The 132283-nt window shown below is 53.7% G+C and overlaps 13 protein-coding genes and 2 long non-coding RNA genes across 42 annotated transcripts in view; 7 read left to right on the top strand and 8 right to left on the bottom strand.

Annotated features, from left to right (window-relative positions):
• EPO (erythropoietin) overlaps positions 1 to 550 on the bottom strand; it is a 1985-nt gene extending 1435 nt beyond the window's left edge. Inside the window, 3 exon segments of the mRNA XM_038538855.1 lie at positions 36 to 122; positions 354 to 529; positions 532 to 550. Of these exon segments, the coding sequence (XP_038394783.1) occupies positions 36 to 122; positions 354 to 529; positions 532 to 550 (282 nt within the window).
• Positions 551 to 10210: 9660 nt separating this feature from the next.
• Positions 10211 to 21571, bottom strand: POP7 (POP7 homolog, ribonuclease P/MRP subunit). Of its 5 annotated transcripts, none has more exons than XM_038539246.1 (3): positions 21288 to 21453; positions 20141 to 20188; positions 10211 to 10916 (listed from the first exon to the last, which is right to left on the bottom strand). In XM_038539246.1, the coding sequence occupies exon 3, from the start codon at positions 10904 to 10906 to the stop codon at positions 10484 to 10486; it is 423 nt and encodes a 140-aa protein (XP_038395174.1). In that variant the 5' UTR covers positions 10907 to 10916; positions 20141 to 20188; positions 21288 to 21453; the 3' UTR covers positions 10211 to 10483. The 5 variants fall into 5 exon arrangements, 4 of the variants coding, with proteins under 4 accessions (XP_038395174.1, XP_038395175.1, XP_038395173.1 ...); XR_005360566.1 differs by lacking the exon at positions 10211 to 10916 and adding an exon at positions 19357 to 19749 and having other exon boundaries at positions 21288 to 21571; XM_038539247.1 differs by lacking the exon at positions 20141 to 20188.
• A 254-nt stretch (positions 21572 to 21825) lies between these two features.
• On the top strand, positions 21826 to 36596 carry GIGYF1 (GRB10 interacting GYF protein 1). 4 transcript variants are annotated; one of them, XM_038539240.1, is made up of 29 exons: positions 21826 to 21886; positions 24858 to 24984; positions 25987 to 26273; positions 27006 to 27157; positions 27237 to 27297; positions 27400 to 27510; positions 27610 to 27739; positions 27847 to 27942; positions 28103 to 28214; positions 28328 to 28436; positions 28791 to 28831; positions 29056 to 29226; positions 29461 to 29714; positions 29847 to 29955; positions 30403 to 30540; positions 30729 to 30826; positions 31037 to 31208; positions 31329 to 31495; positions 31618 to 31718; positions 31805 to 31921; positions 32008 to 32108; positions 32270 to 32352; positions 32460 to 32606; positions 32694 to 32918; positions 33184 to 33371; positions 33477 to 33637; positions 33730 to 33893; positions 33982 to 34111; positions 34206 to 36596. In XM_038539240.1, the coding sequence occupies exons 6-29, from the start codon at positions 27476 to 27478 to the stop codon at positions 34256 to 34258; spliced, it is 3102 nt and encodes a 1033-aa protein (XP_038395168.1). In that variant the 5' UTR covers positions 21826 to 21886; positions 24858 to 24984; positions 25987 to 26273; positions 27006 to 27157; positions 27237 to 27297; positions 27400 to 27475; the 3' UTR covers positions 34259 to 36596. The 4 variants fall into 4 exon arrangements, with proteins under 4 accessions (XP_038395168.1, XP_038395166.1, XP_038395167.1 ...); XM_038539238.1 differs by having other exon boundaries at positions 33982 to 36596; XM_038539239.1 differs by having other exon boundaries at positions 33187 to 33371; positions 33982 to 36596.
• Positions 36597 to 36877: 281 nt separating this feature from the next.
• GNB2 (G protein subunit beta 2) lies at positions 36878 to 42074 on the bottom strand. The gene is made up of 10 exons (XM_038539243.1): positions 41923 to 42074; positions 39477 to 39622; positions 39228 to 39266; positions 39004 to 39110; positions 38607 to 38670; positions 38361 to 38523; positions 38200 to 38266; positions 37735 to 37936; positions 37427 to 37643; positions 36878 to 37356 (listed from the first exon to the last, which is right to left on the bottom strand). Exons 2-10 carry the CDS (start codon positions 39531 to 39533, stop codon positions 37250 to 37252), a joined length of 1023 nt encoding a protein of 340 aa, XP_038395171.1. The 5' UTR covers positions 39534 to 39622; positions 41923 to 42074; the 3' UTR covers positions 36878 to 37249.
• Positions 42075 to 42450: 376 nt separating this feature from the next.
• ACTL6B (actin like 6B) lies at positions 42451 to 63468 on the top strand. Of its 2 annotated transcripts, none has more exons than XR_005360565.1 (15): positions 42451 to 44171; positions 49519 to 49992; positions 50460 to 50536; positions 50739 to 50904; positions 51213 to 51313; positions 57393 to 57490; positions 58152 to 58246; positions 58315 to 58421; positions 59092 to 59181; positions 59341 to 59402; positions 59512 to 59626; positions 59769 to 59849; positions 59946 to 60041; positions 60229 to 60332; positions 63186 to 63468. XR_005360565.1 is itself a non-coding variant. In XM_038539242.1 (15 exons), the coding sequence occupies exons 2-15, from the start codon at positions 49968 to 49970 to the stop codon at positions 63264 to 63266; spliced, it is 1281 nt and encodes a 426-aa protein (XP_038395170.1). In that variant the 5' UTR covers positions 42454 to 44171; positions 49519 to 49967; the 3' UTR covers positions 63267 to 63468. The 2 variants fall into 2 exon arrangements, 1 of the variants encoding a protein (XP_038395170.1); XM_038539242.1 differs by having other exon boundaries at positions 42454 to 44171; positions 60246 to 60332.
• Positions 63469 to 63842: 374 nt separating this feature from the next.
• Positions 63843 to 81003, top strand: TFR2 (transferrin receptor 2). 2 transcript variants are annotated; one of them, XM_038539249.1, is made up of 19 exons: positions 63843 to 63975; positions 64982 to 65042; positions 65291 to 65540; positions 65651 to 65837; positions 70786 to 70926; positions 70996 to 71110; positions 71217 to 71339; positions 71912 to 72028; positions 72160 to 72299; positions 72636 to 72799; positions 73596 to 73715; positions 74530 to 74612; positions 74691 to 74754; positions 74853 to 74920; positions 75025 to 75101; positions 75181 to 75265; positions 75354 to 75581; positions 75913 to 76053; positions 80231 to 80515. In XM_038539249.1, the coding sequence occupies exons 2-19, from the start codon at positions 65010 to 65012 to the stop codon at positions 80513 to 80515; spliced, it is 2421 nt and encodes an 806-aa protein (XP_038395177.1). In that variant the 5' UTR covers positions 63843 to 63975; positions 64982 to 65009. The 2 variants fall into 2 exon arrangements, with proteins under 2 accessions (XP_038395177.1, XP_038395176.1); XM_038539248.1 differs by lacking the exon at positions 63843 to 63975 and having other exon boundaries at positions 64757 to 65042; positions 80231 to 81003.
• A 2948-nt stretch (positions 81004 to 83951) lies between these two features.
• MOSPD3 (motile sperm domain containing 3) lies at positions 83952 to 86869 on the bottom strand. Of its 3 annotated transcripts, none has more exons than XM_038538856.1 (6): positions 86722 to 86869; positions 85962 to 86225; positions 85649 to 85724; positions 85187 to 85416; positions 84274 to 84438; positions 83952 to 84174 (listed from the first exon to the last, which is right to left on the bottom strand). In XM_038538856.1, the coding sequence occupies exons 2-6, from the start codon at positions 86161 to 86163 to the stop codon at positions 84143 to 84145; spliced, it is 705 nt and encodes a 234-aa protein (XP_038394784.1). In that variant the 5' UTR covers positions 86164 to 86225; positions 86722 to 86869; the 3' UTR covers positions 83952 to 84142. The 3 variants fall into 3 exon arrangements, with proteins under 3 accessions (XP_038394784.1, XP_038394786.1, XP_038394785.1); XM_038538858.1 differs by having other exon boundaries at positions 86738 to 86760; XM_038538857.1 differs by lacking the exon at positions 86722 to 86869 and adding an exon at positions 86477 to 86592.
• A 633-nt stretch (positions 86870 to 87502) lies between these two features.
• On the top strand, positions 87503 to 87949 carry LOC111096206. Its single transcript, XR_005360329.1, has 2 exons — positions 87503 to 87562; positions 87789 to 87949. It is a non-coding gene; the product is annotated as an uncharacterized LOC111096206 (long non-coding RNA).
• A 1551-nt stretch (positions 87950 to 89500) lies between these two features.
• Positions 89501 to 95375, bottom strand: PCOLCE (procollagen C-endopeptidase enhancer). 2 transcript variants are annotated; one of them, XM_038539262.1, is made up of 10 exons: positions 94362 to 95375; positions 93403 to 93511; positions 92715 to 92973; positions 92425 to 92499; positions 91700 to 91824; positions 91046 to 91182; positions 90520 to 90755; positions 90182 to 90259; positions 89879 to 90049; positions 89501 to 89742 (listed from the first exon to the last, which is right to left on the bottom strand). In XM_038539262.1, the coding sequence occupies exons 1-10, from the start codon at positions 94454 to 94456 to the stop codon at positions 89576 to 89578; spliced, it is 1452 nt and encodes a 483-aa protein (XP_038395190.1). In that variant the 5' UTR covers positions 94457 to 95375; the 3' UTR covers positions 89501 to 89575. The 2 variants fall into 2 exon arrangements, with proteins under 2 accessions (XP_038395190.1, XP_038395191.1); XM_038539263.1 differs by lacking the exon at positions 92425 to 92499 and having other exon boundaries at positions 94362 to 94826.
• LOC119872146 lies at positions 92692 to 100831 on the top strand. The gene is made up of 3 exons (XR_005360567.1): positions 92692 to 93224; positions 97511 to 97600; positions 100776 to 100831. It is a non-coding gene; the product is annotated as an uncharacterized LOC119872146 (long non-coding RNA).
• On the bottom strand, positions 95485 to 106523 carry FBXO24 (F-box protein 24). Of its 6 annotated transcripts, none has more exons than XM_038539256.1 (10): positions 106414 to 106523; positions 103575 to 103673; positions 103304 to 103487; positions 101922 to 102160; positions 101459 to 101693; positions 100185 to 100343; positions 99791 to 99912; positions 99386 to 99517; positions 96438 to 96608; positions 95485 to 96099 (listed from the first exon to the last, which is right to left on the bottom strand). In XM_038539256.1, exons 1-10 carry the CDS (start codon positions 106450 to 106452, stop codon positions 95737 to 95739), a joined length of 1743 nt encoding a protein of 580 aa, XP_038395184.1. In that variant the 5' UTR covers positions 106453 to 106523; the 3' UTR covers positions 95485 to 95736. The 6 variants fall into 6 exon arrangements, with proteins under 6 accessions (XP_038395184.1, XP_038395186.1, XP_038395185.1 ...); XM_038539258.1 differs by lacking the exon at positions 106414 to 106523 and adding an exon at positions 103925 to 104126 and having other exon boundaries at positions 99791 to 99843; XM_038539257.1 differs by lacking the exon at positions 106414 to 106523 and adding an exon at positions 103994 to 104019.
• Positions 106524 to 106775: 252 nt separating this feature from the next.
• On the top strand, positions 106776 to 118185 carry LRCH4 (leucine rich repeats and calponin homology domain containing 4). 6 transcript variants are annotated; one of them, XM_038539250.1, is made up of 18 exons: positions 106780 to 107194; positions 110749 to 110893; positions 111035 to 111161; positions 111331 to 111436; positions 113476 to 113612; positions 113757 to 113872; positions 114014 to 114113; positions 114356 to 114446; positions 114524 to 114600; positions 114737 to 114798; positions 114915 to 115049; positions 115201 to 115269; positions 115364 to 115467; positions 115599 to 115682; positions 115893 to 115978; positions 116144 to 116281; positions 116381 to 116458; positions 116775 to 117429. In XM_038539250.1, exons 1-18 carry the CDS (start codon positions 106975 to 106977, stop codon positions 116970 to 116972), a joined length of 2073 nt encoding a protein of 690 aa, XP_038395178.1. In that variant the 5' UTR covers positions 106780 to 106974; the 3' UTR covers positions 116973 to 117429. The 6 variants fall into 6 exon arrangements, with proteins under 6 accessions (XP_038395179.1, XP_038395178.1, XP_038395180.1 ...); XM_038539252.1 differs by lacking the exon at positions 116775 to 117429 and adding an exon at positions 117818 to 118185 and having other exon boundaries at positions 106782 to 107194; XM_038539254.1 differs by having other exon boundaries at positions 106959 to 107194; positions 110749 to 110901.
• Positions 118186 to 118509: 324 nt separating this feature from the next.
• Positions 118510 to 120085, top strand: SAP25 (Sin3A associated protein 25). 2 transcript variants are annotated; one of them, XM_038539264.1, is made up of 6 exons: positions 118510 to 118695; positions 118873 to 118973; positions 119065 to 119171; positions 119267 to 119420; positions 119536 to 119633; positions 119716 to 120085. In XM_038539264.1, the coding sequence occupies exons 1-6, from the start codon at positions 118553 to 118555 to the stop codon at positions 119983 to 119985; spliced, it is 873 nt and encodes a 290-aa protein (XP_038395192.1). In that variant the 5' UTR covers positions 118510 to 118552; the 3' UTR covers positions 119986 to 120085. The 2 variants fall into 2 exon arrangements, with proteins under 2 accessions (XP_038395192.1, XP_038395193.1); XM_038539265.1 differs by having other exon boundaries at positions 118680 to 118695; positions 119082 to 119171.
• Positions 120086 to 120234: 149 nt separating this feature from the next.
• Positions 120235 to 122650, bottom strand: LOC111096471. Its single transcript, XM_038541711.1, is given in 4 exon segments — positions 120235 to 121849; positions 121851 to 121961; positions 121963 to 122137; positions 122299 to 122650. Coding segments are annotated over 4 exon segments (1032 nt in total). The 3' UTR covers positions 120235 to 121455.
• A 4390-nt stretch (positions 122651 to 127040) lies between these two features.
• The window catches only part of AGFG2 (ArfGAP with FG repeats 2), a 21260-nt gene continuing 16017 nt past the window's right edge, over positions 127041 to 132283 (bottom strand). For all 5 annotated transcript variants that reach the window (XM_038539269.1, XM_038539266.1, XM_038539267.1 and 2 more), the window contains 6 exons: positions 130630 to 130750; positions 130398 to 130483; positions 130129 to 130212; positions 128953 to 129081; positions 128545 to 128630; positions 127041 to 128253 (listed from right to left, as the gene is read on the bottom strand). In XM_038539269.1, coding sequence (XP_038395197.1) covers positions 128194 to 128253; positions 128545 to 128630; positions 128953 to 129081; positions 130129 to 130212; positions 130398 to 130483; positions 130630 to 130750 — 566 coding nt within the window. In that variant the 3' untranslated portion in view covers positions 127041 to 128193. The remainder of the gene's footprint in view (positions 128254 to 128544; positions 128631 to 128952; positions 129082 to 130128; positions 130213 to 130397; positions 130484 to 130629; positions 130751 to 132283) is intronic.

Consider the following 132283-nt stretch of genomic DNA (forward strand, 5'->3'; position numbering starts at 1 on the left):
AAGACTGTCCAAGTAGAGGGGAAAAATAAACTCACATCCATCCTCTTCCAGGTATAGAAATTAACCTTGGTGTCTGGGACGGTGATATTCTCACTGAAGCTGCAGCCTTGAGCACAGCCCATCTGAAATGCATGACCCCAGTTTGGGGGGAAGGGGGTGTCAGGCTCCCCAAGAGCTCCCTCCACCTTTGCCCCTCATCTAGCTTCCAGGCATGCATTGAGGGGCTACCACTTTTATCATTTTTCCTGAGGGCTCTGGCTTCCCATCTCCATCTCCGAACGAAGGGGCTCAGGTTCCCAGATCTTGGAGGACACCCCTGGACTACTGAGAATGTCCTGAGGTGGGACCCTCACCGTGACATTTTCGGCCTCCCTGGCCTCCAGGATGTATCTCTCCAGGACCCGGCTGTCACAAATGAGGCGAGGGGGGGCGCCCAGGACTGGGAGGCCCAGAGGAAGCAGCAGCAAAGACAGCAAAAGGAACAGGGCAGGACATTCTGGAAAAGAGTGCCAGGCTGACTGTGTGGGTTTGGAGGGGCAGGTTCACACATCCCGCTCCTCTGCCCCCAACTAGTCGCGCCCGACCCCCACCTTCCCAGCGTTCAGGTTCTGCCTCCCCTGCCTTCATTCAATCCGGCCGCTGCTGCGCGCACACCCCACCCCCCAAACTACCGGCATCCACTTCTCCCGGCCAAACTTCAATCCCGGCGTGACTGAGGCTTCCCCTCTGGCAGATCCCGGTGATTGCTCCAAGACCCAGGTATCAGCCTTCTCCCCACGCACGTGGCAGCCCCTCTTCTCCCTGAACCCCCAAACCGCATCCCCGTGTCCAGGTCAGATTTCACCTTTCCTAGGGGCTCCCTAAGCCCTGCCGGCACGTGGGGGCTGCCCCACCCCCCTTGCCCTTCCGGGGTCCTTGGCAAGTCGTCGGTCCTTGAACCCAGCCACCTCGGGGCCCCAGCGGTAAATTCTTGCTCAAACAGGGGCCCGAGCGGGCGGGGGCTCCTCCGGCCGGCGAGTACTCACCGCACGCCCCCATCTCCGCGCCTCCGTCGGCCGCTCAGCGACCAGGGGCTCCGCCGGCGCCCTCGCCGGGAGCCCTCATCCCGGGAAGCGCGGCGGGGCAGGGCCGGCCCCACGGTCCGAAGGAGGGGGCCACCGTCCAGGGGCCGCCGAGCCGGGGTCGCGCAGAGCGAGCGCAGGGCTCTCGGCCAGGGTCCGCGAGGACAGGCGCGCGGCGACCGGCCGGGGTTGGCCCGGGGACTGCGGCTCGGCCGGGGGTCGGGGCTGTTATCAGCATGTGTGCGTGCGTGTGTGGGGGTGGGGGGCAGGCTGTGTGCGTGAGGGGTCGCCAGAGGTAAGGGCCAGAGGGGTCAGACCGGGGCAGGACGCCTGGGTCGGGGGCTCGCCGGGGCGGGAGCAGAGCGGCAGCAGGCGCGGCAGCAGGCGCGGAGCGGGACGCGGGTCCGCCAGTCTGACCCCGGGTTGTGGGAGGCGCGGCTGGGTGCGCACCCGCGGGAGGGGTGCCATTCTGGGAAAGGCCGGGGACCCCGAGGCTCCCGGCCCCCTCCCCCCGGGGGGAGGGGTGCGTCCCAGTCCTGGGCGGGGGATCGAGCTGGGAGCGCCGGTGCCTGGTGCCTGCGGGGCAACTAGCCTTGGAAGCCGGGAAGGTGCGGGCAGAGGCTAGTTGCCTTCCTTCTCGCAATCCCAGTACTTGTTCTAGACGCCAGTATTGCTCGTGTTGAGGAATTTGACGGGGGCCCACGGAGTAAGAAATTTGGGGGGCTCTTCTTTCCTGGCTCTTTAGTTTCTAGGACTCTGAAAACCCAGAAATTGAACTTTTAAGGGCACTGGGCGTATGGTATGTTGTGCAGGACACGCGTGCACTTAAACATCCTTTTGGTTTTTGGTTTTGACCTATGCTGTAGGCTAGGCTATGTGGCAAAATTTGTTAGATGGTTCAGATTTACAGCTAAGCCTTTGAGGCTTCTCGGAAGCAGAGAGGCAAGCTCCCTAGAGCAGGAGTCTGAGCCTGGCTGGCTTCGCAAACCTTGGAAAGTGGTCTGTCCTGAGCTTCCGTGCCCTAACCTGACAAAGGGGGGTGATGAAGTCCCAGTTTCAAAGTCCTACAAATACAAGTGGTTATATATATATATATATTCCCTCACTTCCTTCCCAGTTCCATGAGATTCAAGAATATTTTATTCCTGCAATCAATGCCATCTACGAGCAAGTCAGCTGCCTACACACTTTGCAAGGCAAAAAGATGTGTTTGAGAACTAGCTCCTGCCTCTTGGAGTTTGTAGTTTACAACAGAGATAAGATGGGTACACAGAGCAGTTGTGTGAGGACAGGGGTGTTCAGAGCCTAGCTGGAAGAATTTGGAAGAAGCAGAGCTCACTGTTAGCTGGGGGAATCCAGGAAGATTTGATGCAGAAGGTGACAGGAGCTCAGCCTTGAAGGGCTCGTAGGATTTCAGTGGGAGGAGATGTGAGGTGAGGATGAAAGTCATTCATCAAGGGGAAAGGAGGGTCAGGTGTGTCAGGGTGGGGGAGACTAGGCCAGAGGGCTGGTTAGGGAAGGGTCAGGTTGTGAAGGGCCTTGTATGACACTCAAACAATTTGGATTTGGGGAGCCCTGGGGGCGCTCAGTCGCCTGAGCATCCAACTCTTGGTTCAAGAGATTGAGCCCCACAATGGGGTCCGTGCTCAGTGAGGAGTCGCTGGAAAGATTCTCTCCCTCTGACCCTCATCCCCTCCAGATGCGTAGGTATGCTCTCTCCCTCTTTCTTAAATAAATAAATAAATCTTTTTAAAAAATTATTTAAAGAAATTTGGATTTTGTTTGTAAAGAGTCTGAAGGAAACATTCTTTCATTCAAGAAATGAATATTCAGGGATGCCTGGGTGGCTCAGCGGTTGAGCATCTGCCTTTAGCTCAGGCGTGATCCCGGAGTCCCACATCAGGCTGCCTGCATGGAGCCAGCTTCTCCCTCTGCCTGTGTCTCTGCCTCTCTCTCTCTATCTCTCTGTCTCTCACGAATGAATAAATAAAATTTAAAAAAAAAAAGTATTTCCAACAGCAATAAAGGACCAAGGAGAGCATGCATGAAGGGGGCCGGGAGTGTTGGAGAAGGCTGCAGTTTGAGATGGGGCAGTGGGGGAAACTGTGCTGAGGGTGACTTGAATAAAGTCAGTGGAGGTGAGTGAGGGAACCACAAGGTGGGGAGGGCATGATTGGAGAGGGGTTCAGAAGAGGGAAAGGTGGGAGGCAGAGGCTGCTGTGGTTCCAGTGGGAAGTCCTGAGGGCCTGGATTTGCTCCGATCCTGCTCCTCTACCCTCCACTCACCTCCAGCCTGCTCTGGGGTCCCTCCTCAACCCTGGTATATTGACTCCCAGTCTGCTCACTCCATTATGCCCCTGGTCCCAGTTTCCCTCCCGACACTCAGGCAGCTTCCCAGCCCTGCTTGGCCTTCGGAACCCGGTTCTGCTTCCCTCTCAGATCCCAGCTGTGGGACAAGCACACGCACACTCACGTCCACACACGTCCACACATGCGTTCTGTCCCGACCCCTCCACACCCCCAGCCTCTGCTCTCCAGTCCCGACTCCTGCGTCACTGCCCTGACCTGACCATGGAGATTGGGCCAGGGACAGATGGAGGGGGCAGACACTGCCTGAGGAGACTGAGGAGAGGAGGAGCCTTTCAGGCTGTGAGACCTGCTGCTTCCCTCATAGCAACTTGTGGGAGGCCTGCCTTTCACCTCTGCCTTCAGGAAAGGAGGGGAGATGGGCCATAGCACCAGTGCCTAGATGCTAGGTCCTGGTGGACAGGGGTGGTGCTAGCTCATCCTCTGGGGCTTTTGGAGAGAGCTTTCTGATTGCAGATTGGGAGAGAAGGTGTAGGAGAGGATCTCCGTCCACCCCACACCCAACCCCTAAGCTGTAGTAATCCTACCAGAGGGCAGAGGCTGGTTTGGGGCCAGCTTCAACAAAGATGCTCTTGGTAACTGCCCAGCAGGGCCCAGCTATCTGCCCTTGGTATCTGCATACTCTGAAAAGCAGAGAGAAAAATGGAAGCTCCTTGGGCCTCCACCTCCAACACCCACCACCCCCTGCCACTGGCTCCTCCATTGGCCTCCTTATGTCCTTCCGGCGTGGTGCTGGCCACTGCAGAGGGTCTCCCCCCGACCTCTCCAGTCAATCCCCACTAGCTTTCCCATTGAATAGCCTTGTTCATGTCACTCCCCTGAGCAGGAACCTGCCATGGCTCCCAGTTGCCTCAAAACGAAGATTGTCTGTGTTCTGTCATCCACCTGCCTTTCTATCCTATTCTCCCACTTTGCTCATTCCCATTCCTTCCATCACATGAACTCAGATACTTCCTGCCTTTTGCTCACCCTGTGCTGTCTACCTGCATCATCTTCGCACACTATCTCCCCCAGCCCCTTCCCCCGCCCATTCTTCAAAGCCCAAACCCAAGATTTCAGCACCTCTATGAAGGCTTCTCTGATCCCCCAGCAGAAAGTTGTCTCCTTTCTTTGCACTGCTATCATTTATGCACATGGCTTAGGGCTCCTACTGGCTGGGCCACCATACACAGTTTTCAAGATTGAGGACTGCACAACTCCAGGGGGCGCCATTCACATAGATTCACTGGGAATGGCAGTTTCTGGGGTCATGCAGCACAGGAGCCTTGTTAATCAAAAAGAGCAGAGGACAATGTAGGGTAAGTCTTGTTTCACCTCAATACCTCCCAGGGACCCAGCATGTTGCCTATTTATATGTGGCTGGTATTAGGTGATCCCTCCACTGCAGACAGACACCTCAGCCACAGAATGGGACACCTAGAGTGGAAATGAGCCACTCATCCTCTGAGTGCTTGCTGGAGCCAGCCTTGACAACCTAGCTCTGGGATCTCATGGGCCTGTAAAGCCTCCATCCACTTCCTGAGCAGCGGCCACTGAGGCAGGGCCTGAAAAGGGATGGGTGTGACAGGAGGATGGCGGGGGTGGACGTAGGCTCTGTTCCATGGAGTCTTCCTGGCAGTCAGTTCAGAAAGAAAGTCCAAGGAGAAGCAAATTTACAGCTCCCCTGAGCTGCCCCAGCCCCCAAGACAGCACGAAGCCCCAGCTGCCTGGAGTCGTGCTGGGGACGAAGGGGGCCTCTGGGCCTCTCTTCAGTGGCTTTCAGCTTGGCTGGAGAGTTCAGCCAGTGGCCCAGAAGACCTTCTGTGCTGGGAAGTGAGGTGACCAGGGACTGTGGAGGGGTGTGGTGGGGGAGGGTTTCCTGGCCCCTGGGGAGTTGGGAAGGGAGCAAGAATGCTGGAGAACAGATTCCTGCTGGAGAGCCAAAGAAAGTCCTGTCCAAAGGCCAATTTGGAGAAACTGAGGCAAGGGCTGCTTTCGGGGTCATAAAGTAGCCAAGTAGAACCAGACATCCAGGTGTCTTCTCTCAACAAGCATTGGCTCTGTGGCCCAGCAGCTTAAAGGGGGTTGTCCTGTAAACAAGGGAGCCCAGATTAGCGGCTTGAGCTCTGCCATTACTAGGAGCCGACTGGGACTGGTGACTTTACCTGTGAGCCAACGCATGGCAAGTGATAGTAATTGCTTCCCGGGACTATTGTGGGTTATGTAACACCTGGAGTAAGGTGATCAATAAATGCTGGCTGTTATTACTGCACTAACTCTGCTTTATTATCCCTCCTACTTGTTCTCACTTTGGAGTCACATCTCCAGCATATTCTCCAGACTTCCTCCAGCACACTCTACTTTTCCCTCTGAGCAGCTAGGCACAACTCATGGGAACTGCTCTGTGCTGTTTTAGCTGCCTGGCCGAGCAACTCACCGGAAGACATCATGAGAACAGTGGGGTGTGGATGGAGGTCTCTCTGGGTGTATGCACTGACTGCACTTTGGAGAAACTTGCCCCCTGAACACAACTGAGTGAAATGAAGTCACTGTGGGAGTTGCCGGTGGTTTCAGATGCAGGTATTAAGCCTATAGACTCTTTCTACTTAGAAGAATATAGGCCAAGATCTCCTGAAGGGTAGTTTATAGAAGACTTAGACATACTCGTAAACATCCAAATTTAGCAAATATATTCCCAAATTGTTCATGGTTCACCGAGAACCAACAAGAACCTATTGCTTGACCCCATAGGCGTCCCCTATGATCTGTATAGAAGGGAACTTTTTTGCTCCTGTTTTATTTCATGAACCAGCAAATGAGTTTAGGATTTTCAGAGAAGTATATATATTAAGATTTTATCTATTTATTCGTGAGAGACACAGATAGAGAGGCAGAGACACAGGTAGAGAGAGAAGCAGGCTCCTCAAAGGGAGCCTGATGCAGGAGTAGATCCCAGGACCTGGGATCATGCCCTGAGCCGAAGGCAGATGCTCAACCGCTGACCCACCCAGGTGTCCCAGATGTGTATTTTTCTTGCAGTGAACAAAACTCAGACTCTGAACTGGAAAAGACCTAGGAGGTCCCATGAAAGTGAAGGTTCACCCTCTCTTTGTGTACTTCCAGTGGCAAGCCATTTGGTGTTTTCTCAAGGGAGCAGAGGCTTGTTATAGAGTGGACAGCAAGCTGTCTCCTGTGTATCCCATCCATCCATGAAGTGATATTTATTAGTTACTGGACTGGGCAATGAGATCACTTCTCCTTGATGTTATCTCATCAGTTTGATAACTAACTCCCCTGATCACCCCACTCAGAGGACAAAGGAACAAGCTTTGTAAAAAATTAACATTTTTTATTATAAAAATGATCTGTGATCATTGAAAACTAGAAAATATGGCTGAACCAAAACACATGAATGAAAAGCACTCATATTGCCATTACGAAGGCGGAGTCTTAAGTGGTTACATTCAGACATCTTTCTTGGTGAGATCATTTTCGCCTCACCCCAAACCTCCATGCAGTTGGACATCTGCTCCCTGAGGAAGTACCTCGAGCACAAGAGTTTTAGTCCAACTTCTCCAGAGGTTCAAGGATTTAATGGAACATGCCCCTCTTCCCCCAACTCCTGACCAAGCACTACAAACTGACCTGAGACAGAGTATGAGGACATCCCTAGGAGGATCATCACTCTATCCAAGCCAGTTCATGAGTCCTGAGGGCAGGTCTTCTTCCCTGCTGAGTAAGCCACAGATTTAAGAGCTAACAGAACTAGAAGCCTGGCCTTGTAAATCAAACACACACAAATCACCTTTCATCCCCTCTCCCTATAACCCACAAAGAGGCCTGAAACCATTTCTTCACAAAATGGCTCATATTAACAACAGTAGTTTTTACAACTTATGGAGCCTGTACTAACGCCAGGGGCAGTTACAAGCACAATGCCCATTCTTTGTCTTTTTAACATCTTACTCCCTATAGACTTTATAGGACCAGTTTATACCTTCATGGGAAGGCCTGGTACTTAACACAGATCCCTAAAAGTAATGCATGATCAATAATGCTATGAATGATGAGCAGATGTCTGCACCCTCCTCCAAAACAAAGCATTTCAATTCTGGCCTCTGGGGATCTGGTTTTGGAGTTGGAGGTCATTTCAAACTCACTGTGGCTTATGCAGATGTTGTGTAAAAAGAAGGGAGGAGAACTGCATTTGGACACACCTTCTGCCCCTATCTCCTTCCCCTTTCTCCAACCCTGATGGAAGACATTTCAGAGTCAATAGGAGGAAGGGGAATAGAGGTGGTATTTGGCCTACTGAAGGGATTCGGAGTTCAGAGTTCCCTGCCCTGCCCACCATGCCTGGACTCCAACAGATGCAGGAGCCTTTCTCATGCCCCCTACGTGCCTACATATGCAAAAGGGTGAGCTCTTGGACCCTCTTCCTTCAAACAGCAATGTCTATGGGCTGTTTTTGAGGATCTGCCACTGAGGGAAGCCCCAACAGCAAGCACTGAAAGAAAGTGGAGTAGAAACAACAACAAACAGGCTGGGAGAGGTAGCTGCCAAAACAAACCAAATGCAAAATGTCTGCTTGCCACCACCTCGGCTGGGCCCAGGCCAGGAGCTCAGACACCAGAACACATACGTGCAGGGAGACACATAGTTCCAGCGAACTCCCTGCTGGCTCCCCATTCTGCTACTGGATGCTCTGGGGCAAGAGAGCCTTGCAGTCAAGGCTGATAAGGTAACGAGGTGGGCAGTATTGTTGGGGGTATCTGAGAGAAATGTGTCCCTGGTGCCTCCAGCTTTCTAGCCACCCTGAGTGACCCTTGAGTCCCATAGCACACCCTGCCTATTCATGAATCCCCTTGGCACATGCTGACCCCTCTGTCATATATGTCCTCTCCTCTTTGCCTGGCAAACTCCTATTCATTTTTCAATACCCAAGCCAAAGGTGAAACCATTTTGGACACCAGCAGGAAGGTAGTCCTCTCAGTCCCCACATTTTCAAATCATGGCTCCTCTTACTTCTTACGTAACTCACCTTCCTACTCACTCACAAAAACGGGTGTTACCTACCTTCCCAATGAAATGGTGGAGCTCCTTAAAGGCAGGGGCTTTTGAACTGATTTTGTATCTCCAGGGCCCAACCCTGGCCTTGGCCCACAGTAGCAAACTAGAATAAAACCCTGTTACTTTTAGATCAGAGGCTTTCAAACTCTTAGGACTTTGATCAACAGTAAAAAACACAAAATGGGATGGCCTGGGTGGCTCAGCAGTTGAGCATCTGCCTTCAGCTCAGGGTGTGATCCTGGGTCCGGGGATCGAATCCCTTATCGGGCTTCTCCCTCTATGCTTCTCTCTGTGTGTCTCTCATGAATAAATAAAATCTTAATAAAAAAAAAAAATCAAACAGTAAAAAATGCAATTTATATAACTAGTACACGTGTTGGACACATATATACATAACTGAAAGGCACCAGCAAATACTACCATTTCAGACCCATTTCTGTAATGAGAAAAAGCTTTTTAAAAGGCTTGGACTGGGATCCCTGGGTGGCGCAGCGGTTTAGCGCCTGCCTTTGGCCCAGAGCGTGATCCTGGAGACCCGGGATCGAATCCCACGTCGGGCTCCTGGTGCATGGAGCCTGCTTCTCCCTCTGCCTGTGTCTCTGCCTCTCTCTCTCTCTCTCTGTGACTACCATAAATAAATAAAAATTAAAAAAAAATAAAAAAATAAAAGGCTTGGACTTGGGATGCCTGGGTGGCTCAGCGGTTGAGAGCCTGCCTTTGGCCCAGAGTGTGATCCTAGAGTCCCAGGACTGAGTCCCACATCAGGCTCCCTGCATGGAGCCTGCCCCCTGCTCCCGTTGCCCCCCGCCCCCCCCCCGTGTGTGTCTCATGAAGAAATAAATAAAATCTTAAAAAAAAAAAAAAAGACTTGGATTCAGTAAATTGATTTTAAGATGCACAAATGGGGGGATCCCTGGGTGGCGCAGCGGTTTAGTGCCTGCATTTGGCCCGAGGCGTGATCCTGGAGACCCGGGATCGAATCCCAGGTCGGGCTCCCAGTGCATGGAGCCTGCTTCTCCCTCCGTCTATGTCTCTGCCTCTCTCTCTCTCTCTCTCTCTGTGTGACTATCATAAATAAATTTAAAAAATTAAAAAAAAAAAGATGCACAAATGGTTCACCACCCACTTTGATAAACGTTGCTTTAGAGGACTCTAGCTTGATAAACCCGAGAAATCAGATCTCCCTACAAATATTCAAACAAAAATATACTTACTCCAGTGCGCATGGTAATTGGAGGCTCTCCTTTCCCACTAGAGCAGCCCACCCAGGAGGATCTAAAAGGTTCTGGACAACTTGGGCCCCACACCCAATGGACCAGGAATCAGGTGAAGCTGTTTGTCAGTCTCTATCACAGAGCCCGACAAAAAGGAGGTCCCAGTCTTTGCTCCCTTTGTCCTCAAATTCTCACCTTTCTTGTCCTGGGAACCGCCACCAGAAAGCCTGATGCTTCCTGAGTGTACAGCCATCCCAGCTTTACGTTAGCAGGCAAGAGTGTACACCTTATCCACTCAGCCTTCCACTGAGAGTACAAAAAAGTTTAAAGCAAACACTGGAATTCTCAGGCTTTTGCTTGTACTAAAGTTTGTTTTGTTACACTGTCTGTAGCTGTAGTACTATCTATACTCTCTGCAAAGGCAGGATACACTAGGGGTTCCCTCCTGTATGTAAATACTTGTAAAGTGTCCTATTCTCCCTTTCCATGTCATACGGAATTTACACAGGAGAGAGACAGTGGCAGTGGGGTGGCTGCATACTAACACAGCTGGATAGTTTTTATTGTCTCTGACAATGGTTACAGATCATAGACTCAGGAAGACCCACTGCTTGGGCCCAACAAGAGACAATACTCTTCTTCTCCATTCAGAGTCCTCTGGGCTGTAAGGTAATAGGGTTTTTCTTACGTGGCTCTGGTAGGAGGTCCATGACTGTATTCAGTACAAGAAGAGCCAATATCTGAGCCTACCTATGTGGGGGTGGGTGGATAAGGTGCCCACCCTCATTTCGATTACTTGGGGGTAACCCTGAAGACACGGATGTGGATGGCCGAGTTGTTGCGGATGCGGGTCAGCGGCTCTCGTGTGTCAGTCTCTGGTTCCAGCTCATCGACGAGCTCCACGGTGGAGGTATTGGCAGCCACCTGCAAGGACCCGAAGCTGCCCGCTTGAAGCTGTAGGGCAATGTTGATGGCACGGTTGATGGCCAGGCCCAAGCCATGAATGTAGATCTCACTGCATGAGTTCTGACCCCGAGCCCCTCCGTCCAGAAGCTTCTGGCAGCGGGCCAGCTGGGCCTTAAAGTCAGTCTTCATGTTGACATAAATGTCATTGGGCCTCCGGGGCAGGCGGTGGGGAAGCCGCTTCCGAAGGGTATACTCCACCGGGTCCAGCTCAGCCTCGACCGCCCCGCGGGGCTCTCGGTTTTCAGCCATGCTGTGTGCCCTGACGCGGGGAAGGGAGATCAGAGAGAGGTGACCAGCCACGTCGCTGCCTTTCCTACCCCATTTCCAGGACAAAAGGTGCAGACACGAGGGGGCGCACTCAACTCGCCTCTTCCCTTCCAGCCTCAGTCCCCTCCCACTCACCCCAATCTCCCGAACCTCCCTCACCCCGGTTCCTATTCATTCAGGACACCGCCCCCAACCCCGGGCCCGTCCACCGCCCCTCTTCCCGAGCACGCGGCCCGGTCCCGGCCGAGCTACTCAAGAGCTGTTCCCACCCGCCCGGACTGACCGCGCAGCCCCGGACGCTCAGGTCCCAGAAAGAGAAGGAAAGCGGCCGCGCTACGGGATCGCGAGACCGCGGGCGCCCTGACGGCTCCAAGCTCCTGCAAGCGCTGCGCACTGCGCACGCGCGCCCGTCCCCCGCGACCTACGAATCGCCTTCCCGGCCTCTGTTCTCCCCGCCCCTCTGGGCGCGCGCGACCGCGGGAATGTGTTTAAGTAACGCGAGAGCGCCGGAAGACCTCCTTTACCACGTGTACGCCACGCAAGCGGGGCGCGGAGGCAGGAGGCAACTACTAAGTCAAAACTGGGGAGGAGAAAAAAAAAAACTGGGGAGGGCCAGCTTCTCTAGGCCAGTCCAAGTTACTGGCTCACGGGAGGGGTCCTGAAAGGGAGGAAGGAAGAGAGACTATTGTAGGGGCGTGGAGGACTTGGGGTAGGGGCTTACAAAGATGGCGGGGAGGGCTGAGCGTTCAAGAGAAGGTGAAGGGACCTGAAGGCAAGTGTGGACTCCCGCGTCCATCGCAATTCCTCTCGTCAGAGGAGGCGTGGCAGAGCCGATCTCCCGCCCTGGGCCCCCGCTGCCCAGAGATTGAGGGGGGAATTGAGCGGTGCGGCCGCGCCCTCGGCAAAAGACGCCGCCTTGGGACTCCCCTGTAGGTCACAGGGACCCGCCCTCTCCCCATCCCTTGCAAGGTCAGCTCTTGGGGACCCATACTTTAAGCCATAGGCCCAGCCTTCAGGGTTCCCTCAGAGCACGCTGATCCACCCTCACGCTTCAGCCTCTACCTACCAAGGAGTTCATCGGCCTCTGTCCCTCTCCCCGCCAGCGAGGATGTGCGCCCCCTGGCGGGCAGGATGGGGCGGTGCCTGGGGGGGTTCGTGGCTCCTCGGCCAATAGGGAGGGGTTTCTTGTGACCAGCTTGGTGCAGCTTTTGGAGACTTCCCTTCAAAAATGAGTTAGACCTGTATCGGGAACCTAGGACTACTCTGCTTGAGTTGCCCCAACAGTCAGATGGGGATGATAATTCCTGTTTTGCAACTGTGAAACGCAATATAATTTTGTAAACTGTAAGCCTACACATGTGAATTGGCATTGTTATGACCCTGTTTGGAGGTTGGAGGGGGGATCAGGTTCCTGAGAACTTCTCTATCAGCACCATTTAAATCCTGTTGTTGTCCTTTTAGTTTCAGATTATTTCATTAATACCAAGTTTGGGGGTTTATGTGGGGGTGAGGAGGAAAGGCTGGCTACAACCCTATTTTGCCTCAAAAGTGACATTTAAGTTGAGTTGATGGATAAACAGTTTTTCAGAGAACCAGTGAGTATTCTGGGGACACTGAACGATAGTTTTTAAATTTGTTTTTCTTTACAGTGTTTATTTGACAGAATGAGAGAGCACAAGCAGGAGGAGCGGCAGGGAGAGGGAGAAGGCCCTGGCAGAGTAGGGAGCAGGAAGTGGGGGCAATCCCAGGATCCTGAGAGCATGACCTGAGCCAAAGGTAGACTTCTTTTTTTTTTTTTTTAAGATTTTTATTTATTTATTCATGAGAGACACAGAGAGGTAGAGAGGCAGAGACCTAGGCAGAGGGAGAAGCAGGCTCCATGCAGGAAGCCCGATGTGGGACTCGATCCTGGGACTCCAGGATCACTCTCTGGGCCAAAGGCAGGCATTAAACCGCTGAGCCACCCAGACTCTTAACTGGCTGAGCCAACCAGGTGCCCCTGAAAGTTTTAATAGAAACATAATCTAAGCTTCCACCTCAAGGAACTAGAAAATGAAGAGCCAAATAAAGTCAAGGGGAAGAGAAGTGAGGGAATAATAAAGAACAAAAATCAATAAAACCAAACACAAAAACAATAGAGAAACTCAATATAAAAGCTGGTTGTTTGAAAAGATCAGTAAAGTTGGTATGTATCTAACAAGACTGCAAAGCAAGAACAAGAGAAGGAAAACATGCAGTGTCTGGCTGGCTCAGTCAGTAGAGCATGCAGCTCTTAATTGTGGGGGTTGTAAGTTCAAGCCCCACGTTGGGTGTAGAGATTACTTAAAAATAAAATCTTAAAAAAAAGGAAGACTCGGGGCACCTAGCTGGCTCAGTGGTTGAGCCGTATACTCTATCCTCTGATCCGGAGTCTGCCTTTGGCTCAGGTAGCAATCCCGGAGTCTAGGATCATCCCTCATCGGGCTCCCCACAGGGAGCCTGCTTCTCCCTCTATGTCTCTGCCTCTCTCTGTGTCTCTCATGAACAAATACAATCTTAAAAAAAAAAAAAAAAAAAGACTCAAATTATGATTACCAGAACCAAAAGTGGGGATAGCACTAAAGATCCTCCTATGCAAAGGATACTTAGAGAATAATACAGGCATGGCTTGGAGATTTTGTGGGTTGAGTTCCAGATGACTGCAATAAAGTGAATATTACAATAAAGTGAGTCAGAGATGCCTGGGTGGCTGAGTGGTTGAGTGTCTGCCTTTGGCTCAAGTCATGATCCTGGAGTCTGAGGATCGAGTCCCACATCAGGCTTCCTGCATGAAGCCTGCTTCTCCCTCTGCCTATGTCTCTGCCTCTCTGTATCTCTCATGAATAAATAAATAAAATCTTAAAAAAAAAAACAACAACAACAATAGGGGCATCCCAGGTGGCTCAGTGGTTTAGCGGCGCCTTCAGTCCAGGGTGTGATCCTGGGGTCCCGGAATTGAGTCCCATGTCAGGCTTCCTGCGTGGAGCCTCTTTCTCCCTCTGTCTGTGTCTGGGCCTCTCTCTCTCTCTCTCTGTCTCTCATGAATAAAAACATAAAATCTTTAAAAAAACAATAAAGTGAGTCAAATATTTCTGGTTTCTCTGTATATATAAAATTTATGTTTACACAGCACTGTAGTCTTTTAAGTTTGCAATGGGATTATATCTAAAGAGAGTATATATCTTAATCTAAAAATACTTAATTGCTGAAAAATGCTAACCATCGTCTGAGCTTTCAGTGAGTTGTAATCACTGAACACCATAACAAATACAAGAAGTTTGAAATTTCAAGAGAATTAACCAAAATGACACACAGACATAGAAGCAAATGCTGTTGGAAAAGTGGTGTTAACAGACAGGGTTGCCACAAACCTCCAATTTGTGAAAAATGCAGTATCTATAAAGTGCAATAAAAATATGCCTGTACAAATTCTATATACACAAATTTAGCAACCTAGATGAAATGGACCGATTTCCTAGATAACCACAACCTACAGAACTTACCTGAAAAAAAAAAAAAAAAGAACTTACCTGAGATGAAATAGATCATCTGAATAGTCCTGTAACTATTAAAGTAATTACAGTCCTAGTTCTTAAAAATCTTTAGAAAAATATCTAGGTTCACATGATTTCACTGGTGAATTATAAGAAAAAAAAAAAAAAACTCCACACAAATTCTACACAATCTCTTCTCTATAGAAGAGGAAGGAACATTTTCTAAATGATTTTATAAGACCAAAACCAGACAAAGGTTATATAAAAGAAAACTACAGAACAATATTTCTCATGAACAAAGATGCAAAAATCCTCTATAAGATTCTAGCAAACTGAATCCAGCACTATTTAAAAAGAATTATTAACAATGACCAAGTAGAGTTTACTCCAAAGATCCAGGCTAGGATGCCTGGGTGGCTCAGCAGTTGAGCATCTGCCTTTGGCTCAGGGCATGATCCTGAGGTCCTGGGTTCGAGTTCCACATGGGGCTCCCTGCATGGGACCTGCTCCTCCCTCTGCCTATGTCTCTGCCTCTCTCTGTGTCGCTCATGAATAAATAAAATTTAAAAAAACAAAAAAGATTCGGGCTGGTTCAATATATGAAAAACACTTTCATTTATCATATGAACAAGCTAAGCAAGACAATGTATATGATACCAATCAATGCAGAAAAAAAAAAACATTTAACATTTAGTATCCATTTATGAGAAAGACTTTCAGCAAAGAGTAGAAGGAACTTCCTCAACCTGTTAAAGAGCATCTTTAACAGAAACCCTACAGCTACAATCATACTTAATGCTGTAAGACTAGAAACCTTTTTCTTCAAATCAGGTAATAAGGCAAGGATGTCATCTATCACCACTCCAATTGGTAAAGTTCTAGCCAATACAATAAGGCAAAGAAAAGATTGGAAAGGAAGAAATAAAAACATTCTCTATTTGCTGATGGCATGACTGTATACATAATAAGTTTTGAGGAATCTACAAAGAACTCATACAATTAATAAATGAATTTAGCAGGTTTAGCAAGATACAAGATTAACATACAAAAATCAACCGTGTATAGATACTGACAACAATTGGAAACTGAAATTTAAAATACAATGCCATTTATAATGGGGGGGGGAATGGGAGGGAGGAGGGGAGGAGGGAGAAGTATTAAGTCTAAGTCTGACAAAACACGTATAGAATCTATACGTTGAAAACTACAAAATCCAGGGATTCCTGGGTGGCTCAGTGGTTTAGCGCCTGCCTTCAGCCCAGGTGTGATCCTGGAGTCCCAGGATCGAGTCCCTGCATGGAGCCTGCTTCTCCCTCTGCCTGTGTCTCTGCCTCTCTCCGTGTCTCTCATGGATAAATAAATAATATTAAAAAAAAAAAAAAACCTACAAAATCCTGGGGCACCTGGGTGGCTCAGTGGTTGAGCATCTGCCTTTGGCTCAGGTCATGATCCCGGGTTCCTGGGATCAGTCTTGCATCAGGCTTCCCGCAGGGAGCCTGCTTCTCCCTCTGCCTAGGTCTCTGCCTCTCTCTGTGTCCCTCATGAATAAATAAATAAAATCCTAAACAAAACAAAACAAAAAAACCTACAAAATCTTGATGAAGAACTCTAAAATCTAAATTAAAGAAGAGAGGTCCATGTATTGAAGACTGAACATAGTAAAGATACCAATTGTCTCCGAACTGGACTCTGGGTTTAAGGCAATTCCTATGAAAATCCCAGCAAGAATTTCTGTAGGTATAGACAACTTTATTGTAAAGTTGATATGGAAGGGCAAGGGAAATATTTTTTTTTTTTTTTTTTTTTTTTTTAGGGCAAGGGAAATTTTGAAAAAGTTGGAACTGTGCTACCTGACTTTAAGACTTACTACTACATAAACACAATATCCAGACAGTGTGGTATCTGCCAAAGGATAAACACACAAATCAATAAGATGGAATAGAGAACCCAAAATAGATTTGCACAAATACAGCCAGACAAAGGTGCAAAAGCAGTTGAAAGAGGGAAAGAGTAAGTCTTTTCAGCAAGTGGTTCTGAGACTACTGGATAAATACAAGAATCGAACCTTAGCCCTATACAAAAACTTAACACAAAATGGATGGTAGGTCTAAATAAAAATGTAGAATCATAAAACTTTTAGATGAAAATTAAGGGAAAAAAATCTTCATGAACATGAACATAGGGTCAGGTGAAGAATTCTTAGACATAACTCCAAAAGCACAAACTATTAAAGAAAAAATTTGAGGGGCACCTGGGTGGCTCAGTCATTGAGTGTCTGCCCTTGGCTCACTGTCAGGCTCAGCTTCTGATCCTGGGTCCTGGGATGAGTCCTGCATCGGGCTCCCCGCAGGGAGCCAGCTTCTCCCTCTGCCTATGTCTCTGCTTCTCTCTGTCTCTTATGAATAAATAGACATTAAAAAATAGATAAAATCTTTTTTAAAAAAGAAAAAAATGATATTTTATCAATTATATCTCATAATGTGGCAAAAAGGGGGAAATAAACTTTCACTCTGCAAAAGAGTACATTCATATAATGAAAAGGGAAGCCATAGACTGGGAAAAAATATTTGCAAATTACTTACCAGACAAAAGACTTGTATCCAGAATAGAACTCTCTAAACTCGAGTTAAAAAAAATAACCTGATTAGAAAATGGGCAAAAGTCTTGAACAAAGACTTTGGCAAAGAGAGTATAAGGACGGCATATGAGATATTCAATGTTGTTATTAAGGAAACCCAAATTAAAACTATGGTCAGGTACCATTACACGCCTATTAGAATGTCTGCAAGAAAAAGTCTTGACACTACCAAGTATTGATGAGAATGCAGGGAAACTGATGTATCACACACTACTTGTGGGAATGTTAAATGGTCTAGCCACTCTGGAAAATAGTTTGGCAATTTCTTCCAAAATTAACCACACAGGGCAGCCCTGGTGGCTCAGCGGTTTAGCGCCGCCTTCAGCCCAGGGCGTGATCCTGGAGACAGGGGATCGAGTCCCACATCAGGCTCCCTGTGTGGAGCCTGCTTCTCCCTCTGCCTGTGTCTCTGCCTCTCTCTCTCTCTCTCTGTGTGTCTCTCATGAGTAAATAAATAAAATCTTTAAAAAATTTAAATTAAATTAAGCACACATACAGTCAGCCTATGACCCAGCAAGAGCACTCAAAGGTATTTTAAAACCCATTCACAACTGTCTACAGCAGTTTTTTTTGTTGTTTGTTTTTTCCTACAGCAGTTTCATTTGTACTAGCTCCAAAGTGGAAACACCCCAGGTGTCTTTCAGTGGGTGAATAGTTAAACATAATGGCACATCCATATCACGGAAAAGTTCTCAGCAATAAAAGGCGGATCAAGAAGACTTGGTAGGCTGTTGGAATACTAGTTACATCACAGAATATCATGCTAAACAGCTCACAGTTTTGTGTGGAAGGCAAATGAGATGAGCAAAATGGGGAGCATGTACAGGATTTGGTGGAGTCCCATGGAGGAATAGCCAATATGACCTTGGGGAGATCTAAGGTTTTCCAAAGGAAGCAGTGGCTAACCTGAGCTAGGAATGTTTAGCAGTAGGGCTCATAGACTGTGCAGTCCCTCCTGTTACAAAGAGAGGTCTGGAAAGCCCAAGCCCTGTGAGTGCAGGAAGAAAGGAGGAACCTGCAAAAGACTCAGGAGTAGCTGGTGAGGTAAGAGGAAAACCCAGCGAGTATGGTGTCCTGGAAACTAGGTGAAGAAAGCATTTCCTGGAGGAGGGAGTGACCAGCTGTGTCATATGCAGCTGATAGGCCACATAAGATAATGGATCACTGGATTCAGGAACGTGCTGGTCACTGATAACCTGACAAGCTGTTATATTTGGTAGACAGGAAAACTGAGCTGGTGGCAGAAAGTAATTTTGAATGCAATAAATTCATTTTGAGGCCCATTTTGTGTGATAATTAAGAATAAACAGTTTATGAACTGTCTCTCCAGGGATGCCTGGGTGGCTCAGTTGGTTAAGCCGTCTGCCTTCGGCTCAGGTCATGATACGGGGGTCCTGGGAGCCAGCCTCAGGGTTCGCTGTTGAGTGAGGAGTCTGCTTCTCCCTCTTCCTCTCCCTCTGCCCCTCCTCCCCCCTCTCGTGTTCTCTGTCTCAAATAAATATTTAAAATTTTTTGATTATTATTTTTTTAATTATTATTTTTAATTATTATTTTTTAAGATTTTACTTATTCATGAGAGAGAAGCAGGCTCCCTGAGGGGAGCCTGATGTGGGACTAGATCCCAGGACCCCAGATTCATGATCTGAGCCAAAGGCAGACAACTCAACCACTGAGCCACCCAGGTGTCCCTAAAAAAAGAATTGTTAAACGAACTATTTAAAAAAACCCAAAAACGAACTATCACTCTATTACTCAAGAAGTGTGTCTTTTCATGAGATCTGAAAAATGTTTTCTAAATGTTGACATCCAGATAATGTAGAACGGTTTGTGATTTAGGTGAGTGAAGCCAGGCACTGTAATAAACTGATTTGACAATAAGATGGTACTTATCTTTTTGCATTTTGTTTTAGGCAAACACTACAGAGGAATCTGCCATTAGGAAAAAAGGCAGTGCTTGGCTGTTTAGACTTCAGACCTCCCTTTCATCTTGATTAATCACCTAACCAAATCTTTCTCTTCAGTTCAAAAACCCGCCAATTTATTTTTATTTTTTAAAAGATATTATTTATTTATTTATTGATGAGAGACAAAGAAGGAGAGTCAGACTTAGGCAGAGGGAGAAACAGGTTTCCTGCAGGGAACCTGATGTGGGACTGTATCTCATGACCCTGGGATCATGACCTAAGTCAAAGGCAGACAGCCACTGAGCCACCCAGGTGCCCAAAAGACCACCTTTTTTTTTTTTTAAGATTTTATTTATTTATTCATAAGAGACACAGAAAGAGGAAGAGACATAGGCAGAGGTTAGAAGCAGGCTCCCTGCAGAGAGCCTGATGGGGGACTTCATCCCAGAACCCCAGGATCATGACCTGAGCCAAAGGCAGACGCTCAACCACTGAGCCATCCAGCCCCAAAAAGCCCAACAATTTAAAACACAGACCAAGACATTTAATAGCATAGCACCGGAATAAACAAAAATATTTTAGGTCTGAGTCTTTTTTTCGTAATTCTCTTTTTCATTCCATATGGGAGATGCACGGTTCTGATTTCAATATTCTTTCTCAAAGAGGTACACTTCACAGATTCAAATTCCACAGTGTCTTCAGCAACAGGAGCAGCAGCAACATTTTCCCCAGCTCTACAGTTGGAGGAGATTACTGGGCCAGGGTCACAAGCTGGAACACAAGGAACCCTTGGTGATCGCTCCAACCCTGTACCCTGGAGTCCAGCACGTGCTCCTTGCCAGGCAGCATCTAGTGGGTGCTACTCTCAGATCAAACACATTTTCATGTTGGCATTCAAAGCCCTCAGCTGAAGTTTCGCTTCCCTTCTCACCCAACTAGGGATCCAGGTGCTCTTTTCCCATTAGCCAGGAATGTGACTATTGTATAGCTGACCCCCACTCTTCCTAAACCTACCCAAGTGTCTTCCTTCCAGCTTAGCACAGGGCCCCACCATTCCCTACAGATGGCATTCCACAGACATCCCTCCCCCCCTTTCCCCTATACCAAAAATGTGCGATCTCATATTTGCTAAATTAACAATCGAGACATGCTAAGACCTTACTCATTCAGAGATTTGGCTGCTGGGAACTTCCATCACCCAGGACACAATCTAGAAAAGTTAAAAAAAAAAAAAAGCAACAACAGTTTGTAACAAAAAAACTGTCATAAGCTTATAAGCTTTAGGTGAAGAATTCTCACCCAAGCCTGGATTCTGTCGATACATTTTTATACAGTGTTCACAACTTTATATCTTCTCTCCTGTAAAACCAGAAGCCCCCCCCCCCCCATCAGCTAACATTTGTGGAGTACTTGCCCTGTGCCAAACAGTGTGTTAAATGCTTTACCAGACAATCCAGAGAGGGAACAGATTATTTCCAAGGCCACAGGCAGTAATGAATGAAATCTGCACGGGAGCCCTTGCTTTAAACAATTGCTATTTTCCAGCCTCGCAGCAAGCGGGGGAGACCAACAGCACTAAGAAATCCTGACTGCATGAAAGTGAAGGGAACTGGGGAAAAACAAAACAAAACAAAACAAAACAGATACTAAAACTGCTAGGACAGAGAAGCCTGGGGAACACTGGTGCGGGAACAAAGGGCCTTCTGGTAGCTCCTGAGGTCTGCGCTCCATTCTGGCACAACACAAGACACTCAAGTTCTAAGTCCCACTTTACCTTTCTCCGTCCTGAGGATTACACTGTGTTTGCTAACAGCCGTTTTAGGAAGCCGGAAAGTACAGTATACATTCTGAATAACCAGCACCCCCTACCCCGCCAAAAAGGTGAAAATACACAGGGGATAAAAAACAAAACAAAACAAAAAACCTTTCACCCTAAAAAGTTCAGGGACTTGGAAAAATCTTTCTTGAAAACCCCTTTTTTAAACAAAGGAGGTGTCAATCTACTTCTCATATTTGCATAATAATTTCTCTCTTCACCGTCTTTCACATTCACCTATTTTAATTCTTCCAGCACTAGGGGAATGGAGTCGGGTGGAGGTCGGGGGTGGGGCGGAGAACAGCGTAACACCTGACCTAAAAGTGAAACTGAGGCCCCATCAACTGCTTTGCCCCCGGGGTCTAGAAGCTAGTAGTCAGTGGCGGAGCCAGATGGAAACTCTGGGTCTCATCAGCCAGTGCTGCTTCGGACACTTTCCAAATGATTAGTTCCTCACTTATTTTATATATCCCAGGACTTCTAATTAACACACCTCTGGATCGTATGCTGTCTCCTTCAATCCAGGTGGGCTTCCTGGAGGAAACCGACTGGAGAGGCGAGCCCTGCGATGCCACCTGCGGCGGCCTCCGTCGCGACGGTCGCGCGTCACGTGCCGGGAGCAGCCGGGGGGCAGCCGAGGAGTGCCCCGGGGACCCCACCCCCCACCCCGGCCCGCTGCAGGCCCTGCGTCACGTGACGAGCCAGGCCTCGGGTCACGTGCCGGGGGGGTAATTTCGGGGGCGGCGGGCGCCAGGGCTCCCCACTGGGCAGGCGGGGCGGGCGCTAGGCCGTGCGGGTCGCCGGGGACCGGGGCTACGGAGGGAGCGGCGGCGGCGGCTGCAGAGGCGGCCGCGGCGGCGGAGGGGGCGGCCCCGCGGCCCCGCGTCCGCGTCACGTGGTGCGAGGCGGGCAGCCATCTTGCTACAAACACAAACAGAGAGGAGCGGCCGCCGCGGGAGCGCCAGCGCCCCCTCCCCCGCCGCCGCCGCCGCCGTCGTCGTCGCCGCCGCCGCCGCCGCCGCCGCCGCCCCCTGGCCCGCCGCGCGCCGCCAACGCCCCGGGACCGGAGCCTCGCGCCGCCCGCCCGCCGCGGTAAGCGCTCGGCGGCCCCGCGGACCCCGGCCCGCCGCCGGGCCCGGGGCAGGCCCGCCCCCGACGCTGAGGCGGCCGCGCCGAGCCTGCGAGAGCCAGAGCGAGCGCGCGGGCCGCCAGCACGGACCCTCCCGCCTCTCTGCCCAGGCCGCTGCCGCCGTCGCCGCCCGGTGCGTCCGCCCTCCCGCCGGCCCCTCCTCGGCGCGGCCCCGAGGGAGGACGCCCTCGCCCCTCGCCCCTCGCCTCGCGCACCTGGCGCCCCCTCCCTGAAGGGCACGCCGTCCTCCCGGGCGGCCCGCCTCCTTCCCACCCCCGCGCTCCTAACGGTCGTCCTCTGGCACCTCGGCAGCCCTGCCCGGCCCCTTCCCGTCCACCCGCATCCTCCGCCAGGCCTGCCCCGGCCCCCCGACCCTAGTGCCCGGCGCTCCCCGGAGACTTCCCCCAACGAGCCTCCGGGCTTTGACCGGAATTAGCTGGGCCCTGCGGGTCTTAAAGTCCAGGCGTTCCATGACTTTGGCCAACGTGGAAGCTTTTCTTAACCGAAGCACCTCCGCTGGGTCTTCACCTAAATTTCCTTTCAGCGGGCGACATTAATGCTTGGTCATTGGGGTCTCCTTCCTCCCTGTTGCCCGTCCGTTTCTAACAGCTTAGTCTCCTGGCTACGGTCCCTCACACTTTGCCTCTTTTCTTCCCCCCGAGTTAACTTGAAAGAGACCCTCTTTCTTACCCAGTCGTTAGAATTCCTAGTAAGCTTCCCGGTCTGGTCTTTCATTGGGCCCCAGCCCTGGGAGATGCTAAGTCAGTTGTCCGCCGGATCTTTCCTCCACGCACCCCAGTCTGTCTGTCTGTATCTCTCTCTCTCGTTTCTTCTTGCTGCTTACCCCAAACTCAGCCTGCACGCCACTTCTCCACTGTCCCTTGGAGCTGACATGCCAGTGGCACCTTGGCTCCCCACCCATGGTCTCTGCATGTGAAGCCCCTTAGATACCAACAGGCTAGGCTGATCCCCTTTGCCATTCATTATGGGGAGTTTGCTCTCAGGATCCTTCATCTGTAGTCTTCCCCTTGAAGTGCCAGGCCACCCACCCCTCACCCAGCTCCAGTTTTATTTCCTAGTTGTAGATCTGTGTAATTGGGAAGGGATGAGACAGATGTGGACTTTGCATTGCTGCCGTGGCCTAGGGAGCAGGGACCTAAACGGTCCCATATGGTGATTACAGTCAAGTGAGTTCTGTTTCTAGATCTCTGGCCTGGCTTTTTGTAGCCAGTGGACAAATTAGTGTTGTGGTTTGAGGAATTCAAGGACCCCAGTTTGCCCTTGTTTGTGGTTGGGTTAGAGATAGAAAAAGCTGCCCCACTTGAGAACAGAGAAAGGGAGAAGAGGTTGCTACGTGAAGGATTTTAAAAATTCTAAGGAGAAATTTTAAATGGCTTAAAACTTACCAAGTACTTAGGGTGGCTCTTGCTGCTTGTGCATCCCTTCTCCAGTCTCTAATAGTGTGTCAGGAACATGGGGTCCCCTGTGGGGGCAGCTGCATCCTCCCTTGTTTTCCCTGGCTGGGTCCCGAGACTGGGCAAGTGGGCAGAAGGGATCAAATGAGGTAAAGTGTGAAAGCACTTTGAGAACTTAACCAGTAAACATGCCAAGGACATTATCACGATGGCTCAGAGAGGCAGGGGGAACATGGTCTTGCACCCCTTCCTGAGCCTCAGAATTATTCTACCATGCATGGAGGATCTTTCCATCCAGAGAAAGGGCGGAGTCACCTCCCAACAGGCTTGGGGCTGGGTGGTTGCTGGTTGCTCAGATGTTGGGGAATTTGGGACTCCACTTCTGTTAATAGTGGTACCTTTCTGTGCCAAGGCACATTGCTCTGGAATAGGGCTAATTTTAGGGGTGACGGAATGAGGAAATAATGTTAACTTAGTGTGTACTAGGACTGCGTATTCTTTGGATATTTTTCTTCTGAGAGTTCTGAACCCCAGAGAACAGGCTTCGCTCCTGTTCCTGCAAGCCTGTTGTGAGCATCCTGGACAGTGTGTGTCCTCTCCCCTCAACTCCAGCAGGGGGCAGCCTTTTAGTAGCAATAATTCCAGTGCCAGGGGAGGGAGGGTATGTTAAGGCCTGAGAAAGAAGATCGGGCAGACAGGGGCCTAGGGAGACAGTTAGGAGATGAGGCAAACAGATGCTGAAGGTAGGGCCATGGGGTGGCAGATAAGCTGGAGGAATAAGCCTGTGAGGAGAGCCTTAAGATTAAGAAGCCAGGAAAGAGTGCTGTCCGCAGTCCTGTCTGCTCTGCTCCTTGTCCTGGTTCTTTGCTACTGGAAAGGGACCCAAACTTTGAGAGTTTGTGATACAGAAACTTAGCAGAATTTTTTGAATCTCTTCTTAAGGATTTCTCTCCTGGCAGGAGTTCATATTTCTCTCATGGGACAGTACAATTAGGAAACAATTTCCTTGCTTGCTCACCGGAGGGGAAACTGAATTGGAATAAACTTGGTTTCTTTTGTCTTCGTTCTTCCCCATAAACAGAATAGGCTTTATCAGCACCCATGATACGAAGGAAGGGTCCTCAACCATGGCAGTGTTGATTCCTTGTTGTGGGTGGGGGGCAGTGGGAGGCTGCCCTTCATGTTGTAGAGTGTGTAGCAGCGTCTCTGCTCTCTGTTAGACACCAGTAGTGCCCTTCAGTCATGCCAACCAAAACCATCTGCAGATATTGCCACATGTCTCTTGGGGAGCACAGCCCCCCCTTTAATTGAGAACCATTAACTTGGAGGAAACATGGAGAAGACTCATGGGTGTGGAGGGTGGGCACCATGGGGCAGTGTGTGTGCTGTTGGGTGGCACTTCCTGCAGTGTAGGGAATGGCCGGTGGCCACCAGCTGCTGGGACCAGGTCCTCCTGTGACTTTTTTCCAGCTGCTTCTCTGCTTCCCCTGCCCTGACTACCTTTCCCTTGCTTCTGCAGTTGCTCTGCTTCTCACACTGGGAGCCACTCCTCAGTTTGCTCCTTACAACCAGGACACAGAGGTGAAAGCCAGGAGCAGAGAGCATCAAGGAGAGCCACCTTTGCCACTCCCTGGAAGGGAGGGAGGGTGAGTGGTCTTCTGCCTTCCATACCCAGAGGGCTCTTCTGTCCCCCATCTTCCCTCTCAAGATGGGGCTTCTGGAATGAACTTCAGGAAGCTTAGAACAGTCTTTCCTGAGGTTGGTTTGAAGGAATGTGAAGTGTTTTCGTTGGAGTGAGGAAGACTTAGGTATGCAGTAGCTATTTCTAAATGTCTTTCTTTTCCCTAGACTTTTTTTTTTTTTTTAAGATTTTTATTTATTTATTCATGAGACACACAGAGAGGCAGAGACATAAGTAGAGAGAGAAGCGGGCTTCCTACGGGGAGCCCAATGTGGAACTCCATCCCGGAACCAGGGGATCACAACCTGAGCCCAAGGCAGACACTCAACCACTGAGCTACCCAGGAGCCCCCCCTTTTTTCAAATGGTAGTAATATGTACCATTTATCCATTTCTGAGAGTCTAATTTTGCGAGGTTAAGGATGTTCATATTGTACAACCTTAACCCCATCCATCTCCAGAACTTTTAGATTTGCCCCATTTGAGCTGAAGCTCAGTACCCATTGAATACTCTCCTCTCCCCCCAGCCCTAGCACCCATTGTTCTACTCTCTATGTTTCTAAAATTGACTCTTCTAGGAATTTCAGGTAAGAGGAATCCTGTATTTCTTCCTTTGTGACCGGGTTGTTTCATTTCACATACCATCTTCAAGTTGATTCACTGGCCATATTAAGTAGGGGTTATAGCGTGGGAAGAATGAACCTACTCTGTTGTCCTGGGAGGCTTGTTTGAATCCAGTGAAAGGGAGAGCTTTTCAATAGATGTATCTCCTGATGGCCATGTGTGCTATGACATGTTCCATCACCAGAAATGTCCAGTTGGGGCTATTGTAGGAGAGATGCTCATGCCAGGGGTGGTCCACCCCGCTTTAAATGATCTCCAAAGCTGCATTTCCTGGTAGGATGCTGGTATCCTGGAACTGGGTCCCATCTTTGTCATAGCATTTTATTTCATTTTCCCATGTGCAGCTGTAGTGAGAACTACTCTCCCGTGGCCCTTCTGGTGGAAACTCCTCCTCCTTTCTTGCCAGAGCTGTGGAGTCTTGGACTTGATGGAAACTGTGGAGGTACTCGGGTCCAGCTTCCCCACCAGCCAGTGAGGGAAGCCCCTGTGCAGCTCCCTGAAACCTTGCCCATCTGTCCTCGCTTGGAACTGCCAGGGATGAGCTGCCTCCAGAGAGTCTCCTCTGCTGTTCCTTAGAGGGACAGGTCACTGCCACTGCCACTGCTTCTATCAACCTCATTTCTACTTTATGGTGAGGGGAGCTCTTCCCTAGTTTATAGCATAATCACGTTCCTTTTTTGATTTTTAGTAGTCTTTCTGATCCATGGAAAGGGTCTGGGTGTTGATTATTGTTGGGTAAACCAGCCCCAGGGTGCACTGACTAGACTTAACCTGCTTGCAGCCTTCCGTGTGCCCTCTCTTTTTGCCTGGAATAGGGCCTCCCCACTGCCACTCTCCTTCTGACCACCCCCCCCCCCCAGTTGAATCCCTGGATTCTAGCCACCAAACAGGCAGCCCTGAGTTTTTTCAGGAGGGAAATAATTTTCCTCCAAGATTTTGTTTGTAATTCTTTTCATACCTGATGTTTTCTGTCTTTAGAATATCTGTGGCTTCAGTCGGTTTTTTGTTTGCTTGTCTTATTTGTGTTTTACCTTTGTCCTGAGCATTCCCACATACCTCAGCCAGCCCTTTACCAAATGCTGCACCACACTGGGAGGGCACTGAGGTCTGGAGAGGTCCTTGGCATTCTCTGCCACACTGCCAGTGCCTCACTCAGCTCGGCTGAGGGAATTAAACTACTCTTGAGGCCTACTGTAGGGGACAGAGATGAGGAGCTGGGGTTGTGGTTCCCCTGCCTGGATAACTAGAAGCTTTTAGCAGCTATGCATCTCCCTGTTATGCAGGCCATAGGAGGGCCAGAAGTAGGAAAGCCCAACTGGCCCATTGGTTTAACCCCAGCTTTGTTTCTGTGCCTCTTGGTAAGGATCTTTCCCCGAAGTGAAGCTCCCTTCTCAGGCACCACTGCAGTCAGATCATCATCCTGCTGCTTGGGGACCTTGGTTCATTCCAGCACAGGCCCCTTCCTGAAGAGAGCCCAGTTCCATCCCTACCTGCTTCCTGGGGCAAGGCTGCCAAGTGAGTCTAGGGTGGAGGGAGGTACCCCCTGCTGAAGCTGGAAGGGGCTCTAGCTGCCCTGTTTCCTCCCCTCCCCCAGATCTTCCTCATTGTGACAGTTCGCTTAACTCATGGTGTGAGTGGCACGTGGCTTGGCTTAGGTGAGTCCTTTTAGAGTTCGTTAGGTGGGAATCTATACTTTAATCTCTTGTGGTTCTCCGGGTGTGCTGTCTCCAAGGCCTAGTGTTCCTGCTTCTCCACAGGTTTTTGGAGAGTGAACACCAGGTCCCCCCTCCTCCCTTCAGCCCCACTGACCTCGAGGACACACCCAGCTTCATAATGGCAGCAGAGACCCTCAATTTTGGGCCTGAGTGGTGAGTTAGACATGCTGTGGATGGCTTGGAGAAGCCAAAAAGAATAGAATTGCTCAGACTCCAGTCTCTTTTCCTTCTTTCCCTGTGTCCCTTTTGTAGGTTGAGGGCCCTTTCCAGTGGCGGCAGTGTGGCCTCCCCACCCCCATCCCCTGCCATGCCCAAATACAAGCTGGCTGACTATCGCTATGGGCGAGAAGAGATGTTGGCTCTCTACATCAAGGAGGACAAGGTAAGGGTAGGCAGGTGTAGGGTATGTGACCCGGTTGCCTGTTGGGTCTCAGCCAGTGGAGAGGGTCCAGGAGCATGAGATCTTGGCTCTCCTCCCCCAATTGACAGGTGCCTGATGAGCTGCAGGACAAGGAGTTTGCTGCGGTCCTACAGGAGGAGCCACTACAGCCTCTGGCTCTGGAGCCTCTGACTGAGGAGGAGCAGGTGGGGCTGGGCCGGGGCAGTGCAGGGTGGGGCGCTGGGTCTTCACCTGGGAGAGAGGGGCTGAACCTGGGAAGACAGGTGGTGGAGGTTGTGGTTCTAGGCAGGGGTGAGGAGGGGTGGGTGCCTGGGTCCTCACTCCCACCCCTGGCTCCCTCCTCAGAGAAACTTCTCCCTGTCAGTGAACAGTGTGGCTGTGCTGAGGCTGATGGGAAAAGGGGCTGGCCCCCCCCTAGGTGGCACCTCCCGTGGCAGGGGCAGCACTCGGAGCCGAGGTAGAGAGGGTGATGGTGTGTTATAGGGGTGGGCCGGGGGGCGAGGCTATGGTTTTGAGGGTGCAAAGAGATGGTTAGGCAGGTTTCCCATGTGTATCTTGTCCTTTCTCTAGGCCGAGGCCGTGGTGATAGTTGCTTTTACCAAAGAAGCATTGAAGAAGGCGATGGGGCCTTTGGCCGAAACCCTCGGGAGATTCAGCGTAGCCAGAGTTGGGATGACAGGTGCTGGCAGCATAGTGGCAGAGCAGAGAAGTCTTGTGGCTTAGTCCTTGGAGGGGGGCTTGGGTGTTTGTCATTAGAGGTCAATAGGAGACCCACCAGATGAGCCCTGGTCACAGATTTTCCTCTTTGCCCTGTGACTCCCTGTGGCCCTCTCCTTTTTTTTTCTGAATCTCTTAGTATTTACTCTGTGACCTTCATTTCTACATGCCCCCCTGGGCTCCATCCCAAGCCTGACTTTTCCCTAAAACCTCCCCCTTACCCCCCTTCTCAGGGCAGAATGGACAAGGTGTGCAGAGATGCCACAGGTTGGGGGAGGGAATCTGTTCTCCTTTGAAATACCTTTTCCTTCTGCAGAGGCGAGAGAAGGTTTGAGAAGTCAGCCAGGAGGGACGGAGGTACGGAGTGTAGCAATGACCAGGTCCTGAGGGTCATTGGGGTGAGGCGGCGGGGGGAAGGGGGACTAAATGGGTGATGCTGTTAGGAGGGTGTTTTCCTGAGGGAGGCGTTGGTGGGGACAGGAGGGCCCAGAGCTGGTCTCTTTTACTGTAAGGTCTATAGTAAGAGTCTTCCAGGGACTGTGGCTGCTGTTCTTCTCACTCTATCTTCCCCCACCCTCAAGCACGATCCGGGTTTGAGGAGGGAGGGGCTGGCCCAAGGAAGGAACATGCCCGCTCAGATAGCGAGAACTGGCGTTCTCTCCGAGAGGAGCAAGAAGAAGAGGAGGAGGGCAGTTGGAGACTTGGGGCAGGACCCCGGCGAGATGGCGACCGCTGGCGCTCAGCCAGCCCCGGTGAGGTTGGGGCCGGATGGGTGTTGTGGAGGGCAGTGGGTGGCAGGAACTTCCTGTGAGAGTGGGCGCCCATGGCTGGGTAGAGAAAACAGCTTTCTGGAGTGGAGTGGGTGGGAGGGCAGGCCTGGAAATGCCAGGGTTCCCCAAGTGGGGGGAAGACCTGATGGACAGCAGAAGGGTCAAGGCTGGCTTGACTGGGACACTGACTTCCCTTCTCTGACTTTTCCTGCCCAGATGGCGGCCCCCGCTCTGCTGGTTGGCGGGAACATGGGGACCGGCGTCGCAAGTTTGAATTTGATTTGCGAGGGGATCGAGGAGGGTGTGGTGAAGAGGAAGGGCGGGGTGGGGGAGGCAGCTCTCACCTCCGGAGGTGCCGAGGGCCTGACGGCTTTGAGGAAGACAAGGATGGGCTCCCAGAGTGGTGCCTGGATGATGAGGATGAAGAGATGGGCACTTTCGATGCCTCTGGGGCCTTCTTGCCTCTCAAGGTATGGGAGGAAGGGGGGAGGCGGCAGGTCTACACTAGAGGGTGGTGGGATCTATCCTGCAGGGGGCACCTCTTGTTCGTACCCATTCATCCTCTGCCCTTTGTCCCCACTGTGTCCCTTAACCTCGTGCAGAAAGGTCCCAAGGAGCCTATTCCTGAGGAGCAGGAGCTCGACTTCCAGGGCCTGGAGGAAGAAGAGGAAGAGCCTTCTGAAGGGCTAGATGAGGGGGCGCCTGAAGCAGGTGAGCCTGTAGGATGGGGCGGGGAGGAAGAAGAGTGCCTTGAGCCAGGCCAGGCAGGCAGAGGGGCCCTCACCAGATTATGCACCCGTTTTTAGGAGAAGGTGATTTAGGAGAAGAGCAGGTGTTGCCAGGTGTGGGGAGGAATGCAGCAGGGCTGTGTCTGAGAAGGCAGTGTGTCAGTTCAAACTAAGGCATGATCAAGATGATCTGTGCAAACCAAGAATGCAGTGTTAAGTCTGTGGTATTGTGTTTATGCTGTGGGCAGGGACGATGTGTCCAGTGTTGTGAGGTGGGGTTTGTGGTGCTGATTTTTTGGAGTTGACCAAAGTTATCTGGGTGCATTCAGTGCCCAGAGGCCTAGCTTCTGGCCACAAGTGGGGGATTTCTGCCAAATAATTTTTAAGGCCTCTCAGGTTTTGAATTCTGATAATTACCCATTTCTTTCAGGAGGGAAGGAACTGACCCCACTGCCCTCTCAGGAGGAGAAGTCTAGCTCCTCATCCCCACTGCCCACCTTGGGCCCACTCTGGGGAGCTAATGGGGAAGGTGATGACCCTGCAGACAAGGACCTGCCGGCCACTGAAGGTAGTTGGGGGGAGGAGAGGTGGGCATGGGGGGTGCTCCCCTTTCTTGCAGGAGGGAGGTACCCAAGGAATCTTGGAGGCAGGGTAGAACTAGAGCCTACTTTTCTGGAATGAGGGTGGACAGGGGAGTGTCTCATTCTCTTCTCTGTCTTCTCCCCCCCCCATTTCACTTCTTTTCTTTGCTTCTAGATGATATGAGGGGAGTGCCTCTGAGTCCTGGTGTGGGCTCACCCTCTGGCCCACCTGGAGATCTGGAGGACGATGAAGGCCTAAAGCACCTGCAGCAGGTGTGAGGGACCTCAGAAGGCTCTAGGGATCCAGCCCTTTGGGGAATAGAGAGTCATTGTTCATCTGTCCCTGCCCAGTTCCTTGCTTTCCCCGTCTGTTCTTCTGCATTGTGACCTGATCTCCTGACCGCACTCCGACCTTAGCCCCAGCCCATCCTGATATTGCCGTGATTGTGCAATTAAGCCTTCCCTCTCTCTCTGGTCTCCCAGGAGGCAGAGAAGCTGGTGGCCTCGCTGCAGGACAGCTCCCTGGAGGAGGAGCAGTTCACGGCCGCCATGCAGGCCCAGGGCCTGCGCCACTCAGCAGCTGCCACTGCCCTCCCCCTTAGCCACGGTGCAGCCCGGAAGTGGTTCTACAAGGACCCTCAGGGCGAGATCCAAGGTACCTGTGGGGAGTGGGGACCGTGCAGGAGGGGCTGCTGGAGGCGAGGGGACAACACCATTCTCATCCAGGGCTTCTCTGGCACAGCTTTTAACTGAGGTCCCCCTTTTCTTGGTCCAGGTCCCTTCACAACACAGGAGATGGCAGAGTGGTTCCAGGCAGGCTATTTCTCTATGGCACTGCTTGTGAAGCGGGGCTGTGATGAGGGCTTCCAGCCACTGGGTGAGGTGATCAAGATGTGGGGTCGTGTGCCCTTTGCCCCAGGACCCTCACCCCCCCCACTGTTGGTAAGCACATCTGCCTTGGTGAGGAGTGGGGAGGGGAAATGGGAGCTGAATGGGTGGATTGTAGTGGCAGGTGCAGAGTGAGACAAGGTCAGAGCCACAGGAGTGCTCTGGCTCTCCCTCAGGGCAACATGGACCAGGAGCGGCTGAAGAAGCAGCAGGAGCTAGCTGCGGCGGCCTTGTACCAGCAGCTGCAGCACCAGCAGTTTCTGCAGCTGGTTGGCAGGTATGGGGGTGCCTGGAAGGCCTTGGTCGTCAGGCTAGGCCCAGGCTACGTGGCCTCCGCCCCGATACCTGTCTCTGTTCCTGCAGCCGGCAGCTCCCACAGTGCGCGCTCCGGGAGAAGGCAGCTCTGGGGGACCTGAGCCCGCCACAGCAACAGCAGCTCACTGCGTTCTTGCAGCAGCTCCAAGCTCTCAAACCTCCCAGGTCCAGGCCCGGTCTCTGGGCGGCAGGGTGGGGGTGCTGGACCCAGAGAAACTCAGAGTTCTGAGAATTACTGCTTTGCTCAGCAGAGGTGGGGACCAGAACCTGCTCCCGACCATGAACCGGTCCTTGTCGGTGCCGGATTCAGGTCCCCTCTGGGACATACATACCTCAGCCTCATCACAGTCAGGTGTGTGGCCCACCTGCTCCCTGCCCCCGTGTTCTGAACCCCGATGACCCTGCCCACCAGCACCCCCCAAGGCCCCGGGTGAGTGGGGGGCTTTGTGTCTGTGGCTGCTCCAGCCCAGCATACCCTAAGCTTCCTCCTGCAGCTGCCTTTGCTTTCTGCAGGCGGTGAGGCCAGTCTTTGGGACATACCAATTAACTCTTCGACTCAGGGTCCAATTCTAGAACAACTCCAGCTGCAACACAAAGTGAGTAGGCTTCCTGGGGCTGGGCTTCTTGGGCAGTGAGGGCTGGGCTGAGGCAGGGAAGGCCAGGTGCCCCCAGGTCTGCCGTCTGAGCACATTGACTATGCCAGTTCCAAGAGCGCAGAGAAGTGGAGCTCAGGGCGAAGCGGGAAGAGGAGGAGCGCAAGCGGCGGGAGGAGAAACGGCGGCAGCAACAGCAGCAGCAGGAGGAGCAGAAGCGGCGGCAGGAGGAGGAGGAGCTATTCCGGCGCAAGCAGGTGTGTGCCTGGCTGCGTCTCCCCTCGCCCACCAGGCCTGGGCCCCAGGGTGAGGCCATGGGCCCTCACCACGTCACTCCGGTTCAGGTGCGGCAGCAGGAGCTCTTGCTGAAGCTGCTGCAGCAGCAGCAGGCAGCTGCTGTCCAGGTGCCGCCGGCACCCAGCTCCCCGCCCCCGTTGTGGGCCGGCCTGGCCAAGCAGGGGCTCTCCATGAAGACGCTGCTGGAGCTGCAGTTGGAGGGCGAGCGGCAGCTGCACAAGCAGCCCTCACCCCGGGAGCCATCGCGGGCCCAGGCCCCCAACCACCGTGTGGTGAGCAGGCTGGCCCTTCCCCCACTGACTGGCATTTTTGAGCTCAAGAATCCCTTCTAGTCAGTTCCAAGGATGACCCGGGGTGGGAGGAGTCGCTGAGCCCCAACTTTCCAGCCTGAGCGCTGGTCCATATCTGATTCTGAAGTGTTGCTTTTCTGGGTGGCCCTCATCTCACCCCACTTGGCTGCCTCCACAAGCCCCCCGACTTAGCTGTTTTGAACGTGTGTGTCTGTATTTGGGCCACTCTGATTTTTGCCATCTATAGCAGCTTGGGGGCCTGGGCTCGGCCCCCCTGAACCAGTGGGTATCTGAGGCCGGGCCGCTGTGGGGCGGGCCCGACAAGAGTGGGGGCGGCAGCAGCGGCCCGGGGCTCTGGGAGGACACCCTCAAGAGTGGCGGGAGCCTGGCCCGCAGCCTGGGCCTAAAGAACAGCCGGAGCAGCCCCTCTCTCAGGTGGGTGTCAGGCCCTGCAGGCTCTGTCCGGGCTCGGGCAGGGGTGGAAGGTTGTGACAGGCCTCAGCTGATCTCTTGCCTCTGATTGACCCCTGGCCCACTCAGTGACTCGTACAGCCATCTGTCAGGTCGGCCTGTGCGCAAAAAGACAGAGGAGGAAGAGAAGCTGTTGAAGCTGCTGCAGGGCATCCCCAGGCCCCAGGATGGCTTCACCCAGTGGTGTGAGCAGATGCTGCACACGCTGAGCACCACAGGCAGCCTGGATGGTACGGGCCACATACCCTGGAAGGCCGGGTGGGGCTGGGGCTTCCAGACCTGCGTCAGGTGGGCCCTGACCAACACCTCCCCTGCCCTTTAGTGCCCATGGCTGTAGCGATCCTCAAGGAGGTAGAATCCCCCTACGACGTCCACGATTATATCCGTTCTTGCTTGGGGGACACGCTGGAAGCCAAAGAATTTGCCAAACAGTTCCTGGAACGGAGGGCCAAACAGAAAGCCAGCCAGCAAAGGCAGCAGCAGCAGGTGAGGCTTCTGCCCGATTGGCCCTCTAGTGGGTGGGGTGAGGCTGCTGGTACCCTGCTGACCCAGCCTCCCTCTCTGAGCCTCACAGGAGGCGTGGCTGAGCAGTGGCTCCCTACAGACAGCCTTTCAGACCAACCACAGCACCAAACTCGGCCCTGGGGAGGGCAGCAAGGCCAAGAGGCGGGCGCTGATGCTGCACTCAGATCCTAGCATCTTGGGTGAGTTTGGGGGTGTGGCCATGCAGGAGGCTTCTTACTCAGCAGGGGCCAGGAGCCTAGGGAGAGCTCAAACCCAGCTTCTCCCCGGCTTCAGGGTACTCCCTGCACGGACCTTCTGGTGAGATCGAGAGCGTGGATGACTACTGACCAGCCCATCCCACCAGCCTCTGGGCTGTAGGCCAGGGGCGGCAACAGCGGCTTGGACCCTTGGGTCCCCAGCCTGCAGGCTCCCCACCAGGAGCATAGGAGGAAGCAGGGGCAGGGTCCCCAGCACTTGTTACAAACCACACGATGCACCTTAACTCACCCACCACGAGGCACTTTACAGATTGGGGGGGAAGGGTTTTTTTTTTTTTCCTTTGTTTTGTCTTTTTTCTTTTTTTAAAAAAACATTTTAAACAACCCTGAAGAAAATGTTAGGAGAGACAGAGTTGTTAAAAGCTAGACTCTAAGCACCCCTTTCCCCTCTAGGGACAGTGAGGGTGACAATGGAAGGTCCACAGGTTTTTTGGGGGTTTTTTGGTTTTTTGGGGGTTTTTTGGTTTTGTTTTTTTAAGAAAAAAGAAAAAGAAAAAAAAAAAGGTTAGGAGATTGAAAGAAAAAACACACTGTTATTTTGGGGCAGTGGGGACATAGGCCCCATGGACCTGTCCTGCCTGGCCCCCGAGGCTGCACTTACCCTCCCTGCCCCGCAAGGTGGGCCATTGGGGTAACTGGAAGCTGGGGTGCCAGCAGTTTGCACAGCGAGGCCCCCTCAGCCCCGCCAGCCGGACCCGCTGTGAACGGCTCCCTTTGTTGCTGTGACTGTGGCAGAGGTGTCCGAGGTAGGGGCCAAAGTAGCCCCTTGGCTTTGCTGCTTTGGGGGAAAGTTGCACAAATGGGCCAGGCTGCCTCAGCTCTCTAGGCTGCCATCCTGTGCTGGCTGATGGGGTAGAGGGGAAAGGGCCTGCCGGTGCCAACCTCATCTGGCTGTCAGGGTGGTAGAACTTTCGCTCTGGCCCTGGTGAGGGCTTCCCCCACTGCTGCCATTTGTGGGGACGGCCTGGGTGTGAAGCTGAAAGCCTCAGCTCCCTGCCTTGCCACATGAATGTATTCTTTGGGCCACAAGCCCCTGCTGCGCCTTCTGCCTCAACCCTGCGCGAGGTGGGAGTGGAGCAGTTCCTCCAGGAGCTGGAGAGAGAGGCACCACTTCATGACTGTTTTCTCCTGTGAAAGGGGCAAGAGGAGGGCCTAGGAGGCCAAGGGAGTGGGCAGCATGGGGCTTCAGGTTGCGGTGTGGGGGCTGTTAGAAGGGAGTTCCCTGCCTGCAGCCAGCTGTGTGGGATGTGGACCACCCAGCTCTGCTCTGATCCCTCCATTGACCAAATGGGAGAGAAGCAAGTGGCCTCTCCCCTTTCTGCTCCCCTGATGCATTTTTAATGTTGGGTAAGGTGGGGGGGGGTCAAGAATAGAAGTGTCGTCTCTCCTGGGTCAGGGGTAGGCTGCCTTCTGTTGCTCACCAACTTCTTATTCCCAATCACTTACCTGGGTTTGTCTCCATTTGTGTTTTCTTTTTTGTTTTGTTGTTTGTTTTTTAAACAGTTTGTTGTATCTTTTGGTTTCTCATCTAACTTCTCCCATCGACCTCATTGCTCAGAGCGCAGTATTAGGGCAGGATTCTGCCACTGCCTCCCCTCCATGAATGTATTTATCCTTCCTGCCCTGGGGAAATGGGGAGTGGCCCGTTTTCTTTCCCATCTAACCCCAGAGAGACCACATTTTTTTTGTTTGTTTTTTCGTTTTGCACCAAAGTGGCAACTGGGTCAGTGTTGGGGGATAAAGCTGGCCTCGGGGGTGGAGGACACCCTCCACCTGCTTCTCCCTGGTTTCAACAGTGTTAGTGTCCGTGAAAAGACAATATTCTCTCTAAAGCAATAAGGGGGTGATGGGCCAGGGGGAAATGTCTTGCTGCTGCTGGCCCCCCAGCTCCCCCCTTCCTCACGCCAGTATTTGGCGGCAGTAGAGGTGTGGGGGGGATACTGTTGTGACTGAATGTAACCGCCCACACCCCCACCCCTGCCGCAGCCAATGCAGGGGAGGGGGGGTGACACTCTTCCCTGTCTCTTCCTTCCCCTTCTCCCCCAGCTAAAGAGACTTTGAATTTAGGGGGCCCTTGAGCCTGGAGAGGCCTTAACCCTGTGAGGAAGTGTAGGGGGAGCCCTCTCCCACCCCCATCCCCTTCTGAGAGTGGTCAATGTTTACAAGCCCCTGAGCCCCCGGGGCCCAGGGACTCCACCCCCATTGCTGTCCTTTCCCACCCGTCTTCCTGGGCCCCAGCTGCTCTCCCACCCTTCCTGGGTTGGGGTGGGTGCAGGGGCTGTTCTGTACTCCTTGTCTGCCTTGGACCCACAATCTCCCCTACTCCCACCCTATGTGACTCCCCTCTCTTCTACCTGCCCCTGTAAATATTCCCCTTCCCTCAATAAAACTTGGTGTGTGTTCTCCCCTTCTGCTTCTGTGTCTTTTCTTGGGGAAAAGGGTCTTTGGGGCTAAGCGTGAGGAACTTAAAGAGCTGTGGCCAGGGACAACTATGGTCATCCAGGGTCAGAGTGCTGTGTGTGTTTGGGAACATCCACGGCCCTGCTGCGCAGGTCCTCCTGCCTCACTTTAGCTGAGAAGGTGTGGGGATTCCTCTCTGGTCCCCATATACCACCACGACCCTGCCCCAACAAACGCACAGTTAGGCTCAGAGGTTGGAGTGAGAAAGACGCAAGGGCAGAGACCAGGTACAGAGTTGGAATTGGTTCCTTTATGGAAAAACTGAAAATATAATAAAAATTAAAATAAAACCAGTTTTAAAAAAGCCAGCCCCTGGAGTTTCTACCTCCTGCCTCTGGCCCTCCAGAGGGATGAGGCCCCAACCCCAGGGCAGCAAAAGGATGAGGGCTTTCTGCCCCTCCTCTTTCCCCATTCTATCCCCATCTTTATCTCCACAGTGGGGGCCCCCGGGAGGAACCAAACCTGGGTAGGGGAGCAGGGACCCAAGGCCCCGTGGCCCAGGGAGGGAGGCTTGGTATGCACCCAGCCCCAAAGCTCCCGGCCTGTAGTGTGGGCATGGGCAGGGCCCCTCTTGGCCTGGGCCCAGTGGGGTGGTAGCTGTTAGTTCCAGATCTTGAGGAAGGAGTCCCAGGAGCCTGTGGCCACAGCCATGCCATCATCAGTGACCCCGAGGCAGCTCACACGGTTGTCGTGGCCGGCGAGGACACCTGTGATGGAGGACCATCAGAATCCAGCCACCTGGGGTCCCTGCCCCCCACCCCAGCGCCCAACACACACCTGCGCGGTCGCCTTTCATGGCGTCCCAGATGTTGCAGTTGAAGTCATCATAGCCGGCGAGCAGCAGCCGGCCGCTGCGGGAGAAGGCAACAGAGGTGATGCCACAGATGATGTTGTCATGGGAGTACATGAGCAGCTCCTGGTCAGCCCGCAGGTCGAAGAGGCGGCAAGTGGCGTCGTCGGAGCCAGTGGTGAAGGCATAGCCATTGGGGAAGAACTGCAGGACATAGGAACAGAGCAGGATGAGGGACACAGCAGAGCCAGTAGCCTGGCAGAGACAGGCCAGCCCAGCTCGACTCAGAACTTACTGCCACGGCATTGATGTCTGACTCGTGGCCAATGAAGGTCTGTCGGCACATAGAATCCCGCACGTCCCACAGCTTGATGGAGGCGTCACAGGCACCTGACACAAAGGTGCGGCCATCGGGGGCCAGCGATAGGGACATCACATCTCCGCTGTGTCCAGCAAAACCCACTGTCTGCTGGCCTGTCTCAATGTCCCACAGGGCACTGGAGATAACAGGAAGGAGGAAGGGATCAGAGAGGGGTGCAGGGCAGACTCCTTGCCCCTTTCCCCTCCAGGTGAGCCCAGCCCTGATAGAACCTTAAAGGAAGGGGCACAGGGAGCCACTGGATCACAAGAAAGGGAGGCAAAGTGTTCAGAAGGCCCTTGCTCGCTTGGAGCATATACTATACACTAAACACCAAGGCAGGGGCATCCCAGGCAGGAAGTATTGGTGAGCCCTGACTACACAGCCCTGGCAGGGCCTCACCAGGTGGTGTCCCCAGAGCTGGTGATGATTTGGTTGTCATCCAGGAAGCGGCAGCACGACAGGTACCCTGGGGAAAGGGGCTGGTCAGCCGAGTCTCTAACAGCGGGCAGCACAGCCCCACCCCCTGCTACAGCGCCAGAGCCCTGCCAGGTCCCTCTCACCAGTGTGGCCAGGCAGCTCCCGGCTGACCCTGACATTGCCCTCGCGGGTCTTGAGGCTGTAGATGGAGCAGATGTTGTCCAGCCCCCCACAGGCCACAAAGTTCCCTGAGGGCGCATAGGCACAGGTCATGACCCAGGAGGAGCGCAGAGGGATGGCATGGACCTGGAGAGAAGGGGCAGTGCCCAGGGTCGGAGACAGCCAAGGCCTGTGGCCCTGCCCCATCCAGCCTCAGGCATCACCTCTACCTTGTTGGTGGTATAGCTGTCCCAAATGATGAGCTTCCCATCCTGGGAGGCGCTGACCAGCAGCCTATTAAAAAGTGGTGGGGGAAGAGGCAGAGGGATCAGGGTGTGAAGCTCTCTCTGGAGACAGGACACCTTTCCTCCTCTCTCATTGGGTGGGAGGCCCTCTGAGGTAACTCCAAGCAGCAGCCCAAAAGTTCCTGCTGGGATGGTCCTGTTTCCCACTCCCTGGGGCTGTCTGGGAGTCACTGTCTTCCCAAATACACTGAGCAATGTAGGCGTCCCATTCATCCCACTAGATTGGGGAGGTTGCAACCCCTGCCCCTTTCTGCGTGTTGTAAACTCAGGCCAGGACAAATACAAAAGCTCAGCACACGGCCCCAACCACACACAAACACACCTTGAGTCTGTCCCCCAGTGCATGGCATAGATTTTTGCCAGGTGCCCACGGAGGGTCCTCCTTGTCCTCATCTGGATCCTCCCCACTGGGTCCAGCCCAGCTGTGATCTGGAGGTAGAGGCAGAATGGGCTCAGGGAGGTTCAGGTAGCATGGCCCACCAAACAGTATGCCTCAAACCCTTGGTCCTTCCCTAAACCCCAAGTCCGGCCCTGGATTCATCTCACCTGGGTCAGTGTTGAATCCCCACATGCTTTTCGGGCATCCTATAAGAGATGGCATGGCGGACCCCATCAGAAAGAGGCAGGAAGAGAGGGGAAGGAGGAGGCAGGGAAAGAGATGACAGAGGAGTGGAGAGGAGATAGTGAGAGGCTAGAGTAGCCACACACACAAATCCGCCCCCAGCCCAACCCAGTAGAAGCAGGCCACCTGGCCCTGCCCCCTCAGCCTCCCCAGCCCAGCGGCCAGGCTCTCACCCGGATCTGGTTCCGGAGCTGCTCAGCCTCCTGTCTCAGTTGCTCCAGCTCACTCATGGCGCCGGGCCCGTGGGGCGGGGTTGGGGGCGGCTGGGGGCCGCGGGACGGGGGCTGGGGGAGACAGCTCCTCGCCGCTGGCCCGAGGCCTGGGGGATGCAGGGCTGACGTCAGGCCCAAGGCCGCCGGGGAAGAAGGGGGAAAAGGCGGGGTTGAAGCGCGGCCCGGAAGGGGTAAGCGCCGGTCGGAGGGGGGAGGGGACAGCAGCGGGGGCCGCGGTCCCCCAACCAGAACCGGGGTCTCCGGCACAGGAGCGATGTTGCCCAGGAAGAGGTGACTTCCCCAATCTTCCTCCCGCCCCCCGGAAACGGAGCGGGAAGTGCAAGAGGAAGCGCAGGGGAAACCCCTCCCTCGGACAGCAGCCCGGGCGGGACACCCGCGGCAGGAACTGAAGGGGGGGGGGACGGGGAGGGGGAAGGGGCGGGGAGAGTCCCTTCGAAAACAGACCTGGCGTCGGCCCGGGCCCGCACAGGCACCGCCCTCCTAGCACCTAATTTTAAAAGGGGCGGTGCCTCTTTAAATTCACCCCCACACGCCGCACACCCTCCACACACACCCCCAGCTTCGACTGGGGTGGGGGAGAGACCAGAGAGGGAAGCTGGGCTGTTCGTGGGGTTGCCTAGGCAACCGTCACCCGGACTGAGAGCACCTCATTGGTGAAGTGCCCCCACCCTAGCCCTGTTGCCAAGGCAACCGCATCCAAGGCAAAGACCTGTAGGGTGGGTGACCCCACCCCCGGCCCCCTCGCCCCCTCGCCCCCGCCCGACCCAGCCTCCCGCCCCGACCCAGAACCCGCCAGAGTGGCTGTTTACAGGATTTGGGAAAGCCTATTGGCACTAATGGGTTCGGGACGGCTCACCCCGGATAATCCCCGGGCCGGCTGCGCCCCATTAGCCGCCCACGGCGGGCGGAGGGGAGGGTGGAGGGGAAGGCAGCCCCAAGCCGCTGCTCCTTCCAGCGCCGAGGCCGCTCGCCTCGGCGCGCCCGCAGAAAGCCCATGGGAGCCACTCTCGAGTAATTAGTGCTCCGAGGAGAGGTCCCCGGCCCCGAGGCGTGGAGCTGCTCTCTCCCAGACGCGGGCCGGCGGGCGGGCTGGCGGCCCCAAGCGGCCCGGCCCTGCGCCCTCGGCACCCCAGGAGCCCAGCCGCGGAGCTCCGCGCCGGGGCCCCAGGGACCTGGCTGGCTCTGCTCCAGTGCCCGGAGTCCGGCCCCCCTCTCTGGACACCTGTGTGATCTGGCCAAGCACACTGCACTCTGCCGACCCAGGCGTCCCCCACCCAGCTCCCACTTCCCCCAGGTCCTGGGCGTTCCTCTTCCCCACTGACATTTCCCCTCTGCCAGCTCAGCTCTCTACGCTAGGGCCGAGAGACGCCCCTCCATAGGAGCGGGGGGCTGGCAGAGTCTCCCACTCCACCTCCCCAGCTCCCCAGGACAAAGCCTCTTCCTTCCAGTTGCCCACAGCCCAGGCCGGGCGGCAACGCCAGAGACCGGGGCATAAGGAAGGAGGCCAGGAGGAAGCCGCGGGGGGCGGGGGCGACGCTTCCAGCCCTCAATCCCCATCACCCTCTAGGGCCCCCTCGGCGGCCCTCGGATTCTGGGCATACAGCAGCCGGGGCCCCAAGGAGAAACAGGGGTGCCGCCGCCCCCGCAGGTCCGGCGGGGCGACGGGGAGGGGACATGGGAGGGTCCCGGATCTGGCAGCTGGAAGGCGCGGGCCGGTGCCGCGCTGCGAAGCGCAGTGGGCCTGGCCCTCCGGCCCCCACGACCTCCATTTTGCCCAAAAGAAAGCAAGGCGTGGGGTGAGGGCGTCCGGGAACTGGGCTTGGGGTGAGGGCCAGTAGAGGAAACAGGGTGCCGAGGTCTCCGGTCTAGGGTAACGCGGCCAGAAAACGCGGCCAGAACCCAAATCGAGGGTAGGGTGGAGGCGAAAAGAAGGGTGGCCTCGCGGCCTTGCCTGCCTCTGAGGATTCTGGAGTTCTGCTGGGCGAATGCCGGCATGGGTGCAACATGGGAGGGCACGAAGGGTGCTACCCAGGGGCAAACAGGAGGGCGGTGATGGGGGGAAAGGGGGCGGGACCGGGCCTAGAGGAAGACCGGAATTTGGCCCCCCAACTTCTCAGGGCGCAAGAAGCAGGAGGGGCTGGGTTGGGGGCTGGGGTCAGGGAAAATGCCCCTGATGAGGCAGGGAGCGCGTGCGTTATTGGGGACGAGGGTCCCCCCCAGTTCCCCTTCCGGGTTTGGGAGCGACGGAGCCAGAGGAAGGGAGGGGAGGTCTGGGGTGCTACGTCCGCTCTCAAAAGGCCAGACCGGGGAGACAGAAGGAAGAGAGGTTCCCCCACGGGAATTTGGGTCTGGGGGACAGGAGGACTTCTTTTGTCAGCGGAGGTACCTGTGGCGGTGGGACTCTGCGAAGGGTCGCTAGAGGAGCGCGGGAGGTCCTGTCTTCCTCCGCGGCGGAGGCGGCAGCGGCGGCGACGCGGATGGATTTCCTCAGTCACCCCAACTCAACCGTCCAGCGCTGCTCTCCCCAGAGCGGAGGGATCCCGCCCGCCAGTGACGCGGCCGTCGCCGCCGCGCCCAGGGCCCGGCTGGGCGAAACCAACTCCTTAGTGGTGGGGGGACGCCGGAAGGCAAAAGACCCCTTCAGGGACAAGGATTGACTCCGTCACAACAGAGATATCACACCACACGATTTCGACGCAAAACGGATCAAAATTAATGCTTTGCTTTCCGAAAAGGCGCAAGACATCCCCCCCGGGACTGACAGAGGTGGTACCGGCGTAGGGGAGGGGAGGGAGGGTAGGAAAAAAAAAAAAAAAAAAAAAAACCGCTCGCTGGTCACGTGACCTACCCTCCCGGATTGGGCGGCTCCAGACGGGGTTCGGGAGCTCGACGCCCCAGTTCTGGGTTCGGCACGCCCCTGCCCCAGTGAGACCACGCCCCTCCACCGGCCTGGGACTGAGCCCGGCAGATGGAGACCCGCACGGGACCCGGCCGGCGACTCTGACGCGGCCGAGGGGGAGAGCTGCTCTTCTGAGAGCCCCCGAGGAATGATGCGGGCCCCTGAACCTGGGAACGGTGAGAAGTGTCGTGCCCGGGAAGTTCCCCGGCGTTGCCCGCTGGGCTTTTGTGAAACTCCACGGGGCTGCGTGACACTGTGATAACTCATATTTATTGAGTTCCATACTTAATCTAATCCTCACGACAGTGTTGTGCGTTTCAGGACTAGCATTGTCCCCATTTTGTTGCAGTGGAAGCAGACTCCTAGGACTCCAGAGTTGAGATACGAACGAGGCAGCCTTAGCGACTTAACTGTGCAGTCATATCAGTACACTAGCCTCTTGAGGAACGCTCCCGAGCACCATCCCTGTAAAGGAATGAGAATGTAAGCCCAGGCCTTAGCTTCCACACCTGTAAAATGAGTGTTGACTGTCGCCTGCCCTGCAAGTCACATTGGATTGTGAAAATGCTTTGGAAGCAAAGCATTTTCAAAGTTCACCTCAATGAAGAGTCTTCACTGAGTCCTCATTGAATTTAAAAGTGAAAGTATTAAAACTGACTTCTTGTGGCCTCCATTAAAGACACTGGAAGAAGCTTTCAAAGCACAATATTTTTAAGAATGTAAGAAAACAGTCACATTCTTCTTTATGCACAAATCCCGTTGATGTGCACTTACTAATTCAATGATATATTTGTAGGAGGTGATAGATGTCAGTTAGGCATTAGAATTTGGAAGGGACCTTAATGGATAATTCACTTCAATTTCCTGTCAATCTACAGATGGGCAAAGTGACTTCCCAAAAGTCACTTAGAAAACTGGCAGCTTAGGACTAGAACCCAATTTTATTAATCTCCGTAGGGCATCTGACACTGCTTCCTCTCACTTTTGGCTTCACTTTTCCTCTCACTTTTGGCAAATACGCTTCTTTGTCTTGACACATTCACCAAATATTCAGTCTCTGATGCATGAGGCACTGTCCTAGGCCTTGAGGATACAACCATGAAAGGGTGCATCCTTCCTCTGCCTACAGAGAGTTTACACTGTACAGAGGAGACAGATGGTAGATGATCATTGAAATGACCATTGGTGCTGGTGGCTTGAAATGTGACATTTGCTAAAAGCAGAACATTTGGGAGGGGAACACATTTGGGGAGGAAGATCAAAAATTTTTAAATTGAGGACATGTTAGGTTTGTAGCGCCTCAGAGAAGTGCAAAGAAGAATGTTCAGAAAGTGGCTGTCAAACCAGGTCTGGGGCTCCACAGAAGAGCAGGAGTTGGAATAAAGCCTTGGGAATGAGTGGCGTTTTAGAGCAGATGAAGTCATAAAGAGACTCAGGGAAAAGACAAGATGGCCCAAGACCAAGCCCTGAGGAACTCCAACATTAGAGGTCAGGGAGAGGAGAACAAGCTGCCAAAGGAGAAGCCAGAGAGCTAACAGGAAAATCAGGAGAATATGGAGTTCTGGAGCCCAAAAGAAAAGAATGTTCCAACAAGGGAATGGTAAACTGTGTTGAATGCTGCAGAGAGATGAAGCAAGACAGGGCTGGGAAGTGTGCATGAGATTAACGAGGAAGCCAGTGGTGACTTTGTCAAGAGCACTTGCAGTGAATGCAAGTTTGCTTGCAGTGGGCTGAGGGTAAGTAAAAAAATGAGGCAATGGGGACAACCAAAGTGGCCAAAACTCTGGGAATCTTGATTTGGAGGAGGTAGGGGATAGAAAGGTGGGGCTACATATGATGAGAGGAGAATTTGAAATCAAGGTATTTGGGTTTTGATAGGAGCTACTGGAGCTTGTTTAGATGGTAATGGGAAGGATGGGAGTTGGGGGAGGTGAAGGATACAGAGGTAGGGGATGGCCAATGGGGGATCCCTGGGTGGCGCAGTGGTTTAGCGCCTGCTTTTGGCCCAGGGCGCGATCCTGGAGACCCGGGATCGAATCCCACATCGGGCTCCCGGTGCATGGAGCCTGCTTCTCCCTCTGCCTGTGTCTCTGCCTCTCTCTCTCTCTCTCTCTCTGTGTGACTATCATAAATAAATAAAAATAAAAAAAAATAAAATCTTTGAAAAAAAAAAAAAAGAGGGGATGGCCAATGGATGACCGATTTCTCTGAGAAGGCAGGATCCCTGGAGAACATGTGGAGAACCTGGCTCCCATGGGTCATGGGATATACTTCCTCCTCCTTCTGACTCTTCTTTCTCAGACTTCTCCTTGGTCCTCCCTTTCTCTTCTAGGCATCTGTAAACATTGTTTCTCCCAGGATCCCAGCTTCAGCCTCTTTTTCTCACTGGTCACTTCCTCCATTACTGTGACTATCCCCTAATTGCCCATATCTTTCAAATCTCCATGTCCAGCCCAGATGTCTCCCCCCAGGTGTAGACTTGGTGTATGTCCAACCACAGCCTGAATATCTTCATCTGGATGCTCGCAGAAGAGCTGATTGTTTTGTTTTGTTTTTTAAAGATTTTATTTTTTTATTTTTATTTACTCATGAGAGGCACAGAGAGAGAGAGAGGCAGAGACACAGGCAGAGGGAGAAGCAGGCTCCACGCAGAGAGCCTGATGAGGGACTCAATCCCCGGGTCTCCAGGATCATGTCCCCAGCTGAAGGCGGCGCTAAACCGCTGGGCCACCGGGGCTGCCCCAAGAGCTGATTGTTAAAACATTTATTATGCACCACTGATCACAGACATGTCACATTCAACACATTCAAAACTAAATTAATCCTCTTCTACCCCACCCCACCCTGCCTAACCTTACCCTTTCTCTGAATCTCTTGGCCCAGTTAACAGCATTGCCATCCATCCAGGGGCTTCTTGTGCCTTCATTCCCCATATCCAAAGATGGTCAGCTAATTAGGGTATAGGCCAAGCTACTATAACAAAGAGTCCCACAAATTCAATGGCTTAAGAGACAAATTTAAAACATCCTCTAGGACTGTGGGGGCATCTCTGCCATCCTCAACACCTAGCTTCCATCTCTCTGTATACTGTGGCCCAAGCAGCTTTCCACAATCATACCTGAATTTCATCCATTGGGAAGGGGGATGGGGTGGAAAGCACAAGTTCTTTCTTGTTTAAGGACAACAATAACTTCCTTTTTTTTTTTTTTTTTACAACAATAACTTCTGCTCAGAGGTTGGCCAGTTGCAAAAAATGGCTGGGGAAATGTAGTCTCTAGCCATATGCCCAGCTAAAATGTTATTAATAAAGAAAGAAGGGAGATAACCATTGATGTAAGACTAGCAATCTGTGTCACTGGTGGATACATCCTGTCAATGCTACCTCTTGTATATTGCTTAAATCCATCCCTTCTACCATATGCTAAATGCTGTTACCCTAGCCCTAGTCTATATTCTGGCCTCTAAGATAGTTCCTCTCTATTCATCTACCAAACAGCTTCCAGACATATCTTTCTGAAATGCAAATTAGATCATATAACTGTTGTTCAAAATGATGTAAGAGTTCCCCATTGGTTCCGTGAGAAGGGCCACACTTCATGATGCACAGTCTGGGTCTTGTCCCCTCTTTGAATGCCTTCCACTCCCCAAGTCCAATCCTACTTCCTTGTCATCTGGGAAAATTCAGTTCAGTTTAGTTTAAATACTGCCTCCCTGACCACACTGTTGTTTGTGCCCCACTGCAATGTTGGCTCCATTCCTACTGCGGCCTTTACTGGACTGTTTATTTCTGGGCACTTGCCACCTTCACTAGAGAGGGGCTCCCTGTGAAGCCAAGACACTTGATGTATCTGGCAGGGAACTGGGGAAGAGCCAACCACGGAAGGAACAGACCCTCACAAGATGCCAAATCATTTCCAAGGTGTGGGGGGCAGAGGGTCCTGGCCCTACCACCTTCAACATCATTACCAGATGTTCAGGTTTGGCCAACCTAGTGTAGGCTGAAATGTGTGAACCTCCAGGTGATTTTCTTAAATTAATGATTTAACCCTCCATCTTCTAGGATAGACATTCAACCCTAGGAGAGTCATATCAAGTTGGGTTTTTTTTTTTTTTTTTTTGGTTTTTTGGGGGTAGATTTTATTTATTTATTTATTTACTTATTTATTTGTTTGTTTGTTTTTAAGATTCCATTTATTTATTGATGATAGACACACAGAGAGGCAGAGACACAGGCAGAGGGAGAAGCAGGTTCCATGCAGGAAGCCCGATGTAGGACTCGATCCCGAGACTTGGGGATCAACCCCTGAGCCAAAGGCAGATCCTCAACCGCTGAGCCACCCAGGCACCCCTATTTATTTATTTGACAGAGAGAGAGAGCATGCACAAGTAAGGAGAGTGGCAGGCAGAGGGAGAGGGAGAAGCAGACTTCGTGCCAAGCAGGGAGCCCGACGTGAGGCTCAAACTCAGGACCCTGGGATCATGACCCGAGCCAAAGGCAGATGCCCACCCGACAGAGCCACTCAGGTGCCCCGAGTTACATCAAGTTTTATGAGCCATTTTATTCCTAATGTCCATCAGGTATCTAGAAAACATTTATGAAAAGAGTAGAAGCAAGGCAACATTTTCTCCAGAGAATACTTTTCACAGGCCACAGCTGAAATCTCAGCTGTGTCATCTACCAGCTGAGTGACCTTGGGCAAGTCACTTAATCTCTCCATGTCTGTTTCCCCTACAAAATGTGGATAATAATCAGATCATTATAAGGACTGGAGTACTTAACATTTGTAAATCACTTAAAATGCTTTACATCTAGGCACTGGATGTTTTGTGTTTGCTAAATAAAAATAGGATTTAGTTATGAACAAGTTGGTCTTTGGCTACTTTTCCACTGTCATTTCCCCCTGACTCTGATCTCTGCCAGCAGCTCTTGTGCAACTCTCTTTCAAGACTAAGCTCCTAACTCCACATATGCCAGAAATGATCATGTCTCTAGAACTTTGCATGTGCTATTCTTTGTGTGAAAGACCTTTCCTACCTTGTTCACCAGTGAACTATTCATCCTTCACAATTCAGCTCAAACTTCACTTCTAGAAGCCTTCCTGGACTCCTGGAGACAGGCGGCCCCTCCTTCCTCTGGGCCCCCATTTCTTGCCACTTTCGTGCATGCCTAAGCTCCCCACTACAGCAAAACCCCTTGAGGGCAAGAATATATCTTATCCATCTCAGTATTCCCATGTCTTGCACAAAGACGTTTGCTGAATCAACGAATGGATAGTGAAATATATTAATAACCTTTTACCTTACATAATACAATAGAATCATAATACAAAAGAATGACAAATGAAAATTGGCCACAGTTGACTGGAAGGTAAATCAAGTCCAGTCGTGTAGTCAGCCAGCTATAGAGGAAAAACCATGAGAGGAAAATTCAGTTCTCATTACAGTATTACAGATTTCTAATTTATGAATAATAATAGTAAAGCCTCAAAAACTCCCCAAGAACATTCTTAGGGCCAGTGTTTACTGAATAGTTCCTGTGTGCCCAGCTCTTAGCCAGGCACTTGATTCTGGCATCAGATTGAGTCCTCACTACCAGCCGTCCTACAGATAGGGACAATGAATCTTGGACTGGGACACAGAAGTGTTGTGAAATAAGGTCATTTCTAAACTGGCTGATGAGAAATGTGAGTTCTAGTCCTGGCTCTGCCAAGAGTGGGTTGTCTGACCCAAGACAGGGACCTGCCTCCATCTGGGGAAACCTCTGTAAAATTGAGGTGCTAGGGGATCCCTGGGTGGTTCAGTGGTTTGGCACTTGCCTTCAGCCTGGGGCGTGATCCTGGAGTCCCAGGATCGAGTCCCACATCGGGCTCCCTGCATGGAGCCTGCTTCTCCCTCTGCCTGTGTCTCTGCCTCCCTCTCTCTGTGTCTCTCAGGAATAAGTAAATAAAATCTTTAAAAAAATAAATTGAGGGGCTGGATCTATGATCAATAATATTTCTCCTGACTTGAGGCAGTCTCTGGACTGGGTTAAGAGAGGGAACTGACAAGGTGAATTTGTAGGGGAAGTGAAGCAACTTCATTAAATGTCAACAAAAGGAGAGGTACAGGCCACGAATAGAATCACTTTCTACTCCAGTGTTCCTGTAATCCTCACCTCAGCAACAACAATAATAATAACAGTAATAACAATTTTGTAAGATAAATGCAGGTGTCAAGAGGTCAAGGGACTCATCCAGTCATCTAGGTCTCAATTTATAGAGGCCAATGACTAACTCAGAAATATTTCAGTTTCCCAGCACTGAGTCAGCTCTCTCCCCTACAGCTCACCTCTCCCACTTAAGCCTGGATGCCTCCAGTCTGAGGTTCTAGGCCTGGACTCCCAAACAACATTGGGCATGTGAAATGCCACTCTTGCCAGTGGGTGATCAATGAGCCACCTTAGTCTCTTTCAGAGCGGGCATCTGGTGAGCAGAGAAACTTCTGGGGCATTGGTTGTCACAAGGTATCCTCTTCCTGTGCCATCCATGGTCTTTTTTTCCTTTCCCTTTCCCTTTCCTCTTCTTTTTCTTTCTTTCTTTCCTTTTCTTTCGTGTGTGTGCCAAAACCCGCTATCCATGGTTTTAATGCTTCCCTCACACTCAGCAAATAGGTAAGAGTGCCCTCAAAACAAACATTCACATGCATATACAGACATGCATATGCACATGCACACATCCTGACACGCATAAACGCATACATATAGGCACACATCTACACACATGCTCACATAAGAGTCGCTCAGCTAAGCCAAGCTGTCGGAGCTGCTCCTTCACCTTTGCTATTAAAATTGCTGTGGAGGTGGTGTCAGGCCAGGAAAACAGCTGGGGAGAGATAGATGGGGAAAGGGAGCTGAAGATGGGTTAGCTGAGCACGGGTACACGTGTATATGTATAGGGCCCAGGCACCGGGGACGGGAGAGGAAAAGGGGGCACTAGAAAGACAAGGATAGAAAGAAACAGGGAGAAGATGGAGACACGCCCCCTCCTGTACCTCTCTCCTCCTTCCCTTCTTCCTTTCCCTCCTTCGCCCGGTGATTTCATTCAGACTTGGGTATGGCAGAACCTTGATCAGGAGCCAGAGAATGGACGACTCTCCAGGACTATGGTGCCCTTTTCTCGACCCCATTTAAAAAAAGTAAGAGAGCAGGGGCCCCGTGAGACGTCCTGAGGCGTCCTGGTCTCCAAATGGACAAGGTTTCCATCTCTTGTGTACGTCTGCTCTCTACCTGGCTATCTGTTAGAATCGATCTCGAAGTCCTTGCTATCCTCCCCACAATCTTAAAGTTGCGGTGTCTGCCCCTTTAAAGCAGCAGCCCCGGGTCCGGTTATTGTCTCGCCTTGCAGCCAATCCACGGCGTCATTGGGGGCGGGGGATCCGGCCTCCTGATTGGCTACTGAGCGCCCCGCCCCGCCCGGGATCCCGGGAGCTGTCCGGCCGCCTCGGTGCTGATCCCGTCGCCGCCCACGGGCCGTGAGCAGCGCTAAGAGGGCATTATGAGCGGGGGCGTCTACGGCGGAGGTGAGCTAGCCTCGGGCTTCAGGCTACCCAGCCTGCTGCGGCCTCACCGGCAGCCCTGCACCCCGAACCCGCGCGACCTAAGCTCTGGGCACCCTAGGGCCTGTCACCCCGGCGCTCGAACGGGTCCAGCCCTGGGTTTGGGTCCTGCGCCACTCCTACCTTGGTCCTCCCAGGTCGGTCGTTTGCGCGCACTGGGGTCACTCTCCACCATCCAACTCACCTCCTCCCGGCCCCCTGGCCCCTTCTTTCCCGGCAAGGAGAGTGGCCTGAATAAGGCCACTGGGCAAGAAGGGACTCTGGGGAGGCTTGATCCCCACTCCCAGGACCCCGGACTTCAGGCCGAGCTCCTACTTGCCCCGGCAAGCGTTGAAGGTGGCGAGACTGGCTCTGCCTTGACCTCCTCTCCGAGCTATCCAGGGGGAGAGAGTTTGGGAGAGGTCCCCTCACACACCTGTCTCCCCACACAGATGAGGTGGGGGCGCTGGTCTTTGACATTGGCTCCTTCTCAGTCCGCGCTGGGTACGCTGGGGAGGACTGCCCCAAGGTGAGCCTTCCAGCCCCATCCCCAAGTCCTAGGGCCTCGGACTCCCCTCCAGGCTTCCCAGTGACCCAGGGTTCTCACAACACAGAGAGAAGCTCTGCAGAGCGGGAATGTGGGAGTAAACCCAGGGGCGGGCTGAGGGCCTTGCTATGGGTCTGGATAGGGGCAAGAGGTTGATCCCTCTTCCTGCCCATGCCCCCTCCAGGCTGACTTCCCCACCACGGTGGGGCTGCTGGCCGCGGAGGAGGGGGGCGGGCTGGAGCTGGAGGGGGAGAAAGAGAAGAAAGGGAAGATCTTCCACATCGACACCAACGCCCTGCATGTGCCTCGGGATGGAGCAGAGGTCATGTCGCCCCTCAAGAATGGCATGAGTAAGGAGCCCCCACCCACTGTCTCCCACCACAGACCAGGATCCCACTCACCACAACCCAGGACATATCACCCCACACTTACAGAGTCTATCTTGCAATTGCCCACATCCCAGGAATTCCCTCACAGCTTCCCACAGCTGACTGGTTCCCAGCCCAGGGGCCCAACAGATTCCCAGGAAGGGGGGATTTCTGCTAGAACTGATCTCACTTCCCCTCCCCTGGACTTGGCATCCCTCCTTCCTTTGCTTTCTGTCCCTGGACCCCTGCCGGCCCACCTTCATCTCTCCACGCTGGCCTCCTGGCTCCAGTTGAGGACTGGGAATGCTTCCGCGCCATCCTGGATCACACCTACAGTAAACACGTCAAGTCCGAGCCCAACCTGCATCCAGTGCTCATGTCTGAGGCCCCGGTAAGTGCCTCACCCAAACCCTAGTCCAGCCCCAGGTGCTCCCTACCTCCTTTCTGCCATTCACTTCTCCCTTCTTTTTTTTTTTTTTTTTTTTTCACTTCTCCCTTCTGAAAGCATCTGCCATTGATCACTCCACTTAACTTTTCAGACTTTTCTTCCAACTCCACCATCTTCAAGCACTTTTTTTTTTCCTCCCTGGTTTAGTCTTTATCCCTCTCCATCCTCCTGTTTTATCCATTCATATCTTTTGCCCATTCAGCCTTATCCACTGCTGTTTCTCCCCCTCCCCCCCCCCACCAAAGTCCTTTTGGACTTTTTAACTTAAAATTTTTGTCAATGTTATATATGCACATAACCACTTTGATTTAGAAAATATGTTAAAGAAAAAACGGCCATTCATATCCTCTTCCTTCCATTCCACTTTTCCAGAGGCAACTGCTTTTCATTTAGAGAAGTTTTGTCATATTATTCTATATCTCTAAATATCCCATTCAAATGCTGCTTGTGGATTTTATAGTTTTAGGGATTTATTTCCCACTGTAGAAAATAAATATTGAGGGGTATCTGAGTGTCTCAGTCAGTTGAATGTTGGGACTCTTCATTTTGGCTCAGGCTGTGATCTTAGGGTCATGAGATTGAGCCCTGCATGGGGCTCCATGCTCCATGGGAATCTGCTTGAGATTCTCTCCCTCCCCCTCCCATTCCCCCTCCTTCTCCTTGTACACACTCTCCTCTAAAAAAAGAAAGAAAGAAAAAAAGAAACATTGAGCTCTCTTTCCTCCTCCAGCCCACACCACACACTTCCCTCATTCCTCACCTTTAAGTATAGTTGTATTTTAGATTTCTAAAAAAATTATTATTCAGTATTTACATTCTTGTGTTTATATATGGTAATCAAGCCTCAGGCAGGCAATACTCTGGTCACTTTTCCTTTCCTGCACAGCTCCTTTACATAGAACTGAAAATTGCACTGATTTTTATTTTGCTTAGCTTTCTATTTATTTAATGATATGACCCTAAGTTATTCATCTGCTATTATTTATCTGCTTATGTTATCTATATCCTTTCTCAAACATTAGCTCCATTAGATATTCTATCAATTTGGTCTTTTTGAAGAAATCTCTCCAAAAACCCACTAATTGCTCCACTTTGGACTTGTTGCCTTCTATACAAAAGACATAGCTATCATCCTGACATCTCCCTTCACCATCATCTTAGGGCATCCCCTCACGTCTCTCCCGTAATAGAAGTCCTGTTTCTTGAATCTCATTACTCCTTTTCTTGATGTACTCCCTTGTTTTCATAGAGCACATCCTCCAGTAACTGCCTTATAAAGGTCATGAGAGGTAAAAAATGTTAGGACCTTGCATGCCTGACCTTGATTGATAGCTTAGCTAGATATAACATCCCAGATTGGAAATCTTGAAGGTACTGGGATCCCTGGGTGGCGCAGCAGTTTGGCGCCTGTCTTTGGCCCAGGGCGCGATCCTGGAGACCCGGGATCGAGTCCCACATCGGGCTCCCGGTGCATGGAGCCTGCTTCTCCCTCTGCCTGTGTCTCTGCCTCTCTCTCTCTCTCTCTCTGTGACTATCATAAATAAATAAAAATTAAAAAAAAGTTTAAAAAAAAGGAAATCTTGAAGGTACTTTTCCATTGTCTTCCAGCATCTACTGTTGCCATCAAGAAAGCAGAGCTATCTAATTCCTGATCTTTCGGTATAATGTTTTTTTTTGTGAAAGCTTATAGAATTTGCACTTTGTCCTCAGTGTTATATAATTTTTCAATATCGTATTGCTTAATTTTCATCCATTGCTTTAGACACTCAAATTGATATTCCTTCAATCTGGAAACCTATGTCTTCCAATTCTGTGAAGAAAAATCAGTCATTATTCAATTAAGTATTTTAAATTACTTATTTGATAATTTATTTCTCTCACTATTTATCTGTTCTCTCTTTTGGAAAATATTATTTGGATTTTGCACCTCCTGAACTGATCCTCTCCTTTTCTTATCTTTTTTCTTATGTTTTCCTTCTTTTCCTCTTTTCCTCTAATTTCCAAGATAATCCCTCACATTTATTTTTCTTTTTAAAAAAATTTTTTTAAATTTATTTTTTTTTAATATTCATAAGGACCAACTTTATTGAAAGTAGATGCACAGAGAGAATGCAGCATAAAGAAGTGTTTCCAGGATCAAACCCTGGGTGATGCTTTTACATTTACTATAAAGAAGAGAACCTTCCAGGGATCCCTGGGTGGCGCAGCGGTTTGGCGCCTGCCTTTGGCCCAGGGCGCGATCCTGGAGACCCGGGATCGAATCCCATGTCGGGCTCCCGGTGCATGGAGCCTGCTTCTCCCTCTGCCGGTGTCTCTGCGCCTCTCTCTCTCTCTCTCTGTGACTATCATAAATGGATAAAAAAAAAAAAAAAATTAAAAAAAAAAAAAAAGAAGAGAACCTTCCAGTAGAGTAGCTACTTATTTTTGCTGAGGGTTCTCTGCTTTTCTGCATGCTCCACTATCTTCTCTTCCACGTAAAGACCCTTCTGCTTGCGCACGGCGTTCATGTACTTCCGGGCCTGGTTCTCAGAATCAGCCTTTTCCCCAAAGTTCAAGTATTCTTCCTCGGTGGTCGGCACCCAGAAGGGGTCGCTGGGAATGATCTCCCAGTGGCTGAACACCAGCTGCAGGCTGGCTATACCCCATTTAATTTAATTTAATTTAATTTAATTTAATTTAATTTAATTTAATTTATTCATCTGAGACGCAGAGAGAGAGGCAGAGACACAGGCAGAGGGAGAAGCAGGCTCCCTGCAGGGAGCCCAATGTGGGACTTGATCCCAGGACCCTGGGATCATGCCCTGAGCCAAGGCAGACACTCAACTGCTGAGCCACCCAGGTGTCCCTCAACTTTATTTTCAACCCTTCTATTGGGTTTTTCATTTCTGCTCCTGTATTTTCAATTTCCTAGAGCTCTTTTTTGTTCCATGAATGTTACCTTTTAGAACATCCAATTCTTAATGGGTGCAATATCATCTATTATCTCACTCAGAATATGATTAGTTTTGTTTTTCCAAAGTTTTCATTTCCCTGCACAATCTCTGTTCTTCCAATTTTTTCCCCATGCCCTTTTTCTTCTTTTGGTGTTGGGAGGCCCTATGTCTTGCTTTTTAAAAAAGATTTATTCATGAGAGACACAGAAAGAGAGGCAGAGACATAGGCAAAGGGAGAAGCAGGCTCCCCAATGTGGGGCTTGATCCCAGGACCCCAGGATCATGACCTGAGCCAAAGGCAGATACTTAACCACTGAGCCACCCAAGTGCCCCTCTATCTCATTTTGAGGCTTTTCTCAGATTTCTGAGAAATCTTTGGTTGTCTGCCTGTGTTTGCAAGTGGTGGACTAAGATACTGATTGGAAGCTGTGTGGGACAAGGCACTCATTGACTGTGGTGATAGAGGATGTTGCTATATGATGACCTGCCTGGGATGATTGTTAGGCAGCCTCTGATAGTTGGCAGCTTTATTTTTTTATATAATAAATTTATTTTTTATTTTTTTATTGGTGTTCAATTTGCCAACATACAGAATAACACCCAGTGCTCATCCCGTCAATTACCCCCTCAGCGCCCATCACCCACTCACCCCCACCCACCCCTCCTCCCCTTCTACCACCCCTAGTTCGTTTCCCAGAGTTAGGAGTCTTTATAGTTGGCAGCTTTAGATCTCATGTAACCCACAGGGAAGACTTGTACCCTACAGATAGGCCTAGCGACCCCCTTTCGGGGAGCCAAGTGAAGCAATAGGGCTGAGATTCTCACCATTTAATATACATGGAATCACTTTCTTCTCCTGTTTTTTTTTTTTTAAGATTTTATTTATTTATTCATGAGAGACACAGAGAGAGAGAAGCAGAGACACAGGCAGAGGGAGAAGCAGGCTCCATGCAAGGAGCCCGACGCGGGACTCGATCCCGGGTCTCCAAGATCATGCCCTGGGCTGAAGGCAGGCGCTAAACCGCTGAGCCACCCAGGGATCTCCGTCTTCTCCTGTTTTAAATATAGTGTCTTCTTTACTCCTGTGTCAAGTATCCCATCGGTCCAGAGACCCTCAGTTTTACTCTGTCTAGGGAATTAAACTTTCAGTCTTCTGTGGAGGCTGGAGTGAGTAATAACCCAGTGACATGGAACTGGGGAGAGAGTTTTGGGAGCTGTTACTTGAAGAACTTTAAATAATCTTATTTTAGCTTTCCCTTAACCTTACCTGCCAGAGGTACTCAAAACTACCAATTCCCAAACCCTCTGAGGATTCTGCAATTTCCTGGCTTTTTCCCACTACCAGCTTAGGAGTCAGTGTTGAATCTGTTAAGCCAGTTACCACTCAACTATCTTTCTTTTTTCTTTTTTTTTTTTAAACTATCTGATTTTCAACCTTCAAAACTATGTTTCTGTTTTCTCCTTCCTTATTATTCCCAATCCTTGAGGGTATCTGTCTCTTCTTTTTTTGAGGTAAAATTCACATAACATAAAATTAACTTTTTTGATGTCAACAGTTCTATGCCATGAAACACATTCATAATGTTGTGTAGCCCTCATCTTTTTCTACCTCCCAACATTTTCATCAGCCCAAAAGAAAATATGTTTTCATTAACCAGTTTCTCCCTACTCTCCTTGCCCTTGGCAACCAACCATCAATTTGTTTTCTGTCTCAATCAATGTATCTATTCTGGATCTTTCTTATAAATGGTATCATACAACATGTGACCTCTCATGTCTGTATTCTTTCACTTAGCATAATAGTTTCAAGGTTCATCCATGCGGTAGCATATATCAGTATTTTATTCTGTTTCATGGTGAGTAACATTCCATTGCATGGATATACCACACCACAATTTGTTTTTCCAATTAATCCATTCATGGACTTCTGGGTTGTTTCCATCTGTGGCTATTGTGGATAGTGCTGCTATGAACAGTTGTGTATATGGATTTATTTCAGTACCTGTTTTCAGTTCTTTTGGATACATAAGTAGGAGTGGAATTGCTGGGTCATATGGTAATTCTATGTTTAACTTTTTGAGGAACTGCTGATTGTTTTCCACAGTGGCTGAACCATTTCACCTTCCCAATGGCAATGTACAAGTGTTTCAGTTTCTCTATATCCATTTTTTTCTTAATTATTATTAATACTCTAGTGGGTATGAAGTGGTATCTCGTGATTTCAAATTGCATATCCCTCATGGTGGCCAACAATGTTAAGCATCTTCTCGTGGGTGGTTGGCTTTTGTGGCTTTAGGTCTTTTGGTTTTTTTTTTAGAGATTTATTTATTTATTTATTTTAGAGAGACAGAGCATGAGCAGGAGGAGGAAAAGGGGAAGGGAGAGAGAATCTCAAGCAGACTCTGAGCTGAGTGCAGAGCCTGATGAGGGGCTCGATCTCACAACCATGATATCACAACATGAGCCGAAACCAAGAGTCAGGCACTTAACCAACTGCACCACCCTGGTGCCCCCCTTTTTAGAGTAACCTCTATGCCCAAAATGGGGCTCAAACTCACAACTCCAAGATTAGGAGTTTCATGCTGTACTGACTGAGCCAGCCAGGTGCCATGGATTTATGTCTTTTTTAAATTGCCCCTTTATTATACTTTTCCTGGGATCTTGGAAGGGGATAAAACTGGATGTTTGTATTCAATCCACAATTTCTACTAGAAACCCTCTTCCCAGCTTTCATGCCTTTGAGATGACTTAAATGGGGAAGAGGGATAAACCGGAGGCTGATAGAATTATACAGTAAAGAACAGTGGGCCAGAAGTCAAGAGACTATAACTCTACCAAGCTCTACCAAGGGCTTTGTGTGTGAACTTGGTCAAGTCACTCTCCCTCTCTGAGTTTGGTTTACTTCAGGGTTTGGATTATAATCTTTAAAATTCTTTGTACTTCTCACATTCTAGAGTTATATGTGGATCTAGAGACCTGACCTCTGTCCCCAGTCCAAGTCTTCTGTGTATGTGTGTGTGTGTGTGTGTGTGTGTGTGTGTCTGGGCCTCTCCTTTTTTGAATCCTCCCCTCCTGCACTTTCTCCCCAGTGGAACACACGGGCCAAGCGGGAGAAGCTGACAGAGCTGATGTTCGAGCAATACAACATTCCTGCCTTCTTCTTATGCAAGACAGCTGTACTTACTGCGTATCCTCTGGCTTGAGCTGCTCTGGCTGGGTGGAGGGCCAGGGTGGGGTTTATGTGGTGTGTCAAGCTGGAGGCTGGACCTGATTCTGTGGAGATTAGTGTCCTGGATGGGCAGACACCCACCCTGTGCTCCATTAGTGCAGAGGGGCCCCTGTACACTAAATGCCTTTGACCCTGGGGTGGCCAGATCAGCAGTTCTTTCCTATTCCTTGGATAAGACTGAACAGAGAGAGAGACAAAGAGGGAGGAAAGGAGGGAGAGTTGGACCATAGACAGCAGGGGCTGCAACTGAAGAGAACAAGGAAGAATATATAACAATCAGCATTCATTTTTTTAAGGATCTACCTTATGTTGACCCCTGTGCTAGGCACTGGGGCAATATGGCCCCTCATTTCAAGGAGCCCACAGAACACTGAACCAAGATTAAAGAGAAACTGGGAGCTCAGAAGAAAGAAAAAGAGGGAAAAGTTGTGATTCAGACAGGGAAGAAGTGACAGGAGTCTCAGGAACCTTTGTCCTGTGATGGGTCATAAACCAGAATGAGAGATTTGCAGAGTGTGAATGGACTGGACCAGGAGATCAGAGAGTGACCAGGGCAGACCTGAGTCCCAGTCCCTTCACTTGCTGCTGCTGTCTCTTTGACCTACCCGTCCCACACCAGCTTTGCAAACGGACGTTCCACGGGCCTAGTGCTGGACAGTGGGGCCACCCATACCACCGCCATCCCAGTACATGATGGCTACGTCCTACAGCAAGGTGGGGCCTCAACAGGGGTCGGGGACTCCTTGGGGAGGACCTGGCCCTGACACCCCCTCCCTTTCCAGGCATTGTCAAGTCGCCCCTAGCAGGGGACTTCATCTCCATGCAGTGCCGGGAGCTCTTCCAGGAAATGGCCATTGACATCATTCCACCTTACATGATTGCTGCCAAGGTGGTGTCTTTGGGGAGCCTGGGGCACTTACCCTATGACAGTTGACCCACTGACCCACTAGATATCAGAGAGAGGAGTGTCAGAGCCCCCAGAGGACCCTGAGTCCAGTTCCTTAAGTTATAATCAAAGCATCAGAGATTGGACAGGCTGAAGGACATGGCCAAGGTCATACAGCTAGCTGGTAACAGGAGGTATGAGGGCCAGTGCGGCAGACCCAGGTTCAAGGTCTGCCTCTGCCATGTAAGAGCTGTGTGACCTAGAGCAGATCAAAGCTTTCCGAACCTCAGTTCCTTCCCCTGTGAAGTGGAATTACAGCATATACGGCAGCTGTGAGTGTTGAGACACTGAAAGGGTCCGCCCTGGACTCCCACATGGAATGTGGCTCAGGAAAGGCTACTTCTTTAAGGTTCTCGTCTCCCACTGTATCCCCCATGCCCTCAGCTTTCTCCAGCCTAGGCCTTTCAGATCAGCTGTACCTGTTGCATGAGTGGCAAACATGGGGACAGGCTCTCCCCATTCTCTCTCCTTTGAGAGAGAAGGAGGAGGAACACCTTTTGTGGGCAGCAGAGCAAAGAACTCAGTGCCTGTTAGCTGCAGGAGCATGGGTGTGGTCAGGGTGGGCTGGGCAGGAGTGGAGTGGGAAGGATGCTCATAGGCTTTGTGCCCCCAGGAACCTGTACGGGAGGGCGCCCCTCCAAACTGGAAGAAGAAGGAGAAGCTCCCCCAGGTTTCCAAGTCCTGGCATAACTACATGTGCAATGTGAGGAGACGGTCCCCTGAAACAACCCCTATCCCTCCCAGCTCCTGCTCCCCTGCCATGAGTAGAGGGGAAGGGACAGAGAGGCCCTGCAGGGGTGGCTTGGGGGTGCTGAGGAGGGACACCAGGCCCTCACTGCTCACCGTGTCCCTGGGTCCCCAGGAGGTGATCCAGGACTTCCAGGCCTCTGTGCTACAGGTCTCAGACTCTCCCTATGATGAGCAGTAAGTGAGCCCATGGCTGAGGGATGGGACAGGGGGCAGGCCTGGGATTCAGAGGGTACCTCTGGTCCCCTGTGAGCACCCCCAGGCAGAGTCTCTTTTTCCTGGGCAGGGTGGCTGCGCAGATGCCCACGGTACACTATGAGATGCCCAATGGCTACAACACAGACTATGGTGCTGAACGGCTCCGCATTCCCGAGGGCCTGTTCGATCCCTCCAATGTCAAGGTTGGGTGGGTGGAGGGTATTGAGGTGGGGACTGGTTGGATTCCCTGGATGCCAACGTTGGGTGTGAGGGAGGCTGGGAAGGATCACTGGGGTCTGGGGAGAGAGGGCAGAGGCCCAAAACCCAGATCACCTTTCTTGGCAGGGCCTGTCGGGGAACACCATGTTGGGTGTGGGCCACGTGGTGACCACCAGCATAGGCATGTGTGACATCGACATTCGCCCGGTGAGGCCCAAGCCTGTGTCTGGGCCCAGGGGCCCAAAAGTAGTGGGGAGACAGGGAGGGGCTGTGCCCTGAAGGCACACTCCTCTCTGCACTCAGGGCTTGTATGGCAGTGTCATTGTCACCGGTGGAAATACCCTGCTCCAGGGCTTCACTGACAGGCTCAATCGGGAGCTTTCCCAGAAGACCCCACCGGTAGGAGCCCTCCCCCAACAGGGTCCTGGATTCCTGTCCTGGCTTAGCTCTCCAGGACCCAGTCCTTCCTCCTTCCTCAACAGCAAGTGTTCTGGCCACCAGAGCAGACCCCTCCCCCTGCGGCTTCCCAGTCTTCCCCACTTCTAGCCCTCTCCCTTCCCAGAACCCAGGTGTCTGCTTCCCCCAGCCCCTCTTTCCCCCCAGAGCATGCGGCTGAAGCTCATCGCCAGCAACAGCACCATGGAGCGCAAGTTCAGCCCCTGGATTGGGGGCTCCATCTTGGCCTCACTGGTGAGAGGAAGGGGCCTGGCCTCGCACTGACTGTGGGAACCAGGCAGACCCAGACATCCCATCCCCTTGTCCGCCTCCTTATTCATTCATTCAACAAACTTTTATTTTTGAGAAAGAGTAGGCTCCCAGAAGGGTGAATGCTCCATCAGGACAAATCAGGGAGCAGAAGGACAGGAAGCTGGAGAGATTAGTGGAAGTTGAGGCTATGGACGAGGCACCCACTATACTTAGCAGAAGAGAGACACTGGAAGTTTGGGGCAAAGAAGCAATGTGACAGTCACAGGCATGTTTGGGAAGACTATGTCCAGAATGAGTCTTTGGAGATCAGAGTATGAGCCAGACACAAGGGCACCTTGGGAAGAGGCTCTTTCCATTGTCCTAGAGTCACAGAGTGAAAGCAGTGAGGATGGGGTGGTGGGCAGGAGGCAGATAGAGGAGACAGGCAGGCTGGTTCTGGAGCAATAGGTGGTGAGTCCTCTCTGGACCTGCTGTGGGACACAGGCAAGATGCTGAGCAGGGAGCTGGAGATGCAAACTATATCTCATGGGTGTCAGCCACACAGACAGGACAATGGGACCATGACAGAGCAAGAAGGTCATCTCCTAGAGGGGCAGCCCCCAAGGAGACAGAAACAGGGGTCAGAAATACAGGAGGCTGACAGTGTGAATTCATCCATCCAGTTATTGTGGCCCCCCACCCTGGGTGCCTGACATGGTCCCTGCTTCAGGAGGCAGCACAGACCAGCTGCTGAGCCCATTAAGCAGGAAGTCACCTCAAAATGTGCAAGTGTTCCTTGAAGGGAGGGCCTGATCTAGTTTCAGGGGCTCTAAGGAGCATTCAAGCTGAAGATGGAAGACTGAGTAAGAACCCTTGAGGCAAAGAAGGAGAGAGGATGCTTGGGCCATGGGGAGAGGCAGGGAGACCAAAGGCAATGGGCAGATGCTGTCAGACCCAAGTTTAAGAAGCTCAATGGGGCCACAGAGTGGAGAGTGGCTTGAACAGTGGCCTCCACTGTGACTGGAGTTTGACAGGGGAGTGGGTATCAGGCTGTAGAACTGGGAGCTCATGACACAATGTGGGCAGCATCTGGATGTGAAAAGTTAGAAGGAGTCTAGGATGATGCCCAGGATGCTAGCTCCTGGCAGCTGTGTCCAACAGGAATTTAATATGAGGAGCCACATATATAACTTGAAATTTTCTAGTAGGCATATTTTATAAGAGCCCCAAGAATCTGGTGAAAGTTAAGCTTAAAAAATATATCTTATTTGGGTTGCCTGGCTGGCTCAGTCAGTAAAGCATATGACTCTTTTTTTTTTTTTTTTTTTTTAAGATTTTATTTATTTGAGAGAGATAGCCAGGGAGAGAGCAGGAGCAGGGGGAGCAACAGAGGCAGAGGGGAACCTGATGTGGGGCTCCATCCCAGGACCCTGGGTTCATGACCCGAGCTGAAGGCAGATGCTTAACCAACTGAGCCACCCAGGCACTCCGAGTGTGTGACTCTTGATCTAGAGGTTGTGAGTTCGAGCCCCATGGTGGGTGTAGAGGTTACTTAAAAACGGAGTCAGCCAGATGCCCCTACTTAAAAATAAAATCTTAAAAAGAAAAGAACATACTTTATTTAATTCATTATATTCAAGATATTTCAATGTGTGATCAATATAAAAATGAGATGTTTTACATTCTCTTTCCTGGATTTAGTCTTCAGTATCCATTGTGTATTTTATAACTGTAGAGCACATCTCAATTTGACTAGCCATGGGATGCCTGGGTGGCTCATTGGTTAAGCATCTGCCTTCAGCTCAGGGCATGATCCTGGAGTCCTGGGATCGAGTCCCACATCAGGCTCCCTGCATGGAGCCTGCTTCTCCCTCTGCCTATGTCTCTGCCTCTCTCTCTCTCTCTCTCTCTCTAATAAATAAATAAAATCTTTTAAAAAAATTTTGGACTAGCCATATTTCAAGTGCCCAATAGCCACAGTGCTCAATAGCCACTACATTCACCAGCACTAGTATAGAAAATGAGAAAGGCCACTGAAGAAGGTTTGGGCCAGCTCTGGGGGAACTCAGTCACAGACATGCTGAATTTGAGGTCTTAAGAGACTCAGAAGGAGGTGTTTAAAGACAGTTGAGTATTTGGGTCTAGTGTTCAGTTCCAAGCATTGGCAATGGTAAATCGAGGGAGGAATAGGGTTTTGGAGCACAAGCAGAAGTCCCAGGAGTGGATGAGCTGGTTCGGGAAAGGAGAGAAACAGGGACAGTAGTACCAGGGACACAGGCACTAGCTTTCAGGCAGAGATTGAGCAACCATCAAAGAGAAGGAAGAGTTTGGGACGCCCAGCGCGATACCCTCGGGGGCAAGGCTCAGCGTGAGGGGTGGCCGGCAGAATGAAGAAAACTACATCCAGAAGTTAAGTGGTGCAGGAATGGTGAGGGTGAAGGAAAGATTCTTCTTGGGAATGCGGAGACTCCCTGATGGAGTGATAGGAGGAGGAATTGGGGGAGGGGAAGGGGGGCAGGTCGGCTGGCCTGAGGCTGTTAGCTCCCCTACTCAGCTCTAGCCCAGTGCGTGGCCCAGGGCAGACAGTGTGCAATAATTACTTGTTGAATGAATGAATCAACGTCAGGATTAAACGACAGGAGCAGGGGTATTCGCACGGAATATGAAAGAGGGCTGGGAGGCTTGGGGCGGTCGCTGCGGAAGGGATTGGGCTGGAGAGGCGGGGTCGGAGGGCGGGAGGAGGGTTTCCGAGGGGCTGGGCTTGCACTAGTGGAAGGTGCGGAGGTGCGTCCAGTTCCCCCGACCCTCCGCCCCGAGGCCGCGCTGATGGTGGCCTCTGTCGTCCCCCGTCCCCAGGGCACTTTCCAACAGATGTGGATCTCCAAGCAGGAATATGAGGAGGGAGGGAAGCAGTGCGTGGAGCGGAAGTGCCCCTGAGGGCGCCCCCTCAACACCCACACGCCCTCCCGCAGCGGTGGGGTAGAGGACGCCAAACCCGGGAGAGGGCTTCCCGGCTCGGCCTCAGCCAGCGCAGATCTAAGCCCCTACCCCCATGCCCTCGTCTCTTCCCCTGCCCTCTCGTCCGCTTAGATTGTGATGTTTCTGGGTTGAAAGAAGTAAAAATGTTTTAAGAAAAAAAGTTTGGCCTCCTTAGGTGGGTGGGCGGGAGTGGGGACGGGGGCCTGCGGGGAGGCGAGGGGAGGGCTACAGCTGCGTCCCCTGGTGATCCCACGGTGGACGCCGGGGCAAAGTCTGCGGGTGGGGGCAGAGCCCCAGGAGTCACGCAAGCCTCGGGTTTCAAAGGGGCCGGGACCTGGGGAGGGTCACGCAGCGAGGACCTGCCAGAGGCCCGCGAGAAGGCCCCCAGCTAGGAGCGGAGTTGGGGCGAAGCGGGTGCTGGAGACCCGACCCCCGGGCAGGGGAGGGGCGGAGCCGGGGACCAGCTTGGGTGGGGCCGGAGGCGGGCCCTGGGGTGGGCGGGGCCTCAGGTGGGCGGTGTCGCTTAAGGCCCAGAGGACCTGCAGCTCAGGTGACCCCCGCTGCGCTGCGTCTTCCCTCTCTGGACTCCTGGCGGCGGCAAGAATGGGGCGGGGACTGGGACCCTGGTGCACCCCAGCAGCTCCGAGCTTCTGAAGCTCCCAGTTTGGTAGGAGCTGAGGTTTCCCAAGGGAGACCTTGACACGGGGCCCCTGAGCCCTTCTATTCGAGAGCTACAGGTCTGGGGGGTCCTCGGTAGGGCTCGGGGACCGGCAGCCCTGCGTGAAATTGTGGGTGAAATTTAGCAGTTCGTGTCTGTGATATGTTCGTGGGGTGCCCAGACCCAAAAGAGTTAGAAATCAAGTCCTCCGGTCACCAAAGAGTCGCAGGTCCCCAGAGAAAACCATGAGTTGTAGGTCATCCAACTCTGCCCAGGCCTTGACCAGGACTCTTTCCACCAATGGCTGGTGGGCCTTGACCCACAGATCCAGGAGAACACCAACATGGAGCACTCACCAACATGGAGTCCTACTTGATCATATGCTCCCACCCATGCCCCTCCCTCCCCAGAAGTTAAGAGCCTGAGACCCACTTTTCAGGCTGATTCCAGCAAGACAGGCATCTGCATGGCCAGACCAACCCCCAGGTCACACCACTGTGGCAATTTCAGTTTAGGATCTCATGGAGGCAGGTGTCGGAACAGGGAACTGATGTGTTACAAGGCCTGGCTGGGCACTCAGTGGTGGGGCTGCGAGCCAGATGAGTTGAGGAGGAGCGAGGTTTTCACGGTGGGGAGCTTAGGAAGGGGTCCCCAAGGACACTGGGAGGGATGGTAGCTGGAGAGGGCATCCTTATCTTTGCCCTCCTCAGCCATCAGCCCCCCTCCCCCACCCCTGCCGGGAACTAGGAGGCCAAAGTCTGCCCCAAGGTAAAAAAAATTGATTGTTTTGCAGGGAGGGGGCAGGAGTGGGACCAGAGGGATTGGCAGGGGAGGGCACAGTGCCTCTTCTCAAGCTTGGGCTGGGGGTTCATATCTGCAGAGCTGGACTGAGGCCAGGACTGTGCCCCCACCCTTTTGCGGGGAGAAGAACGGCCTGGGCTCAGGCTGCCTGCCAGGGCTGATAAGGGGCCCTCTAGAGGCTCCCACAAACGGTTTATCACTGTGGGGGGAACAGCCTACAGGGCTCCGGAGGGGGCACGAGCATGGATCGACTTTGGGGTCTACTTCAGAGAACGGTAAGACCAAGTGAGCTGGGGGACAACTCTAGGCCTTCCCTTCAGGTCCTTCAGCCTCCTCCCAACCCCAAGGCTGGCCTGTCCACTCCCCACCTCCATCTCTTCCTCTCAGCTTGCCTCTCAGGACCCTCTCCCCTGCCTTATGCTCCTTTGGCACTCCAGAGTCACTACCCTTAGGGTCAGCCCCTGCCCCATCCCCCACAACTCTTTCCCCAGTCTCATTCCCCTCCATACCCCCCCCCTCACAGCAAAGGTTGTCCCCACGACCTTCTCAGACCATCTACAAGCGTGTGGAGGGCACCCAGCAGTGGCACCTCGAGGAGGAAGAAGAAGACGGGGAGGAGGGGGCTGAGCCAGCAGTCCACTTCTGCCCCATGGAGCTCAGGGGCCCTGACCTGGGCTCTCGAACAGGGGGGCAAAGCCTTGGACTCTTGGCAGCAACAGGACGAAGGGCTGCCCCCTACCTCATCCTGACAGCCCTGCTGATCTTCACTGGGGGTGAGAGCCTTCCGTCCCCCCACCCCCCAACCAGTGAAGGGCCTGGGTTGAGGGGGTTTATGGAGTCCAGAGTGGGGCACAAGGAAAATCTCCATCTTGCCATCCTTCAGCTTTCCTTCTGGGCTATGTGGCCTTCCGAGGGTCCTGCCAGGCGTGTGGGGATGACGTGTTGGTGGTCAGTGAGGACATGAACTATGAGCCAGGCCCAGACTCCCACCAGGGCACACTGTACTGGAGCGACCTCCAGGCCATGTTCCTGCGGCTCCTGGGGGAGGGGCGCCTGGAGGACAGCATCAGGTAAGGATCAGCCTGCCCCCTTCCCGGCCCTTGAAAACCCCCACCCACTTGCTTGGACTCAGCCTCCCTCCCTCATCTCCCAGGCCCCTGAGGTGGGGTCCCTTCTGAGTCCTTCCACTTGCCTCCCTGACCTCCCTGTTCCAAGGTCCTAGGAAGGACGTCAGGTATTTGGAGCTGAGGGTAGGGAGGGTGCTCCGGATACTACATAGAGGGTTCTGTCCCTGAGCCTGGCACATGTGGGAGATGCAGGAGTTGACTGTCTCAGTGAGAGCTTAGGGCTTCAGTATCCAGACCGGAGGTGGGATGGATCCAGAAAAGTCCTGAATGCCACATCACAGAGCCTGGATTTTGATCTGTGGCTTGGGCGGGGGGGGGGGGGGGGGGGGGGGGGGTGCTCTGAGAAGGGACATTTTAAGGAGTCAGAAAAAAATGGAGCAAGCAAGTAAATGCATTTGTAGGCACAGACTATCCCCCTCCAAGACAGAGAGAGTGCAAGCCCAGAGCACAGCACAAGTAGATCGGGGTTTCTCTTGTTTTGCTGAGGTCACGTCCCCCATCAGGAAGGAGCTGCCCAGGTAGGTCCAGAGAAGAGGTCAGGCCACCAGGAGCCCTCTCTTGGGTCAGGAATAGTATTTCAGTGGATTCTCCTGGGTTTTCTAAGTAGAAAGTCATCTAAGCTAGATGACTAGTGAGAGATACACAGCTTCTCTTTCAAAGCTTATACTTTTTATGTCTTTTTCATTGCTTATTGCATTAGAGGGGATGTGAATTTAGGTAATGATGACAGGAGATATGCCTATCTCCTGATTTTTGTAGGAATGTTTTTATATGAATTTGTTATTGAGTGTGAACTTTGCTGTAGATTCCGAATAGCTTTTTATTTTTTAATTTTTTATTTAAACAATTTTTTAAAATTTATTCATGAGAGACACACAGAGAGAGGCAGAAACACAGGCAAAGAGAGAAGCAGGTTCCACACAGAGAGCCCCATGTGGGACTCAGTCCCAGGACTCCAGGATCATGCCCTGGGCAGAAGGCAGACGTTCAACCACTGAGCCACCCAGGCGTCCCCCAGATAGGTTTTTAAAAGTGAATCAAGGAAGTTGCCTTCTACTCCTAGCTTCCTCTTTCTTCTTCTTAATGATCAGGAAAGGAGGGACAGGTTTGGATTTTTTTCAAATATTTTTCCAGAAGGTATTGAGATGATCACATGATGTTTCTGCTTTGATTTATGTTTGCATGTCTTAAATTTATGTTTCTGTAGTAACTGATACTGATAGATTTTCTTGTCTGAGATCAATGCCAAACTTGATCAAGGCGTACTATTACTCTTTGGATATCTTGCCCAAAGACCTTAGCTCTGTGGCATCAACAACATACAGGGCTTCTTATTTTCTTGAGCAACACTCAGTTGTTTGGGTACAGGCTGAGCAGGTGGACGGTTTGACAGGTCCCACGGTAAGGTGTGGCACTATGGATACCATCAGAGGGCTGGGAGGCAAGAGTGTGATGGTGAAGGGAAGCAAGCAAGGAAGTGATGCATGACTCCAGGATGGTTGGAGAAGGAAGAAATTGGACAATCTGGAGAACTCAATGTGGTTGAAGAGCAGGTGTAGTGAGGGTCAAGAAGTAAGCTGGAACCTGGACATGTAGTCAGAGAGTGGGATACTGGAACCTTGAAGATTTATCTGATAAACCATGTCCAATTTATCTTGATGTCCCCGGCACCTAGCACAGTGCCTGGCATTTAGTTGGTGTTCAGTGTATCCCGAGTGGACGAATATTCCAAGGTGGAATTCTGGGTAATGACAAGGCCAGTGTGGGTATGGCAAGGGAAATGAGTGGCTGGACTGACAGTGACACTGACAAGGTCATTCATTCATTTATCCACCAAATATTTTTGAGAACCTACTATGTGGCAGGTACTCAGTTAAGTAGGTGGGGGCGATAAAGCAGAGAACAAAAGTCTGGACCTTGTCCTTATGGAGGTTACAATCTATGGGGGAGACTCATTACTGAACTAATAATCTCATTCATTACTATATATTTATTTATTTTTTAAAAGATTTTATTTATTTATTCATGAGAGACACAGAGAGAGGGGCACAGACACAGGCAGAGGGAGAAGCAGGCTCCATGAAGGGAGCCTGATGTGGGACTCGATCCTGGGTCTCCAGGATCACGCCCTGGGGGCGCTAAACCACTGAGCCACCCGGGCTGCCCCTTTTTTTTTTTTTTTAAGATTTTATTTTTTTAAAAGATTTTATATATATTTATTATTAGAATCACTGCTTTGAAGGAAAAGTAAAGGATGTGAGGAATAACCAGGAGGACTTAACTTAATTGAGGGGCCAGGGAAAGCTTCCTTGAGGAAGTGATGAGCTGAAGCCTGAAGGGTGAGTCATTCACCAGGCAAAGAGAAGGTGGAAAAGCATTTCAGGTCAGAGAACAGCAGGTGCAAAGGGTCTGGGCTGGGAAATGGTAGCCTATTGGAAGAAGTAAATGAAGGTCTATATGGTTGTCTGAATGAGAGCAGAGGGGTCCAGTATCCAGACAGGAGGTGGGACAGACCCAGAAAAGTCTTGAATGCCACGTCATGGAGCTTGGTTTTTGACCTGTGGCCTTGGGGAGCTGCAGTGTCAAGGTGGATATGGCTCAGGCCCTAAAAGGTCTTAATAGCTATGCAAACTGCTTTGGATTTTATTCTAAGAGGAAAGAGAGAAAAATGAGAAATTTAAAACAATAGAGTATCACAAAAAAAAAAAAAAAAAACAGAGTTTATGATACCCCTGTGATGATAGTTCAGTATCATCAGTGAAAGGCTTTTTTGGTTTTGTTTTTTCAAGATTTTATTTTTATTTTTTAAAATATTTTATTTATTCATGAGAGACACAGAGAAGCAGAGACATGGGGAGAGGGGGAAGCAGGCTCCTTGAGGGGAGCCCAATGTGGGACTCAATGTGGGACTTGATCTCAAGACTCCCTGAGCTAAAGGCAGACGTTCAACCACTGAGCCACACGGGCATCCCTAAAGATTTTATTTTTAAATAATCTGTACACACAACATGGGGCTCGAACTTATAACCCTGAGACCAAGAGCTACGTGCTCTATGGACTGAGCCAGCCAGGCACCCTAGTGAAGGGCTTTTTTGTTTAATTTCCAGCCCTAACCCTGAGCACTCCTCCCTGCACCCTCCCCCAGAAGCACCTCATTTGATGCGTTTCACGTGTACCTTTAAATTCATGTGTCGCTTTATCGTATAGGTAATGTTTTACATGCATATATAGGTTTTTCAAGACATTTATACAAAAATATTTTTATACACAAATATTTGTATAAAATCCTTTATGTTCCTTATTTTTAAAGTGAAGTCATATGGAGGGACACCTGGGTGGCTCAGTGGTTGAGCATCTGCTTTTGGCTCAGGTCATGATCCTGGGGTTCTGGGATCGAGTCCCACATCAGGCTCCTTGTGGGGAGCCTGCTTCTCCCTCTGCCTGTGTCTCTGCCTCTCTCTCTCTGTCTCTCATAAATAAATAAATCTTAAAAAAATAAATAAATAAAAGTTAAGCCATATGGAAAAATATAAGGAAGAAATTTTTTTAAAAAATCACTCCAAGACCCATTACTCAAATATAGCTATCTCTAGTGTGTGTTTTTAATTTTGATAAGCTTTTTTTTAACTGAATACCTGGTTTTCAAGGTCTGTCTATGTTGCAGTGTGTACATCTAATTTATTGTTAGGCACAGGAATCCACACTGTGCATCATGTATTTTATGAAAATGCACTGACTGACGCAGTTTTGGAGCTCCTGGATCGGATCAGGAGGGGGTGGCAGGAATGGTACTGAGCAAGCCGAGGCGACCGTGGGGTCATGAGTACAGGAGTCCTTTTGAGAGCTGAAGGGTGGTGGCTGAGACTACAGTACACCCTGCACGTGGGTTTTGAAATGGTGACACAAAGTGAGTGGACCATGATTTAGAGAGGAAAATGCTAAGCCAGATGCCAAAGTCCTTGATGAAATCGGTCAAGTGACCAATTGGCTGGAAGAGGGGCAGAGGAGGGGATCACTGGATGGCACAGGCTTCAAAGGAAGAGAGGTTTACTGGAGGAGAAATGGCCAGAAATTCCAATAGTGGAGTCGAGAGGCTGCCTCCACTCCAAGCCCGGGGTGTATGGGAACCTGAGTTCTCTCCCGAGCCCCATAGGAGACCTGGCCTCTCAAGGGACAATTGGGTTTTTGCCAACGCAAAAGGTAGAGAGGTATTTAAAGTTGATGCTGAGGAGGGAGGAGTCTGCCTTGGAGAGCACACAGATGAAGTGGGTTGGTCAGGAGGCCATGAGGCCTGAGGCGCAGCCTATGGCTGGGGCGGGAGGGCAGCACAGGAGGGGCTCACGGGACAAAAGGCTCACTAGTTAGGTGGTAACTATGGAAAAAGACACACGGTGAGGTCTCCAAGACCGGGGACCCCACTATCACACCAGTAACCATAGCGTAATATGTCTCGTGAGGCGCAGCTGGAAGAGGGGGGAGATGAAGGGCCGCCTCTGCCCCCTTAGTCCTTTGGAAGAAAAGTATTTTCAGGTAAGGGGCAGAGCACAGGCCAGTGTGCATATGTGTGTGGGGGGGTGGGGGGCAGCAGGTAAATCTATCTGGTGAGTTTGGCCTGAGCCAGGAAAAACCTAAGGGACGGTGGGCCGGACACCAGGTTGTTGGAAGCTAAGGTTTGAAGCAGGAGTCCATAGAGACGCTCAGTCACAGCCACAGCCCGGGTGATGGGATGGATGGCGATGGCAGGGTCAGAGAGAGGCTTAGGAGACCCTCACAGCCCACGACCAGGGCGACCCCACGTCTCTGGCACCATTTCTTCCTCCCTGCCTCTCCTCCAGGGGCAGAGAAGTCCCTCTCCCCTTCCGCGCCCCCAATCCCCCCTCTTCCCGCTCAGGCAAACAAGCCTTCGGAAAAGGATGGCTGGCTCGGCTGGGATGGCGGCTCTGGCTCAAGACATCCGCGAGGCGCTCTCGAGCCAAAAGCTGGACCACGTGTGGATGGACACGCACTACGTGGGGCTGCAGTTTCCGGACCCGTGAGTGCGCGCGGGGGGCGCGGGGGGCGCGGGGGGCGCGCGGGGACGCTCACCACCTCTGCTCTTCAGGGCTCATCCCAATACCCTGCACTGGATCGGTGCGGCGGCCGGGACGCTCGGGGAGCCCCTGCCGCTGGAGGACCACGACGTCTACTGTCCCTACAGCGCCACGGGCAACGCCACGGTGAGCGCCTCGTGTGCCGCCCCCAGGACGGGGGCAGCGCGCGCCCTTTCCCGGGTGGCGGAGGAGGGACCTGGAGAGCACACCTCCTCGTCCTCCCCGTCCCCAGGGAGAGCTGGTGTACGCCCACTACGGGCGGCCGGAAGACCTGCAGGACCTGCGGGCCCGGGGCGTGGAGCCGGCGGGGCGCCTCCTGCTGGTGCGCTTGGGAGAGATCAGCTTCGCCCAGAAGGTGAGGCTCCCAGGAAGGAGCGGGGAGGGCGCAGGGCTGGGGAACAAGAAGATAGGGTAGGGGCCGATGGGAAGCGACCAGAAGCCTGTCAGAGAGAGAAAAGGAAGAACCAAGTGGGTCATAAGAAAATGTTGGTGGGAGGCGGGGGTTGCCAGATGGTTCAGTCAGTTAAGCATCCCAGGGTCCTGGAATCGAGTCCCTCACAGAGCTCCCTGCTCAGCGAGAAGTCTGCTTCTCCCTCACCTACTCCTTTCGCTTGTGCTCTCTCTCTCTATTAAATAAATAAATAAAATCTTTTAAAAAGATAAAATTTTAAAAAAGGAAATGTTGGTGGGAAACAATCAGGAGGTTGGGATGGGTACCAAACACGGAGGAATGCAGAGGACAGTGGGGCTTGAGGGATGCCAAGGCACTGTGGGAAGGTGAGGGTCGGGTGGTACCCAGAGCCTCTCTGTGGTTCCGTAAGAGCAGAGTAGAGGCAGTGCCATTTCACTTTTACTTGCTTCTCCTGCCCTTATAAATTAGTTTTCCCCCCAGGTTGAAGGAGTCCATTACCCACTTCCCTTCCCCAGGTGGCCAGTGCCCAAGACTTTGGGGCCCAAGGAGTGCTCATATACCCTGATCCAGCTGACTTCTCCCAGGATCCACACAAGCTCGGCCTGTCCAGCCACAGGGCTGTGTATGGACATGTGAGTCTGGGGGTGGCCACCTGGGGATTCTTGGGATCCCAAAAACTATACCTCCTTGTCTGGGATGAGGCTGGCAAGCTACTCCTGGAGACCAGCTCATAGCTTCAGTGCAGACACTCCTTTCCTCACAGGTACACCTGGGAACTGGGGACCCCTACACGCCTGGCTTCCCTTCCTTTAATCAAACTCAGTTCCCCCCAGTGCAGTCCTCTGGCCTCCCTAACATCCCAGCCCAGCCTATCAGCGCGGACATTGCCTCCCTCCTGCTGAGGTGAGGGGCCTTTGGAAATCAGGAGGGGAGGAGGGAGATGTAGCTAGTCTGTAAAGTGCTTTTGGGTGAACTGGAAAAAGATGAATCTGGGTGGGGACAGCCTCACGCCAGGGCCCACTGTCTGGTGAGTGGAGCTCTAGCTGGATATCACACCCACCTCCGTTGGGCACCTCTGGGCAGGACATAACCTGCACAGCTGTCCAAAGCAGTGGGCAGAGTGTAGAAGTAGAGCTAGGGCCAGAAGATGGGAGGGAAAGAGCAAAGAGGGAGCTCTGGGCTCTTCTACAGCCTGGGCTCTCTGCCACTTCCAACTCTTTCTGCCCCGTCTCTCTCCAGGAAGCTCCAAGGCCCTGTGGCCCCCCAGAAATGGCAGGGGCGCCTCCTAGGCTCCCCTTATCACCTGGGCCCTGGGCCAGGCTTGCACCTCAGAGTCAACAACCACAGGGTCTCCACCCCCATCAGCAACATCTTTGGCTGCATTGAGGGCCGCTCAGAGCCAGGTGTGCCAGTGTGGCCCAGCATTACCCTACAGCCTGCAGGAAGGGGGCCCCACTTATAAACCCTGGATAGAGACGGTGCTGGAGTGGGAAGCCCCAGGGGAGTGGCCAAGAGCTGTGCTCAGTGGTGGAGGTGGGGGGGGTGGGGGGCAGCAGGGCTTAGCAGGGAGGGAGGCTGGCAAGTTGAAGCCGATCTGGGATCGAGGGGGATGGCAGGGAGTAGATACCATAGTCGAATCTGTCCAGAGACAGAACTCTGTGTGGTAGTGAGCTCCCTAGCACCAGAGGTGAGCAAGCATGAGTTGGGTGATATTATAGCATGAACGAGGGTTCACATGAGCTAGATGAACCTTTCAAGCCTAACTGGATGAGGATGGTGGTGGGCAATAAAAGTGGGTTCTTGAGCCGAAGAGTATGGTACCTACAAACACTGAGGGAGAGACACAGGGGGGCCCGCAATGCGGCTCACAGGAGACTGCTGGGGCCCAGGTTGGGGTGGATTAGAGAGAAGCGTGAAGGAGGAAAACATCTCAGGACTTGTGTGGACGTGGCCAACCAAGGAGGTAACGGAATCCAGAAAGAGGCCAGGCACCCTGCTGAAGGAGCAGGCCATCCAGGCAAGGCCAAGGGGAGGAGAGGCACTCCTTTAGGACAGCAGGGATCACTGGGCTGGGAGGTGGAGACTGGGGGGGGGGGGCGGCGCAGAAATGGTGGTGAGCTCCCACCAGCACGGACCCTCCCAGGCGTTCTCTGGGTACTGCCATGTAAGGACCGAGACCCCAAACCTCCCCTCCTGCAGATCACTATGTGGTCATTGGGGCCCAGAGGGATGCGTGGGGCCCAGGAGCGGCCAAGTCTGCTGTGGGGACAGCCATACTTCTGGAGCTGGTGCGGACTTTTTCCTCCATGGTGAGCAATGGTAAGGTCAGGGCCTGGGCCGGGCAGCTGGGGCTGTGGCCCGAGCCAGGACAGGGCAGAGAGGTGGTCAGGAGCACAGGCTAGAGGCACTGAGCACGTGGCCACTTAGACCTGGTCTGCAAACCTGGCTTCTCCACATCCCAGCTGCATGGCCCTGGGCAAGTCACTTTACCTCTGTCTCCTTTGTCCAAACAAAGAGTAAAGTTGACCCCCTAGCAACGCCTGGGGTAGGGGCACTGACTCCTCCCGCTCAGTTGAAAATCTGCATGTGAGGGGACCCAAACAGTTCAAAACCAGGTTCAAGGGCCAATGATAATAATAGTCCTTGGTCTGAGTGAAGAACTAAGCAGGAGACTCCATATGAAAGCAATCACTGTGGGTCCCTGGGTGGTTCAGTGGATTGGCGCCTGCCTTTAGCCCAGGTGTGATTCTGGAGTCCCGGGATTGGGTCCCACATCAGGCTCCCTGCATGGAGCCTGCTTCTCCCTCTGCCTGTGTCTCTGCCTCTCTCTCTCTCTCTCTCTGTGTCTCTCATGAATAAACAAAATAAAATCTGAAAGAAAGAAAGAAAGAAAGAAAGAAAGAAAGAAAGAAAGAAAGAAAGAAAGAAAGAAAGAAAGAAAGAAAGGAAAAGAAAAAGAAAGAAATCTCCATCGCTGTTATGGTTGAGTCAGGGCAGACAGGTGAGCTGGGCTGGGCTGGGGGCTTGGTGGGAGGGACAGAGAGACCCTAAGGAAGCAGGACAGAAGAAGACAAAGATAGGTCTTTGTTTGGCCTCCAGCGGAGCCCATCCTCCTGACCCACTATGCTTCCAGGCTTCCAGCCCCGCAGGAGTCTTCTTTTCATCAGCTGGGACGGAGGGGACTTCGGGAGTGTGGGCTCCACAGAGTGGCTGGAGGTAATGTGGGGTCCAGAGCAGGGAGTCGGGCAGTGGGAAGAGGTGAGGGGGTTTCAACTCCACATCTCTCACCCACAGGGCTACCTCAGCGTGCTGCATCTCAAAGCCGTGGTCTATGTGAGCCTGGACAATGCAGTGCTGGGTGAGTGGGGGCATTGCCACCAGCTGGGCCCGCTCTGGTGCACCCTGGCCTCGAGGCCAAGCCTGGAGCCTGGCATCCCTTCTCCTCCCTCTCTGCAGGAGACGACAAGTTCAATGCCAAGACCAGCCCCCTTCTGATCAGCCTCATAGAGAACATCCTGAAGCAGGCAAGAGCCTGGCCAAGAGCAGGGGATGAAGGGAAGCTGGTGGCAGCCAGGGGATGAAGGGAAGCTGGTGGCAGCCTGACCGGTGCCCCCTACCCTGCCCCCAGGTGGACTCTCCTAACCGCAGCGGGCAGACCCTCTATGAGCAGGTGGTGTTCAACAATCACAGCTGGGATGCTGAAGTGTAAGTTGGGATGAGGAGGCGGGGAGGATGTTGCGGGAGGTGGTGAAACCACAGAGCATTCCCCACTGCCCACTCCCAGGATCCGGCCACTGCCCATGGACAGCAGTGCCTATTCCTTCACGGCCTTTGCGGGGGTCCCTGCCGTCGAGTTCTCCTTCACGGAGGTGAGACTTCCTGGCCCTGCCCCAGAGCAGCCGCCCCTCCGCCTGTCTGCACCATGCCCCTGCGCCAGCCCGCGCCCTGTCCCGGCAGGATGGCCAGGCGTACCCGTTCCTGCACACGAAGGACGACACGTATGAGAACCTACACAGGGTGCTGCGGGGCCGCCTGCCCGCCGTGGCCCAGGCTGTGGCCCAGCTCGCTGGGCAGCTCCTCATCCGTCTAAGCCACGATCACCTGCTGCCTCTGGACTTTGGCCGCTACGGGGACGTGGTCCTCAGGCACATCGGCAGCCTCAACGAGTTCTCTGGGGACCTGAAGGTCCGACATAACAACCCTGCTCCTGGCTTCTGGGGGTGGGGGGCGTTATATCCTCTCAAAGTATTGCAGGGTCCAGAGGTCTGGCCCCTCCTCCCCACAGCCCTTAGGGTCTAATCCCCTCGGGCAACCTGGCCCCTTTACTCCTGCCCCGGGACCCAGCTGGTACCCTCCCAACCGCCCAGGTTTTCTTCCTTCTCCCAGCATTCCCCCCCATATCCCTCTCCTCCCGCCAGCCCTAGGGTCCCAGCCCCATCCTCCAGTACCTGGACCCACAGCCTAGGCCGGGGCCCTAGCCGCTGTGTGCGGCCCCAGCATGCGTCTCCACCCTCAGGCCCGTGGGCTGACCCTCCAGTGGGTGTACTCGGCGCGAGGGGACTACATCCGGGCGGCCGAGAAGCTGCGAAAGGAGATCTACAGCTCGGAGGAGAGCGACGAGCGGCTGATGCGCATGTACAACGTGCGCATCATGCGGGTGAGACCCCACTGCGCCTCCTCCGCTGTGCGCTCCTGTCCCCTCTCTCCGCCTTTATTTTGACCCTGTCCTCGGCCCCCAGTCCTGGGCGCAGCGCTCACAGACCGGCCAGGCTGGAGCGGCCACTGAGGCCCCACAAAGTGATGAAAATGACAGGGAGGGCCGGCTGCTTGGCGGACTACTTGGCAGACTACTTGGCAGACCACGTGGCAGAACTGGGACAAACCCCGGTCTCCTCCCTGCCTGCCCCAAGAGCCTTCCACTGCCTCTTCACCCCTCTGGAGGGAAAAAGTGTGGACTCAGTTGTCCACAGTACTAGTGGCACAAGCTTATGGCCCAGGAGGGGCAAAGGCTTAAGACATTCAGAGCAAGGAGAGCTTTCTTCCTCTGGTAATAAGATGGGTGAAGCCCAGAGAGGCTGCCTGGAGGAGGTGTCAGAATAAGTTCCACAAGATCCTTGGCTAACCCCTCATGCTTAGTTTTGTTGTTGTTGATTTTTAAATTTATTCATGAGAGACACAGAGAGAGGCAGAGACATAGGCAGAGGGAGAAGCAGGCTCCTTGTGGGGAGCCTGATGTGGGACTCCATCCCAGGATCCCAGGATCACACCATGAGCCAAAAGCAGAGGCTTAACCACTGAGCCACCCAGGTCTCCCCCCCCTGCTTAGTTTTTAATGCTTTGCAACCCTCACTTCATCTCCTGTTCCAACTCCTCCACTTCCTTCCATTTCTTTATCCTGAGTACTCAACCTGCCACCCATTGATTTTGGGAAATGGGATAAGTAGGGACTGTGGGAATGGGGAAAAGTCTACAGGGTGAAATTATAAGTAGGACCATCCCCCGTGAGTGTAGGGTGGACAGGGAACCCATAGTGTATAATGACTGGTTTTAGAACATGTCTGCCATGTTTTGTTTTCCCCCTTATGTCCCTCCCTGTTTCCCTTGGCATCACTCATTCCTTCTTTCTGTTCACAAACCCACCTCTCTTGCTCTTTCATCCTTGCCCCTTTCTCCTGATCCCCCTCACTCTACTCTCTGCATCTGCAGTTTCCTCTTCCTCCCCCACGTCGTGACCTCTCCATCTCCCCTTTGCTTTGTCTCCTCCACTGAGGTGACCCTGTGGGTGAGACAAGAGATTGGGCACAGTTCATTCCCATTCACAGGTCTTGCTTTAACCTCTGCTGTGCCAGACTCCAGGAACACAAAAAGATTCTCACCTCACCCGGCCCCCAAAGTTACCACGTGCCCCTTAGGGAATAAAGGGCACCTGTGCGTAAGGGGCATGATTCAGACTCAGGGCTGGAGAGTACAAGATTCAGGGCTTCAGAAGGAGCAGCATAGAGCTGGACCAGACCCAGGGAACTTTGTGGCTCTAGACCAGGGGTTGGGAAACTATAGCCACTTGGCCAAATTTGGCCTGCTACCTGTTTCTGCAAATAAAGCTTCATGGAAATACAGGCATGCTCATTGATTTTCATATTGTCCATGGCTGCTTTTGTGCTAGCTATGGTGGCCAAATTGAGTGCAACAGAAACAATATGGCCTGCAAAGCCAAAAATATTCACTACCTGGATTTTTGCAGAAAAAGTTTTCTAACCCCTGCTTTAGACTATGACATTGGTCTTGAAGAACGGACAGAACTTGAGTTGGTGCAAAGTAAAGATATTTCAGTGGAGAGACCCAGAGTAAGGGTGTGGTGGCGAAATAGGCCTGGCTGTCCTTGGGAGCAGGGCTTGGACCCGATGAGCCAGAACAGAAGCCTATGGAGAAGCAGAGGGGAGAGGTACACTGAACAGTGGGATAGAAATTGGGGGGTTAGATGATCAGAGATCATCCTTGAATGTCAGGATGAGAAATTTGGATTTTTAGGGTCTGGGTATCAAGGAAATTAGGACGGTGTTTGAGCAGGGAGGTGATGTGGGCGAAGTGGAGTTTTAGGAAGGATTTGGTCAGAGTGCAAATGATGAAGAGGGAATGAAGTTAGTGATGGCCGAACTCTGGATGAGAGTGGCAGATGGCAGTAGATGCCACCTGTGGGTGAGGAGACTGGAATGAAGTGAGACATGTGGAAGGAAAATGGACAGACAAGGTGTTGAGGGAAGAGGAGGAGGAAAACCATAGCAGCTGCCACTTACCGAGGGCTGCCATGTGCTTGCACTCAGCTTCATTTTCTCTCCCAGGACTCCCCCTGCAAATCTTGTGAGGGCTAGTCTTGTACAAAGATAACTCACCCAAGATCGTAGGGACTTGTGGAGCCCAAATCAGAAACCAGGCAGTCTGAGACCATAGCCTGTGCTCATCCCACTCATGTACACTTTTGGGGCTGAGAGGTTGGCACCTGGGGAGATTGTGGCGCTCCTGAGGAATCGTGGGTGCAAGGGTCAGGTTTCTTTTTCTTTCCTTCTTTCTTTCTTTCTTTCTTTCTTTCTTTCTTTCTTTCTTTCTTTCTTTCTTTCTTTCTTTCTTTCTTCTTTCTTTCTTTCTTTCTTTCTTTCTTTCTTTCTTCTTTCTTTCTTTCTTTCTTCTTTCTTTCTTTCTTTCTTTCTTTTTTCTTTCTTTCTTTCTTTCTTTCTTTCTTTCTTTCTTTCTTTCTTTTTTAATTTTTATTTATTTATGATAGTCACACACAGAGAGAGAGAGAGAGAGAGAGAGGCAGAGACACAGGCAGAGGGAGAAGCAGGCTCCATGCACCGGGAGCCCGACGTGGGATTCGATTCTGGGTCTCCAGGATCGCGCCCTGGGCCAAAGGCAGACGCTAAACCGCTGCGCCACCCAGGGATCCCTCTTTCTTTCTCTTTCTTTCTTTCTTTCTTCTTTCTCTTTCTTCTTTTATTGTGAGAGAAAGCATGCACTTGTGTGAGCAGGGGGGAGTAGCAGAGGGAGACACTAGAGCAGACTCCATGCTGACCACAGAGCTGGACTTGGAGCTCAATCTCACAACCCTGAGATCATGACGTGAGCCGAAAACTAGAGTCAAACAGTTAACCAGCTGAGCCACCCAGGCACGCCTAGGGTCAGGTTTTATTTTTTATTTTTTTTATTTTTATTTTTTATTTTTTTAAAGATATGCATTTCTTTTTTATTTTTTATTTTTTTTAATTTTTATTTATTTGTGATAGTCACAGAGAGAGAGAGAGAATGAGGCAGAGACACAGGCAGAGGGAGAAGCAGGCTCCATGCACCGGGAGCCTGACGTGGGACTCGATCCCGGGTCTCCAGGATCGCGCCCTGGGCCAAAGGCAGGCGCCAAACCGCTGCGCCACCCAGGGATCCCAGGGTCAGGTTTTAGAAGTTGGTGCCCACATGTGTGTGAGGCTGTGTAAGTTACTCTGTACCCAGTGGGGTAGGTCCAGGAGGGTGGAGGGCAAGATTCCAGTGGATGATTTGTCAAGCAGGCTTGGCAGTTCTCCTCAAAAGGTCCTGACTGCAGCCAGGGGTATGGATGAGCCCTTGGCATGAAAGATGGAGGACTTGAGAAGAAATGAACCTGTAAGCCTAGAGAGTCCGATTCTACTGGGGAGGCACCCAGGCCATGTCATCAAAAGGTTCCCCAAGTGATTCTAATTAGTAGCCAGGCTTCAGAACCAATGGACTGCACATAGGAGAAGAGCAGAGGGTGGAGGCTGAGCCTTGGGGCTGCCCACAGGTGGGGAGTGGAAGGAACCAGAGGGAGTGGAAGAAAGTTAGGAGAATTGAGGGAGGAGAGAGGCCCCCTCAGGAAAGATGAACAGCATCTGAGTCACGCAGGGAGGACAGAGTCCGGCACTTCATTAGGACTGGCCTGTCCCCTTGACCTTTGGGCTGTGGACATTGGTGGTGGTGATGGGGAATGCGTGGGGTGTAGGAAAGTCTGGAAGAGCAGGATAGGTTGTTCTTTGAGGCTTCAGCTGGGTAAGTGAATGCGTGAAGACTGGGGAGAGACGCGGGTTTGGAGGCTTAAGGCTTAGAAGCGAATGGAACCCAAAACACAGCAGGAGGATGCATCCTACCTGGCTGCTGGTGACCTCAAAGGATGGCCGCTCGGCATTGGGTGGCCAAGGGGAGTGGGACTTAAAGAAGCTGCTCTGCATTGTCTGCTAGGCGCGAACGAGGGAGGTCCCCAGCTGGGTTTGGAATTGCTGTTAAACCTGCCCTCTGGCGGCCCCCACCCCGACCTGATCCCCTTCTTGGCGCAGGTGGAGTTCTACTTCCTGTCCCAGTACGTGTCACCGGCCGACTCCCCGTTCCGCCACATTTTCCTGGGCCGCGGAGACCACACGCTGGGCGCGCTGCTAGACCACGTGCGGCTGCTGCGCTCGGATGGCTCCGGAGACCCGGGGGCCTCCCCCTCCCAGGTGACTCCGGGTCTGGGCTTCCAGGAGAGCCGCTTCCGACGCCAGCTGGCCCTGCTCACCTGGACGCTGCAGGGGGCCGCCAATGCACTTAGTGGGGACGTCTGGAACATCGATAACAACTTCTGAGGCCCCGGGGCGGGGGTGGGGGGGTGGGGTGGGGGGCAGGGCTGGGGGGCATGTGCCCCCAGCTCCTGCCTGGAGCTCCTGCCTCCCCGTTAGTATTTTCTGGGTGAGGGAGGTGCCTAGTACCACCTCTCATTGCTGACCTATTTCTCATTGGCCTTTCCCATCTCTGCAAAGGGCCCAGCCAAGGTGCGGGCTCAGACACCCACACCCTGGCCCCACAGTATAGGAGTCGGTGAGCAGTGCCTTCCACAGTGGGCCGGCAATACAGTCAGCTAATCTGAGAGCCTCCGCTCCCTCACTGCACAGCCCCTTACCCTTCGGGAGAGGGCCCCCCCTTTGGAAGGTTTCCTGGGCCCTGGGACATAGCTAGCCCTCTTGCTGGGAGAATGGCTGAAACCACAGCCTAGAGCCCCAGCAGGTGGTCTGTGGCAGGAGAGGCTGGGGTTTGGACCTTAATAAACCATCTGGTGACTTCTTGTTTATAGGCACCTTTGTGCTTCCTTACCTTTACTCCACCCTGTCATCCCACCCCTGAGACAAGGAAGGGTTGGTTGGGCAGAAGGGTGAGAGATGTAAATAGGAATGCTGTCTCCATGAGGAAAACTCTGAGCTGCTCTGTCATGTGAGAAAATAAGGGGGGCCCTTCTCCAAAGACCATCATGGGGTGGGGAGCTGACTCTACCTTCTCCTGAGAGCTGGGATGACTATGTAATTGGCAAGGCCTCTTGTTCAAAAGGTGTGAACAGAACTGTTTTCTTCCTTACAGTCTTCCAACCTGTCACGTGGATTTTAATTTGCTATTTAATGTCCAGATCTTCAGAGGGAAATACCTTGGGGCAGAGCCCCATAGACACTCAAGAGTTCTGCCCCACAACTTGGTATGGATGGCGCATGTGCCAGACCCTGACTGTGACCCAGAACCTCCCTGTGCCTGGGCCCAGACCCCTGCTGGGAAAGGAGCATAACAGCCATCTCTGGGTGGGGGCAGGGAGCTGGCAGGTGAGAAGCCATCCAGGGGAGGCAGGACCCCCAGCACATTCTCCATTGTCCCATCGGCTTTTGCTTCCAAAACATACATTCAAGGGTAAAGATCATTGATAATTTTTCTTTTCTCTTTCTTTTTTTTTTTTTTTTTTTTAAGATTTTATGTGTTTGTTCATGAGAGACACACAGAGAGAGGCAGACACAGGCAGAGGGAGAAGCAGGCTTCATGCAGGGAGCCTAATGTGGGACTCTATCCCAGGACCAGGATCATGCCCTAAGCCAAAGGCAGATGCTCAACAGCTGCACCCAGGCACCCCAGATCATTGAGAATTTCAAGATGGTGACCACAGAGCATTAACTGCCAAATGCGGGGCCACCTGAGCATGGGGCCCTGGGAGACTGCAGTGGTCACACACCTGTTAGATGGGCCTGCCCTGGGACCTCTCTCCACATGGGTCCCTGTGGTCAGTCTTTGTCCATCAAGGTAGAAGCTGCAGGAGGGCAGGGAATTCCAAGTGCTGCTGGCACCACTTTACCCTTAATCACATCTCAGGAGGCTGCAGCCCTGGCTCTCACTCCCAGGGTAGCTGCATAAATCCCAGGGCTTGTCTTTGGGTTACTTTGTCCTCTCTCTTTTTTAAAGATTTTATTTATTCATGAGAGACAGAGACCTAGGCAGAGGGACAAGCAGGCTCCCTGTGGGGATCTGATACGGGACTCAATCCCAGGACCCCAGGATCACGACCTGTGCCAAAGGCAGACACCGAACCACTGAGCCACCCAGGTACCCCTACTTGGTCCTCTCTTGCTCCCACTATGGCATGACAGTTCCCACCCTGGGTTCCAGGATGAAACTCTGCCTTCTAAGCCCCTCCCCCCCCCCAGGAGCGTTTCTCAGGAGCCTGGACCAGGGTCAGACCCTCCTCAACTATTTGCTCCTCTGATACACGGTTCAGAACACACTTCTCAGAGTGGTTTCTTGGTCCTTCATCTTGTCCATTTGCTCCTTGTAGTGAATAGAATAATGGTATGGAAAAAGATGTTCACATCCTGATCTCTAAAACCTGTCAGTGAATGTTACCTTACACAAAAAGGACTTTATGGGTGTGATAAAGTTGAGGATCTTGAAATGGGGAGTGTTTTGAGCTGAAATGTGTCCCCCCCACCCCTATTCATATGTTGAAGCCCTGACCCCCCAATACCTCAGTCTGTATTTGGAGATAGGCCCGTAAGTTCAAATGAATCCTTTAGGAAGGGCCTAATCCTATCTGATCAGTGTCATTATAAGAAAATTTTGACACAGGGGCCTCTGGGTGGCTCAGTTGGTTAGGTGTTGGGCTCCATCTCAGCTCAGGTCTTGATCTCAGGGTCGTGAGTTCAAGCCCTATGTTTGGCTCCATCTTGGGTGTGGTGGCTACTTAAAAAAAGGATGGACACAGACACCAGGGATGTGTATGCACAGGGAACCATATGAAGACACAGTGAGAAGGGGGCAATCTGCGAGCCAAAGAGAGGCTTCAGGGGAAACCTGTTGACACCTTAATCTTGTACATCTAGCTTCTAGAACTGTGAGAAAATTAATTTCTGCTGTTGAGGCCTCCCCCACATCTGTGCAGCCCTAGCACACTAATAGGGAGATGATCCTGAATTAGAGGAGAGGAGAGATGTCATCATTACTGTCCTTTTAAAAGGAGACAAGAGGAGCAGAGGTAGACAAAGGAGATGTGACAGCAGAAGCAGAGAACAGACTGAGTCTGTCTTAACATTATCTTGCTAACTTTGTCCCCAACCACCAATGTCACTGGCTGGCCCTCTTCCTTTCTTTTCCCCTGCCCTGCATCTGGAAGAGGACTGGACACATACTTTTCAAGGCTCCTGTTCTTTTCCCGTGTTTAGTTTCTCCTGCCTGGTTGAGGTAAGTCAGGCAAAGCCACTTCCCTCAATCTTGGCAGAGACCTTGGTGTTTCTGACCCACCGGAGTTGAACTCTTTTTTTTTTTTTTTTTTTTTTTTTCGGAGTTGAACTCTTAATGGGAGAGACAAAATAAAGCAGATAAAGGGTCAAGAAGCAGAAAAGGATTCTGGGTATTGGAAGCATCTAGGTTACCCTGGCAAGAGGCTCTGATGGCTCAAGACTATGAGACTGGGCTTCTGCAGTGGGTGGCATGAGGCAGGATTTATAGTTTAAATACACCAGCTTAGGGACAGGACCCTATTTTTAGAGCTAAGGGGGACCTGAAAAACCTGCTTGCCAATTCCCTGGTGTTAGAGGTAGAAATAGAAGCTCAGAGAAGTTCAATGACTTGCTCAAGGTCACACAGTTTTTCCAATGTGGCATCAGGACCAGAACCCAGGTCTTCTCTATCCTCACTGGGCCCCTTCCCTGCCCCCACTTCCTGGGTGCCCTGCGGACAGGAGGAGGAACTGGGAAGAAAGGGGCTTACTCCCTCCAATTCTGTTTAATTTCAAAAATTTATTTTATTCAATTTCGAAACAATACAAATCCCTGGGTCCTTAGGGGAGGGAGGATGGGCAGGAAGAAGAGGGAGTAGGAATTGAGGTGAGGAATGAGCATCACAGTGGCTGTCTCATGAGCACGTCCACATCCCTGCCCTAGGAGGGGGCTGGAGGTTGAGCAGGAAGCTCAGGTCCGAAGGAACACCATGGTGAGGAGTCCTGGAGAGGGGACAAAGACAAGCAAGGCGGTGTGAGCAGCCCTGGGAGTCTGCTAGCCTTCCTGCTGGCCCCCACGCCCCTAGCCACTACTGTGCTCACCCAAGATGTAGGCTGCCACCAACTTCTGTCCCAGAGAGACGTGCAGGATTTGAGGCAGCTGGCTGCCGAGCTCGTCCTGGAGCGGGAGCAGCAGGAAGGCCACAGAGACTATGCCAGTCAGCAGGAAGAGGAGGAAGGAGCTGGTGGCCAGTTGTGGGTGGCGGTCTGGGAAAAAAGGCTCATCAGAAGCTCCAGCCCCCCTCCTGCCCAGCCCAACCTCCAGGGAGGAAGCTAGAGATAGGAGACATCTCTGTTTTTTTATTGCCTCCCAGGTGGCATACTAGAAGTGTCCTCTCCTCCCTGGAGCCTCTGTCCCCACAACCATGAGAAACCCTCTCCCCTGTGATCCCTCAGCATTTTTTCCCTCTTCACCCTGCCTTTGTTACTGGCTCCTGTGTACATGTCCGCCAGGCAAGGAGTCCTATGACCCATATACAGCCCACAACTTGGTACAGTACAGGTTTCTTACTGAACTGAGCTGAACTGGCACATGATAGGAAGTATTAAAGTTAGAGCCCGGTGGGGATCCCTGGGTGGCTCAGGGGTTTAGCATCTGCCTTCAGCCCAGGGCTTGATCCTATAGTCCTGGGATCGAGTCCTGCATCGGGCTCCCTGGATAGAGCCTGTTCTCCCTCTGCCTGTGTCTCTGCCTCTCTCTCTCTCTGTGTGTCTCTCAGGAATAAATAAATAAAATCTTAAAAAAAAAAAAAGGTACAGCTAAGGAAGAACTTTTCTAAGAAGCCAGAAACCAGGAAAACTACAAAGTCTGCTTTTTGCCTAACCTGATATAAAATCTCAGCTCCTAAGAATGACCAAAAAGCGAAAGATCGAACCAGAAGACCTCTTCAACTCCAACTGAGTGCATCTCTAGGGCAATGCTGAAGAACTCAAGAATTCCCATCCCCCAACTCACTCTCTGGGAAGTGTCTGGCCGTGGGTGGTGTTGTCCAGGAAGGAGGCCCTGGGTGGGGTGTTGGGTCAGGCTGTCCCTGGAGCTCAAGTGGGTAGGCTGGGGCCCTCAGAACCGAGGTGATGTCCTTGCGCCCCACCACTCGACCCTCAGCTCCCTCCTCAGACAGCTCAATGCGGAAGCGGTCCTGGACGTCATAGTGGCTGGGAATGGGGGCCACGTGGCGAATCACACTGGTCCCAATATAGGAAAGAGCCCATTGAAAGGAAGTGAGTGACAGGCAGTGATCCAAGTGGATCCAGCCCCCCTCCCCTCTTCCCAGGAGCCTTTCCCTTAGGGATGCAAACAGAGGTAGGGAAAAAGACTGAGGAGAATCAGCTGAGCCCTACTTCACCATCACCAGCACGGTAATTCAAAGGGGGCCACGACCCCTGGCTTCCAAGAGGCCCCTCCACCCCAACTCACATGTCAATGCAGGACTGAGGTTTCACATATCCTTCTGCGTCAAACACCGTGTATTTGGCAGGTGCTGTGCACAGGACTGAGGAATAAAGGGACACAGACCGACTACTGCTTCAGAGACCCTACACAAGCTAGCCCGTGGAGGGACACTAGAGTCTCCCTTCCCTTCTACGCCGGGACTGGACATGACTTTTCCAGTCCACCAAGGTTGGCTATCTGACCCCACTCATCTCGCTCCCCCAGCCCATGCAGCCCCTCCCCCCAAGTGTCCGGCCGCCAGACCCAGATCCCTAGCATGAGGTGCCCATCCCTTCACCTCGGAAGCGAAGCGCAGCTCCCGTGGGGTTATAGAGGGTCAGCAGCTGCCGGGGTCCACTCCGCTGGTCCGCCCTGAATACTAGGTCCGGGGGAAAGACGAGGACCGGGACAAGTCCCGAGGGAGGAGGGGCGCCCCGGGACCCCCGCCCAGGAGCCCCCGCGCCCACCAGCTCCTGGTCCTGGGGCGCCCCACGGCGCATGCAGGCTGTGAACGGTGGACATACGAAGGCAGAGCTCAGGGGACAGGGCCTGGAGTCTAGAGCTGGGGGACAAGAGGGGAGAAAAGGATCGGAATGAGAGGGGAGAAAGGGATCGGAATGCTCAGGGGGCGGGGCCTGGTCTGATCCTGCCGCCGCCGCGTCGGAAGCCGGCTAAATGAGGCTCCCGCAGACCAGGCCTGGGCCCCCCAAACCCTTCCCCTCTCGGGCTCTACCCGGTCCCTTTAGGCCCCGCCCCAAGCCCCACCCCATGGTCACGCCCACCCCATAAACCCTGCCCCTATTTGCTCCCAACCCGGGCCTTGTCTGCAGGCTCGGCTCCGGATCTCAGAAGCCCCGCCCGCCCCGCCGCAGGCCCCGCCCCTTCCGGGCGTCCCCGCTCTCCGGCCAGACCCCGCCTGCCGCAGCGCCCCCCTCCGGAACCGCCCTTCCTCCGGCTCTCTAGAGGCTTTTATCTGTGCCTCCGACCCCTCCCTGAGCTCCGCCCGCAGCTCCTTTGTGCGTCAGCCTCCGAACAGCCGCTCCTGCTATGAGGCTTACCTTCTGGTCACTGTACCTGCCAATCAACTTGTGGCCGGACCGAGGCAGCCATCTTCCCGGGAGGCCATTCCTACGCTTCCGCCGTACGGCCGCTGTCATTGGCTGGGGCGGCCGCGTTTCCGCCGTAAGTGTACTCCGATTGGCGAGCTTAACGACGTGATTGGCTTGATCCCAGTGACGCAAAACTTTACGGGCGACTCCGGCCAGAAAGCTCTGCCCAGAGTGACTGAGGGAAGTCCTTAGCGCGGGTAGCGGGCCCCTGGGCTTTGTTCCTCCCTCCCGGTTGCGACCTCCCAGTCGCTAGAATCACTTGCGGTGGGGAAGCCCCCTTTCTCTACTTTAATCCCAGGCCTTCCTAGAAGCCTCTGCGGCAATCGCAGCCGTTTTCCACAGTACTAGTTGCGAGGTTGCTTCCAGTTGGAGTAGGATTCAGACAGGAAAACTACAGAGACCTCATGAAATAGTCTTTTTGTTTGTTTTTAAGATTTGAGAGAGAGCACGAGTGGGAGGGGAACGGGAGAGCGAATCCTGAAACCGACCCCGCTGAATGTGGAGCCTGGGGCGAGGTGGGGATGGATCCCAGGACCTTGAGATCATGGCCTGAGCAGAAATCAAGAGTGAGCCACTTAACTGACTGAGCCACTCAGGCACTCCCAAAGCCGGTTTTTTCCCCCTTTGTTTCTTTTTTTTTTTTTCTTTCTTTTTTTTTAACGATTTTATTTATTTATGACAGACACAGAGAGAGAGGCAGAGACATAGGCAGAGAGAGAAGCAGGCTCCATGCAAGGAGCCCGATGTAGGACTCGACCCCGGGACCCCAGGATCACACCCTGAGCCAAAGGTAGACGCTCAACCGCTGAGCCACCCAGGTGTCCCTTCCCCTTTGTTTCTTTTCCAGCTTCTATTCTTGCTAGGGCCTGCACACCCACCCCACTCTACACGTGCCTCCTAATGTAAAAAGCATATGGCCTCCTTATAAGGGTCAAAGAAATGATATCTTTGGAGTCTTCCAGCACTATAGGTGATATCTAAAGAATCACCTGCTAACCATTATGTGCCTATTCCAGACCACTGGCACTAGATAACTCCAGGCCAAGACCCCCCAGCTTCAGGGAATGAGTGACATGAAAGACACCTGCGTCCTACCGTTGTTCTGACTAATTCCAGGATGCCTGAGAGGACCCGCACACCAGATGACAATCCCCAATAAAAAACCCAGAAAAGATGAGACTCACGCTCTTTTCCTTTCCAAGTCTCCGTAAGGCTCAGTCCGTCTGTCTATCTATCGATCTATCTCTGTACCCAAACTGCCTGCATCAAGATCTCAGCCCATGACTTCTCTCCTGTGTCTCCCTTTCCTGCACGGGACTCAGAAATCACGTTTGCACAAGGAAGTAGGATTTACCAACCCTGCCACTTGCATCATCCCACTGAATCTTTAACTCCTTTCACAAAAGAAGTGGCCTCAGGAAGATGAAGAATCTCACCCCAGGGCACATGAGTGGTTAGCAGTAGAGCAAAAACAAAGTTCATCTTATCCCAAAGCCTTCCCTGAGCACCCCAACAAATGTAGAACCCACTTTATCCTTTCAGGCTTTTGTTTTCTTCAGCACAGTTTCACTTGACACCATGTTTGTTACTTATCTCTGCTCCAGTAGAATGTACTTTCCTCCCCATAAGAGCAGAGACTTTGTTTTCTGGTTCATTCCAGAGAGCCTGCCATTTGGAAGGAACAAATGTGTGACTAGGATGAACTTTATGCTGAGATCTGATTGAAGTTAGGAGGCGAGCCATGATAGATCCGCGGTGAGAATTTTGGACAGAGGGGATAGCTAAGGCAAAGCCCTGAAGCAGAATGTACTAAAAATGATCAAGGACCCACTGAGACTGGAACAGCACTTCTAAGGGAGACAACAGTCAGAGATGAGATAAGGTGGGAGGGTGGATGCAGATCACGTAGAGACTCAGTCTTCAGTAGGACTTTGGATTTTATTCTGAGACTAGTGGGAACCTATGGGAGAGGTTTTCTTTATTTCTTTTTTTTTAATAGCTTAATTGAGATGTCTTAGGACATATACAAATTGTATCTATTTAAGGTTACAACTGCCCTTGAAGGGGTCCTGGTGGCTCAACTGAGCCAAGTTGGTTAACAGCTCATGTCATGATCTCAGGGTCCTGGGATCGAGCCTCAAGTTGGGCTTCCTGCTTGAGGAGTGGGGGTTGTCCTCCCTCCTGCTCTTACCCTCCTTGTGCATGAGCGTGTGCTCTCTCTCAAACAAATAAATAAAATCTTTTCTTTTATTAAAGATTTTATTTGTTCATGAGAGACAGAGAGAGAGAGAGAGAGGGAGAGAGGCAGAGACATAGGCAGAGGGAGAAGCAAGCTCCATGTAGGAAGCCGGATGTGGGACTCAGTCTCGGAACCCCAGGATCAGGCCCTGAGCCAAAGGCAGACGCTCAACTGCTGAGCCACCCAGGGGTCCCTAAATAAATAAAATCTTAAAAAAAACCAAAGGGTGTACAACTTGATATTTGGATTTATGTACACATTATGAAAAGATCACCACAATCAAGCTAATTAACACATCCAACACATCTACATAGTTACCATTGTGTGTGTATGTGTATTTGTGTGTGTTGAAAATAGGGGAAGAGTTTTGAGCAAAGGGGTGACAAAGTCTTGCATTCTGAAAAGATTGTTCTGAAACATGTTGAGTTTAACGAATGAATGAAATCTCCTTAGGGGGCCCCCAGACCATAGAAATGGAAATGTGACCCCTTCCTCAGTCAAGAAACATTTATTTGGATAAGAAAGGAGTCCCTAGGGCTCCAGGCTAGGAAGGTAGCCTGGGTTTCAGGCCTGGGACCCAGCAGCCCTTCCAGGCTGGGAGGGGCACTTCCGCTTGCTGAGGTTGGTGAGGATCTGGTCCTGGTTGGGCCGGTAGAGAACCACGAAGCTCTCTGCAGGAAGGATAGGACCTCTGTTCTCTTCCACTTGGCCCATCATCAGATAACTGGCTCCTGGGGGAGGGGAGGGAAGGGAGGTATTGAGAGTGCATTATTGTGACCTTGTAGATGTACCTCCCCGTCAGAGTCCTTCAGATTCTATCATTTTCATGAGGCTAAGTCCTCCTCCCCATTTTCCCACATCTGTTACCTTTCTTCATGGGAGGGCACTGCTTGCAAGGCACATAGAACTTCAGGGGGGTGTCAGTGATTGGAGAAGGCAGGTCCAGGCCTCCGGTTTTGTAAGCACCAATGAGACTGACAGTGACAGTGAGGCCCTCCCCTGGGCCTCGAACCATGGACTTCACTGTCGCGGTCACCACTGTGGGAGAGTGGGGGTGAGAATTGAGGAGACAGAGGCCAGGTCAGGGCTGGAGCCAGGAGGGGGGACTTTGGGGACAGGAGTGGGATTAGCGCTGCTGGAGGAGCAAAGCTGGCAGATGGGGCTTCTTACCCAGGCTGCTGGAACAGAAGTTGCTCTGCAAGGTGCCTGTCCTTCGGCACTGCTTTGGGCAGGACACATTGGGCACATCTAGGAAGGAGGGGGGTGCTGTTTGTGGAGGGGGACCCAATGGGCAGGTAGGAAGGACCCCTTTCCTCCTAAAGGTCTCATTAATTTTAGTTCATTCAGAGCTCTATCCAGTGCTAGACCCCACACCCAGTACCAGACCTGAGTACGTACAGAGGAGGCACCAGAGCATAAATGTGTGCATAAATGAATGAGTTCAGAAGGGAGGTCTTTGGAATGGCTCCTTTCAGTCTATGTCCCTTCCTCCCCCTTCCCAGACTCACTGGGAGCTTCCGGAGTTGCTTGAGCCTCCGATGAGGCCTTTGGCTTCTCCACAGGTGGGGGTCCGGGCTTGGGGAGCGAGGCTCCTGACCGGGCATCCTCCCCGGGGCTCCGGGCCTGCCCTTCGGCAGCGGCACCTCGTGGCAGGGTCTTGTAGGAGGCGGAGAAGCCATCGGCCGTGACACTGAGGTCAGAGACGAACTGGACGAGGAGCTCATTCCCTTCAGAGGAGATGGGACTGCGGGTGGCGGGCACCGTGGGAAGCGTCAGGCGGGCCTTTGTAACCTCTGCCCTGGGTTAGCCTTAACCAGCTACCTGACTACGCGGGACCTACTCGCCTCTCCCTCCGTGGACCCGTCCCGGGGCCAAACCGGGTCTTCTGCCTGGTCCCCTACTAGCTCCGCCCATTTTGGGGGTCCCCGGTGCAGGTGTTCACCTCTTCATCTAAGCCAGGTCTCTCAGCCCCACTCCCTTTCCTGGGGAGGTGGAGACCCCTCCCCGCCAACCACCCGGGTCCCGCCCCCTCACCCCGGGGCGGTGTCGCCGCAGAACTTTCCCAGCCTCTTGGCGTCATCGCTCACGGCTCCGTTGAACACGCTGACCGAGTCGTAGCGGCAGTAGGTGTCGGGCTCCAGGTCAAACTTCCCGAAGGTCAGCGAGATCACCTGTCGGCGGGGAGAGAGGAGGCTGCGCGGCGGTACCCCCGGCGGCTCGAGGGCGCGGAAGCTCTGCACCTCTTGCCTCCTCCTGGAGCCCGGAAGCTCGCGGCAATCTCTCTCTCCCCTCCCGCGTCCCCTGGAGCTCCCTTCTTAAAGCAGTCACACCAGCGCTCGGAGGGTCACACACCAAGGGAACCCTTCCGTGGCGTCTGCCTTCGTCGGCAAGGTCTAGTCCAGGCTCACGCTCAAGGAACAGACCCAGCATCCACCTCCACTGCCGCCACTTACACACACAAAACACCGTTTATGTATCAGCATCGTGTACCTCGCTCTCGTAAGACTCGTCACAGGTGTTATTTTACATTTTTTTGTTTGAGCGCGAGCAGTTCTGGGTCTGTTTTCGCACCCCACCACCGTGAGCTCAGTGATCGGGACATAGCAGATGGTCAATAAATCTTTGCTGGCTGCATGCTGCAGGACGCCGCCCGGGTCCCCGAGGGCGGCCCGGGCAGGGGCTCGGTACCTGGTCCGGGGGCGCGATGATGTGCCAGGAACAGCTGATGCCCGGGGGGTAATCGGACTCGGGCCAGTTGGGCGTGGTCAGGGTTCCCTGGGCCTTCTCCAGCCGCCCCCCGCAAAATTGGTGCTCTGGGGAGGGGAGAGAGGTGTGGGGGTGGGAGGCGGTGGAGACCCTCGGTCAGCTCGAGGAGAGCGCTAGGCTGGAAGCCTGTGCTGGAAGCTCGGATGTCTGGGTCTCAGCGTGAGCGGACGAGAAGAGGGGTACGGAAGAGGGAGTTGGTTAGCAGATAGGGGGCTTGGAGAAGCAGGGCTCAGGGGAGTCTCGGACCGCCCGGCGCCCAGGTGGGCGCTGGAAGGGGGAGGAGGCATTGGCAGGACACGCTCCCTCTCGCCCCTCCCCCTGACCCGCGGCCACACCGCTCCTCTTCCCCTGGGAGATCCCATCTCCCCGGTCCGGCGGAGAAGTCCCTCTTGCAGGTTGGGGAGTCCTCACGTTGTGAGGGTGCCCTCAAATTGGGGCACAGCCCCAGAAGCCTCTTTGGGGAGGTCCCTGCCTTAAACATTTAGGGGAGACCTCTACCGCCAGGAGGGGGTGATGGGACCGCAATCGGGAGCCCCGGGCTGGGTGTAGGGGGCTCCGGGTCGGGGGTACCTAATCCCCCAGCCCGAATGCCTCCTCGCGCCCGTCTGAGGGAGCCCGATTGCGGACGGGGGCGGGCTGTTACTCACCGTCCCAGTAACCCCAGGCCGCCCATTCCACCCGCGGGTCGGTGACCCATTTCCGCCTCGCGCCTGGGGGGGGGCCTGGAAGAGGGGGTGGGCGGGAGCGGGAGGGGGGAGAGAAGACGAGGAGGAGGGACTGAAGGGGCAGTTAGTGAGGAAAAAGGGTAAGGGAGGTAATGGGGGCCCTAGGCTCTCGGGCTTGGGGTTCGGCTGGGGGTGGAGGTTAAGGCTGGGGGCGGGGCCTGCGCCGGGGGCGGGGCCAGGAGAGGGGGAGGCGGAGGCGAGTGAGGTCTCACCAGTGCCTGAGGTGGCCCGCCCGCTGTACCAGAGCAGGAAGCCTCGTCCTCCCGTGCCCTCGTCCGCCGTCATCCTCAGGGTCACCTGGTTGCCGGGGGCGACTAAGGGCGCAGGCCGGAAGGTCCCGCAGAAGCGTCCAAGCCGCTGGCCCGAGGTTCCAGACCCGGCAAAGACCTCCAGAGCATCATAACGGCAGGCGGGGTGCAGCTCCAAATCAAAGACTCGGAAGGAAAGGGACACAGTCTGGCCCTCAGGGACCTGAAGGCGGGGACAGGGAAGAGGACCTGCAAAGTCAGGCCACACACAACCCAGGCAGAGGGTACCTGTCCTTCCCCAAGCATTTCATACAGATACTGGGCCTGAACAGAAAGGGACCCCATCAGCGTGCAGAGCAGAGGACCTGGGCTCTGCAGCAGCTTTTGGCTTGTGCACGGGACAAGACCTGAGGTCCTGGAGAGATTGGAGGACTGGGAATGAAGCTGGAAGTGGAGAAGCAGACCTTAAGTAAGGTGTGAGGACGCTTTGCCCCGTGTTATTATGGGCACTGCTGCCTCAGTGACAGAGGGGATAAGGCTTGGTGGTTCAGGGATGGGAGGTGGTGGGAGCAGGGGGCCGGCAGACTGAGGTGCCCTTAGTTGGGCCTGGGAGACTACAACAAGGGGGTAGTGATAGGAAGGAACTTCTCACCGTTATTGTCCAGATGCACTCCTTATTGGGGGGGTACAGGTTGGGGAAACCCTCACTTGCCACGTAACCTGACTCCCCGGTCACATCCCCTCCACACAGGAACACAGGTCTGGAGATCAGAAGAGGCATCAGCCATGAGTGGAAGAGAGCTTGGGAAGGATAGGGACGGAGGGTGGGGGGGGCAGGGAGGGAAGCCAGGGGGATGGAGGCCTAGGGAATCTGGGGCAGCCTCAGCCAGCCATGCCGGGATTGAAAGGATTAGGAACAAGTGGGGCCAGCAACTTGGCTGTCTCTCCAACACCCCCCAGTCCCCACCCCCACCCCAATAGGAATTCCCGGAATCCTCCTCGGGCTGTTCCTCACTCTCCCCCCTCGCCCTGCCTGGCAGTCGGGGACAGGAGCCGCCTAACTACTTCCAGATGTGGACACAGCCACGAAGCCATGGGGGGGGAGGGGGCGGAGAGATGAGGAGCAGCAGCAGCAATGGCCCTCATGTTGAACCTGGAGACCAGATTTCCCCAGCTCCCAACCTTTGCCCTGCTCTCAACTACTTGAGTATCTGACTCCCAAGTCTCCCCCTCGCTCCCCCCTCTCAGCCCCCCCACCTCTCATTCTCTCCTGGAATCCAGATGTCCAGCTACCAGGCAAGTTCAAGGTCTTGGTGCTCTCAGGTTCCATAGGGGTGGGGGGTGAGGGGTGGGCAAGGGTCTGGGTGGATGGGAAGACTTAGAAGATGAGGGACAAAGGGTGGAGGAATGGGGGGCACTGGTGACCCACAGGAAATAGTAGTCTTGCAGGTAGGGAGGGAGAACATGGGGACCAGGGAAGAGTTGGGGCTATAGGAGATCTGGGGGGTGGTGCATTAGTGAAAGAATCCATGGGCTCCACAGGCAAAACCCCCAGGAATCAGGGGTTTTTGAAGCTCACTCAAGCTATCTGGAAGGTGCCAAGAGACCTACCTGGTATAGTTGGGGGTCTGGCCCTGGGTGAAAGGCAGCAGGGCCCAGGCAGTGAGGAGGGGCCCCAAGAGGGAGGCTGTGGCAGCAGGCAGCATGGCCGGGGGGAGAGGCGCCGGGGTCCTTGAGGCAGAGGCAGCAGCTGAGTTTAGCAGCAGCAGCGGCAGCAGCGGAGATAATCAGTGCCAGATGAGGCAGCCTCGGGTGTGTGGGCGTGGGGACTGGCCAGCGGGGCGGGCGGTGGGGAAGGCGGGACAGGGAGAGTTTAGTTGGGACAGTAGTGAGTCCAGGGGCCTCTCTAGGTCCAGGACACATAAATATTGACCTAAGTAGGGGGTGGAGCAGTGAAGGGCAGAAGGAGCATGAGCCCTCAGCCACAATGCAGGCATCAAGTCCTGTCACCTGGACCCCACTCTGCCCAGTGCCTGAGCATCTGGTCCTTCCTCCCAGCCATCCCTGTGCCTCCCCCTTCCCTAGACCCCTACATCTAGTCACTTACCCCTTCCTGACCTCCCCTTGCTCCAGCTAATTTTCCACTTCAAATTTCTACTATCTTCTCTCCATCCCTGGGCCAGACTAGGCCAAGGAGAGAATTTTTCCTGCTCAGCCATTTTCTCTCCCGAATATTTGGAGGTATGGGAGGGGCTAGGGGCGGGGCAGATGGTAAAGGGAGCATCCCCCTTCTGAGGAAGAGGATGGAGCAGAAAGTGAGGGAAAGGGACAAAATGTGAGACTGGACCTGGCGGTAGAGGGGAAGCGGGGGCTGACTTCACAGGGACCAAGGGAAACGGGTAGGAAGCTCTGTGAAGTCCGAGGCAAGTGGCCTCCCCAGGATGGAAGTCAGATAGAGGATCCGAGGAAGATAGAGTAGCATATGTTGGTTTCATTGTTCCAGAAGGTGGGGCTTAGACTTCCAAGTCCAGGAGCCTGGGCTGGTCTTGGGAATGGGAGGGGAGAGCAGGCTGAAAGATTCAGGTGGTCAGTTCTGTAGCACCTGAATGCCTGAGACACTTCTGCTCTGCCTGCACCCCCCGCCCCCATGCCTGGGCCTCCACTGCCCCCTGAGCCACCCGGTCCCCATCCCCTGCCCCATTTTCCTCCCAGGCCCCAGGGCTCCAAACCGGGCCTCACTTCAGCCTTTTATTCTATTTGTCCATCAAATCTCTTGTCCATGATAGTCAGATTGGGGGCTCCTCCTGGGCAGCCCCCTGAACATTTTACAAAACAGTTCCCTCTCCACCCTGGCATGTCTAGCAATCCCCGCACACCCCCCACCCCTTGTGCACATACAGTGTTTATTGCTACCACCCCATTTCTCCTTAGCTCCTGGCCCAGGGCCAGACTCTCCCTCCAGGGGTGAGACTAGGAGAGGGGGTGGTCAGCTCTCTGGGGTTGGGAGGCCTGGGCCAACGCCTGCAGCAGCCCTCTGCAGCATGTCCAAGGCCTCCCAAAAGAAATCCTTCTGTGCAGCCATCAAGGGCATCCAGCCTACGATCTCCTTCATCTTTTCCATGCGATCCTGCAAGGTGGGGCAACTGTGGATCTGGCTGAGGTACTCCTCACAGGCTTGGGCCGCCCCCCCTGCGTCTTGGGATGCTCCGGCTCCCAGGCTGGGCTCGGGGGTCCCCACCACCCTGCTGGCTGGTAGGTCCCTATAGGTGGGGTGGTGCTCGATGTCATGGCTGGACAGCATGTAGAGGCACTCTCTGGTAGAGCAGAGGGAACAGGCACACAAAGGGACCTTGGAGGAGAGAAGGGGTGTGGCTGAGTTGGGCCTTTCCTGAGGGGCTCCCAGGAAGCCCCAGCTGTTGTGTTCCTCCCTCTGAGACCAGCCCTGAGCCAGCAAGTGAGCTAGGGCTGGCTGAGTCCCAAGGTTGTGTGAGGTCAGAGAGGGCCAGCAGGGTCTGCTAAGGGAGAGAGCCAGGAGTCATGGTTTGTGGCAGGGAAGGGAGGTAGATTGTGCTGGGGAGATGCCCCCACCCTGGATTCCTGTAGGAGCCCCAGTTATGCTCCTAGGTGCCACCTGGCTCTACTGCTCCTGCCCTCCCTGGTGGCCTGCTTGTGTGACAATGCTCTGACCTTGACGTGGAGCTTCACGAAGGAGGCACTCCCCTTAGGCCAGCCAGGGAGGCGGCCTCCAGCCCCACAGCCGCAGCCCAGAAGCTCCTTGCTGAAGTCTGAGCCCTGGCTCAGCACCAGGGAGTGGTTGAGGCCACACCACAGGGTAATGGGGCGTTGCAGATAATGTACCTGAGGACACAAGACCAGGATGCCTAAGGTGGGAATGCCAAGGATGTGGGCCCCAGCTAGGGCAGGAAGGCTTAGGAAGAATCTAGGGTAACTAGGACAGGAAAACAAAGGACTCATACCCCCCCATGCCCACCCCCACTCCTGCCCAGCTAGGAGGTAGACCAGCAGCAATCTCTCCTTGGTTCTCTTGCAGTCTCAGGCAGACTCTGCACTTCCGTAGCCTCTGCATCTTTGCTTTCCAGAAAAGAGGCTACATGACTGAGCGTAGGAACTACCATTTGCTCCCTCACTGTCACCCCAGGACTGTGCCAGTCTAGTCTCTCATTCTGCCTTCCAGTCCCAGGAGGAGGACTATCCTTCCTCTTTTCCCAAAGTTTCAAGACTCCCTCCCTCCCTGTGCAATTCCAGGTTAGCCCCAGGAAGGACTTTCCTCCCACTCACTCTTCCCTTCTCTCTCTGGCATTTTCTTCTTCTTCTTCTTTTCTTTTTTTTAAGATTTTATTTATTTAATCATGAAAGACACACACACACACACAAAGAGGCACAGGAGGAGGGAGAAGCAGGCTCCACGTAGGGAGCCAGACGTGGGACTCAATCCCAGGTCTCCAGGATCATAACCCGGGCCGAAGGTGGCGCTAAACCGCTGAGCCACCCCCGGGCTGCCTTCTCTCCGGCATTTTCAACTTGTCCTATCCCTGTCTTTCCAATGGGCTACCCTATTTTGAAAAACAACATTTCCACCTGATTCCTGCTGCTTCTGACCTCTGTCTCTAAGCAGCAGAACTAGTTACATGATCAGTCTGAGGTCGACCACATTCTTGTTCTCACCACAGCCAATGTTTCCTGCACTTTCTTGTGATCTGTCTTCTCTCCTCACTATGCTACTGACATGTTCTCTCCAGATGCACTTGACCTCCCAGCTGCCAAATCCTGGGGCCTCTGCTGCACACTTCCTCCTGAGATTATGAGGCCTTTAATTTTGAAGACCACAGGTAAGTAATTTATGGTCATTATAGAAAAATTATAAAATGTGATGAGCAAAGACGAATTTAAAAATTACTGGGAAGGGGCGCCTGGGTGGTTCAGTTGGTTAAGCGTCTGACTCTCTTTTTTTTAGATTTGTTTTTTATTTATTTGAGAGAGAGAGATAGAAAACAGAGGGAGGAGCAGAGGGAGAGGGAGGGAGAATCCCAAGCTGACTCCGACCGAGTGAGGAGCCCATCTAGGGGCTCGGTCCCAGGAGCTGAGATCATGACCCAAGCAGAAATCAAGAGTGGAACACTTAACCAGCCGAGCCACGTAGGTGCCCCAAGCACCTAACTCTTGATATTGGCTCAGGTCTTGATCTCAGGGTTATGGGCTCAAGCCACACCTTGGGCTCCATGTTGGGTGTGGAGTCTACTTAAAAAAAAAAAAATCACCACCTATAATGAACATCTTGCTGGATAGTCTTCTTCACTGCTGCTTATGTGTGTATATATGTGTATAAATTGCATATTTGTAAACACAAATGGGGTTATATTATGTAAAACATAATGTGGCCTGACCATCTTTCTGTGTCAGTAAGTATATTCCTGCATTACCTGTCACCGTTAATGACGCCCTCCTGTTTGGATCTCCCTGCACCCAGGGCTTCTGGGATTTGGCATTTGAGGGTGTACCCCTCCTGTCTCAGAGACAGCCTTTTCTGGCCCTCTGCCTACAACATCTGTTCCTGCCCAGAGTTTGCTTCCCTATCCCTACTTCTGTCTGTTTTGACCTTCTTCCAACATGGAATCTAATGTCAGAGAGACACTGCCACTTTCGAAAAAGTCCAAATTGGGGCATCCCAGGTGGCTCAGCGGTTTAGCGCCGCCTTCAGTCCAGGGTGTGATCCTGGAGTCCTGGGGTTAGTCCCACGTCGGTCTTCCTGTGTGGAGCCTGCTTCTCCCTCTGCCTGTGTCTCTGCCTCTCTCTCTCTCTCTCTCTGTCTCTCATGAATAAATAAATAAAATCTTAAAAAAAAAAAGTCTAAATTCACACTCTTCCTCTTTCCTCAAGCCAGCATCCATTCCTTTATTTGTAGTGATGCCATCTTTCTTCAAGTGGTCTTGTGCCAGAGCCGCTTTTGTCCTCCGGGCCTTTCCTCACATCTCATCAGTTTCTAGGGCCTGTTCATTTCTTTTCAAAACATCTCCAGTATCCATTCTTTTGTATTCTCACCACCTCAGGCTCTGGTCTCAAGTGCTGCCATAGCTCCCCAGTTTCCCAGTGGGCTTCTCATTCAGTGGCCTCCTGTTCTCAGTCACCCTGGGGGTTGCCTTCTCCTGCTCCAGAACCCCCTGTGACTTTCCCAAACTTCTGCCTCTCTAGGCTCACACCCACCTGTACCACCTCATATCTACCAATTTCCAAAACACCCTCTCTGCTTTAGGTATGTGCAAGCTGCACTGTCGTCTCCATTATACAGAATGCCTCTCTTCGTACCCACCCGAATCCGACCTTAGCCACTAGGCCCTGATCACATCTTACCTCTTCTGGTCATACCAGCCCACCCTGGGTCTCCCTGCCTCACTACATTCCTACTGCACTCACAGCAAGCACCGTACAGAACAGATCTCACACTGCCAACCCTGGGAAAGACACGCACCAGTATCCCAGGCATTATGTACTGGTTGGCTTAACTTCCCCAGGGAGTAAGAAGTGGATTCCAAAGAGAGTGGAGAAGTGGAGAGGTGTGAGGTTTAGGGAATTGAAGGAAGGGGGCTAGGATGAGAGTTACTGAGAAACAGGCTCACCTGTGTGGGTTCCCCTCGGTCCATTTTGTCCCCTGTTCCCAGCTGCCCATATCTGTTATTTCCCTGCATAAAGATTCGGCCAAATTCATCCACCAGGCCAAGGTGATTATAGCCAAGAGCACAAAATAAGATCTAGAAAGGAAGACAGAAAGAGAGGGTGGGCATTCAGTTCCCTCAGAGTAACTCTGAGCTCCAGAATCTCCCAACCACTAGCCTGCTATTCCCACCTGACTTCTTTTGGCCTTGCCCACTGCCTCACCCCCGCCCCCTCTCTCTCTGGGTCCCCTGTCCTTCCCTGATCAATCATTTGATTTCTGCTCATATTTCAGGCTTCTGGTACCTTTTAAACCCTACACCACACCCCCTGCCCACCCCCTCGTCTGCCCCATCCCTCCAGCATCCTACCTTGGCAGGCAGTGAAAGAGCAAGCGGCATCTGCTGGTCCAGGGGGTCAAAGGCTTGAAGGGTCCCAAAGAGATCACGATACACCCCTGGGGTATGCACCTCAAAATACACTCCTCCCTGGTCTGGGGGGTCAGGAGCCCTCAGCTCAGCAGCTTTGGGCACCCATTTCCTAGGGATAAGGCCCTACCTGGGATGAAAGTTGCAAGATCTGGGGAGTCTCACACCCACTAGAAATGTACCAGCTATGATGTCTGGGAACCTAAACTCATCTTTTCACTAGGATGCCCGAAAGGGTCCACCACAGAGCTGGACTAAGTATTAGTGGGGGGAGGTATTCATATCTTGAAGGCCTGTGTAAAACTAGGGTCTGGAGAAGCAGGAAGGTGGTTCTTACCCGTGATGTAGAGAGTACTGCTCTGGTTGGAAGCCATGCAGGCCACTCGAAGGTGAGGCAGGCACCGGGACACCTTCCTCAGGGCCAGCTGAACTGTGTAGGAGCGTGGCTGGTCCAGCTGGGTTTCATTCACGACCAAAGAGTAGATCTTTCCTTCCTCTGGGAGAGATGGGGAGAGGTAGACAATTATGTGGGGGAGGGGACCCCCCAATATCCACATTAACTTCCCAGTAGGCTTTAAGCCATAAGGAGGAAACATTTACTGCCCTAGAGTGGGGTTGGAAGAAAAATGATAGCAGCAAAATAAGAGAAGTGTGATGTCAAGTTGCCTAGATGCTAGCCCTTTACCACCAGAAATGAATCAGGGAAGTAAGTCCCTGAGTGTGAAAGATTAGTGGAAAGAAAACCCAGAGTCAGATTTGGCAGAATTCAGCTTGAGTATTAAGAGGAATGATGCTGGGCACTTGGAGCCCTGCCTGGCATTAGTAAGCCCAGAGGATCTCAAGCCTGGGAGTGTAGTCCAATAAAGGGGATGAGGATGTGAGGCTCGCTCAGTCAGAAGAGCATGTGATTTTTTTTTTTTTTTTTAAGATTTTATCTATTCATGAGAGACACAGAGAGAGACAGAGGCAGAAGGAGAGGCAGGCTCCACACAGGGAGCCCGGCGTGGGACTCGATCCCCGGTCTCCAGGATCACGCCCTGGGCTAAAGGTGGCGCTAAACCGCAGAGCCACCCCGGCTGCCTGAACACGCGATTCTTAATCTTGGGATTGTGAGTTTGAGCCCCCCATTGGGCATAGAGATTGCTTAAATAAATAAAAACTTTAAAAATACATATATATATATACACGTAATATATATATATATTACGTTATATATACGTAAACCTTATATGTGTGTGTGTATATATAAAACTTTAAATATATGTATATATGTAAATGTAAATGTATATATTTACATATATATATAAACTTGATAACTTTAAACTTTCACATATATATTGAATCTATATTCTATATATATATATATAATTTTAAAAATTGGCCTTTCACTAGAATAGTGATTTCCAAACTATTTTTTGCAGCAGAGCCCTTTATTCATATGAAACACACAGAATCTTAAGACTAGAAGACAGACAAAAGGCAAAGCTCTTTGGTTTGAGAGCAGGATGAGGGGGCACAGGGAAACCCATGTGAGAGGCCTCCCTCCTCCCCTGCAGCAGGTCCTGAGGAATCTGTGGAAAGCAATTTGCAAACCCCTGCTCTAGGCCATACCTGTGAGAAGCAGCAGAGCCCGCTGGGTCTCCTGACCCACCAGCACAATCTGTTTGAAGCTCATGGAGTGGTGGAAGGTCATCTTAAAGACCCGCTGCCCACTGGACTGCAAGTAGACCTCGACGCAGTCACAGGCCCGGCTGCCAGTTGTGCCTACCACCCCTGGCTGCTCCCGAGTGGCCAATACATAGAGGTATTTACGGTAAACTGTGTCACATCTTGGGTCTGAGGCAAACTGTAGGAAGAGATGAAGGTGTCTGGGACCTAGGCCTTGGAGAGGAATGAGTCTGGGTCAATTGAATCCTGGGGTGAGGTACTTGGGTTCAGGGCTGGGAAACGAGGACTTGTTTTTCAGTTCCTGGGATAGGAGGGCGGCTGTCCTGAGAATACCTCAGGGCTGGTGTGGGCCCTGGGTCCCCGCAGGAGGGGTGGGGGTCTCAGCTGCCAGGGCTCTGCTACTCACATCCTTGGCTCCACGACACAACACAACATAGCGGCAGGCTCGCTTCCACTGGATCTGGCCAAGGGTAGAGGAGACCAGGGCATTTTTGAGGAAGAAGAGGGTCCCCGCATAGTCAAGAATGAAGACATGGTCCTTGGTGGGCAAGAAGCGGCGGTAGCCATGGGCTAGCAGGGGGGCTACACTCTTGCTGAGACAGCGGCGGCGGCCCCCAAATGCCTGGAAATACAGGCCCTTCGTGTCTGGAGAAGGGAAAGAGATGGAAGGCTCAAGGGGTCAGGATGGCACAAGGGAGAGGAATCAGAGCTTGGGCACACTAGATTTCTCTGGTAGAGTGGTATTTAGCAGCTCCCATGCCCAAGACTGGGGAACAAACCCCTTCTAAAGGACATTGGAAAGCTCAGAGGTTATCTTTAAAAAACCCCTATCTATATAGGATGGACATCTTGAATAAACCCTCATGCCAGAACATTAGTTCTCTGCTCCTTCCTCCCCCCTTCAGCCCAGGGCACTACACATGCTTCTAAGTGCTTCCTCAATCCAACCTTGCATCAGAGACATCAAGGGGAAAATAATACATAGAAAAGCAGCAGAAGCGGATCCCTGGGTGGCTCAGTGGTTTAGTGCCTGCCTTCAGCCCAGGGCATGATCCTGGAGACCCAGGATCGAGTCCCACATCGGGCTCCCTGTGTGGAACCAGCTTCTCCCTCTGTCTGTGTCTCTGCCTATCTCTCTCTGTGTCTCTCATGAATAAATAAAATCTTAAAAAAAAAAAAAAGAAAAAAGAAAAGCAGCAGAAGGAGGAGTGAAAAAGAATGACCGAGAAACTCCTAGCTCTGGATCAGATCTAGATCTCCCCTAATCTCCAGTGTGTGAAATCAAGTACTTGGATAGGGGCTCCCTGGGAATTCTTCATATCTCAGCAAACTGGGGTGATTTTGTTCCTCAGGGAACACCGGTTGTCACAACTGGGGGAAGTTTGCTACTGGTATCTAGTGGGTGGAGGCTAGGGATGCTGCTGAACATCCTACAATGCACAGGATGCACCTCCCCCCCACTCCAAATAACATTTTGGTCCCAAATGTCAACAGTGACAAGGTTGAGAAACACCAGGTTTGGGGAATGGAGGAGGTATCCAGGGTAGATTTAGAAGAGAGTCTGAATATGGAGGGAGGTTTGTCAGGCATGCTAGTAATAGGGGTCCATCAGAGGGTGGAACTAGAGGATTGTAACGCTCAAGGGTGTATGTTTGAATCTAGTGGTTCTTCCAGAGAAAGGGGCCCTGGAAGTTTGGCTGGGAATGCTGAGGCATCTCTATGAAACAGGGGATCCCAGAATAAGGTAAGACAGAGGCAAAGAGAACAGGAGTTTCTGGGGAGGTGTACAGTTAAGAATGGCAGCTCTCTTCCAGGGCCGGACCCCAGAACCCTGCTCTCGTAGGCGAGGACTGAGCCTGCGACAGATGCGTCTCCACACGCCCTCAGCATCGCACACTTCGTGGAAGTAGTGGCAGGTCTGGCCCAGAGCGACTACATCTCTGACTGGGAGGAATGAGATGATATGCTCCACCTGGAGGGGCAGGAGGAAGGAAGCAGGGATCACCCTCAGTGGTCTGGCCCTCTGTCCTTTATTAATACCTCCCTGCAGAGGACTCACCAGCTCTGGGGGGAACACCTGAACAGAAATAGGGTTCCCTCTCCCCTTCTTCTCTTCACCCCCAGGCTCTGGGCCACAGGAAGGGCAGCTCCGCTTCACCTACCCAAGGAGAAGGGGGAGCACAGGGGTTCCATGAGAGGCCTCTTTTGCTCCCTTCTCTCAGGCTGTCGTTCATTAGCTTCTTTCTTGGGGGCTCACAGCTCTGTGCTCACAAATCCTCCCATCTTTCTCTCTAGGTCCATGGGTCACCCCTCTCTGCTGTGTTCCTTAGTCCACCAGCTCCAAAGAACCCCTCCCCCGATTTCTGGTTGCCATCTTCTTGTCCTTCCCTTGGCTCACTACCCTCTCACCCGGAGCCCTTCCTCCCGTCTGCACAGCCCGGTGAATTTTTGCAGCTTTCGTCTCTGGCTTCTCCTCACCATCCTGACTGCCCCCTCCCTGCTCCTGCCCTCATTTCTCCAGGCTCCTTGGCCCCCTGTAGTCAGCTCCCTGGCCCCCGTCCCTGCTGCCTTTCCCACACCATGTCCCCTGCCTGGGCTTGGGGGACCTCTGGGGCCCCTCTGCCTCCTGGCCCCTCCCCCATGGAGTCTGGGAAGACAAACCTCTCTGTGACCTCACTGTCCAGCCACTGTGACCTATTTCCCCAACCTGGCCCAAGATTTTCTCTTACACAGCTCCTGGATTCTAGCTCAGCTCTAGCCACCCAGTGGCTCATGGGATATGCATTTTACAGGAGAAAGTGTGAACTACTGGTAGATGTGGCCTTTCCTTTTGGGGACTAGTTGTGAGGTTCCTCTACTTGAGGCCCTTTTAGCACGAACTCTGTTCTGTAGAGAAACAGTGGTGAATTCTTCATATCTCAGCAGGCTAGGGCCGTCAGGGGATTTTGTAGCCCAATAGTAAAACTCAAAAAAAAAAAAAAAAAAAAGTGTAAACTCAGTTTGACAGGTGCGGGGGGAAAGGTGACTCTGCTCTTAGAGGAGAGCATGCATCAGAAGAAAGTGGAAACAATTCAGCACAAACCTTTCAGTCTTATAAAAACACATCCAGAGGGACGCCTGGGTGGCTCAGGGATTAAGCGTCTGCCTTCGGCTCAGGGCATGATCCCAGGGTCCTGGAATCAAGTCCCGAATTGGGCTCCCCAGTGAGCCTGCTTCTCCCTCTGCCTGGTCTCTTACTCTCTGTGTCTCTCATGAAAAAATAAAATCTTTTTTTTTTTTAAATTTTTATTTATTTATGATAGTCACAGAGAGAGAGAGAGAGGCAGAGACATAGTCAGAGGGAGAAGCAGGCTCCATGCACCGGGAGCCCGATGTGGGATTCGATCCCGGGTCTCCAGGATCGTGCCCTGGGCCAAAGGCAGGCGCCAAACCGCTGCGCCACCCAGGGATCCCTAAAATCTTTTTTTAAAAAATATTTTTTATTCATGAGAGACAGAGAGAGAGAGAGAGAGAGGCAGAGACACAAGCAGAGGAAGAAGCAGGCCCTATGCAGGGAGCCTGATGTAGGACTCGATCCTGGGACTACAGGATCATGCCCTGGGCCAAAGGAAGGCGCTAAATCCGCTGAGCCACCCAGGGATTCCCGAAAAAATAAAATCTTTTTTTTTTTTTCCCGAAAAAATAAAATCTTAAAAAAAAAAAAACAAACCCAAAAACATCCAAAAGCAGATTTGCTGGGACAGTAACATCAATGCCATCAATGCATGTATGAAGGACAACCTATGAAGGTGGAAGAAAGGGATAGAATTACTCTGAAACCTGGGGTATCTCCCACAGTCTAAGCTTTTAAGGTAGTCTTGGGTGGGGGGAGGGGTGCCGTGTATGAGAAACAGCAGGAGTTTGGGATGTGTCTGTCCAGGTAGGGCCAAAGGATCTACACCAATAAATCCAAGGAGTAATCGGCTCTTCCAGGAACTCAGAGCAATCCAGTCCTGGACAACCAGCTCTCAGCTGCCAAGTATTACAGATTTTACTGTGCCAGCTAATTGTCAACCACCTGAACTCCCTTATTCATGGTGACTAGTAAACAACTAGTTTGAGACACCGCGGATAGAATTTTAATCATCCAGTAAATGTTTAAGAATGTCAACATTTGAGATGTGATTTATAAGAAAGTTTCAGTGGCCTGAGGTCAGGCAACTCTGACCATATTAAATGGACTATGTCGATGTATTGAATCCTTCTGCCACCTAAGAGGATGCTAAGCTCTCTCGGCAGACAGAAAAGGATCGTCGGCTTCCTCTCGTGTCTGGGTCCCCTTTATCCGCTCCATTTCAGCTCAAGGGGCAAAGAAAAGGTGCAAATAGAAAAAAGTCCACCATAGGAGCTCCTGGGAAACCGGGCTTCTAGAGCAAGAGGTCAGTAACTTGCGGTTTGCTCTTGCCAACTCATCAACTTCCCTCTGCCTCAGTTTCCTCGTTTGTTAAACGGACGGCTTTTCTAGAGGGCACGGTCCCTTAAGGACTAAGCCCGCCCAGGGGCGCTCTTCTGGGCAGGCTGGCCGGCAGGGCGGCAGCTCTGGAGGATCTGGTCTCCTGTAACCCTTCCTCCGGAGCTGGGCATCTCCGGTCTCCGCGAAGTCCCCCGCCCGCCGGGGCGGCGCACACCGCCGCAGGGTCTCAGCTTCTGCGGCCGGAAAGGCCTCCAGGGTCCCTTCGGCTGCGAGGACCCCCTGGCCTCAGGCGTCGCCTCGCCCGCGGCCTCCCTCGCACCCTCACAGCGGGCTCGCTCCCTATCATTTCCAGCTCGCACGCGCCACTCCAGCCCTTGCACTGTTCCCAGCCGGCAAAGCCCGCAGCGCTGGCATTCTTTACCTCGATCTCAAAGTTCTAGCTCACCCGCCTCCTTCTAGGCGAAGGGACCGCCTTCTCGCCCATGCTATTGGTTGATCCAGCCGTCCCTCAGAGAGGAGGCCGAGCCAGGTTCCCTCCGGCGGATCTAATTGGCCTTCTTGACAGTCACTCGCCTGTATCTGGCTTGCGATTGGTCTCCGTGGGAAGAAAACCAGGAGCCGGCTTGCGGTCTCTCGGCCTCTATCCCTTCAACTGGAGCGCCGGCGGCCCCGTCTCCTGGTGAGACCTGATTGGCTCCATCTCCGGCCCTCAGAGCTGCGATTGGATGCGGCTGCGCGGGGCGGGCCGGCCTGGAGCGTCGGCCGTTGGCGAGCGCTCCATTCTAGCCCCCTCCCTCCTGTCGCCTCACTCGGGCGCCGGAGTCTCCACGCCCCCGGCGGGTTCTGATTAGCCACTTCCGACGCGTCTCGGGACCGCGATTGGTCCACCGGGCCCCTGAGCCCGTTTCCTCCCCCTTGAAGCGACTACGGCGGCTCCAAGGAGGGGGAGGGGGGGAGGAGGGACGGCCGGTCCCGTCAGTCAGGCAGCGGGAGCCGCCGGGAGCGGATGGCGGCGGCGGTAGCGGCCCCACTCGCCGCCGGGGGTGAGGAGGCGGCGGCCACGACCTCGGTTCCAGGGGCTCCGGGTCTGCCCGGGAGCCGCAGTGCAGAGCGGGCCCTAGAGGAGGCGGTGGCCACCGGGACCCTGAACCTATCTAACCGGCGCTTGAAGCACTTCCCCCGGGGCGCGGCCCGCAGCTACGACCTGTCAGACATCACCCAGGCTGGTGAGTGCGCTCGGCCCCGTACGCGGCCGAGACCCTCATTTGCATAGACCCGCCCCCAGCTTGTTTCTCACCGGGCTCTGGAGTCTGGCCCGCCCCTTCACCTGACCGTCGGGGTTCTCAACCCAGCCGATTTGCATAAGCCCACTACCTCCCCCTCCTCACTTTGAGAACTACTAGACAATGAACGCATTTCTCGTTTGCACCGAACGCCCAGCGCCCCGGCTGAGCGCTGTGAGAATTCCCCCTTTTCTCCTTCTCTTTATTTGCATATCTGCGCACCTGTAGAATGGCCCCGCCCCTCACCTGGTTGGCTTATTTGCATGACCTCTTCAACCTTAGTTCTGATCGTTCCTTAAAGCAGCCCCCACGAGTCCCTCTAATGACTTCTTTCCCTTCCTCCACTTCTCCCAATTCTTTCTCCCCGTTCCACCGAGATCCGAGCAGCCTTAGGCCCCCCTCATCCCTAGGGTTTGCCCCTAACAACCTGGTGTTTCTGTTTACTGTGCTTGTCGTCCCGCCCCCTAAGGTTGCTGGCTCTCTCCACTCTTCACCCAGCTGGCCTATGGGAAAGAAGCAGATCTTCCAACTCCCCTAACTCTTTTCTCCTCCAGCTCTTCCACCTATTATCCCTGACCCCCTTATCCAAGACTCCTCCTCCTGCTTGCCTGTGTGAGGTCACTATGGAGCCTGTGACCTCATAGGGACCCTAGAATTCCCAATTCAGTTTCTGCTTTCCCTAGGGGGAGGGACTTGAGGCAGTCGCTGAAAGGAAGGAAATCTTATCTCCTGGCTAGGAGTACTGGGAAGCTAGAGACTGCCCCACTGCCCTTCCACTCCCCCACTCACAGATCCCTCTAATCGTGTTAACCTCCTGCCTGGTGTCTCTTGATCGTGGGGTGTGGGGGACTCTACCATGACAGGTGAGTCAGACCTCAGCTGCTCAGGAGGCAACAACCTATGACCTTGGGCTGGCAGCTGGGGGGTGGAGATTGGGAGTGGGGAGAAGGACTGCATTCCCGAAGCCCCACCCCAGCCTAGCCCAGGGTGGGACTTTGGGCTGGGTGAGCGTCCTGATGACACTGCTCTGCGACTGCATGTGTTTCTCCTCCAGCAGGTGCTTTCTCACCTGCAAATACTCAAGTGGGCACAAACACTCTTTTCTCCACTGCTCTGGGGAGGGCCAGTTTAAGCCTCTCCGCTTTTCTTGGGTTGCTGGGTAAACTCACTTGCCTGCCATGCAGTGAGTGAGTTCAGGGAATGAGTGAGCCCCAGGAGCCAATCCTCTCCCTCTCAGTCTCCCCCAGCCGCCTAACCCCGAAGCTTCAGATTGACCTCAGCAGCTGTGTGACACTCGCCCGTCTGTTCCCTTTCCCCTCCCCCTTGCTTGTTTTTGTGACAAAGACCAAATGTTATTCTTTACTTCCTTAGGACTCTGCCTCTGTGAGTGGACTCCTGGGGAAAAGTACCAAGAACTCCCAGGCCCCTCCCAACCCCTACCCCCTCCCACCCTCCTCCGCCCGGCATTCCGGCTTAGGGTGCAGGCAGCTCCCCTGAGTGTGCTTGTCTGCTGAAGCGGGGAAAATTCCAGCTTCTCTGGGACCTCTCCCTGTCCTGCTCTCCACACAGAAATCCTGAGTCCTTTCTGGGCCCAGCTTGTAGGCCATGGTGGAATATCTCTTGTCGAGAACATTCTCCTCTGACCCTTCTCCCCAAGCAGAATGCTTATAGTGTGGGGCAGAAAAGGGAAGTGACAGTCCGTGTTACCCATACTGTGCCCTCCACACCAACTTGCCCTCCAACCTGGACTGAACACTTCAATACTCTGCCAGATTCTTTTGAGCCCTCTCCTGGTTTCCCAGCTTTTTCTGACCCATTGTTTTCCCTGCATATTTCCTATGGCACAGGTCTTAGATATCCCCTGGACTCTTATTCCTTGGGGCCCCTGAAAGTAGGATGAACCCTGAGACAGTGGGGAGGGGCCGCTCTCGCAAAGGAGAAGTGCTGCTCATTCTCTCTCAGACCACATCCTGTGCCTCCTGTGCCCTGCCTCCTCCAGCCCAGGCTCCCTTCCCCTCCTAGCTTTTGCCCCCCCCCCCACTGCTTAGCCCATCTTGTCTTCCGCCCCCTTCATCCACAGCATGCGCTGCTTGCGCGTGTGCACACATACACACAGACATTTGTAGATGTAGGGAGAGCAGGCAGGTGGAGGGCAAACATATGAGGACTGCATCTGGCTGTCTCACCCTCTTCAGAACTCGGTCATTTCCCTTGGTGGATCTCCTCTCTTTGCACACCAGGGCTGTGAACAGAGAGGGAGAAAGGAGGAGCCCTGGTGCATCAGGCTGTCCTCTGCCCTGCTAAACATAGAGCCCACCAGAGACAGAACTTGTCTAGATTGTTTCTACTCCATTTCCTGTCATGAGACTCATTTCCTTGGGGGATATACCCCAGCTTCCCTCCCATCAGCTTTTGCTCACCCCTTCCTGGGGAGGGCTGCCTAAGAAGCTCACCCAAGTGCTATTGCCAGGGGCATCCCCCAGCAGGCCCTGGGCTCCTCCCAGTGCAGGCGAGGAGAGGAAATAGAAACCCAGACTTGAAGAGCTCTAAGCAGTTAGAGTCCGTAGACTGGCAGAAACCTCATGCCTGACTCCTTTCATTGGAGTGGCAGGTAACCCCTTGAGATAAGGGGTGGTGGTCATAGGCATTCCCCTCCCTTCCTCCCTCCCTGTTCCTCACCCACATCAAGACACAGGCAAAAGAGCTGAGCGCCTCAGCCTGGGTCAGTAAGAGAGGAAATAGAGGAGGGCTGGTGAGGCTATGGTGGGAAGGAGGCCAGTCCTAAAGAAGGTGTATCCTGATGGGAGGGACTTGAGGATTCCAGCTCCCACCTCTAGCTTTGGTCAGCTGCTCTCTTTCCCCTCTTGGTCCTTGGGAGTCTGTTCCTTCACAGACCCTTGGACCTGGCTTTCTGATCCCAGGGACTGATGAAGAACCATTGTCCAGTGTGTTAGGAGCTTTACTTATTCTGTAGAGCCAGACTCTAATGACCCTTGGTTTCTTTCCCCTGTGTTGAAAAGAGATTGAAGCTGGGGACAAGGCCCCCGAGGAGAGAGGAAGAGGGACGAGCTTGCTCAGTGGCCTCGCCCCGGGGTTACTATATTCTTATCTCGAGCCTCCTAGCCCCTTACCTTTCTGTTTTCTTTGGAGCACCAGCCTTCTCCATAGAACAGCAGGAACCACGAGTTCTAGAAGCCAGTCACCCTTTCCAGGGTAGCCCTTCATTGGTGTATTCAAAGGTGGTGGTCATGGTTTGTCCTCCTAAGTCTGGGCTTCTCCAGCCCAGTGAGTGTCCCTTTGCTGTTCTGGTAATGCTTGGAATGTACTCAGTTTGGCAGAAAGCTTTATTCTCTCCAGGGAACTCATGTTTATAGGCCTGATTCTTTATGTCCGACGGGGAGGTGGACGGCTGGGCAGTTGGCTCTGGGAAAGTTCAGGGCCCTCTTGTCCAGGGTTGGGCTCATCCACAGCTCTCCCCTGACACTTGCTTCCCCTAGACCTGTCCCGGAACCGGTTCCCCGAGGTGCCAGAGGCAGCATGCCAGCTGGTGTCCCTGGAGGGCCTGAGCCTCTACCACAATTGCCTGAGATGCCTGAACCCTGCCTTGGGGAATCTCACAGCCCTTACCTACCTCAACCTCAGGTAGGGAGGTATGGCCAGGGGAGGGTGGGAGCCCCAAGTCCTGGTGCATGGTACTCTGAGTGCCCCTCCCACGACCCCGAAAAGAGGGCAACACTAGGATGCCATGCCTGGAGAGTGAGCACCATGCCCTTCTGTCCACAGCCGAAACCAGCTGTCGTCACTGCCACCTTACATCTGCCAGCTGCCCCTCAGGGTGCTCATCGTCAGCAACAACAAACTGGGAGCCCTGCCTCCCGACATCAGCGCCTTGGGAAGCCTTCGGCAGCTTGTGAGCATGGGGAGCAGGGCCAGAAGAGGGGCTGCTGAGCCAGGCACCAGGGGACCTTTGGGGGAAGTTAAGGAGAGGTGGGGAACCAAAGGAGCTGGCCAGAGACAGAAGGCAGTTTCTGATGCCCCTAGTCTCATGGCTCCTGGCCTACTTCTTTTCCTCCCTGCAGGATGTGAGTGGCAATGAGTTGCAGGCCCTCCCGGCAGAGCTGTGTAGCCTCCCTTCCCTGCGGGACCTCAGTGTGCGCAGGAACCAGCTCAGCACCCTGCCTGATGGTGAGGAGAATGAAGAGCTGGAGGGAGGAGGTGGTTGGCGGGGAGGGAGTATGTGTATCTACACTGGAGAACTCACAAAGACTCTTCACAGAACATCAGTGCCCCAGGTACAGATAAACAGACTACATTATCTAATGTGTTCTTGACCAGCAAGCCTCGGAGGCTAACAAGGCATGGGTGGTTAACTCTGTTTTCATAAATGAGGAACAAGGCACAGAGAAAGGAGACAGGGTGCATGTGTTAGCACCCTATAGAGTCATAAGGTTGGAAGGGGCCTTTGCAGTTACCTGGGATCATCACTCACCCAGTGGGAGCTCTCAGACACCTGAATCATATGATGCCCTGTGCCTCCTCCCCAGAGTTTCTGAGTCCATAGAGCTAGAGCCCAAGCAGCCCCATTGTAACGAGCTAATTGTGATCCACCCTAACATTTGATAGCCCCTGCTCCAAAGCAGGCACCCCTTCCCTTATTCAGGCAGCATGGTTGTGTGCTTCCTGTGTTTTAAGTGGGGATCAGGTAGACGTGAGTGATGTCACGTTAAACGTTAAAATGTTTGGGCTTCATAGGGAGAGATGAGTGGAGGGAAGTGCTAGAACAGGACACATAAAGAGCTTCAGGAGCTAGAGGGAGGCACGTGGCTCTGCTCTGGGAGCTTGAGGAAGACTTCTTCCCAGAGGCATGATAGGAGCTGACCTGTGAAGGAAAGTTCTCCTTCCTTCTACATCCCAGGCAGGGGAAACCCATGTGCAGAGCATGTGGGTGGGAGGGAGCACAGTCAGGCACGGATGTGGTGAGAAAGGCAAGCCAGGGCTGGGTGGGAAGGACCAGAGCCATGCTCATCTTGGTTTTGTTTTATTTTTATTTTAAAAAGTTTTTTTTGTTGTTGTTTTTTTTTGTTTGTTTGTTTTTTTGTTTTTTTGTTAAGATTTTATTTATTCCTGAGAGACACACAGAGAGAGGCAGAGACATAGCAGAGGGAGAAGCAGGCTCCCCTTAGGGAGCCCCATGTGGGACTTGATCCCAGGACCTGGGATCACGCTCCAAGCTGAAGGCAGACGCTCAACCGCTGAGCCACCCAGGCACCCCTCATCCTGGTTTTAAAGAGCAAGAGAGGGGAGTCAGGTGGCAACTCCTTTTCTCTGGGCTCCACCTACTGCTGCTCTGGCCCCCTCTCCTTCTAAGTTGGTAGCAGTGTAAACAAGCATTTGATCAGGATGCTCTCTGGTGCATAAAAGAGACCCTAGCAAAACACCCTGGGGGCACAGAGGAAGGCGCAGTGAATTCTAACCTGAGTGTCTAGAAAGATTTCATGGAAGATGCAACACTTGAGCTGAACTTTGAAAGATGGTCACAAAAATGAGTGTCCCAGTTGAGCAAACAGCACGTAGAAAGGTCCAGAAGCTGAGGGTTGTCTGATGTGTGTGAGGGTGGGCAGTGAGATGGGAAATGTGGAACTAGCCAGATCATGAACACCTTGACTGTACTGGGCCAAGGAGTGGGGAATTTTATTCTGTGTCTCTACTACCACTAATCCAACTGTGCATGTTTGCGAAGTAGAAAAAGGCACACTCCCTGTGGGTGGGCACAACCTTGCCTGGGGCTGGAAGGGCTTAGCTAGTAAAGTTCAGGTGGGATTGCAGACTAGGTGGCTCTGTGCAGGGCACAGTCCACTCACTCTCAGCTGCCTCGGCTGCGAGGCACGGATGGTTTTTGAGCCTTCCAACGTCGCAGTTTGGTCTGGGTCTTGTGATGGTCACTTGGGGATGAAGGAACGGTTGAAGTCTGGAGTGGGCAGGATGGGGCAAAGGAGAGAAGAGGTACATGAGCTGGGCAGGAGCTAAGGGAGGGGAGGCCTGGAGGTGGGAACGTGAGCAGGAAGAGAGGCAGGAAGGTTGTTCTCAGGGAATACCTCCGCCAGCCAGGGCAGAGGCTGTGGTGGACCCAAGGGTGGCCAGTGGGCCAGAGCAGAGGGCAGAGGAAGTGAGCACAAGGCCCCACCCTTGGGCAGGCTCCTGACTCTTCCCTCACCCACCCCCAGAGCTGGGGGATCTTCCTCTTGTCCGCCTGGATTTCTCCTGTAACCGTGTCTCCCGCATCCCGGTCTCCTTCTGCCGCCTCAGGCACCTGCAGGTCATTCTGCTGGACAGCAACCCCCTGCAGAGCCCACCGGCTCAGGTGAGGGGTGGGTCTGCTGTAGGCCATGGGGGCGGAGCTGAGAGTGGGTATGAGTTGGGAAATGAGTCCCTTTAGCAGCCAAGCGGGATCTGGGGGCCCCCGTTCCCTTTCTCTAACCCCTGTCACACACCTCCTTATACCTAGATCTGCCTGAAGGGGAAACTTCACATCTTCAAGTACTTGTCAACAGAGGCGGGGCGGCGTGGGGGGTCTGCACTGGGGGACCTGGCCTCTTCCCGCCCCCCAAGCTTTAGTCCCTGGTAAGTCCCAAGCTGGAAAGAGGGAAGCCCCTGGTACTTACTGCCCCTTTCTGGCAGCACAGACTCCACGGTTTTTGGTGGGAAGATGAGAGGGGTCACTGGCCAGCATTGGACTGACTAGCTTTCTCTGGCTGGCACTAGCCCTGCTGAGGACTTATTTCCGGGACGTCGGTACGATGGTGGGCTAGACTCTGGCTTCCACAGTGTTGACAGTGGCAGCAAAAGGTGGTCTGGAAATGAGGTAAGGGCCTCCTTTCCCTGGGACATACAGGGAATGTCTCTCCCCCAAGGAGAACATCTGAGTTGGGACCTTTTGCTTGGTGCTTCTGATTATTACAGTGACAATTGGTATCTGGAGGAGTCTTCCCTTGCCGAAGTATCTGGGGGAAGGGCTGGCTCAGCAGCAGACCCCAAGGGCATGAACCCCATGAACCCCCAGCACTACAGAGCAACTGTCTCCCATTTTGGCATTTGTATTTATAGTCAACAGATGAATTTTCGGAGTTGTCCTTCCGGATCTCAGAGCTGGCCCGGGAGCCTAGGGGGCCCAAGGAGCGGAGGGAGGATGGCTCTGGTGAGTAGTGGGCTCTGGGGTAATGGATGAGTGCCCCAAGCCCCCAAATGCTTGCTGACATGCCCTGGCCTCTCCAGGTGACGGAGACCCTGAGCAGATTGACTTCATTGACAGCCACATGCCTGGGGAGGAGGAGGAGCGAGGTGCTGCTGAGGTGAGGGTCCAGCCCCTGGCCTCATGCCCTGTGTGTGCCCTGTGTGGGAGAGAGGAGAGTGGAGGGAGGGAAGGAGGGAGTGGTGCTGGCCTGGAGGAAGAGACACTCCCTCAGCCCTCTGCTGCTCTTTCCTTAGGAGCATCGGCCACCAGAATTGAGCCCTGCCACAGGGGATGCAGAGAAGGCACCAAGCAGCAGGTACCCCAGAGCCACCTGAGCCAGCACCTTCTCCCTTTGCCCCATCCCCCTGGACGCCTCCTCCTCTCCCCTGACTTATGTCTGTCTCCTTCACTGGTCTTACCTCTAACCCTCAGGCGGGAGGAGCCAGCTGGGGAGGAGCGGCGGCGCCCCGACACCTTGCAGTTATGGCAGGAGCGGGAGCGGAGGCAGCAGCAGCAGCAGCAGCAGCAGCAGCACACTGGAGTGTGGGGGGCCTCCAGGAAGGACAGGTGTGGGCACAGGGGCGGCTTGGGTTGGGGCTTCCGCTGGGCAGGGGACCCTGGCCATGAGTGGAAATGAACCCTCCTGAGCTCCTCTGCTCCTCAGGCTTGGTGGGTTCCCTGCCTGTGCTGCTGACTCCACACCTTCTTTGCTTTCTAGTTTTCTGAAGCTGGGGATCAGGGCTGCTGGTGGAGCTGCTGCTGCCTCGTCCGCTCAGGCCTCCTCTAAGTATGTGTCCTCCGAGACTCCAAACTCCCTGAGCTCTGTCCCTACACGCCTCCTCCTGCCCATCCCCTTTAATCCGCTCTCTGTCTGTCCTCAGTGGCATGCCTAAGTCCAGTGCCACCCAACCGGGACCTTCAGGAGGGCAGGGTGCCCCTGCCCCCACCTCTGCCTCCCAGGAGCCCCTCCCTGCAGCTGGACCAGGTGGGACAGGGACTTTGGGAAAAGGATGGGGGACTGTGTAGCTGAGAGGGTGGCTGGGGCCTGGTGGCCTGAGGGAAGAGTGGGACTCTGAGAGGTGTCTTTTCTCACCTGCCCCTGGCTCTGGCCCCCAGCAACAGTGCCTGCTCCCCGGCCACTTGGCTCCATTCAGAGACCAAACAGCTTCCTCTTCCGTTCTTCCTCTCAGAGTAGTTCAGGTGGGTTTCCCCTGTCCCTGGTGCTCATTCAGCACTCACCCCTGCGCCGCGGACATCCCTTCTGGCCTGGGAGTTCTCTGGTCTATTGTCCCTTTGTGTTGAAAAGCCCACAAGCACAAAGGCAGGAGATGTGGGTGCCAGACACTGTGACCCAGCTAGAAAGTCGGCGGCGGGTGGCAGAGACAGCTCACATTCCTCCTCCTTCTCCAGGCCCTTCGTCACCAGACCCTGTCTTGAAACCTCGGCGATCCCCCCAGCTTCTGGATGAGAAGGAGGTGATGGCACAACTACGCCAGGTAAGAGAGGTGGGACCTGCAGGGCTGGGGGTGGGGGTGGGGTGCACTCAGCCTCCTTGAGTTTCCTGGCCTCTCAGCAGCCTGTAGGTGCTTCCACTGAGGACACAAGGGACAGGCGGGAGTCCCCACTGACCTTAACCTCACCCCCACCCTCCTGGCTCCCAGGTCCTTGAGTCGCGGCTGCAGCGGCCCCTGCCGGAGGACCTGGCAGAGGCTCTGGCCAATGGAGTCATCCTCTGTCAGCTGGCCAACCAGCTGCGGCCCCGCTCCGTGCCCTTCATCCACGTGCCCTCACCTGCTGTGGTCAGTTGGGTCCCAGGGCGAGAGGTAGGGGATGGGGCAGAGGACTGCCGGGGCCTCTCCCTTACTCCCTTCTCTGTTTCCTTTCTCGCCCTCTGCCAGCCAAAACTTAGTACTCTCAAGTCTCGGAAAAATGTGGAGAGTTTCTTAGAAGCCTGCCGAAAAATGGGGGTGCCTGAGGTATGGGGGGGCATGTTCTCAGGAGCCCAGGGCTGGTCCCTACTCTAAAGAGTAGTGACATCCTGGGCTCGGCTGAGCCCTCTGCATGGATGGGTGGCAGGGTCCCATTCGCAGGGGTGTCTGCTCCCCAGAAGGAAGCACATTTGCAAGTCCCTGTCCTGCACGCCTCCCTGCCCTGCATGCCTCCCTTCCTGGCGCTCTGCATGTTGGCCTGGCCCCGGCCCTGGCACATGAAGGCAGGGGTGGGAAGGGCCGTCTCGCTGCTGACGTCTGCTCTTTGTCTTTGTCCATCATCTGTCCCACTCTCCCTTCCCAGGCCGACCTGTGCTCGCCCTCGGATCTCCTCCAGGGCACCGCCCAGGGGCTGTGGACCACCCTGGAGGCTGTGAAGCGGGTGGGGGGCAGGGCCCCCCCGCCCCTCTGGCCCCCCTCTGGTCTGGGCGGCTTCATCTTCTTCTACGTGGTCCTCATGCTGCTGCTCTATGTCGTCTACACTCGGCTCCTGGGTTCCTAGGACCTGAAGTCACCCTTTCTCCCCGCCCCCTTGCCCTATTTCTATTTATAAGACTCCTGTGCCACTCCTGTCCCTACCAGTGGTGCCTTCAGCCCCTACCAAAGACACTAGTGAACCCCCCTCCCCTCACAAACACTGACCTTAGAGGCCCCAGTCTGGTGCCCCAAGACCCCAGGCCCCAGCCTCTGGCCACCCTCCTGTAGCCCGTTCTGAGCCCCTCACCTCTCAATCCTGATGGTGCCTTCATTCCCTCCAGGCCCTGCCCTGCCCTCTGTTCCTTCAGGAGGGTAGATCTCAACCTTCCTCCTCGTGCTGTTCCCCGCACCGTCCCCCCCCCCCCCCCCACTGTTACGGGGAGCTAAATTATCTATATTTTGTAGAGAGAAGTTTATATTTGTAGGGGATGTAGGGGCCCAGGCTGGGTCCTTGTCTCTGTGTATAAATTGTACAGACCGTGGCCGCCTCCGTGTGTGTGTGCCTGTGTTTGCGTCCGCTCCTGCTGTGGCCAGGCCCTGCCCTGGCGGGGGGCCCCTGGGGCTCTGTTTGTCAGCCCGCCTATTCTATTCGAGCATTTCCCTCTGGAAATGACAGGTCCCTCCTCCCCTGAGCCTTGGCCCCCTGTGTCATCTCCCTTCTGTTACCTGCTGGCAGCTTCCTTGCAACTTGTTTGTCCCCAAGCCATGTCCGCGGTGCCCCTGGCCTTTGCGGCCTTCACCTGGAAGGGCCATCCTGTCAGCCCCGTTTGCCCAGGCTTCTTTAGGCTCTCGCCACCCCGTCCTCTGACAAGGGCAGGGAAGCCAGAGAACCAGCTGGCAAGGGGAACTTAACTGGGCCCCTCCCCCCAGGAGTCCCTGTGCCAGCCCCACCACATCCTGGAAGAGGAGGGGGCCCCGGGAAGGGGCCTCCCCTACATCGCTGCTGTCATCCACGCCCTACTGGAACGGCCATAGGGGTCGAGGTAGGGCCGCAGGGCCCCCACCCGGCCGGGAACACAGAACAGAGAAGACAGCTGCTCTCTAGCAAGGACTCTGGTGAGGGCGGCCTCAGGCCTGGCCCTGTTCCTTGGGTGCCTCTCGGCCCGCCCGAGGGGTTGGAAGCGGACGGGCGCAGCGAGGCGCCCGGCTGCCTCTGGGTGCGGCCGCGGGTCTGGGCTACAAACCGGGCGCCGGATGTTGTGTCAAGTGCAATAAAGAAGCCAGGCCCTCCAGGTCGCCCTCGGGTGTGCGTGTCGCGGGGAAGTAGGCGCCGCTGTTCGGCAGCTCCCGGCGCGGGGAGCCGCTCTCGCGTGTGGGGCGGCGGGCAGCGCTGGCCCCGCCACCCCCGCCACCCCCGCCACCAGGGGGCGCCCGCGGGATCCCGGCGGGAGCGCGCGCCACGTGGCCCGGAAACGCGCCACGTGGCCACGCTGGGCGCCGGCGTGGTGGCGAGGCCCTGCGAGGTGGGCCGGCGACCTGGGCTTGCGGATGGCTGCGGGAGGTGGGGGCCGCGTGGGGTTCCGGGAGGGCGAGGTGGGAGGCGCGGGCGGGGCGGACGCCGGCACGGAGCTGCTGCCCCGCGCTGCCCTGCCCCCCAGACGCGGCATGTTGCCCGGGCCGCCTCGGCGCTGGGACGCGGGCAGAGAGGCGCCGGAGGAGCAGGGCCCCTCGGCGGGCAGTGACTCCGGCGAGGCCTGGACCTCTGGAGAGGAAGCCCCGGGGGAGCCAGGAGCATCCCCACAGGACAGGTGAGGGGTTCCGCCGCGGGGAAGCCCAACAGGGGGCCCACCGCGTGAGGTGCAACCTCAGTCGCCCACACTGAGGACCGGGTGTGCTCAGGCTCCCTGCCCCAGGCGCCCTTGGCCGGGCCTCGGAAATATCGGGGGAGGCTGTGACGGGGGCCCCTAAGTACCTCCCCCTCCCAGCCCGCAGCCCTGGTCACGAAGGCCTTCCTGGACCCAGAGGGAGCAGCTGCTGGCCCGGTCCCCGCCAGGCCTGGCTGCTGAGCACTCCCCGGGAACCCCAGGTAGGCTCTGGCCTTGCTGTCTTTACCCCGCCCCCCCCTTCCACCCACTCCTGAGCCTGTTTTAATCTCTTCAAATACCGCCCTGCCCCAGTTGCCCTTTCCCCGCAGATGGCCTGGGAGGTGGCCCCCTCAAGGATGACTGTGTTAGCACCGTGGGACCTCAACTACAAGGCCAAAGCAGGGCCACGGATGGTGTGGGTGAGTTGGGAGTACCTCTGGCTCTGGCCTTGGGAGGGGGCGGGGTGCCCCGGAGGGGACCAAAGCTCCAGTGATCTTTCCTGCCCCCTCCACAGGGACCTAGCTGTGCGCCTGGTGCCTCCTTCTCAAGCCGGACCTTGTGTCATCCCTCATTCTGGCCGCTGTACGAGGCAGCCTCAGGCCGGGACCTCAGTCCCCTGGCCCCAGCAGCAGGACGTCAGAATGGAGAGCAGGCACCCAGGGATGCAGGTACTCTGGCCCCCCAGGCTCTGGAGGTGCCCTGCATGAGCTGGTCGGGGAACTGGTGCAGCCATCACTGGTGTGGGAACCCCAGCCGGCTGCCCTACCGGTTTCTCCTTCCCAGGGTTCCCAGTGATGTGCCATGAAGATGTCTTTCTGTCAGACCCGCTGCTTCCCTGTGGGCAGCGTGTCCCCCTGTACCTGTCGGAGGCCTCTCAGCAGGTGAGTGCAGTTGCTGCCCTGGCCTCACCCTAGTCTTTCTGCAGGGCTTGGGAGGAGACACTTCTCCCTCCTCTCTCCTCAGGTCATGGGCTCTCTGAAGCTGCTGCTCCCACCTCCTATCATGTCTCCCTGGGTGCTCCACACACCATCCCCGGGCTGCTCCACTGCCTGGCTCAGTGGGCCTGAGCTGATCGCCCTCACAGGCCTCCTGCAGATGAGCCAGGGGGCTCCTAGACCTGCCTCCTCCGGGGCTCCCACGCCCCCTGTTGGCCCCCCAGGCCCTGTACCTGACCACCCAGGCCCCAGTGGTGGCCCCAGCTCTTCTCACTGCACTGACCCATCTGTCCCATGAACCCCAGACACCTCATTGAACACAGCCCTTTTGGGAGGCAGAGTGGGTCCCCTTCTCCCCTGGGCAGGTTCTCTTGACAATAAAAGTGTTGGTTTGCAAACAGGCTCCTTGTAGTGAATGAGTAGCAGAGTGAGGCATGGAGACAGGATGGGGTGTCTTCCTCGTGGCCCAGACTGTCCCCCCCCTCAAATTCTTGTTACTCACTGGTCACCCCTACAGTGGGGCAGGGGAATCCATGGACCTAAGACCTTTCCAGGCTGACCAAGCAGGGCCACTTTAATAGGGCATGGGCTGTGGGGGTCCACAGTACAGTATTACAGAAGATAAGTATATGGAAGCAAGAGGTGCATCAGCTCCACCAGGCTCCAGAGAAGGGAGGATTGTGTGAACACGTGGCTGGCACTGGAAGAGGGAAATGAGGGAGTAAGGGAGTGGCATAGCACTTTAGAGAAGCAGTAGAGGTAAGATACCTGGTACCTCTTGCTCTAGGGCCCTAGGAACTCAGTCCTGGTGTGGGGGATTGGTTCTTTGGCTGGGAGGAGACAGAAGGCAGGCCCTGCAGGTGTGGGGTGGGGAGGAGCAAGTCCATGTGGAAGTCATTGGAGGCAAAGTGGGGAGAGCCAAAGCTGACCTGAGATCTGGAATGATGCTGCAGGAAGGCTGCCAGGAAAGAAAGGATTGGGGCTTTGGCTGAGAAAGCCTGGAGTTCGTAGGGGTTTGTGGGTGGGAAGGGGGGGCGGTTCTAGAATTTTCTCCCTTAAAAGAATCCCAACTCTTGGGGAGCCTTTTCCTGAGGATTTCCTATACCACATCTGGAAGGGGTGGAGGGGGCAGCAGGCCCTAAGGGGCAGCTCAAAGCTTCTGTAAGTTGTAGGTGCTAGGGGGCCTGAGAGCCCCTCTATTTTGGGATCCAGTGGGGGAGTTGAGGGGAGCAGGCAGGAAAGTATTCCTAAATTTGGCCTGTTTTCTCTCCCCTCCCCATCCATTCCTAGCTAGACAGGGCGCGGCTGCCTGTCTCCTTACGGGAGCCTCTCTGAGGTTCAGGGAAGCCGATGCGCGCATAGCAGTGCCAGTGTTGTGTGCCAGACCCAGGGGCGTCGCCTCGAGCCTCCAGTGGAGGGACCAGGTCCAGGTCGACATAGTCGAGGCGGCCGTTGGGGGGTCTGGTATGGCAGTGCCCATTCCTAAGTAGTCTGGGGCCACCTAATTGATGCACATGTACTCCCTCCCCTATGAGCTCTGAGGGCAGCTGCGGGTGGGGATGAACCCCTCCCAGTCCCTAATGTTCCCCACCCTGCGACAGGGGCCTTGGAACAAAGGTCCCAGCTCCCCCGGCCCTGGGCTAATAGAAACGGGGCAGGGCACTCCGGGACAAAGGCCCTGGCGGAAAGCGGCTCATGGGCATGAATTCAGTGCCCCTGCAACTCTGGAGTGGCTTGTGGGGAGCAGCCGTAAGGCCTGGGGGCGCAGTCACCATGTAGCCCCTAGTTTGGCCACCCCCCATGGGTTCATAATCGCTCCCGGCCGCGTTCCAGGTCCTCGGGGTGAGGCCGCGTTCCAGGTCCTCGGGTGCAGGGCTGCTTTCCCGCCCTTCTCACGCAGGCCCCCGCGATGGCTCAGGCTGCTTGACTGGGCTGCCGAGGCCAGGGTCGCATGAGGTTGGGAGACGCCGGGTGTGCAGGCGCTGGTCGGCGGATCCCTGGGCAGTGGCTCAGCCCTGCCACCCGCACCGCCATCCCCGAGGCACCTCATGGCGGCCAGTACAGTCTCATGAAGGCTTTGGGCCCCCACGGCGGCGTCGGGCGCCTGTAGCCACAGCTCCCCGGGACCTGCGGGCACCGAGCGGCCGAGCTCCAGGAAGAAGAGAGTCTGCTTGGCCGCAGCGGCGCACGCTGAACGGGGACAGGCGAAGGGCCGGTGGCAGCGAAGCCTGAGTGTCCCCAGAGCCTCTGCCCTTGGGCTTCCGCAGCAAGGCCGTAGCCGCCGCTGCCCAGGCCTCGTGTCCGCCCCGGTCCCTTGGGTCGCAGCGTCACGGGCCAGACGTCCTGAAGGGGAGCAAGGATCCAGGCGCCGGGGTCCTCGTGGAAGCTGACACCCGGAGAGGCGGGGCGCCGGTCACAGGGGGCTCCTGGGCCGGGGGTGGGGTGTGGGCCTTGGAGTCACTGTGTCCTGAGAACTAAAGACGTGAACACGCTTCATGTTTGGACTTGATTTCGGTGACTTATGGGGAGGGACAACCCACAATAAACACCGGCGCCGTCCGGGCCCCTGGCCCTCAGCCCCGGCTCCGCCCGCCCTGGGCTCGGGCCTCACCGGCGGGGCGGAGGCGCCGGCCAGGAGCAGGGCGCTGTGCGCCTGCTGCTCCGCCTCGCAGGCCGCCCCACGCCCAGGCTGCGGTCGCGCGGGTGCAGGACGATCCGGTGCCCTGGCGCGCGTCCACGCGCTGGCTGGTGGTGCACGCGCCCGCCAGGTTCCCGCGGAACTTCTCGCTCCCGTAGCCCTGGAGGCGCGGCGGTCCGCGCGGAGCACGCAGAAGCGGCAGCGCTGAGACTTCTGCTTCCGCAGGGGGCCGCAGAGCCGCGCGGCAGCGGGACAAGCCCGGGGCGTGGCAGAAGCAGGGGCACGTCTGCCGGCTCGGAGTCCGGGGCTGCCGTGGGGCCGCCATCTCCGGGCTTCATGCCAGGCCAAAGGCAATAGAGTGGCCGGAGTAGGGGCCGAGACTCAGCAGAGGCGGGGTGGCGGTGGCGGTCTCTGGAGACGGGGGCAGCGTCCTCACAGGTTGTCACCCGTCTTAATGCCCAGCGTCTTGCACCGGACTTGAGGTTTGGGGCACAGGGTCTGCGGTGGCCCCTCGTTGCACGCAGCGTGTGCCCCACTGGCTGTCCGGTGGCCTGCGCCACGCGGGGCTCCAGCGGCCTCCTCCGAGGCTCGACCCTGCCTCCTGCCCCCTCCCTCCCTCTGCCGGCAGCTCCGGAGTCCCCACCCCCGTGAGGTTAACCCGCGCGCGCCCGGGCGCTGGACGCCAGGCCGTGGGCGCGAAGTCTGGTTGGGGAAGTCTGGGAGAGGCGGCCTCCTGCCCACCCCACCCCTCTCGGGCTGGTGGCAGGAGCCGGGAGCGTGTGGGCGTCTTCACGGATCTGAGCTGACCGCTAAGTAAGCGGCTGAGGCCAAAGTGAGTGGAACTGCGTCGGGAGACGACGGCGCTGGCGGCGCAGGGTCCGCAGACCTGGCGATTAGGGGAAGGCGCTTACAGCTGCAGCCACGCCTCGTGCTGCCGCCACTCCCAGCTCTTCCAGCTCAGGCTGCGGGCGTCTGGCACCTGTGTCCCCCCTTCCCCCCCCGGGAATGGTTCTATACTCTTCCTTCCCAAGTCAAAATAGTTGCGAGAGACACCAAACATTGGGCTGTGCTGATTTCAGAGCTCGAGGTTCAACAGATTCTCTCTGGTTTAGGGTGACAGGAGGTGTCTTCAGATAAGTTCATTTTCCCATTGGTCCCTGTCCCTGGACCATGCCACCAGAATTCCAGTCAAGGGGCCACTGAAAGAGAACCTGTGAAAGAAATCATCCCTCAGGGGCACTCCTCCCTTGCTACCTTCAGTCCCTTCTCATCACCACTGTCAAAGATGCCACATGGGCCAGCTGAAGACTCTGATTAGAGGTGTGCACTTCCTGGTGGAGGTAACCCTTGCTTCTTACATCCTAAGACGTTTGAGATGAGTTTGGGATTCAGACATTTCACACCCTACTTCTAATCCTTTCAAGGACCACAGACTTCTGCTAGGGTGATGGTGCTGGTCACCACACTCTGCAAGACACACCAGTTGACACATGGGTTGGAGCCTTTAGAGGACCTTGTGCTATCACTCTTGTGACCAGTTAGATAAAGGGTGGGAAGAGTCAAGGTTTGAGGAGGGATAGCCAAATAAATTAAAAATACTATCAACCCTAAAAAAGAACCCCCAAAATTCAGAACAATCGCACAACCAATCCCACCGCTAATAATTAGCACAAGCCCGCCATAAATAGGAGATGGTTTTGTGGCAAAACCCACAAAACTCATCACAAAAACGATACTTAAAATGAATACAATGTATGTTATCATTATTCCTACATAGTGGACAACCGAAGCCCCTGTTAAAGATGGTGTATGGGGAGGAGGATATATAACAAGAGTACTGAAGCCAAGGGAGGCCATTGCCTGTCTCAGACTAGTCCAAAAGCCATGACAGCCTGAGCTGGGAGGGCAGGGATTCCTGCCCATGCTTCTCCATTTCCCAGACCTGTGAGGAAGGGACTCTTCTGGAATACTGGAGAAACCAGTGGTGCAGTGTGCATGGAAGCTAGGATCCTCAAACATCTTTTCAAGGGTCATGTTGAGAGTGAGATGCATAGAACCAACCAGCATGGTGAGTATGGGAGTCTGGCTAGCAGGCAGGGGGTTCCTCAGGTGCATCTGGGTCGGCCATAGTTCCCCAAGATGCAGGGGAGGTGCTGGCTTGCGTTCATGTGTGCACTGGGGCCAGCGGCACCACCGCTGTTGGTGGGTATTGGCTAGGGAGAGGCAGGTATGTGATGGATCCATCAGTGGCCACCAAAACAGAAGTACATTCAAGGCCGCTGCCTCCAGTGTGGTCTTGACAGACCTACCTTATGCAAAGTAGCAAGGATACAAAAGAGATCTGCAGGCCCAACCCCTTGCCCAGGTATGGTGCTGCTTGGAGGAACATGGGAGCATCCACAGGGCCTCCCACCTGCTGTGTTCCTGGTCTGGAGCCTTCCTCTCCAGGCTGGATTTGAAGCTATCCGCAGGAGGGCCTCTTCATTCCTCCTCTTTCTCACTCCCCATCAGCTGGGCCACTGTGCAGCCCCCAGTCCTTGGTAAAATCACGGCTGCATCACAGAGTCCAGCTCTAGGCCCCCTTGTGTCGCTGAGCGCATAAGTGCTGGGTACGGTGAAGCAGGAAGCAGCGGCGGGGAGAACCTGGGTTCTGGGCAGTCAGTACCAGGTGCTTTAGCATGCTGGGTACCAGGAAAAGCCTGGAGCCAAACAACTGGCCTAATCAGCTGCCCGAGCAACAGCACTGCCCTTGGCCCTGCTCAGACAAGATTTGTTTTAGCCTGTTGCCCTGGAAACTGCAGTTGCTCGGTGCAGAACCCCAGCTCTGCTGGGTGAGAACACCTCCCCACTCTGGAGGGTCTACCTGTGCCTCCCTCTGCCGGGTGCGGGGTAGCTGGGCCATGGAGCTCCACATTCCCAAGCCCAGGAGAATCTTGTCACCAGTGGCAGGAGGCTACAGGGAGGATACTGTGGGCACTAAGGCTGGGCTGTGGCTGTCGCCCTCCCTTCCCTAGCTGGAGTTCTCCTCACTGCGGGGGGGGGGGGGGGGTGTGTGTGTGTGTGTGCAGGGGCAGCTGCCATCTCCTTCCGCCACCAGGGCTCCCTAGACTCCCGGATACAGGGAATGGAGCTCTTCCTGGCAGTCCTGGGGACTGGCTCCTGCGTGCTGGGCCACAGGGGCAGGTGACCTGCTGAGGGCTGGGGGCCAAGTCAGAAGACTGTCTGTAGAGCTCGGTCACAGCATTGGCCACTTGGTCAGAGCCCAGTGGGAGCCTGGGCGAGCTCCACAGCGTGGCGGTGGCTCCATGGTTTGCCTGCTGTGGGGATCTGATGCGTAACCACCAGATAGGGCCGTGCAGGGACATCCTGGGGGTGAGGTAGGAGGAACACAGCCCAGTCACTTAGACATTTTCTAGCAGGCCAGGGATTTTTCCATTCTCTGCAGCTCGCCTGGATACAAGAGGCCCCATGGAGGCGGCGCTGTGGCTGCTCCATGCCAGGGGCGGCAGCTGCGGTCCTTGTCTTGGCCTGTGCCCAGGGAACTCGGGATTTCTGTCCTGGGGATGGAGGCTAACCCAGTGTAACTCCTCTGATTGGTCATCCTGCCCTGGCCAGTGAGCTGGCTGGAGTCCATGTTGGACAGAGTGCCCGGGGCACAGGGAGGGGGACTGCAGGGAGGGCCTGGGCACCAAGCCCTAAGGAGGTCGCTGGGAAACAGCAGGAGTGTAACTGAAACTCGCAGCAAGGGCCCTCTCAACTTCACCTCCAGACCTCAGTGCTTTTGGTCAGGAAAGGGAGTTGGGGGTGGCTGGGGAAAAATCAGATAAGGCTCCTCCTCCTACGAAAGAGACCTGCTTCCTCCCCTTCCTGGCTCTAAGCAGAGAAAATGGGAAACAGAAACAGGGCCCGGGACAGAGAAGTAATCAAGAGTGACAGAGAAAAATACTGGGAGAAGGGGACAGAACATGAAAAAGCCAGGGATGGTGGTCTATGCTGGGAAATCCATGATCCACCAGGCGATGGAAGGAGGGTAGGGGCTGGGAGAGTAGGAACACAGACCCGAGACAGGATGGGTTCTGAGCCTTGCAAAGGTGCAGAGGCTACGCCTGGATGGGCAAATAGCAGCAGAGAGAAATATTTCCAGAGAAGTCCTCAAAGTAAATAAAGTGATAACACAGTCCCCACCTCTCCTTGCTGTTCTGCTGCTAAAGGTCATTGGGTGGAAAGACCCAGAGAATCCCAAGAATGAACAGCTGAAGGGCCAGAGTCCCTGCACAATGCAGGAAAGGGAAGAACATCCCTTGACAGCAAGGCTGAAGGCTGGGCCTCTCCTCTGCCATGTGAGGTGTTTAACCCACGCTGGCTGCCTTGTCACCATACAAACAGCCCAGATGCTATGGCTGTTGACACAACATCCTCAGGCGAACAGTCTGGGGAGGGGCCGAGGATGCACCGGCCTGGGAGTGGTCTACTCCTGTACTCAGGTCCCACCATCGTCATCTCCATCCTCCAGCACCACCCTGCCCCGTGGGAGTCACCCCCTCACTGCAGCCACCTCCCACTGCACTCCGTCCCATTGCTAACCAGGATTCCAGCTCTGATGGGGCCTGGCCATGTCCAGCAAGGAATTCCTGTCCTGAGCCAACAGCATCATCATCTTCACTGACCTACTAGGCACACTGGGGCCCCTCAAACTAACTCAAAGTGAGACCATGTGAGCCATTTCCTTTTTCTTCCAAATGCAGTTCTTTTCCAACATTGCCTGCAACAGCTTTGGTGAAGAGATTTTGGGGGTGGGGGAGGCACATGGGAAAAAGATAGGAAAAAACCCAGCCAATTGCACAAAGCCTTTCCCTGGAAAAGCCCAGGCTCTGGAGTGGTCAGGACTTGTGAACACCCTCCCCACCACCTTCTGGAGCTCCGGCTTTGCTGGTTGAGGCACAGATGGGGATCCATTCCATTCCCCATGTAAAAGAGCTGTCTGGGAGCAGGAGAATTGTGGCATGTGTGTGCATGTGTGTGTGTATATATAATAGGCTATATTAGAAAATTCTCTATGTATAAATATAAAACACTGGTATCCAAACATGACACCACAGCAAACTAAAGTGCTTGACAGGAGTTGGGCATGTCTAAGTATATACGTAAAACTATTATTCATCCTGAGTATCCAGGATGAGGGAGGGAGCTGGAGAAGCAAAACCATGGAGGGCCTTCTGGCATGGTGGGGATGGGGATAGAAGGGTGTGCTGGCCCAAGCCAGGGCATCAAGGGCATCCTATGCCCCCCTGCCCCCGACCAAAGCCTTCTCGACCTGTCTGATCACTGTCCAAGGTCAACACCACACCTCATCTCCACTTTGACCCTACTCTGCCCACCGTGCTTCTGTCCACAAGGAGACCAGCATGGGAAAGCTGGGGAGGCGGGAGGCTTGCTCCCACAGGAGAATGCTGGTCCGTCTGCACCCACAGCTTCCTCTGTCCACAGGGTTGGAGGTGAAGGAACCACTATGTATGCTGAAGGCAGGAGAGGAGGATTATTGTCATCATAATTAAGAATTTGAGAAATCAAATACCAATACTCCTCCTGGCCAGTCCCTGCCTGCTTTCCTCTTAGGCCTCCTCCTGGGTGGGAGCTGGAGTGGGGATGGGAGGAAGCCTTGAGGGCAGCTGACCGGGAAGCTGCCCTTTTATCTGCAAGCCCCAAGCAAAGCATTAGCACCTCCGCCATCCCCAAGACCCCTTCCCTGCAAAACAAGGCCCATTCTGGTCTCAGACCCACAGAAATGCCACAGGCAAATGGTCACCAGAGCTCCTGGGAGTAGAGGGGCCCCAGAGGGTGGGGAAGAGGCCCCCCAGGGACACAATGCTACAAGAATGGGTTGGTGGTTGGAGGTCTGGAGGCAAACGGGCTTGATGAGGATCCAGTCTGAAAAGAAACAACAGTCACCAATTAGGGGATTAGGGGAGAAAAGCTGCAGGCCAGGATTCTTTTCTCCCCCAGAACTGCTGAGCCTGAGGATTCTGGGAAAGTTGGTGAGCTGAGGCAAGTGGGGGGCAGGGGAATGTGGGAGACAGCAGGACCCACTGACTAACCCACTCACCGTTGCACGGCGAAGGCAGGGTTTCCACCCCACATTGCCCCATTCTCTTTCAAGGATTCTGCCCCCGACCCCCAGAGACAGGCCATCCCCCACACCAAGGCCATACTGGCACTTGCCATGAAGGGGTTGGTAGAGGTCCCAGCTGGCTGGCTCAGTTGCCTCTGACCCAGCTTGGCTGATCCTAGGTCGCTGAAGGAAGAGCCTGGGAAGCAAGAGCAAAAACTCAGCTGACAGTGTAAGCCCTTCCCCTCAAGCTGGTGCTGGCCAGCTTTGCTGGGCCTCCCTGCATCCTACAGTGGCAGCAAGAGTGGGCCTTTCTACATACAATAAGGGTCTGGAGCAGAGTCAGAGAACACTGGCAGGTCTGTGGCTTCTCTGGTGCCCCCTACTGGTCCAAAAGGGAACTATTTCAGATATCTGATATCCTAACAGTCCTAATATTCATACCCAGCCTCAATTCCTGCAGTCCCTTCGGGTGGGTGAGGAATGGGGTAAGAAAGGAGGGTGTGGTCTGAATCCCTTACCATTCTGCTGCTGAGTCATCGAGGTCTGTGGGGGGAACACTGGCGGTGGGAAGGTGCTGACAAAGGCCCTGGTGGGAGGCACTGTCTGGGGGAAGCCAGGCCCTGTACTGCTCATCCCAAAGCTGGACCCTGTGGAATGAGCACATGAAGGTCAGGAGAAGCTCTGGAAGGCAGGCTGGAGAACAGTTCTTCCTAGATCTGTCCAAGATGGGGACACGGGATAGAGTGTTTCCCTAACCAGAGGTACCCAGTAAAAGTACCCTAAGTGAGCCATTGGAAGTCTTCAGCTTTTTTGCAACCTAGTAAACCTGCCCTCTTCCTGCCCATGGTGGCTTGTAGCACAGACAGAGGGCACAGCAGTGCCGAGCATGGGTGTGGCCCAGAACTGGGGTCAGCTGCCAGCTACCTGTTAAACTGCATCAATGAAGGCAAAGTACTAGCCCTCTATGTGCCTCAGTGGTCTCATCTCTAAAAGTGGGACCATCCCCTTTCCTAGGACTGCTGGGAAAAGCAAATCCTGGGTGTAAAGCCCTCAGCAGTGTTTGCCACACCGTCAGGTCAGCATGCAAGCTGCTATCAATCTCTCTTCCTGGTCTCAAGGTTTTCAAGAACAACAACAAAAAGGTGGGGGTGGGGTGGGGTAAGAGTGCCTTTGAAGAGAGAAGAGCTGAGGCTGCAGTGGGATAAGGACTGAGGAGATCATAACACTCTGGCAGATGAAAGCAGGGACCAAGGGCAAGGCTGTAAGTGGGACACAGAAGGGAGAGAGGCTGGGTGCTGGGGGGATACGGCTGAGGGGCAAAGAGGGAGAGTCACTGCCACATCAGCCATTAAACCTGCAGAACCGGCTCGGGTAAGTAGCAGCTTGTTTTTTTGTAATTCTTAAATTCTGATCCTGGGACTTGGGTGCTTCTACTCTTTGCCCACTAGGTGGCCTGTAAGTGAAACGCGGTCTGGCCTGGTGAAGGGTGAGAGGGGGATTCGTTTCAGGAAGACCACAGCTGCCAGCTGAGGCTGTCTGCCACTCCTCCTGACAGAGGGGTGTGTGTGTGCGAGAGAGATAGACAGGGAGAGCCAGAGACAGAAGGACAGAGAGAGACAGAGAAACAGAGAGAAGGGAAAGAGAGAAGGAGGGAGAGAGGAAATTTGCACTCTGGGCAGAGTCTGGAGGCTTACCTGTGGCCAGGCCATTGGGCTGGAACGGGTTGGTGGAAGGCAGCTGGGGGTGAGTAGCAGGTACTGTGAAAGGGTTGGTGAAGGCTGCTCAGGGTGGAACAGGGTAGAGGCGGGAGAAAGAGACGGTTACTCTTTACTCATGTAGTTAATATTGGGCTGATAGCATTCCTCACAGTCTTGGGGTGCTCTTTCTCTACTTCCCTCTCTATGGAAGCCCGTTTCCTCTTGGCCTCAGATCCCCTCCCAGGGTCTCCACAGGCAAGACTCACCTCCAAAGGCAAGCCCTGTGCTGCCACCACCACCACCAGCTGGGGCCGACTGGAGTGCAGGGACCTGGCCAGCCACCCCAAAGACGCTGTGACATGGAAAGAGAAGTCAGTGTGCAGGGCACCCAGGATCAAGGGACCAGGGGATGGCAAACCCTGTTCTGCTTGACGACGATGGGAGCAACTGAGCAGGCTGGGAAAAGCCTGCTGCCCCAGAGCAGATGTCTTGACCTACCTGCTGGGGATACCTCCAGCTGATACTCCGGGCCCCAGGAGGCTGCCCATGTCTGGAAGGCTGTTGGGCTGACTGGTGGGTGCAAGAGGAGAGGCACCAAATGGAGTCACCTGGCTGCTCCCTGGGCAATGACAGGAAACAGAACGGGGAGTGCAGGGGTGAGGCAGGAGGGAAGGTGCAGAAGAGATGGAGGTGGGGGGAGCAGGGGAGAAGTAGCAGAATGATGGCATGAGTGGCCCCCACTGGGTTCTCTGAGCTTATTTCCCCCTGAATCATCCACTTCAGAGAGCCTTGACTCCAGCCAAGAATTCTAGGCAGTTTAGCCTTTCTCAGTCTCCCTAGTGCTCAAAGCCACCACTGCTGAGAGAAAGCTGCCTTCCCCTGGGTCAGGTCATTCATTGTCCCTCCTGGTCCAGTTTGACTCAGTTCTCATTTTTTCTTCAAGACCTGGAACCACCTGTGTTTTCCTCAAACCAGCATTTCCATGTATGGAGACATCACAGCAAGGGACAGGTAGAGGGGATGGGGGGTGTGGGAGTGGGTGAGGAGCTGCGAAGGGCAGAAAGGCCCAGACACTCGGGAGCCTCTCATGGAAGGCAGAGCCCCTGCTGGAGCACTGAGTGGAGATCTCCAGCTGAGAGCTTGGCTCCCACTCCTACCAGAGCCATCCTAAGGCCAGGGGCTTAGATCAGGGTTCCTCTGACCTCTCTGGTCATCACATCTAAAAAAAAAAAAACACCTAGGGGAAGCTCACATGTGGGGCTTACAAAACAGCCTGAGAAGCAAGCCCAGGAAATTCCTGTCCTTTGGAGAAAGCCTCTTTATCGGTGTGTCTCAGTGTCATCTGTATGGTGGGAATCCTGTCAAGCACTCTGGGCCTCTGGGCTGCTCTGAGGGTAAAATGAGGCTACATATGGGAAAGACTTGATTTTTATGGGTGTTGGGAGATGTATACTGAAGGAAAACGCACTTTGCCTGGTGTCTGCCACATGACAGTGCTCAGGAATTGTTTGCTGCGTGACTATGTGAGAAGTAGAGTGTGAGGAACTGAACTCTAGTTGGGGCCCTACTCCCTGCTACTGCTGTGACCTGAGCAAACTATCTTATTCTCCTGAACTCATTTTTGTCCTCTGTGGTACATTCCTATGGTGTAGGCACACACCTATCTATGGTGGCACAAAGTGCCATAAAGACAGCCCCCACGAACCCTGGTAAGTATTCTCAGGAAGTATTCTGGAATCTGAAAAGTACACAAATGTGAGGGATCACCAAAGCCTATGATTTAAGAGACCATTTCCGCGGTCAGAGGAATAAGATGAGGTTTCAAAGGAAATGTGATGGCTAGCTCAGATAGTAAATGCAAGTGAACAAGAGGCTCTCCTAGACTCTCAGCTCCAGTCTTTCAGCGTGTTCCACCTCAGCCTTGAACAAGAGGCCCCACCTGTAGGCCTCCCCACCCTTCGGGTTCAACAGAACCATGTCTCCAGATGTGCCTTCCCCAACCTCTGTCTGAATGAGAGCCTGGTTTTCCTCTCATAACAGCCCTGTTCTTTGCCCTCAGGGCACCTGACATCTTTGTAGTGACATATTTTTATTTTGTGTCAACTGTGTCCCCTTCTAGACTAATTCCACTACCAGGAGTTTTCTCACATAT

The sequence above is a fragment of the Canis lupus genome, chromosome 6, assembly GCF_011100685.1.
Source record: "Canis lupus familiaris isolate Mischka breed German Shepherd chromosome 6, alternate assembly UU_Cfam_GSD_1.0, whole genome shotgun sequence".
Lineage (NCBI taxonomy): Eukaryota > Metazoa > Chordata > Mammalia > Carnivora > Canidae > Canis > Canis lupus.

Bases quoted from the DNA above. Each gene is read 5' to 3' on its own strand.
- LRCH4 (XM_038539250.1), top strand. From the start codon at position 106,975: ATGGCGGCGGCGGTAGCGGCCCCACTCGCCGCCGGGGGTGAGGAGGCG. The intron at 114,447-114,523 runs GTGAGTAGTGGG...TGGCCTCTCCAG, and splicing joins GCGGAGGGAGGATGGCTCTG to GTGACGGAGACCCTGAGCAG. The intron at 115,683-115,892 runs GTGGGTTTCCCC...CTCCTTCTCCAG, and splicing joins TTCCTCTCAGAGTAGTTCAG to GCCCTTCGTCACCAGACCCT.
- POP7 (XM_038539247.1), bottom strand. From the start codon at position 10,906: ATGGCTGAAAACCGAGAGCCCCGCGGGGCGGTCGAGGCTGAGCTGGAC.
- GIGYF1 (XM_038539238.1), top strand. From the start codon at position 27,476: ATGGCAGCAGAGACCCTCAATTTTGGGCCTGAGTG. The intron at 28,832-29,055 runs GTACGGAGTGTA...CCCACCCTCAAG, and splicing joins GTCAGCCAGGAGGGACGGAG to CACGATCCGGGTTTGAGGAG. The intron at 30,827-31,036 runs GTGTGAGGGACC...CTGGTCTCCCAG, and splicing joins GCCTAAAGCACCTGCAGCAG to GAGGCAGAGAAGCTGGTGGC.
- SAP25 (XM_038539264.1), top strand. From the start codon at position 118,553: ATGTTGCCCGGGCCGCCTCGGCGCTGGGACGCGGGCAGAGAGGCGCCG. The intron at 119,172-119,266 runs GTGAGTTGGGAG...CCCCCTCCACAG, and splicing joins CAGGGCCACGGATGGTGTGG to GGACCTAGCTGTGCGCCTGG. The intron at 119,421-119,535 runs GTACTCTGGCCC...TCTCCTTCCCAG, and splicing joins GCAGGCACCCAGGGATGCAG to GGTTCCCAGTGATGTGCCAT.
- GNB2 (XM_038539243.1), bottom strand. From the start codon at position 39,533: ATGAGTGAGCTGGAGCAACTGAGACAGGAGGCTGAGCAGCTCCGGAAC. The intron at 39,111-39,227 runs GTGAGATGAATC...CTCTACCTCCAG, and splicing joins GGGATTCAACACTGACCCAG to ATCACAGCTGGGCTGGACCC. The intron at 38,524-38,606 runs GTAGAGGTGATG...CCTTCTCTCCAG, and splicing joins ACAGCTATACCACCAACAAG to GTCCATGCCATCCCTCTGCG.
- FBXO24 (XM_038539256.1), bottom strand. From the start codon at position 106,452: ATGGGCGAGAAGGCGGTCCCTTCGCCTAGAAGGAGGCGG. The intron at 101,694-101,921 runs GTGAGTAGCAGA...CTCTTCCTACAG, and splicing joins TGTGTCGTGGAGCCAAGGAT to TTTGCCTCAGACCCAAGATG. The intron at 99,913-100,184 runs GTAAGAACCACC...CTGACCCCCCAG, and splicing joins CAGTACTCTCTACATCACGG to ACCAGGGAGGAGTGTATTTT.
- ACTL6B (XM_038539242.1), top strand. From the start codon at position 49,968: ATGAGCGGGGGCGTCTACGGCGGAG. The intron at 49,993-50,459 runs GTGAGCTAGCCT...CTCCCCACACAG, and splicing joins CGGGGGCGTCTACGGCGGAG to ATGAGGTGGGGGCGCTGGTC. The intron at 59,627-59,768 runs GTTGGGTGGGTG...CTTTCTTGGCAG, and splicing joins TCGATCCCTCCAATGTCAAG to GGCCTGTCGGGGAACACCAT.
- MOSPD3 (XM_038538856.1), bottom strand. From the start codon at position 86,163: ATGCGCCGTGGGGCGCCCCAGGACCAGGAGCTGGTGGGCGCGGGGGCT. The intron at 85,417-85,648 runs GTGAGTTGGGGT...TATTGGGACCAG, and splicing joins CCTCAGTCCTGCATTGACAT to TGTGATTCGCCACGTGGCCC. The intron at 84,439-85,186 runs GTGAGTTGGGGG...CTTTTTTCCCAG, and splicing joins GGCCAGACACTTCCCAGAGA to ACCGCCACCCACAACTGGCC.
- PCOLCE (XM_038539262.1), bottom strand. From the start codon at position 94,456: ATGCTGCCTGCTGCCACAGCCTCCCTCTTGGGGCCCCTCCTCACTGCC. The intron at 91,825-92,424 runs GTGAGTAACAGC...TCCCCTCCCCAG, and splicing joins GGCCTGGGGTTACTGGGACG to AGCACCAATTTTGCGGGGGG. The intron at 90,050-90,181 runs GTAAGAAGCCCC...ACTCTCCCACAG, and splicing joins CTTCTGTTCCAGCAGCCTGG to TGGTGACCGCGACAGTGAAG.
- TFR2 (XM_038539249.1), top strand. From the start codon at position 65,010: ATGGATCGACTTTGGGGTCTACTTCAGAGAACG. The intron at 65,043-65,290 runs GTAAGACCAAGT...CCCCCCTCACAG, and splicing joins GGGGTCTACTTCAGAGAACG to CAAAGGTTGTCCCCACGACC. The intron at 65,541-65,650 runs GTGAGAGCCTTC...GCCATCCTTCAG, and splicing joins CCTGCTGATCTTCACTGGGG to CTTTCCTTCTGGGCTATGTG.